The sequence below is a fragment of the Pseudonaja textilis genome, chromosome 7 (genome assembly GCF_049901715.1).
Source record: "Pseudonaja textilis isolate UNSWEBS1 chromosome 7, rPseTex1.2, whole genome shotgun sequence".
NCBI lineage: Eukaryota > Metazoa > Chordata > Lepidosauria > Squamata > Elapidae > Pseudonaja > Pseudonaja textilis.
The window spans coordinates 45,983,674-46,127,852 of NC_141996.1; the positions used below are offsets into that span (position 1 = coordinate 45,983,674).

The 144,179-nt window shown below is 36.8% G+C and overlaps 1 long non-coding RNA gene across 1 annotated transcript; it reads left to right on the top strand.

Moving 5' to 3' along the window:
• The first annotated feature begins 46,572 nt into the window (after positions 1 to 46,572).
• Positions 46,573 to 99,471, top strand: LOC148125327 (uncharacterized). The gene is made up of 3 exons (XR_015744426.1): positions 46,573 to 46,659; positions 50,307 to 50,384; positions 99,390 to 99,471. It is a non-coding gene; the product is annotated as an uncharacterized LOC148125327 (long non-coding RNA).
• The last annotated feature ends 44,708 nt before the right edge of the window (positions 99,472 to 144,179 follow it).

Here is a 144,179-nt window from a genome sequence, read left to right on the forward strand (position 1 = left end):
TACATACATACATACATATATATATATATATGGCATTCAGCTTTGTTCGGGTATTTTCCCACGTCATTGTAGTTGTGCTTTTAAAGTTGTAGCAACGTTTCGGTAGAATCTCATCTGCCATCATCAGGCTTCTGTATAGTGTTCATCTGTGAGTCAGGCTTTTACAGTGGTTTCAGATTTAAATTTGGGGCAGCCTATTGCTGTGCCAGAATGTTTTTTTCTTCACCCTGATTAGTTGGGAGTCTTGGTCTGTGTTTATTGGTCTTGGAGTTTGCTGTGTTCTGCTTGATTGATGTTTTTAATATCTTCTGTCAGTTTTTTGGCTCTTTTTGTATCTTGATTGGCTGGTAACATTGTGTTACTTTATTGGAGGCCTTTAGTGCAGCTTGGCTCCGGGTAAATGGACGGCTATTATTAGTTAGGAAGCTAGGTTTCATCTGGGTGCCTGGTTGGGGTGTGTTTGAGCTGGAGGTATCATTGGGGATCTGTCTGTGCCCAGGTGTTTGCCTGGCTAGTGGTGTGGAGATTTTTTTGTTTATGAGTGCAGGCTTCCAAATAACTGACAGTCTGGTGGAATCATCTATTCATGCTTTCAGGTCTTTTTTCAATCTTTATGGCTTCTCTGATAATTCTGTGGCTGGGGTTTTCTATAGTGGCTAGGGTTTTGGTGCCGTTGAAGTTGATGCTATGACCTGTGGCTTTCATGTGTTGGACTAGTGAGGAAGTGTATTCCAACTTTTTTACTGCATTTTTGTGTTCATCCAGGCAGGTACTTATTCTTCTATTGGTCTGTCCAATGTATGTGGCCACATACATTGTATACAGAAGCCTGATGATGGCAGATGAGATTCTGCCAAAACGTTGCTACAACTTTAAAAGCACAACTATAATGACGTGGGAAAATACCCGAACAAAGCTGAATACCATATATAAACACATACACATACACATACACATACATACATACATACATACATACATACATACATACAGATGTATATGATCACAAACTCTCCACTGATATTGCATAAATGCCAGTGATTTCTAGACATGAAAGTCTATTAAGTATACAATCCATTCTGACCTTGTGGACTTTAATCTTTAAATTGACATGACTCAAAATAATTTATAGAGAAAACTACTGTTTGTTGCTTGGATTGCATTTTTTCCTGATTTTAAATATAATTGAATAAGGCTTGCTTGGACCCATAAAAGCCATTTTAAAGTTAAGATATAAGCTCTCTGAGATCCATTCAGCCATTATTTAATGTAGTCCAACTCAGTGGTGGGATTCAAAAATTTTTTTACTACCAGGTCTGTGGGCGTAGCTTGGTCGCGTGGCAGGGGAAGGATACTGTAAAATCTCCAGTCAGAGGTGGTATTTGCCAGTTCTCTGAACTACTCAAAATTTCTGCTACCGGTTCTCCAGAACTGGTCAGAACCTGCTGAATACAACCTCTGGCACAACTCACCTGTGAGCAGTGATATCCAGTAGTGCATGTTTAATTTATGCCTCTTATGCCAGTGAAAGCAGGGGAATGTGTATGTTCAGTACAGATGCCTTTGTACATATGGTTGGTTTTCTCATGAGTCTGATGTCACATTGAAATGATATTTGGCAGAGGGTTGTCAAATTGCAGGCATGACATATGTATTTCAGCTACATCTCAGCTGAACACGAAAACAAAAGAATGCGAACATAGAGCAGAAAATATGTTACCTAGGAGCTCATAGCAAGAGTAAGGAGCAAGGTTGCATTCATCTTCTTATATATTGGGACAAGTTGGATAGGGGGACACCGACATTTAACCGAGAGAAAGAAGGTCTATCCCAACTTCTATTTTATATACAGTATTTTCTACAGGCAAGAAACAATAACGAGTGAAGACTTTAAAAATTCTTTTGCATATTAGAAGGCTGACTTTGTTTTGGCAATGTATCCTGACCCTCTTCTTTTAAAGGCAAAACACAGTTAGAACACATACTTTCAGTAAATATCAAATCTTTCTTTAACAAATATAATATTTTATACTCAAATTCTAAGAGCTAATGATTCCATCTCTACATATCAATAAATATGTGCTGTGAGTACAGAGAAGGAAAAAGAGAAGTGGGGGAGAGAGAGAGGGAAGGGAGGGAAAGAGAGAGATATATATTTTTATTTTTTCTAAGGGAGTGAGTTTTATAAGTGTGTGTGTGTGTGTGTGTGTGTGTGTGTGATCCATTTTGAGCAAGAAATAAAAAGCAAATTATAATCTATAAACACTTCTAGTACTTAAACCTATCTTTAATCTAACAGATAAATGAGAATTTATTAACTCAGAAAGTATTTCCTATTTTTTCTAACATAGTAAATACTTGAAGGATAAAGCATTCAGGTTTGTATTATCTTTTTTGATATTTTAATGTAGATGTAAGGTAATGATGGTCTCTAATTTATTGCTCATATCACTGCAGGAATTGCTATGGATTATTTTTTTGATTCATTTAGTAATGACTGATTTCAATGAATTATTCCAATAACTTTGAAGTGTTGTAACAGAAAGTTTATTTATTCATCCACTTCTGGTTTGAGCTTCTTCGGCAACAGACCGAAACCTCGTCTCTTCGAGGCTTTGATCCATGCTCACCGCTGGAGCTCCCCAAGCCGGCTGGTTTTGGGGCTAAGCCACCCTGTAGAGGTGGTGAAGAGGGGGGAGACTGCCTGCAGGGTTGAGGAGAGCCACATCTCTACTCCCCAGCTGGCCATTACTCCCTTTCCCAAAGGCAGTTGTAGCGGTGGTCAGAAATGGCCACCACAAAGAAGAACTCGACTGGAAAAGAATGTGCAGGAGGAAGATAAGAAGAGAAAGTTTTGGTTCACCGATTCAAACAGCAAAAGCAACAAATAAGGCACCCTGGAATTTAAACTTAACAACATTGTTCCCAAAGAAGATTTTGAAGCTGCGAAGAAGAGAGAGAAGGGAAAGGATTAGGTTTTTTTTCTTCCCTTCCTTATACTGACAGCTAAGAGACTTAAGCAAGAAACTGAAAAAAAAAATCCACTTTGACATTAATAGGCATCTAAGCTGAAAATGAAAGTCCAAGGGATAATAAAGATTTCTGGACATTTAAAAGTTTTTAAAAGCTGGAAGGGAGAAAAAAAAGAATAGAAGGCAGGATCTGGAAAAATGGAGGAGACTGCCTGGAATTAAGGAATGGAACTGTAATTAAAAGGAACTTACAGTGAAATTTTAACAAGATTCCTCAAAGATACATTTTAATGGAAACTTGGTAACAAAATAATAGAACTCCAAGAAGAGAAAGTAGGGAAAAAAAGCAAGTGGAAATAGCCTTGGATTATTTGGATTACTTGGTGATTTTTGGTTTTTGCATCTAGATGACTAAAATTAACTGGGTGGTTGTTTAAAAGTTTTTAAAATTGTATCACTCTTAGAAGAACTGAAAACGGAACTTAAAAAATGGAAAGAAGATGCACAAGAAGGGAGAAGTTCTTTTGGCTTCGTGTTTCAATTCTTAGAAATGGAGATCTGGAACTATGAGAAGCAACAAGAAATGCTTGCAGAACAAGAAGATTGGGACAAAGAAGAAGCCATCTTTAATGATCAAATAATTTTAAGTGGGGGAAAAAAAGAAAAGGGGGGAAAGAGAGTGAAAGGTTTAAGATTAGAAAAAACAACCCGAAAGAAGAACAATTTGAAAGATAAATATAATATTAGAAAGCAACAGAAGAGGGGATTACAGATGAGAGAGTTAGAAGTAGAGAGACGAGGGGGTAAAAAGGGGAGGGAGAAGAAGAGGGGGAAGAAGGCAAGGAAAAGAAGTTGTAAAAGACAGAAACAAGAAATGGAGAAACAGGGAAAAGATATAAGGATTGTAACCATAAGTTTGTTTAGAGATAATGGGTGAAAATTTAATTGTAAAAGGGATTCTGCAAAGGTATATAAGATAGCTTTGTTATATTACAAATAGAAATAACTTTAGAAATATGATGATGGATAAAATATTTATTGTAATGCAGTGGGATGTTTGTTAATAAATAAATGAACTAAAATGATTGAGAGAATTAAAAGGGAACATTTTTAATTATTAGTAATGATTTATAAAAATATAAGTGAGAAATATGGAGAAAAAAAAGAATTAACTATGGAAAGTTTATAAGTGTTCCCAAGGAAGTATGATATTCAATTGAAAAGAAATGTTAAAGATGTTAAGATTTTAATGCATATTAATGGTAGAACTGAATTGGAATGGAATGTGTTTTAGTTACATATATATATATATATATATATATATATATATATATATATATATATATATATATATATATATTTGTTTTCTGAGGTTCTCAAGGGGTATTTATATGTGGATCTTTGGTTGTTGGGTTTTCTCCCGCGTAAGATTAGAAGTATCTAGGCAACGCGTTTCGATGAAGTCTCATTCATCATCTTCAGGCTTCTGTCTCGGCTCTGTGCTTTTCAGAGTAATGTGAGATTGCAGCTGCTTCCTCCTTTTAACTGCCAGTGGGGTGGGACTTGATTGGGTGGGGGCTTGGCTGTGTTCTGATTGGGTGGGGTGTGTTCTCATTGGTAGGGGTTTGGTTGTGTTCTGATTGGTTGGGGGTTAGCCGTGTTCTGATTGGTTGGAGGCGTGTTCTGTTCAGGTGGGGCTTGGTTGTAGCTCGGTTAGTCTTAGTTGCTGGGGATTTGAGCTGGTGAGTTGTGATCTTGCTGTTTGGCTTCTGGCTGCATCTTATAGTGGGTGTCGGTTTGCTTATATATATATATTCTATATATCTTTTTAAGAATATAGTGTCTATTTTAAGAATGTACCAAGCAGAATTGGTTGGAAGTTATGTATTATATTGAATGCTGTAATCTTAAAGCTATACATTGAAGCTTAAATAAAAGCTTGAATGGATAAAATTAAAGGATATAAAGGTGTCATACTCTAATTGGTAATTACAGGGAAAAATTTGTTTAATAAGAAAAGATAATGTGAAATTGTAACAGGACAGACAATATAATGATTTGAATTGAGATAATCAAAACAAAGTTGAGAAAATTAGAAGAGGGGAAAAACTATGTAGAAAATATAAAATGGTAATAAGATATGGAATAGAATATAAATATGAATATGAAATCGAGTTTTGTGTCTGTATGAAGAAGTGATAACCTGGGACCATGCTATTTTGAAAAAAGATGTTTTATTTGTATTTTGTTTTTGTGAAAACCCTAATAAAATTTTCAAAAAAAAAAAGTTTATTTATTCATACTTATTGTGGCACTATGTAGTAAACATGCAAACAATAATGGAGTGATTAGATGATATTGCAGATTGGATCTTCCAATTTCATAATTCCCTGGACTAGTATAAAATACTCAGAAAAGGCTGGTGAGCTATCTTTATTAATTCTAGTCCAAATGTTATGGTTCAATTCTAACCCTGCTATGAAACAAACTTAAGTGTGTGAAGGAATTGGATTCTTCAATTTCTCTCATTTCTATCAATCTTTATATCATTATGAAAATCTATTGAATTGCACAGGTGTCATGATGTTTATTATTTGTAAGCAATTAATGAATTTGGCAAATTGTGAAAAATAATGACTAAATAAATATGTGTGCAGTAAATAAAGGCATATTTTCCCTTGCTATTTTTAATGTGTAATTCAAGTGTGTTTTATTTGTTGTTTAATTTTCTTTTTTTTTCTAATGCAAGCTGCAATTGTTAATTACAAAACAATAGAAAAAATACAACACAGTGATTTCATAAAGATAGCCTTCTATAAATACTGTCTATGCTAGTCTCACAATTTTTTTTTACATATTTTCCATTGAAACATATTTTTATATTTTTGTTGTAAAAAGAGAAAACAGAATATGGAATAAATTCAGTTTTGTATTCTTTTTCACTTTACTTTCCCTTGCCCATACACAATAAATGCCATAAATCATAACAAAACAAAAACAAAAGAAAATATATCATAAATGAGTTGGGTAGGATTCCTTTATTTTGTGCTATTTAATTCTAATTTCTTTTGTGGTTCTATGTCTTTAATCTATTTTCTTGCTGGCAAATAATGTAATACAGAATAGTGAAAATGCTAAATTCCAGGCTATTGGTAACCCCCTGCATACCTGTGTTTTCTCTCAAGGGAAAAAGAAAATACAACAATCATAAAGGCCAACACATAGGATGGAAATAATATTTAAAAAATTGACTTATTTTCTTTGCATAGGATGATTTTGATAATTAAATTACAATATTTACAGGTTTGACAGGCTATTATTATATGGTTTGTGGCTATACCAGTGCCAGTCCTTTTAATGTGAATTCTAATTGAACGATGTGGACATAATCAATTCTTTTTAACAATGCAATCAAGTGGCATGTTGAGAATGTAGTTGAATTTCTTTATGAATTAGAGGATCTTATTGCTGTGCTAAGTAAAAACACTGAACAATTTCCCCCTGTTCCTAGTACTACATCATGCTGTTCTATTATACTATCATTGAATTCCTACTGCTAAATTAAAAAAAAAAATCCATTCACTGTTCATTCTTTATTTCCATGCTTTATTCTGATTTCATGTTATCTTACCATATTAAAGTTTTATTATACACTACATACGCACACACATGCATATATATATTTGCATGTGCATGCACTGTTCCTTTGTAGTAGATAGATATTTTTAACTTTCCAGTCTAGGCTGAAGAAAAGTAACTGATTAAAAGTCACCTAGCTGGTTCCATGTCTAAGAGAGATCTACCACGTGGATTCCCACTCTTTATCCTGCTCCTTAATCTCTGAACCAAATCCACCCTCTCAGAAAGATGAGGCAAAGATATACACTACAGGGTTGTGCTAATCTCTCCCAGTACTACTTCTGAATGTGTTCCTGGTTGTCTCCACATGTGTGTGAATGTACAGCTGCTTGACATCCCCCCCCCCCATATTTTAGTTCCATGAAAATTTTGGATGCTTACATTTCAATTCTCATTCCTTAGACTTTTATTATATTTATGCTAGGTAAAGGACAAATTAAATATAGAACAAACTAAAAGGCATGGAATGGCAGGTATCTTTATTTCTCTAGTTCTCACAATATTAAGACTAAATATTTATTTTTCCACAATTATACTGTAGGTTTTAAATTTCACTAATTTTTTCTCTCTTAGTTTATTGCCTATTAATTTGGCAGTTTAGCTAACTGGAAAAAACTTCAAGGACATTTTGGCAGACTAAAGTAATTCTGGTTATCAAGTGATTGAGGAAAAAACTATTTCAGTGAAAATATTATATATGAATACAAACATGAAACAAATTAGTGGGATATAATGGCTTGTCTCTGAATTCTCAATTTTCAGCAACCAGAAGTATTTCCATTAGCAAAATGAAATGTTTCAAAAAATGCTTTTGAAAATGCAGGCATATGATCCATAATAATAAGGTTTATAATATTGTGTTTTCAAAAATAAATATATAGAATGGGTAAGTGGACATAGGGCACTTAAAATCTCTGTTCCGGGTTTAGTCATAATTATTATATGGCTTTTCTTTGAGTATAATTTGTATAGAACAAGTTTGAGATTTAGAATCCAGAAGTTTATGTATGGAACAGAAAGATAGACATAACACAATTAGGACTTGAAAAGTTGTTTTTTAAATTTTTTCCCCCAAGGATTGAAGCCATTTTGAATCTCTACGCAATGCACACTTCAATCATTAGAATATTAGAGTCTCCTCTTTTGCGGGTCTGCTTCTTAACTAAGTCTTTCAGATCTGTGGATTTCAGCTGTATACTGATGGATCTTTATCATACATCTCTGGTTCAAACTGGGAAGCTGAACATCAGAATATGAGAAACTGCCAATGGATACTAGAAAGGAGTCATGGGGCTTGTTGGATCGACTGTTAACAGAGTAGACTGGTTAAGTCAACAGCCTGGAAAGCAGGAAACTCTGTTCATCTCTGAGAAAAGCAATATTAGCTTTTTTTTTAAAAAAATCTAATGATTGCTTTCTTTATACAGGTTGACATCCTGCTATTCTTCTAAAGAGAAATTTAGTTTGCTTCATTTTTATCTATGTTTACCATTTCTGATTATACTGTATATATCTTATCTGAGCCGTGGTGATGCTGTGGTTACAGGCTAACTTTGGTCACTGACTCAAGGTTGACTTAGTTTTTCATTCTTCTGAGATCTGTAAATAAGGACCTAGATTATTGGGGACAATATGCTGACTCAGTAAGGCACCCAGAGAGTGCTGTAAAGCATTACAGAGTGGTAGATAAGTTTAAATGCTATTGCTATTGCTCTCTTAGGAGCCAAGGTCTATAGTTAGCCTTTAAGTTGTATGCTGTAGACTAAACATCAAAAAGTGACTATGGTTAAAATAAAACCTAAGGTTAAATGAAAGTATGAACAATTAATAAAGTTGTATTAGTATAGTCATTAACATAATAATTTGTCTCTCTTATTAGAAAAAAATAGATTTGTTGCAACTTTTGGACAGTTTTGAAAAGCCACCCCCATATCTTTGGTGAATGTTTAATATTATATCCTGAAGATTGCAGTATGAATATGGCAAAGCCATTGCATGTATCTATATTTTATTTAACTAATCATATTTGGTCCACATTAGGAGGGACAGCAACCACATTTAGATGTTGTAAATGGAACCATATTAGCTAAACCTTTCATTAAATGTGATCTGGTGCGGGGAAATGGCCATAAAAGAAATATGAAATAGCTTTGTAAGTTTTCAGTTAAGGCAAATAGAATGCAGTGACAAATAAACAGTGCTATTTATTGCAGATTAAAATGCTAATTATACTCCATCAAACCTAATGATGAAGCTAGAAGGGTAATAGTCTAAATTAAACCAATTAAATATATCCTAAAGGAAAAAAACGCTACTTTTTAAATATCTATATACATAATTTAAGTTATGGAAACAATGCAGAAACAAATGTAACCTTATTGCAAATTACAAGGAGAAAAGTGATTTTATGTATCTGTGTGCTTGTGTACACAAACAAGGGAATGACTAAAGGGAATAAACCAAAGTCTAGATAAACTGAATTAATTTATACCCATGCATGAAGTGGTATACATTAAGATTTGCAGAAAATAGAGTTATACTATCTTTTTGCCTCAACAAAATCAAAATCTGCCCTTTTAACTTCAAACTCAGAATAAAGCGAGATCTATGACTCTCACTGATTAGCAGCCAGGAAAGAAATGAAAAATACAATTTCATAAAATAAAATAAAAGATAGAACTATAATTTATTTTTTTAAAAGGCCTAAAAGTATATAAGTAAGCTCTTTTAAGGAAGTTAAGAGACAGTATTAGTCTGAATAATCCTTTTGAAGGTTTTTTATTCATTTCCAGCTGCCTCTCTATTTCTGATGTACAACTGTCTCTAAATGGACTAGCAAGCAGTCAGAATAAAAAGTTGGTTTGGATTGTGCTGGCTATTTCTCCTTGATTCATGGACTCATTTCTTTGCTCAGATTCAAGAGAATGGCTTATCCAACTTTGGTAGCATGAGGGATCACCCAGTGACAAAAGGGAGCTATAATGACTCTGGTAAATTATGTGGTGAATAAGTATTGTAACAGAAGACAGAGTGTGAAGTGAGGTTATCGGAATTTGGTTATTATCCAAAAGGAATAATTGGCAATAAAGTAGACCTAATATTGTATGGAAATGTAAAGTAAACAACAACTTGTACAGATAAAATATTTACCTTTCTAAAAGATTAGAACTTTGAAACATTTAAATTCAGTTTTAATATTCAGAGGAAATTCAATTTTAGAATGGCTTTAATCCAATTTGACTAACTTCTATAATTGTCAGAAACAATTTTAGAAATTTCAAGCCTGTGCAACCTCAACCCATATATTTATTATATATTAGGAATACAAGAATTTGAAAGGTGCTAACATATAATAAATATATGGGTTGAGGTTGCACAAGCTTGAACTCATTTCTAAAATTGTCTCCAACAATTATAGAACTTTCCATGTTTGGGACTGCACAGAAGCATTAACATTCTTTATTTCAGTGTTCTGGTTATGGTTTTGTTCCTGTTGAAGATTTTTAACTCTAGTTATTATTATAGCTTTCATCCACTAAAATAGGTAGTTTCTGCCATGCAAATATTTCTCCTTCCTTAATCTGCTTCCATGTATTACAGTCCATTTCCTTATTTGTTGTTTCCATTTAATGTATATCGTGTTTCTTGCCTGAAGTAGTAAAATACAAATCTTTAATATTTTTATCCTCACAACAGTGAAGTAGATTTGGCTGTTACACTGTCTGGTCTAAAATGCACAGTCCAGCACTTAATAATTTTATTAAAAGTTTATTGATGTATGAAATTATAGCTTTCTTCCCTCTCTAACTATAGGCTATATTTTCTCAGGGCTAATTTTTTGAAAATTACATGATTGGGGCTGAAGCAAAAGATACACTAAATGAAACTAAATGAGCCAAAATGAAAATATTCTCACATGCCATTCCTGTGATATAAAGATGCTTATTAATTATTTTTTAAGGTCATGACATTATACCCATGTCATCACCAGAAACCCAAAATTCACTTTGGTGCCTTCAGTATGAACATCATATTTTCTTTCACCTCCTGAAGCAAAACCTGTCATTTAAATCATTTAAGGTGACTTGGAGATAAATATGGGAATCATATGGTCAAAAAACTTGTTCAAGTCCTGTTGGTACATAAATCCACTTTGGCTCTGGCTGACAGACCATTAGATCCAAAGTTTGTGCATGCTATATATTTTTTTTTTGTAAGATGAGATGGGGAGGCTGGACATCAATCTCATGGAAGAACATATGCAATATTTCTACATCCATTAAAAAAACTAAACCAAAGTCTCTAAAACAGGAGTTTTAGAGCATCATGGCATCATCACATGAAGTATCGGGACTTTTTTCCCCTTCACTAAACAATGAAACGGATCAAACAAATCAAGACAAAAACATTTCTTGTCCAGCTGATTCAGCTGCTTCAGAGCTGGGCAGCAAACATACTTTTTCCTAGGAGGAGTGGATTGGAAACCCTTGCTGGCGTTTCAGCATTAAGAGCCCCTTTGGGTAAATTAGCTGCCTGGCTGGAGAGAGACATAGAGAATATTCTGAGATGTTGAAGAGGACAGTCCTTGAAGAAAATTTGGCCCCAAAACTTTGAGACAGGTCTTTTGGCTACCTTCTTTAGAAGCCATTGGCCTTCCTGTGATTGATTGTTGTTCCATTCACACTGGCTTAGATTCTGATTCTGTTCTCTACTGTTCTCTACTGTTGAGTAGAGCTTGGTCCTGATGACCTAACCAGAAAAACAGTGTGTGGTACTGTCTTTAAGACTAAATTCAGGGAAGAGCAGTCTGCTTGCCTGGACTACCATTGAGACTCCAGCTCTCCATCTGCATGCAAAGTAGGAAGCAATGCAGACAGCAGAGATAGGATATGGTACTAAATGTACAGCTCTCTTGGAAAGTAAGTCCATAAAGGTTTGGAAGGAGTCAGTTTTTTTCATGCCTAGTGCCCAGTCAGAGCTCTCAGATAAGGCTCAGACAGCTTATAAGGAAGATTCATAGAAAACCCAACTCCTAGTAAACACAGTAAACACAACGCCTACAATTCTCTGCTTTGGTTAGTGAAAATAGGAGCTTCCTGAAATACAACCCTGATCCCCCATGTGCTCAGAAAAATTATTTGTGGTTGCTTTTCCAGATGGCAGGTGACACTGGTTGGAAGGTAAAAAATACATTAGGGAATTCACTAATCAGTAAAATGTTAAAGACAGCATTGTTGAAGCACTGTATAGCTCAGCTGTGAAGGCAGAACAATTTATATTTATATACTTTTCTGCCAATTTAAGGATTGGAAGTAAGTACATTAAAGCAACTGAGAGAGTCTCTCTTTAACATCCTATAGCATGATAGTTAAGATGTTAAACTTGGACTGGAGACACTCAGTTTAAAGCTACCTTCAGTTATAGAAACTCACTGACCACAGGCCAATCTGTTCCTCCATCTATCTCACAGAGTTTCAGAAAAAAATGGCAAAAGGGAGTGCTAAGTATAAACTATCTTGAACTCCTAGTGTAATGGTAGGATATAAAGACAATATGTTAAAATTAATATTTAGCTTTCATTCTTTTTAACATTCTTGTTCTTTAACTTAGCAGGTGTTTGCATCTATTTTATTCATAATAAAATTAATTGCTTGGACTTTATCATGAATTCTTTGTTGTTTAGATCAGTGGTGAGATTCAATTTTTTTTACTACTGAGTCTGTGGGCATGGCTTGGTGGACAGGGAAGGATACTGTAAAATCTCCATTCCCACCCCACTCCAGGGGAAGGTTACTGCAAAATCCTCATTCCCTTCCCATTCCCATATACCTGATTTCCAGCTCCGTTCTCCTGTGCAGGGTAACAAAAGAAGACCCAACTGATCAGCTGGGAGTCAGGAGGCAGAGAATAGGGGTGGGGCCAGTCAGAGGTGGTATTTGCCAGTTCTCCGAACTACTCAAAATTTCTGTTACCGGTTCTCCAGAACCAGTCAGAACCTGCTGAATACCACCTCTGGTTTAGATGAACCCCACATTAGTCACCTTCTCCCAGAGGGAGATTATTTTTCAATTTTCATTCTGCTTTTGTCATGAGAGAACTATTTTTTTGGGGTGGGAAGGGGATACTTGATTTGCTTCTTAGATTTATTCTACTTTTTCATATACAATTGTTATGAATTAAATTAAAGTTTAAATGGTTCATTTTATTTTAGGGATGGAATTAATATGCTTGACTTTAAGCCATCAATCAGTAGAAAAAACATTTATCTAAACTAAAAAACTCCTTTTGAGATAACAATTGGGATACGCTTCAGTGATGGGTTTCCATTAATATTCTCCTTAAGGATTATTAGTTATTTTCAAGCATCATATTTCTGTTTTTAGCAATTTAGTTTGTGGCTATTTATAGTAACAAAGCTTTCAATTTATTATTTCTGAGAAACTTAATATGATCTCTTGATTCTATAAATCAAGGATACATTATGATTTTAATGTAATTTTCATTAAGGAATGAAGAACTTAATACATATAAATAGATATATGCAATTTAAACTCTCAGATTTCATATTCAGTTAATAATATAGCTTTCTTCATTTTTTCATACTAAGAAAATTCAAAAGGAATCATCTTATTGACCAGAGTGGAAGAGATCAATGACATAATCTAATACCTTTTCTTCTAAAATTCTCACCTGTACCTTGTATAATTCTTTTCTATAGCAACTATGAAGAATATTGGCCAGATTCACATGAATTATAATTATAAACTATAAAATGTTTTAGAATGATAATGGAGTCCTAAATATTAATTTTATATAATGTTATTAAATGTTATTTTATTACATTGTTAATTTAATTATCAATTTTGTATAATAATATGCTGTGCAGATATTTATATCACCCTAGATTCCCAGAGAGAATGTATGCATAAGAAGTCCAACACCAGCTAAAGATCTGGAAGCTGTGACTTCACATGGTTGTAACAAATAATAATAATAATATAGCACAGTTGCAGTTGTAACTGAATACATGGCTTAATCAACAAAAAAAATTAAAAGCCAAACATTGTGCTACCAAAATGGAAACTCAGGCTGGAAAATAAGCAAGCTGACAGCTGATGCAAGCAATCTTGTCCTGTCTCATACACAGAGGTGAATTTGTAGCTGTACAGATGCAGATAGATAAATTCTGCAAAATATCCATAACAAAGTACATGTATTGGTACATCAGGTATCTTCATGACTCACATTTATGATGAAGTTCTTCTATAATGGCCAATCCTTTGTATATCAGCCTTGCAGGTAAAAGATGGTTATTTTTCTAACCCATCTCATAGCGATAAGCTGTTATCAGTCCATGAGTCCAGACAAGAATGAAGGAAATTCCCTCAACCCCTCGAGGGTCAATTTAGTGACCAATAGGATTACAGATGTAGCCACGTGACATGAACTACATTTCCCAGGATACCTTTAACTACATTTACCATGATGCATTCCCTTAAGGGGACAGGTCATAATTCCCAAGTAACTATCCAACTCCCATAGACTGGCTGGGACAGCACGAAGCTAGCACAGATGAAAGAAAAGAAGTTGGAGTAGAAAAGAACAAGAATACCTGAACAAGAAATTTAGAAACAAGGAAAATCAAGAAAGCCCTGGAAATAATAAAACAGCAAATAATAGTTATAGTCAAGGTGATCAGCAAACATGAATCTCGAATTGCAAATTTTAGGCAAAATCTCCAATCAGAAATGTTTCTATCAGAAACTGCAGTGAATCAGTCAACACCTGACAAAGAATGGCCATTCTTGTCTTAGATATGGGCTAATTGAAAGAAATACAAGAATCCAGCTTGGTTAAAGAATATGGATAAGAATAAAAAAAAAGCTGAAATGAAAGAACTGTCATAACAGCAAATGTCTATGGAGATTCTCAGTCATCCAGGTCATGGTTATCCCAAGAGGCAACTGGACTTTCTGGTTTTTCTTTGAAGCTGTTTTAGTTCTTGGATGAGAAATGAACTGTCTTCAAAGAAAAAACAGAAAGTCCAGTTTCCTCTTGAAAAAAGTGCCTTTGGGATGCTGTAACAGTAGAAATGGTAGAGAAAAGAGCAAGGGAGAAATGGTCAGCACCAGGTGAAAATGAACTGCATGATTTTGGTTGAAATATCTGAATGGCCTGCACCCACTGATTGCCAAGTAGTTTAACAACATACTTCAATTTGAAGTGAAATTGAAAGTAGCTAACTCTGGTAAAACCTAACTGATAATGAAAAAATCCAGCAAAAGGGGCAGCACCAGATAACTTACCTGCATAGACAAAGCATTTGCTACTTCTGCAAAGAAGCTGAAGAAACAGTGATCGCCTAGTTAGCTGCTGTGAGAAGATCTCCCAAATTAAGTAACAGCAATGGTTCATTGGAAGCTCTACAAGAAAAAAAAAATTTGTCAAATAAGAATTGGTGAAGCCACAAAATAAACAAAGTAATAAAAAATATAGAAGCTAAAGTGATCTTGGACTTTGAAATCCAAACTGCCAAAAATCTGTCCATATGACATCCCAGACTTCACAACTGTTTAAGAGACATGCTGTTATGAGCTGTTATGAGCCAGTTTGGTATAGTAGTTAAAGTACCAGTTTAGGCTTGAAGACTGATTTTCAGTCCCATCTTAGGCATGAAAGTCAGGTGGGTGACTTTGAGCCAATCACTCTCTCTCAGCCCAACCCACCTTATTGGGTTGTTGTTGTGGGAAAAATGGAGGAGAAGTGAATATCTAGGAATGTTCGTCACCTTGTGTTATTTGTAAAAATAATAAAAGTGGAATAAAATAAAATATGATAGCATTATATATAAACAGTCCACTTATAACTTGTTCAATAATCAAAGTTAAGTATTAGATTCTTCTTGAAATACTACTGCAAAATTGAATACTCCCATTTATGTGTATAATTTTCCCTACCTAGTGTAATGTATACCTGATGAAATCCATTTTGCTGATTTTTGCCAAGGTCTTTCTGAATCTTGAATCTGTTCTGTTGTATTTATTTCCTTTATATTCTTGTAATGTCCATATTTTTATCCCTTAGCCATAATTTTTATAAAAAAGCTGATATCATTTTACAATGATATCATTGTAAAAACATATAATTTATCTCAATTATATGGTTGCCATTTATCTATGCAGCACAGACATCACATTTCCTCATTAGCCATTAAAAGATTTCATTAAACTACATAGACATTTCCTCAAATGGCTGAAATGGTCAGTCAAACCAAATTTTGTTCATTGGAAGGCAACTGGTGAGAATCCCTTCATCTCTTTAGCAAGCCAATATTCCTCTTACAATTTATCAGTTTTTCTCTTTTCTTTTTTTTTCTTGGCAAATGGCCATATTTCTAATTAAAAATGAATAAAACATTGGGAAGAAATTATGTAAAAGGACTCAAAAAAGTGTCTGTTTGTCCACTTGTCTCTCAAAAGTTGAGAGAAAATGATAATGCCCAAAGCCTTAAAGCAGTTTTGTAAATAAGAGTTATGTTGGATAGGAAGTATGATAACATGCTATTTACAATTTGACTAACGTAAAACAAACAAACATAAAATGCATTGACAGAACAAAATCTACCCATCTAGTCTAGTCATCAAGAGAAGATCTACTGAAAATCCTCTGCTCTCATGAGATTCACAATGTATGGATGAAATGGAATCCCTTTTCTTTAATAATTTTTATTTTATGGAATATGCTTTTACAGAAGGGCATGTGGCAGAAACCTTCCTGTAGTTCTACAAATTTTACGTGAAACCTTCTGCAATTCTAGTAAACACATATTTCAACATGATTTTGATTGTAACTGATGAGCAGGAAGCCTATATTTGATTTTATAGAGTATTTTATCTCTGCTTTTATGTAGAGTTTTATGTTATATATACTGTTCCAATTTGTCTATTTAGATTATGATTTCTCCTGTCTGTGTTTGAAGTTGTACACTTACCAGTATCCTTTGGGACATGGTGTATCTGCTAGACATTCAGGGAAGTTTGTGAGTTGTGCTAATTAGAATTCTCCAAAATGTAACTGATCCAACTTTATAAAAGCAGTCCTTTTTCCCTCATAATAACCAAGTACCCCAAAGAGGAGCTTTGCTCTCCCTTGACAAAATATCAGCATCAACTAAGTTACTTCAGTCAACTGATCACCTCATTAATAATGGCTGCTGTACAGGTGCAGAAGCTGTTGTTAGCAAGAAAAGTAAAGCTGTCCTCCTCAATTATTTGAAAAATCAGAAACAAATGATGGATTCACATATTCTATTCTTTACAGTCATAGAACTCTGCACTGTAAATTAACTTTTCATACTAAAGCATGTTTCATTTTGATTCCACTCTACCAAATGCGGCCTACTTCGCATAGTAAGTCATAATGCATGGCTTATGAATCATATCCTTAAATTCCCACAATGCTGTGAACCAAACTCATGCCATATGTTTAGTCTGGTTACATGAATTATTCAGATTTGTGCACTGAACCCATAATTTTCCATTAGGCCCAGAAAGAACTTATATTTGCTTCAAAATCCATGAAATCCTCCTTACAATCAGAACTCTGAGAAAGAGTTTTTGATTACACAGTGGTTTTAAGTTCCATGTTGTAAAATCTTTTACACATTCTCATTGGACACTGAAAATGTTTAGGAATGAGCAGAGAAAATGTTTGGAATAGACTAAGTTAACTGTCTACTTAGGACTATTCAAGAGGTATGCAAACATATAGCCAAACTTGCTGCATGCATATTATCACTTTTTTATTGATCCAACATTTTCTGCAGTATATGCAAACAGCTAGTTTATGATTTCTGCAAGTTTGAATAATGTAATATTCATTTACTATGAATTATATATACATTGATGCTAGATGACATTTAATGTAAATCAAAATTCAGTTAATTTGAGGCTAGTGCATGTGTATTTGATGTTGCCAGGTTGCTCTCGGGGTTATAGATGCAACTAGTTTATTTTATGTGTGCAAAAAGAAGATTCCTTTGATTGAAAACACTACAAGATCAAAAACAAGGAGGCCGATTACTACATTAGAGCAAAAATTGATGTGATTGAATGACATGAAAGTGGTCATAGAAATTCTAATATAGTATGACATGTTGGAATGACTAAATCTATAGTACATTATTATATTATAAAATGTGCAGTGGAAATAAAAGACAGTTTCACCTGCTTTTATGGCTTGTAAATATCTACAAGAAATATAAGTGTTAAAATGATAGAGACAGAGAATATTTTAAGTTTATAGATTAAAAATTGAAATAAAAAAATACATTCTCCCTAACAGAGCAACCATTCAGATAAAGGCTTTACATTTATTTAAGTAAAAAAACATGAAGTATAAAAAAATGATTAATGCAAATATTGGTTGGTTTGATTGATTTAAAAATGGAGCAAGCTTACCTTTAGGAATTATATTTAGAATTGTTTTGTTTTTGCTTTGTTTTCCATAAATACTGACTGCTAATAATAAATTTAGATTATAAGTGTGTTCCTTCTGTCCTTTATGGTACTATTTCATTAATAAACATAAAAATCTTTTTTTATTCTATCAAGCTGGAACCAATTAACATATTTTACAGAGAAATATTACTTTTAACAACGTGGAACGCAAATAATGTGACCATTTCATAGCATTCATTGTCTACCCTACAGTGGAACCTCGGGTCGTGAATGTTCCTGTTCATGAACAAATCGGGTGGTGAACAAAAAATCCATCTGATTTTTGAATTGGGTCACAATTCAAAAATTGGGTGGTGAACAAAATTGGTGTGGAAAGATTCCCTTTCTGCACCAATTTCCCGTTCGGTGCCATTTTCTTTGACTGTGAGAATGTGCAGTCGGTCGTGCTTCTGGACACGACCAAATTGGGTCACGACCAGAGTTCAGGAACAGATTAGGGTCACGACTGTATTTGAAATCTAGCTGAATATTGGACCTGATAGACAAGTGGTCTCGGTTAACAAGTGGTCTAAGAGAAACACACTTCTAAAACCAGTATTTTTTTAAAAAAACTTACAATTTATTTTCCATAGTTTTGTTTTTAGTTCACAATATAGCATTCCTCTATCATTGTACTAGAACCTATCTTGTTACCTGCAGATTTCTTGCCTTTGAATGTTCCACTTGCTAGTTAAATGTAACTCAAATTTATTCTTCTCTTGTCCTGATTCTTCACTGAAACATTGACTGAAGTCTTTGCCTTCTGCAGCTGAATGTCATGTTTTCATTACTGATCGCTTGATGACTTTCAAGAAGAATGACAGCAGAGTATATGCATGAAAAGATCAGTAAAAACTTCACAATTAATTTTGGTGCCCTTGACTGTTACTTTCGGGCTTTGCTAAAAATAAAGGAAGATCAAGTAATATTCAACCGTATAGCACTTTTTAACAAGCCGTATCATAACAGAATGACTCTCATTCAATCATTCAATTGAAGTGAGAATTGCAAATGATCCTAATTAAATTAATTAAAAATAAATATTGAAATAGCAAAGCAACCTTTTTAAAAAGATTCTATTTCCACATTATTACAAAATCAGTGTTCTCTGTCATACTGTGACTTCTGAGTGTTCTCAGTATTCTTCCTATATTAGTTTCTGTGTATCTGTATAATTCCAGATACTTCACAGTACTGGAATTGCACATTATATATTTAACATATTGTCTTGTTGCCATCACTCATTTATTAATAATTTACTGAATAAGCCACAGCTGCCTAGGCTTATATGACATACAATGCCAGATGCAAATAAATCACATCATGGTTTAGAAGAATTGAGCAAAACTACTGTGAATGGCCAGGTTTTAGTCCATCTCCACTTAGAAGCCAGCTCTGATGCATTACCTATTAAACTGAGGAAACTGTTGATAGTTAGGCCTTTAAATTTTATGGCTGCAACTTGTTTTTTAATATTTAATCATTTTATGGTTCTATTACCTGTTTTGTACGTTGATTGTAAATTCTGTAAACCTACAGTAATTGGCAGTATACTAATTCCTTTTTAAAATAAGGGTACTAGGATCCATAGCTGAGAAATATTTATAGCTGAGACCATGCAATTTTACATTTACAGCAGTCCTGAACTGCCCATTGGTAGTAGAATAGTGTACCCAGCAATGTGACAATAGCTTGCCAAACTGCTAATTCAAAAGCAAGCAGGGCTGATTCTCATTCATGCTTGGATGGAAGAATAATATGCTATACTGGACAGTTGAAAACTTCCTGTGAGAAGACAGTGGGAAACTATTTCTATATTATGCTATGAAAGCTAAATGTGCATTCACTACACTCATCAAGAATTGAGCTTGTTTCTAATTGTAATCTATATTTATCTTTGTGCTTCAAACAATCATTTCCCAATCATGGAAATTAAATTAATATAAAAGAAAGAAAAAACTTGAAAACTTGAAACCTATCTCAACAGAAAATGATTTTCATAAGTAAATACAGGTAGTCCTCAACTTATGACCACAATTGAGACCAAAATTTTTGTTGCTAAGAGACATTTGTTAAGTGAATTTTGCCCTATTTTATGATCTTGATTGTAGCATGCCTGTTAAGTGAATCTGTCTTTCCCATTGGAAAGTTGATCACAAGACCCCAGGACACTGGAATCATCATATATGTGAGCCAATTGCCAACTATCTGAATTTTGATCACATGATTATGGGGATAGTGCAATGATCATAAGTGTGAAAAATGGTCATGTCACTTTTTCATGATATAATTTTGAACAGTCATTACGTGAAATGTTGTAAGTCAAGGGCTACCCGCATAATTGATTTATTCTTAGGAAAATATAGGAATTGTTAATATACTGGAAATGAAAATTGTATTTCTTTTATTGCTGCTACTGCTACTAAAGGAACTGGAAGAAAATTTCAATTAGTATATAAAAATGATAATATTGTGACTATTGCACATATAACATAAACTGAATTTGTGTATTGAGAATAGATCACTTCTTTTTTGTATTGGTTCTTTTTTCAGAAACACTTGTATCAAAAAGCAAATATAATATATGAAAAGTGAGAAAATATGACATTGTTTTTTCAGTGGCAATCAATAAAAATTTTAGTTAAATAAAACCAAAGTTAGTTCTTCATTTGCATTTGACTTGCAAGTATGGGTTGCATGCCTGATAGAATGTAGGATAATGTAAAAGAATGAATAGAATATTAGTAATTATTTCAAAATCCCAGTATTCATGGTCAGGCTTGTAAGCCAATGTATCATGTAAATATATCCCTGTAAATATGTCAAAACACTTAAAGAGATAACCAGATTCAAATGGATTCATCTCATTGACTTGGAAGAAAGGCCAAAATCAAACCCTTTAACATTTGTTTCATCAGCAGGATTGCTTTAAAAAAAAACACTTCATAAAATTCTAGATGTAATTCTGGATGTATGTATATGTCATGGAATTTTGGCAAAGAATCTTTTTAAAAATGGCAAAAATAAAGTGATGAAAGAGGACATATAGGAGAATAATCAAGAAATTCTGAGGTCTAGGCATAAAAACCAGTTGAGTGATGTAGGCAGTCACTCTCAATCAGCTTAATTCACTTCACAGTGTTGTTATGGGGAAAAATAAGAGGAGAAATGCATATTAGGTTTATTCAGTGACTTAAGTTGTTTGTAAAGTAATAAGGCAAGATAAAAAAATCTTTCAAATACATAAATATACAGTTAAGATATTTGTCCTTTTGCTTTTAAATGGGAGATCTAAAGCAGAATGATATTCCACTTTGAAGTCGATTTTGAGGATTCATCCAGATTTTAATAGATTTATATCTAGATGAAAGAAGTTTATTTTAAGTCCACAAATTTACTTTTTCTTATCATATACCTGACTGAGCATAATTTTATATTATGCATAGCACACTAAAGGTGAAAGGAATTATTTTCACAATTGACCCTTAATTCTGTTTAGTGTAGGAATCCAAATTAAATTATCTATGAAGATGACTCTCCAGATTCTACCTGAATACAGCCAATTACTTTTCTTTTTTCATCATAAAATTGACTAGTCTTTTTTTCCTTTGCTTTCTGCAATAGCCTAAATTCATATTTTCCATTCATTTTAGTTTGGAAAACGGCATGTACAAACAACACCATACAGTTAATTACCACAGAATAGGACATTCCAAAATATTCAAAGGCTCCAGATTACCTTTTGGGATCTCTCTCTAATGGAATGAAGTTGATCTTGTACAAGGTCTGATGAAGTACTTCTTCAAAATCAAGTGTGCCCAGTCTGCTTTTGTAAAGACAGTAAATACAGTATGATAGAGTTCAAAACATTTTTGCCTTTTTTTCAAAACACTTCAAATAAATTATTGTAATATATAAGACAATCAGGTAAAACATATCAGCATTAACAAAGGAGAATATTTGTAGTCTAGCACTGATGATGTTACCTAGTTTGGGTAATGAAATGACTGTAAGAAAACAAACAAGCTCAGAGAGCACTAAGGACCATTCAAATCTATATTAAGTCTGTTATATCTTTGCTGCACTTCTAGTGTACTTCTAAGTGCAAGTTAAAATTCTGGTTGTCACTTGGAGCCCAATATTCAAATCCTAGATATAGATTACTCGTGATAATAATGGGAAAATGATGAAATATAGGTGGACATTTTATGACACTATATCTGCATATCATACACACTGCATAACAGGCATAGTTTATGTAATAACCTTTCCCCACAGTCACACTCTGCCTCTCATATGAGTCAACATTTCTCAGACTGACAAATGTTTAATGACATATGCTCTCTATGACCCATGCAGAAACAAGAACCAAAATTTCTCTAGGAAGAGGAACATTTGAATAAGACCTAATGAAGAAGATAATTGAGAATAATATCTTACAACTAGGAAAACTAGAGCTCATTCTTATCATTGTACCCGCAATCAAACAATATGTCCCAAGAATTCTTTATCTTGTCACAAAGCTTTCATCTACTTGAACAGTGTCAAGCTTGAAGCGTAATGAAAGATATCCAGAACATTCTCTGAATGCTTTGAGAATGAAATCTGAAACAGACAAAAACAGTAGCAGGTTTTTTTAGTATTCAACATAACACCCTGGTAATTTATAAAGAACATTTAGAAACCATGGCACTGCTGATGAAAATTAAGCTTTAATCACAAATGTTTGTATGTTCCAGAAAAACACCTAGCAACTTCTAATCAAGTCAAGCCCAGTACCAAAATATCAACGATCTCTTAAGGTGAGACATACTGTGGCACTGTTTGTATGTGCAATATAAGGTTTATAAAAAAAAAAAATCACTTAGCCCAAACTAATCCTCAAGAATTATGGATGTGTAAAAAATATTTTAAAATATACCCACAATTCCTACAATTTTGACAAAGTTTTAATTTAAATTTAGAAATGAATAATGCAATGAATACCAGTGATGATTAACACTGTACCACTTGAAATCAAAATCTTTCTTCCTCACCCCACTCCCCCAAAAGTTTATAATGCCATAGTGTAGGTTATCTCTGTGTATAATACTTTAACGTGAGATTTAATGATAAGCTATAGACTTTTCAAAATGTATCACAATAACAAGCTCTTTGACATCTAGAGAGAGACTAGAAAGAATGCAGAGAACAGCAACAAACATGACTGGGAGAAAGGATAATAAAACATATGATGAACAGTTGCAGGAACTGGATGTATCCAGTCTAATAAAAAGAAGGACTAGGGGTCACTGGAATAGCACAAGAAATAATGGATGGAAATTTATCAAAGAGAGAAACAACCTAGAACTAAAAACAAATTTCCTCACACTGAGAACAATTAATCAGTGAAACGGCTTGCCTCTAGAAGTTCATCAGAGGAGGTTTTAAGAAGAGATTGCACAGTCATTTGTCCAAAATGTCTCCTGCTTGAGCAAAGGGTTGGACCCTAAGTTGCTCCTAGCTTTTTGGGAGGAAAACAAGAAAAGAAATCTACCTCTGCCTCCCAGAATTTGCGTCCTTCCAGCAAACAGCAAACAGCCTGGTCAGCTTCAGCACAGCCAGTTTTAATATGAGCAGTTAATTGGCAGTTGGATTGGCCTCCTGGAATACTGCCGATCAGCTGTTCCAGGCTGTAGGGATCACCACCGCCACACCTATCACTGCCTCTGAGCACCCCATTTTTGGCCTCCACACTTCGCATTTTCAGCTGTCACACATCCCATTTCCTGCCTTTGCGCATCCCGTTTTTGGCCCGTTCCAGGTAGCAGCGATCACGCTGGTGGGTGAATGGGGCTTCAGCAACATTTGCTCTATAAGACACACAAGCTATTCCAGCCACTTTTTTTTTGGGGGGGTTGCATCTTATAGTGCAAAAATATAGTAAATTTCCTTTGGCTACAGTATATAAAATAAATACATAATTTTAGTGAAAATAAAAAAAATAGCAATGATAAAGATAAAGGTAAATATTCCTCTGAACAAGCCTGCTAGTTGTTTCCAGTTCTTGGGGTGGTGCTTATCTCCATTTCTAAGCTGAAGAGTCAGCCCTGTCCGAAGACGCCTCTCAGGGGTGGGATGCAAATATTTTAACTACCGGTTCTATGGATGTGGCTAGGTAGGCATGGCCACATGGTCATGTGGCTGGGTGTGCATGGTGTTGGGTTGGGGTTTTTTTTGCCTACTGGGACACAGGGAAGCCTCCTGGGAGCAAAAACGGGGTTTGCAGTAGGCTCAGTAGGCAAAAAGCAAACAAACCCCAAAACCAACACTATTACCACCCAGTCACATGACCACATGGCCACACCCACCTAGCCACATTCACCTAGCCACACTCACAGAACTGATAGTTAAAACATTTGCATCCCACCTTTGGGAGATGTCTTCAGACAGGGCTGACTTTTTGGCTTAGAAGTGGAGATGAAATGGTGCTGAGCAGCCTCCCTACACCCTGTTTTTGCTCCTAGGAGGCTTCCCTGAGGCCCAGTAGGCAAAAAAAGCAATATTTTTTTTTTATTTTTTGCCTCCTGGTCCTCAGGGAAACCTCCTGGGCAAAGCAGTACAACAGCAAGGCGGGGAATCAGCTGTGTCCCACTATTATGTCCTGCTTTCTACCTAATCTAAATCATGCAGCAGAGCTGATATTTGGAAAACAGCTGATCGGGGGAGAAAATACTTTGATCTTCGGAGCAAATTGGTTCACTCCCAACTGATCTTTGGAGCTACCGGTTCACCCGAAGTGGTAGAATCCCACCCCTGACATCTCTGTGGTCATGTGGCTGGCATGGCTAAACAATGATGTCGACCCTGAAGATGACCTACTGTAAGTAGGCCACATTTTATTCTAGATTTTGTCTTTTTCCCCATATCTTCTTTAGGTTTTCTACAAAAGAATTTAAAGTTACTTCAGGCTTGCCACTCTTTAGCTGGTGAGAGGGGGGATTATAGATATAAGGGGGGATTGTTATGTCTAGGTGGCATTCTTTCCTATGAGAACAGAGAAGATGCCTACAGCTGGAGGAAGGTGGAGTTTGGAGTCACTGGATGTTTTGGACTGTGAATTGAGAGGAGGTTGTGACTCTGGGGAGAAGTTTCAAACTTTTTATTAGATGTAATTCTGGATTCTAGCCAGAGTCAGAATTACACCAGTTTCTTGCCAATTTAATATTATATCCCTAATAAAGAGACTTTAAAGAAAGATGGACATCTTGGAATTTTATTCAGGGGATTTGCTACTTGGAAGGCTGACAGCCAAAGGTTCATGGAGCATTGTTACCTTCCCACCAAAGTGGTCCCTATTTTTCTACTTGCATTTTTACATGCTTTGGAACTGCTAGGTTGGCAGAAGCTGGGACAAGTAACGGGAGCTCACTCCATTATGTAGCACTAGGGATTTGAACTGCTGAACTGCTGATCTTCTGATTGACAAGCTCAGCGTTTTAGCCACTGAGCCACTTCATTACAATGAATTTTTTACTCTATATTCAAAGTTAGTATTAACTCTTTATTCAAAGTTAGTATCTGAGAAATAGGACCTAATAATAAAGGTATTTCTGAGAAATAATTACAATAAAAAGAATTGTTATATTTAACATTTCATTTAATTAGGATTGAACTAAAAGGTAAAGCTATAAATTCTCTCTCATGTTAAAATTCTTGTAGTCTTTTGTGAGTCATGTTTGTGTATCTCTATCCTATAATATCCTAAAGTCTTGAATATCAGGTCATGTTGTCATAGGCTGATAATTTTTTAAATAATTTTTTTCTTATAATTAGTTGGAAATGTTTAAGTGTGGCAATCTTTCTACCTATCAGTTATATTCACTACAAACATTCAATTAAATTCCTTAGGTTTTGAAAATGGATCATAGTATGTACATGCACCACTATAAATTAACCTTTGTATTAATTACTATTACAATTAATTCCTATAAATTGTTTTAGCTGTTACTGTTTTAACTGTTATTTTTAACAATATTTTAATATATAAATTACATGAATTGTTCAATCAATGTTATAATTGCATAAAAAAGTCATCTTCAGCACCTCATGGACAGCTATGTAATTTCAACAAATAACTTAAAAGGGGTGGCATGATAGCTAAGTAGTTATGATGCTGAACTTGTCAATTGGTCTGCCCAGGTTTCAGGCCCAAGCACTGCACAATGAGCTGAGCTCCCATTATTTGCCCCAGCTCCTGCCCATCAAGCAATTAGAAAACATGCAAATGCAAATAGATAAATGTGCACCACTTTGGTGAAAAAATGATAACAGCCCTTTGGGCTGGTGGTATACTTGGCCACATGACCATAGAACCAAGTGGTTCCTTCAGGTAAGAAACAGTGATGAACACTGACCCATAGAGTCAGACACAATTGGAAAGGGGAAAACTTTACCTTTAATGCAGGTAGAGGCCAGTTTTCCATCACATCTGCCATCCTAATTTTTTTTAAAAAAACTCATCTCTGAAAACATGACTTTCATATGCCTAAGGAAACCTGCCAGGAGCCAAAGGACAGTTTTAAGATTTTTTACTTACTTATTTTAATTTCATGATTTGGGCATGAAAAAAATTACCCACAATGACACCTTTTTTTTTTAATTTAGATGATAGATTGATCTTGGCCTCCCACTTCTTCCTGCTTTTCCCTCCTCTTCAAGGTTTTTAGAGACAGTGAAGATGACTTTTTTATGCAAATAGTAATACCATTTGAGTTATGCTTGTAATGTTTCCACGCTATTAAAGTCTCTGTGGGACATGAAATCAGAAACAATAAAAATCTTCCATGACTGAAAACAAAAATGTCATTGATCTCAAATTATGTATTACACTTGTTTTTCTACTGTGTACAAGGAGCTTGAATTAACTCAATGTCTATAAAACTATTCTGTGGGTAAAAATAGATGCAACCTTATTAACATCAACACTGATGTATTGTCGGGAGAGAATCTATTTTATTTCTATACTTAAGAACGACAGTTTGATGAAAGTTATTTATATTTCTTTCAGATGCAGATTTGTCTTTAACTAACTGAGGCAGGTGTTAAATGTTATGGCCAATGCCATAATAATGAATTTAGTTAATCAATTTCTACAGATTCACATCATGAAATAAATTATTGTTTATACTATCGCCAGATGATTCCTGTGTCTATTTAGTTTGCACTTCTTTTTGTTTTTTTAAAAATCTTGCCTATGTTGCATATATATGGGATGAAATAATCATCCAAACAATTCTCCAAATCTTAAATCATCAGAAAGCTTGTAGCAAATAGAGTAAATATTTAGAATGGAATAGATAAGACCTGTGTTTTATAGCACAAAGGTGAACAATTACAAATATAGCATATTACCTGTGCTCCTAAATAGAATTGTCGTATCTGGCTCTTGGGAGCCAGTTTGGTGTAGTGATTAAGGCACCAGGCTAGAAACCAGGAGATTGAGAGAATATGGCATCTGGGTGACCTTGGGCTGCATTCTCTTAGCCCTGGGAAGGAGGCAATGGCAAAACATTTCTGAAAAATGTTGACAAGAAAACTATAGAGACTTGTCCAGGCCATCACTGAGAAATGGATACTATTGAACAGAAGAAAAAATGTATGAGCTGCTAATCACATAGCTGCTATTATACGATAATGTAATGTTTGCTTTTTATTATGGAATAATCATAGAACAGGAATAATGATGACATAAGCACATAGATTAGATGGCTAATTGGTAAATTCTACTTTCCTAGTCTGAGAACTAAGTCTGATAATCATCCCATCTGCCTTAGAATAAACCTGTTTTAAATCTTTACTACAGATTACAAATTGACAATTTTGTCCATTATTTCAATTAATTATTGAAAACCTTTCTCTCCCCCCCCCCCCCATCATTTTCCTCTGTATTTGGCTATCTTAATTCTGTATAAGTGGGGCACATTTCTCATGAATCTTTATCTACAGGCTATTTGACTGACTTATATCTATGAAAGATTATTAATCTGTTTTTATAATACTGTCCGATTTTGAAAGGTAATATTGTACTTAATATAATATTGTGCTTAATATTAAACCACACATAAATATAATTACTTAGAGGAATGCAAAGCATGTGATAAAGGTGCTTTGTTAACAGCTCTTTTCAAGTTGTTGAGGCATCCATATTTTTATAGGCTTGCACATCTGTCTTCACCTTGGTGTTAGGAAAAGTTACTTAGCTTCAGTAGGAAGAAAGCCATTCTATAAGCATAGATACATGGTAGGGACAATTATCTTTTTTATTTGCAAATGCTTTATATGCACTTATACAGAGAAAACCTTCAGTAACATTGAACTGAATAGGCTGATGACAAATTTTGCACATGAGACCTGTAAAGATGTGCAGCATTGAGATGTACCCTGTTGAGATGTGCATTATGGCCAAAAAATTTAAGTACAATAATTTGCTATATGATCTGCCTTGATTCTGTTCAATAAGATTGCCTAATTTTTGAGGATATTTGAAGTTCAAGCAAAACAGCTGTAATCCTAAAGGAGATCACTTATTATGAATGTTGACAGACTAATTTATCATTTGCATAAAAGTACAGCAGAGTATTAAGCCTCTTCACCTCTCTGTCATCACCAATCGTATATCATTCCTTTGCATTTTTTTAATCTTTTGAAAAATTGCTCAAGGCTAGATAGGACTTTAATTACAAGGAACTGTCACTGATTATGGTACTTCCCATATACACTTATCAACATGATACCCTTATTGTTAAGGCCATTCCTCAGTATCAAAATGGCACTGGATAAAAATGATATTAACGTGCAAAATTGCAACAAACATTTAGCATGCTTAGTTCCTAGCTGTCACCTGGTATTTGATGCTTTATTGCAGTCCTGAATACAAATTCTAAGAATGTTGAATGTGTACGTGCAAGTGGTGATAAGGCTAAAGAGCCCATATACATTACTGAATCTATATTTTTATAGTTTTATTTAAAAGGGAGGGTTGCAAATTGACAGAGGAATATATAAGGTTGTTACAAAATAATGATAGCAAGACATGGAATGAAGTTTTAAAAAAGTATCAACATGGGACAAACTACAGTTGTTCCTGCTGGGCAGAATTCTCTGCTTAAAATAAATGCTTTACCTATACTTTTAATTTTGTTTCAGACAATACCTGTTTTGACAGTTGATGTACCATTTAAACAACGGCAAAAAGACATATCTAAATTTGTGTGACCAGGTTAAAAAAACCATGAGTTTGTGTACAAGGTGTTACAAGATATTAAAAAAGAGGTGGCTTAGGTCTCCCTGATTTGAAATTATATTTTGCAGCTTTTTGTTTTTTAACTAATGTCAGAAAAATAAACCTTCATAAAAATTAATTAGATTAATAATATGCATCCCAATGAAATCTTTCTCAAGACGAACAAAAGGAAGTTCATTATGGGATTTATTTATATATAGGAACAACGTTCTATTTTTAATTGAAGTGATAAAAATTAAAAATAGTCAAGTTAACACTGAACTTAACTCCTAATGTGTAACTAAATCTACTCCAACTAAATAAATTGTCAATAGCTTTTCTTCAAACTAGATTTTATAAATCTCAACCTCAGCCAATCATGGATAACAAATAACTGCTTTCCTCTTTCTCCTCTTTCATCTTCTTGCTTTAAGAATAGCTTAAATATTTCAAGTACAACTTGCTCAGGTTGCTTTTAAGCCTATGTCCTTTGGTGCTGGCTTTTTTTGTCTGTTTGGGAAAGTCACTGTAGTCATGTTACTGCTTCTTGCTCCCTTCAAGTACTATGCTTCCCAAAATAGTTCTCATTAATTATTGTACACACTGGTGTCTGCATTAGCTGGCTATAATTGAAGTGTTAAAAAACAACAACATGTTCTTATTGCTGTGATTTTGGTAGCATGATTGAATGCATTATTTAAAGGTTTAAAGGTCCAGTCATGACAGACTCAAGTGGGCAGTGCTCATCTCCAATTTTCAGCCAAGAAAGTCTTGTGTTGTCTGAGAGACATATGGAATGCAATAAGCAATAAAGCAATACCTATCTGTCTACTTGCATCTGCATGCTTTTTAACTGCTAGGTTGGCAGGAGCTGGGGTGAAGTAATGGGAGCTCCCTCCCATTGCACAACCCTTGGTTCCCAAACTCAGGCTGTTGGCTTTTCAGATGACAAGCTTAGCATCTTAACTGCTGAGCCATTGCACCCCCTGAATGCATTGCAGAAGCCTTATATGCTATGAAACTCTAAAGGATAATGAAAATTCCACCAAACGTTCTCTATGTGACAACGCTACTCATCATGGCTGCCTGGGATTACCCAAGCAAATGATTCAATTCCTAGAATCATACAACCATGCATTTCAATATTTCTGCCCATCATGCAAACCCAAACTGGACAAACATATAGCCATGTTTGAAAGAACTGATACCACAGAAACATGAATAACATCCCTTGATACCATAGTAGCATCCCTGGACACTTTAAAAGAAAGATTAACTAACCTTGAAAAAAAAAAGACACAACACAAAAACTGGAACATCCAATAGCTAAAAACCACACATCTACCCAATGACCACAACCCAATCCACAAAAAAACCATAAATCCAAATAATGATATCCCAATCCTCACCAGAGAAGTAGTTGAGCACAAACGGAAGCGCACAAACACCATCTTATTTGGTCTAGAGGACATCAATAACAATGATGACATCACAATTGTCTGTAACATCATCAGTGACTATCAAGCATCAAGCATCTCCCCTGATGAAATACTTGACATTTCCCACATCAGCCCAGAGTTCAAAAACAGAGATGGCTCTGTGGCCCCACATTTCTGCAGGGTCATTTGCAAAAATGAATCAAGCAAACATAAATTCATTTATACTATAAATTCACTCACCAAAAACAACACCAACCATAAGAACCTCCGTTCGCCCCCTGACCTAACCGTACATCAACATGTCTGTTCCCATGAACTCTGCACAGAACTCAAAAAATGTCTAGACAATGGAGAGAAGGACCTGTACATTGACTACTATGCTGACTGTATCAAAAGTAAGTCACACAACCCACAACTCAGCATCCAACCCTATTTCAAACAATCCACCATCACCCAAGACTAGACACGCATGTCCCTAACTACCTCAATTCAAACTACAACTGGCCTTAAATTCAAGCTACTCAATGCAAGAAGCCTTGTAAATAAAATACCTGAATTTCTCCTCTTACTAAATATGGCTAAATTTGACATCATATTTGTCTGTGAAACATGGCTCAATGCATCTCTCCCAGACTCCATTACCTCAGTAAGAGACTAGCATGTTTACTGATCAGATCATGAAATCCATAGAGGAGGTGTTGTTGCCATCTTCTATAAAAAGTCCTTACATCTAAAAACCATCGTCTGTGAACTGTCCTTAAATATCACATTTTGATTATTACTATGATACAGAGCCCCTGATTATGGCATCGAACATGTAAACAAGCTAAATACACTGCTAACGTGGGCAATATTCTGCCCACATGCTTTTATCTTTCTTGGTGACTTCAATCTACCTCATATTAACTGGACCCTAAACTAATGTAAAACTGAACCCATACATGCAACTTTCTACAATGCTGTAACAAATCTAGAACTGGAAAAACTAGTAGCCAACAATACTAAACAACTGCCTCAATCTCATCTTCTGCAATAGTTTGAATTCAATTTATGGAATACAAATTAAAGAACCCTTTTCCAACAGTGACCACAACATGATTGACTTTTGTCTCAAAAAAACATCCACACAAAAATTATCACAACAATGTGATACCTATTATAACTTCAAAAAAGGCAACTATGATCTCTCATCCCTTGATTGGGAATTTCTATTCACTGGATACAATGCTGTTGAAGACGATTACAATATATTTTTACTTGAAGTCAAAAGAGTCATCAAACTATATGTACCAATAACAACTCCAAAAACCAGAAAAAACCCATAACACCCATATCAATAAGGAAGCTTCAATCCAAAAAGAGATCACTTTGGTGGAAAAACAAATCTGGTCATGTGGCCAACTTCAAAAGCCAATACAAAAATTTATGCCACCAGATAAAGACTGAATGCACCAATTATCACATTAAACAAGAGGAAAACATTCTATGCACAAATTCCACCTGTGCTTTCTACAATTTTGTAAACAACAAACTAAAAGATTCAAGGTCCATCACACCCCTGAAAGGACCTAATGGTAAAGACTGCAATGATGACACCATTAAAGCCAATTTCTTTAACAAATTCTTTGGCTCAGTATTTGTAAACACCAATGGATCATGCACAGTATTTCCTAGTCAAACCACAGACAACTACAATGATCTAATACATGTTGATTTTACAGAAGAAGATGTTGAAAAAGCACTACACAATCTAAAATCATCTCTATCTATTGGATCAGACAGAATATGGGCCTACTTCTAAAAAAAACTATCCACTGCCATAGCTGAACCTCTAAGCATAATCTCTGAAAAATCTTTCAGGACCAGCTGCTTGCCAAACCTATGGTCACAAGCCATGGTCATCCCCATCTTCAAAAAGGGAGACCCCAGCCTAGTTGAAAATTACAGACCAATCTCTTTATGCTGTGTCACCTGTAAAGTCATGGAATCAATTATTAACCAATTCATTATCCTCCACTTAGAGACAAACAACCTACTCTCTAATAAACAATTTGGTTTCAGAAAAAAACTATCCTGTAATCTGCAACTCTTACACTGCAAAAACATATGGACTACACAACTCGATCAGGCCAAAACAATAGACGCAATCTACATAGACTTCTGTATAGCCTTTAATTCAGTGGTACACGATAAACTTCTACTAAAACTAAAATCTTATGGTATCTCTGGATAACTGCATAACTGGATAGAAGCATTCCTGTCAAACAGACAACAAATGGTCAAAATTGGGAGCATCCTATCAAATTCTGTACCTGTCAATAATGGTGTCCCTCAAGGCAGTGTTTTAGGACCAACTCTCTTCATACTCTACATAAATGACCTATGTGATCATATTAAGAGCAACTGCATTCTCTTTGCTGATGATGTAAAGCTATTCAATACCACAGACAATACCGCTACCCTTCAAAAAGACTTCAACTATGTATTAGAATGGTCAAACAAATGGCAACTTCAATTCTGAACAAATAAATGCTCTGTCTTACATACTGGCAAAAAAAATATATCAGAAAATAAAATACAAGATGAATAGTCAAGACCTTGTTGCTGATCCGAACTCTGTCAAGGACCTTGGAGTACTCATCTCAAATGATCTAAGTGCTAGAGCCCACTATAACTAAGAGCATTAAGAGTTGTTAACCTAATCCTGCATAGCTTCTTCTCCGGTAATATTACACTACTAACTAGAGCATACAAAACATTTGCTAGACCAATATTCGAATTCAGCTCATCAGTCTGGAACCCACATTACATATCGGATATTAACACAGTTGAGAAAGTCCAGAAATATTTCACAAGAAGAGTTCTCCACTCCTTTACTCATTGTAGAATACCTTATGTCACCAGTTGATGCTATGACCTGTGGCTTTCATGTGTTGGACTAGTGAGGAAGTGTGCTCCAGCTTTTTTACTACATTTTTGTGTTCATCCAGGCGGGTATTTATTCTTCTATTGGTCAGTCCGATGTATGTGTCAGGGCATGATGCACAGGGGACTTCATATATGCCTTGGTTTTCCAGGTCAATCTTATCTTTGGGGTTTCTTAGGATGGCTGTTATTTTTCTGTCTGTTTTGAAGGCAGTCTTGATGCAATGTCTATGTAGTATCTTACTGATTTTGTCTGTACTACCTCTTATGTAGGGCAGGACAGCTGTTCCATAGGTCTGTTCATCTTCTCGGTCTCCATTATGTCTCAGTGTGTTTTTGTGGATAAGGCCAGTGTTTTTGCTTTTGTGGAAGCCGTTGGCTGTCAGTACCTTAGTCAGGGTGCATAGTTCAGTCTTTATGTGTGTCTTGTCTGCCAGGTGTTTGGTTCTGGCAATTAATGCTTTGGCCATGGAGTTTATCTGTGCTGGGTGTTGGTGGGATTGGCCATAGAGGTAGTGGTTGGTGTGTGTTTTCTTCTGGTATATGGAGTGTCCCAGTGTGCTATATGGTTTTTTGTAGATTAGTACAACTAGGAATGGTAGTTATTTGTTTCTGTTTCCATGATGAATTTGATTTTGGGGTGTGTGCTGTTTAGGTGTGTTAGGAAATTATTTAGGTTTTCTTTTCTATGGGAACAAATAACAAATGTGTCATTGATGTATCTTAGCCATAGTTTGGGTTTGTGGGTGGCATTGGCTAGGGCTCTGGATTTGCATTCTTCCATGAAAAGGTTTGCAATGACATATGCCTGTATGACCTCCCTACAATGCCTGGGCATGCTCCTGATGAGGTGGTGGATGATCTCCTGAGGGATCTCCTCCCACACCTGGACACTGCTGCACCATAGAGAGCATTTTAACATACTGCACCTCTGTATGGTTTGCCAAGTGCATAGTGGCAGATAGGAAAGCATTCTGGAGGGTTAATGTCATGTCCTAGAAGATCATTGGTTGCCCTCTCCCTGCTTTGGAAGAGCTTTATCACTCCCATTGCCTTAAGAAAGTTCAAAACATTCTCAAAGATCCATCTCATCCCGGGAATCCTTTTTTTTTTTAACTATTACCATCTGGCAGATTGTACAAAATAATAAAAACAAGGACAAATAGGCTGAAAAACAGCTTCTATCCCAGGGCAGTAGCTCTTTTGAATTCTGCTGTATAGTGCAGTGTTGGTGTGGTGTCGGGGGTTTCCGGTTCAATGTGTGAAGGGTGAAAGATATGTGTTTGTGTTTATTTTCATGGTCATGGTCATGATGTGCACTGAAGATTGTGTTTAATTTCGTTGTACGAGGTGCAATGACAATAAAGTAAACTAAATAGGCATAAAGAGACTCAATAACTTCACTAATGCTTCAGTCACTCACTTTCTCTTTGATTTCTAGCACATCCATTATCCTCCGGGACTGTCTTGCCAGACTTTACCTAGTTATTTGGATAAAGTCTTTTGATTTAAACCTTCTGAGATTTAACTGTTTTTCCAACTATATCACATACATGGAATAAAGCTCATGGTGAATATATCTCCTCCTCCTCCTCATTATCCTCCTCCTCCTCCTCCTCCTATTCTCTCCTTGGATCTAATATCTGTTTCTTAATTTTCTGTGTTCTCAATCTAGCTAAAACACAGGGCTTTTATTTATTTATTTATTTAAAAAATAATGATTGCTATTCTGAAAATGATTGCTATTTTAATGTTCCTTATCCTCAGTAATAGAGATTTGGTGATTGAATTAATAAACGGACTCAGTTTGTACATGTTTTAGCATATTCCTGAAATAATTCTGGAGTCAATACTATGAGTAGTTTTCATCTTCATTATTTTATTTTAGAAGTTGTGGAAAAACTGAAGACACTAAAATTGATATTGCAAATGGACATGCCATTGCAATTAATACTTTCAGTTAGATTTATCCTTTAGGTTTGATTTACCTTCTCTATTAGATTGCATTCCTCTTTTTCCTATCCTATGTCCTATGTTATATTTAGTTTTAATCCTAAATATAAACATTATCCTATTTTTATTTCTTTTTAAAAATGTAAGATTTTCATTCCCTTCCTTTATTTTAATTATTGTAATTGATTATACTTTTTAAAGCAATTAAACTTCTGTCATTGCTGTCCTCTGCCATGGAATGTCTCCCAGAATTTCAGGTGGAGAGATTCTGCTCCTATGTTGGTAGTAATTCAAACACTGCTATTTTGTTCCCCAACCAACCCCACACTGCAAAATTAGTGTGAAGGATAAAATGTAAGATCCTTTTGAAACATTGTTGGTGCCAAAATACCTTCTACTGCTTCCCGGGATCTCTGAATAGCCTTTCTAATGAAATGTATTCATATGCAGCTTGAGAAAGTGGAATGGGTATAACAAAATAAACTAGATTATTATACACAAACTCCACTAGATAATCATGCAAAGTGCAACTTTTTTCTAAGATTAGAGTTGTATAAGAAAAAATTATAGATATTCTCAAGGAAGGAGAAAAATAATATCCTCTGAGAAATTAGAATTAGCTCCAGGTTGGACTTCCGGTTTGAGCTTCTTTGGCGATGGACTGAAATCACGATCACCTGCAGTTTTGATCCGTGCTTGTCCCTGAAGCGCCCTGAGCCACCCAGATTCAGGGCTGAATCCACCCTGTAGAGGTGGTGAAGAAGGGGGAGCCATCAGCAGGGTTGAAGAGAGCCACATCTCTCCTCCTTGGCTGGCCATCACTCCCTTTCACAAAAAGGCGGTTGCAGCGGTGGTCAGAAATGGCCACCTCAAAGAAGAACCTGATCGAACAAGATTGTGCAGGAGAAAGGAGAAAGGAGAAAGTTTGACTGACCAGGCTGAATAGAGAACATCTATTTAAGGTACCTAGAACCTGAATTTTAAAGACTAATACTATTCCTAAAAAAGATTTTAAGCTGTGAAAGAGAAAGGGAAAGGAAATGGAACTGGCTTTTTTCCCTCTAACATCGACAGTTTTAACTAACTTGGAACATTAAGAAGAAGAGATTCGAATAAGAAATTGATACTAATCCACTTTGACATTAATAGGCTATTTCTAGCTGAAAATAAAGTGTCAAGGGGATAAAAGATTCTTGGATGATTTAAAAACTTTCTTTAAAAAAAAAAGAAAGAAAGCAGCAGATGGAAAAAGGAAAAAAGAGGGTGGAATCTGGAAAATGGAGGAGACCACCTGGAACTTTAAAAAAAAATGATGGTGGAATTTTAACAAGGCTTGTAAAAGATACATTGCAGCTGAAACTTTGTTACAAGAGAACAAAGCCCCTGGAAAGATAAAGTGAGAAAAGAAGCAAGAAACAGCTTTGGATTATTGGATGATTCCTGGAACTTTGGTTGGAGGATCCTAATGAAACAAAATAAAATCAATTGAGGGTCACTTAAAATTTTTTAAAATGGCATCACTCCTTCAAGAGTTAAAAATGAGACTTAAAGAACAAAAAGAAGAAGCACAAGACGGAAGAGGATCTTTTGGCTTCGTATTTCAATTTTTAGAAATGGAGATCTTGAACTATGAAAAACAACAAGAAACGCTGGCAGAACAAGAAGGACGGGACAATAAAGAAGCCATCTTTAATGATCAAGCAATTTTAAGTGGGGTAAAAAAGAGAAAGGGAGGAAAGGGAGCTAAAAACTTAAGCACTGAAGCAACAACCAAAAGAAGAATAATTTGAGAAGTAATCATAATACCAGGAAGAAGCAGAAGGGAGGATCACCGAAGGGAGAATCAGATAGAAAAGGGAATAAAAAGGGGAGGGAGAAGAAGAGAGGGAAGAGGGAAAGGAAAAGAAGCTACAAAAGACAGAAACAAGATATAGAGGTACAGGAAAAATGTACAAGAATTAAAGGTATAAACCTATTTAAAAGACACAGAGACAATGGTTAAAAGAAAGGATTCTGCAAGGGTGCATGGGATAGCATTGTTATATAATATGTTAGATGATTAAAGTAATAGAAAAAAATTCTTTTGATGTGTAGTGGAATATTTGTTTGTAAAGAGAATAAGGCTCTCAATGATTTAAAAAGAACATTTAAAAAAACTGAAAAGAAACATGGAAGATTTTTATCAGTTGATAAGATGAACTTGAATAAGAATAATAACTTTATTGACTACTGTTAATAACTATTGTTTGGGTTTTTTTATTTAAAGACAGTAATAAGTAAAATATGAAATATAGATGATTAAAGTGAAAGACAACTGATATTACTAGATAATGTTTGTTAAAAAAACAGAAATGTAAAAAGATTGCCATTAATATTAATAGCAGAGCTGTACTTGAATAGAATAATTATTCCATTTACTATTGTTATACATGTATACACAGATATATATACATATATACTTTTTTCTTTTAAGAATTTAGTGTGTATTTTAAGGGAATGTACCAAGCAGAATTCGATTGAAAATAGGTATGTGTTATAAAATAGAGGTTAGAAAATGAATGTTATAACAGTAAAGATGTAACTTAAATTTTTAAATAAGATTTGAAAAAAGATATAAAGGTGTTACACTCCAGTCTAGAAATTACAGGGGAAAATTTGTTTTATGAGAAAAGATAATATGAAATTGTAAACAGGACTAAAGCATAAAAACATTGATTAGAATGATTTTAAAAATTAGAAAAAGATATGTAATTGAATTAAGAAAGGAATGAGATAATTTAAAATAAGGCTATAGGAAGTAAAGAAAGGGAAAAGCTATTGGAAAAATTGTGAAAATAGTTGTAAGATATGGATTAGAATGTATAAGATAAATATGTATTGAGTTTAGGTCTATATGGAGAAGTGATAACCCGGGGCCACACTGTTCTCAAAAAAAGATATTTGTATTTGTATGTTTTGTGAAAACTTAAATAAAACTTTTATTTAAAAAAAATCAGCTCCAGGTTATTGCATTCTCTTTTTATCTTGCTGATTAATGCTAAAACATTAATAGGAGCTTATTTTGGTCTCTGCTAAAAAACAAGACTAAACATAAAAGAAAGAGGTCATGTGCTTCATCCATCCTCTTTTAACATCAATTCTGGAGCACTGCGACCTCCCATAGCAAATGGTAAGCTTGTACAGGAATTGCAAAGAGAATTACCAGTTTCTTTTCATCATCTATCAATAAAAGGAATGCATTGGATATTAATCTGTTATCTTATATTCTCATTCTGCTGTTTTTGCAAATCAAAGTACTTTTGTGTCCACATATGTTAAATCACTTGAAATTATAATAATAATAAGGGCGGAGCTGGCATCCTGGCAATTGGATGGGAGATCTTGATTCTCCAAGATCACTGTCAATATCTCAGCTGCTGGTCGGTCCCCATGGACTTAAACTGTCCTGTAGAGACGGTGATTGACAAGGGCACATCCTGTTGATCCCAGGGACATCGCAATGTCCCTGGTTGATCCAGGGAAAGCCCTTTTTGCCGGTGGCAGAGAGGCAGCCTTCCAAGCTGCTGAAGCTGGGACAGCTCCAGAATGGAAGAAACTGGAAGAAAGTGTGTCAGCTTGGTGAGATGAACTTTTACTTATTATTTCTTGGAGATAACACCCTGAAAAAATGAAAGTGGACTAAAAGTGGAGAGGAAAGGGTTTAAGCGGCGTGATTAATTGTCAAAGTGAAAGTTTTGTCTCTTTTTCCCCTTTTTATTGGACTTTTGAACTTGGCAAAGCTGTTTTACTTTAAGCTGGACTGGTACTTTTTAATATTTTTATTTGTGTTTGTATTTCTTTCTCTTTTTTTAACAATCCTTTTGAAAATTATTTTTTGATTAAAATTCTTCTGCTTGACCTAAGATTTATTTTTCTCCCTTTAAAAAAAAGGCGGGGGGAGATTTTACTTTTTTTTTCTTTTAGTTCCTGGTTGCAGATTGAGGAGGGGAAAGTGAAAATGAAGGAAAGTAAGTAGCACTGCTGCCCAGCGGCTTGGATACATTGTTTCTTTTTCCTTTCACTAGTTTGTATTATAATCAAGGGCTCTGAGCTGTGTATTGAAAAAGATAGAGATGAGCATGGCAGTTTGTTTATTCAGGTGCTCATTTCTGAACAGATAGCTGGAGTTTGCAGTTCAAGTTGAAAGAAAGAAGATTGAAGTGACCTTGAAAAACTCTGAGCTGATTTATCAAAGAGCCTTGGATATTAGGCGGCAGAGGCTTGTTTTATATTAGAATTGCTTTTTACCTTTTGCCTCCCTTTCTACCCACCCCCCACGAGTGGGGCTCTTTTGTTTCTTTTTAATTGGATTTTAACTTTTTAAACCAGAAACTACAATATAAACCTTTTATTTTGGTTTTCTTTTTGTTTATTAAGAGGAACATATAGAACATTTTTCTTTTTTCTTTTTGCCCTTTTCTTTTTTATTTTTTACATCTACCATTGCAAATAATTGGATTAAGGTATACAAGTGCCTGAAGAATTTCTTTTTCCTTTTTTCCTTTGGACTGGCAACTGTTTGCCTTTGGTTTTTTTTTTCCTTTTTCCTCTTTTTTTTCTTTTTTCTTTTTTCTCTCTTTTTCTTTACAGATAAGCATTACAAGATGAGTAGAAAGACAACAGCCCCAGCTTCTTTGATACCAACTCCCTCACCATCTGGAGGACAACAATCTATAGAGACAATATTACAACAGGAAAAAAAGAAAGAGAAAGAGAAGGAAGTGACATTACAGATGATCATGGAAGGAATTCAGAAAATTGAGCAAAAAATTGAAAAGACAGATGGAAAAGTGGAAAATATTCAACAGATGATGATGAAATATGAAGACAGATTCAAAAAAATTGAAGAAGAAGATATACAAAGAGATAAGAAAATTGGAGATATTGATACTCATTTGAGTGAAATCGAAAAGGGCAGGGGTGAATCATTAGGTTGGGAAATAGACAAATCAGAATTTTACTTAAGATTTCAAAATATAGAAGAAGGGAAAGGTGAAAACCTTGCTGAAATAATGGCAGAAATATTGGCAGAAGCACTGGAAATAACTAAAGAAAAGATGATGGTTGGGATAGATGAAGTGTTTTGTGTCTAGACAAGATATGCAATGAGGAATAGACTACCAAGAGAAGTTCACATCAGATTTACTAAGAAGATTATTAAGACACAGATACTCCAAGTGGCGAGAGAGAAAACACTAAAATATAAAAATAAAGAAAATGTGGTGCTGAAGCAGATACCAAGAAGAGTAATAGAGATGAGAAGAAAATATTTATTCTTGACTAAAGAACTACTTAAAAGAGGAGTAAAATAGAGGGTTGATGCCAGAAGGCCTTTTGTTCACTTGACAGGAAGAAAGACACAGAATTGACACAGTTGGAAAAGCTGAGCTATCCTACTTAGAATACTTTAGAGAAAAGGAGGAAGAAGAAAAGAAGGAAGAGTCACTAATTGAATTCCAAGAGGAGTGTATAGCAGTAATTGAAAAAGAAAAAGAAAAAGAAGAAGGTGCAGTAGGTGGTGAACCCAGAGAATGAGAATTGAGATCTACTAGAGCAGGGGTGTCAAACTTGATTTCATTGAAGGCCGTATCAGAATTGTATTTTACCTCAGAGGGCCAGAGTGGGCGTGGCCAGAGTGGGTGTGGTCAGCTTGACATCACTCATGTCAGGGGTGCCTGTGGTGGCCCAAGCCCTTTGCCAGAGAAAACAGGCTCATGAGGTCTGTTTTCGGCTGCAATGGCCTCCTGTAAGTAACCCTGTGCAAATGAAAACAGAGCTCAAGATCTAATCACCCCACGGGCCAGATTTGGCCCCCGGGCCTTGAGTTTGACACCCCTGTACTAGAGCAATAAGACTTTCTTATAAAGCTTAATATGGATGAAAGAAAACTGATTACGATTAACTTAAATGGACTTAATTCGGCTATTAAAAGAAGGAAAGAATTTCACAAATTAGATAAATTAAAATTTGATATAATCTGCTTTCAGGAGGTACATATTAAAAAACAACATGAATATATACTAAAACAAGGAAAATTAGGGAAATTATTTACATCGCTGGCACAATAAAAAAAAAGTGGTGTGGCATTATATATTAAAGAAACAATTTTGGCAGCACTAATTTATACAGATGATGGTGGAAGGATTTTGATGGTGGAGATAATGGATAACAGCGTTAAAACACTTTTAATTGCAATTTATGCCCCAAATGATAAACAAGAATTCTATAGGAAGTTACAGACAAAAATAATTGATTTGGACTATGTTAATATCTTTATGATGGGTGATTTTAATGGAATAATTAATGACTGGTTGGACTATAAAATACAGAAAACAACAAAGAAAGTTAGAAGGATACTACCAAAATCCTTCCTTCGAATAACAGAAGAATTTAATTTAAAAGATGCATGGAGAAAGAGAAATGTAAGCAATCTACTTTCTATTCAAATAGACACACATCCTGGTCTAGAATAGATATGATATGGATGTCAGCAGAATTATTGACTAATGTACGACAGAATGAAATAGAAACAAGCACATGGGCAGATCATAATCCATTATCGGTTATTTGGAAAGGATACAAGAGGAGATCTAGATGGACTCTAAATAATATGATTCTGAAAAAAAAAAGACTTTAAACAGAAAATAGAGAAAGAATTTGTTTTCTTCTTCAAAGAAAATAGAAAAGAGGATACATCTTTACAGAATCTCTGGGACACAATGAAGGCCTACACAAGGCTTGATAATACATTATACTAGGAGAAGAAACAGAAAACAGAAAAAGACATTTAAGACATTAGAGGATGACTATAAAAGACTGGAAAAAGACTTGCCACAAAAAAGACATTAAAAATAAAATGGATATAATTAAACATAAAATGGGACTAATGGAAAAAGAGGAATTAGCACAAAAAATTAAAAGTGCGAAACAGAATTACTTTGAAGATGCAAATAAACCAGGCAGTGGCTAGCTTATAAATTGAGAAAGGAAAGAGAACCAAAAAGAATTAACCATTTGATAAATAAAGGACAGGTTTGTTATGGAAATGAGGAGAAGAAAAAAATTATATGATTACTATGGAAAACTATATGTTCAAGAGAATACTCAAGAAGAAAAAATCAAGCAATATCTTCAGAAAGCGAACTTACCTCAGATACCCAAAAATATTGAAACAATGTTAGAAGGAAGTATAACAGTGATGGAACTAACAGAAGCCTTAAAAAAACAGAATGCTGGGAAAGCTTCAGGTCCAGATGGGTTGCCAATGGAATTCTATAAGACTTTTCAGGAAATATTGAATTTTCATCTTCTAGAAGTTATGAATGGAGTTATATTAAAGAAAAGAATACCAAAAACATGGTCAGAAGCATACATTACACTTATACCGAAGGAAGGTACAGACCTGCAGCAAGTTAAAAATTATAGACCTATATCTTTATTGAACTCAGACTATAAAATATTTGCTTCAGTTTTGGCAGAAAGACTAAAAAGATACTTAAATAATTTTATTCATAGTGATCAAAATGGATTTCTGCCAAAGAGACAAATCAAAGACAATGTGAGAATCATTTTGGATACTCTGGAATATTATGAAGCACATCCTGAGAAACAAATGGCCTTGATTTTCTAGATGCTCAAAAAGCCTTTAACAATGTGAGTTAGCAATTTATTTTACTGCAACTGATACAAATGGGCTTTGGTAAAAAAATTATCCAAGCCATTGAAACAATACATCATGAACAAACTGCAAAGGTGGTGGTGAATGGAGAATTAACAGAATCCATAGATATAAGAAAAGGGACAAGGTAAGGCTGTCCATTATCGCCTCTGCTGTTTGTGTTAACATTGGAAGTGTTGAACAGGAAAATCAGAGAAGAAAAAGAAATAAAAGGAATGAAAATTAAAAAGGAGGAGTATAAATTGCAAGCTTTTGCAGATGACATGGTATTTATATTAGAAGACCCAATGGAAACAACACCCAAATTAATAGAAAAAAATAGAAGAATATGGAAAAGTAGCAGGTTTGAGAATAAATAAAGACAAAACAAAGATATTAACAAAGAATATGTTAACAAGACAAAAGAAAGAGTTGGAAGAAACTTTAAAAATACAGGTCACGAACAAGGTTAAATACTTAGGGATTTATATTACATCAAGATGCAGTACCCTGAAGGAAGATAACTATGTCAAACTCAAACAGCAGATTGCGACAGACATGATGAAATGGGAAAAATTGCAACTATCATTGATTGGGAGAATATCCACAATTAAGATGAATATATTGCCTAGAGTTTTATATTTATTCCAGACAATTCCTATTCGATTATTAAAGAGTTTTTTGAAGATTTAAATATTATTTTGTTGAAATATATTTGGCAGGGTAAAAAAGCAAGAATAAAATTAAAGCTGTTACAAGATGCAAGAATAAGAGGAGGATTTGCCTTGCCCAATTGGGAGCTGTATTACCAGGCGACAAGTTTGATGTGGGTAAAGGAATGGATAACACTAAGGAACAGTAGATTATTGACTTTAGAAGGTCATGATTTGGTACTGGGATGGCATGCCTTTCTCTGGTATAAGGGAACTAAAACACAGGGGTATTTTAGAAGACATTATATTCGTGAGGCATTGTTTTTGAGCTGGGAGAAGATTAAAAGACAATATTACTTATAAATTCCAACATGGATATCAACTATTGAAGCTTTTTCTTATCCAATAATATATAAAAAGGAACAAACAGTTAGATATGGGGAGTTATTGAATGAAAAAGGTGAACTTAAATCTATGCAAACGTTGCAAGAACAAGGTGTAAAAATGAATTGGTTTTCTTATTTGCAAATACAATCTAGGTTTGATAAAGACTCCAAGGCAGAAGGTGTTTAGGATAAGTTGAATGACTTAGATAAAATTTTGATGGGTATTGATGAAAAGGTAATTAAAAATATGAACATCTATTAGAATTTAAATTGGAGGAGGAGCAAGTTAAAGAAACAATGATTGCTTGGGAGGAAAATTTTGGATATGAGATTGATTTGGAAAAATGGCAAAAATTGTGGTCTCAAAATTATAAAATGACAATGTCAACTGCATATAAAGAAAATTTGTATAAGATGTTTTACAAGTGGGACCTACCCCCGACGAGACTTGCAAGAATGTTTAAGAATAAATCAGATAAATGCTGGAAATGTCATCAGATACCTGGTTCATATTAGCATATGTGGTGGACATGTTTAGATGCAAAGGAATATTGGACTAAAATCCACACATGGTTGGAAAAAATGATAAAACAACATATAGACTTTAAACCAGAGATCTTTTTATCGGGAGTCATACCGGACATATACAATAAAGAACTGAAATATTTGATTGTAAATGTTTTAACAGAGGCTAGAATTGTATTTTCAAAGAACTGGAAAAATGACAACATACCTATGTAGGAGGAAGTTATCAAAAAAACTATGGACTGTGCTGAAATGAGTAAACTGACATTTGAAAGTAGAGATAAGAAGATAAGCAATTTTATATGATATGGGATTTGTTTTATCAATGGTTGGATAAAAAGGCATGGTAATATAATAGACTAGATAATTTTCTGATAGAAATCTAATAGATTGATATAAAACATAATATAGATATATATAACCACTGGTTGAAAGTATAACATAAATTTTAAGATAAAACTTGAAACATCTCATATAAAATGATTGAATAAATAGTTTAGTCATGGTGATTAATAACTGATAAATATATAAACATATGTTAGTTTGACAATGTGAAGACTGATATAAATTGTGAGTAAATGACTACAAAAGTATAGCACAAAAGATACGTAACCAACTGATACACTGTATGTATATAAAATGGAAGAGGATTTTATGTTTTTGTATGTGTATGTTTGGGTTTATAAATAAAAAACTTTATTTTAAAAAAAGAAATAATAATAATAAAGTATTGTGGTGTAATAATAATAATAAAGTATTGTGGCACCTGTCAGCCAGGTGCTGGCCTTGATTTGGCATTTTTTTCCAAATATCAAGTCCTTTTCAAGGACTGGGATAGGAAAATGTTGTTATTTGGTGGTATTATCAGAAGTTGTAAACTATTCCAAGCACAACTGCATTGGAATTACTGATAGGGATTTTGTCAATTCCAATGGTGTTCAAGTGGTGCTTCAGTTATTTTGGGATTGCACCAAAGGTGCTATTACAAATGTTATTTTTTCTTTATTTTGCTACGGTCATTTTAATTCTATTTGCGGATCTTTGTATTTTGTGATTTTCTCCAGTTCTTGCTCTTCTGTTTTGCTTTTCTCCGGGTACTGTCCACATAGACTATTTTGTCTTTCTTATCGACAACAGAAATAGAAAAATATAATCACAAATCAATAGGCTAAAAGGTATCAGTTTATCAGAAAGCTCTGGCTCGAAACTTTTATGATTGTCAAGATACCACCTTTCACTTGGACAGATAGAGAAGGAAAAGTGAATGTTTCTAAGAAAACTAAGCAACTAAAAGTTTCTAGAAAAAAGAAGTGCTATATAAATGCTAAAATCTCCACAAATGGGGATGTTGTAGGCACTTCATTCAATCAGTAAGAAGTTATTTTTAGAATTCTTACAGTCAGATAGACTCAAGTAACTAAAAAAAGATGAATTTTAGGAGTATTACTGTACATTGATTCAATTATAACACACTGCCTAATGCCTTATAACAGCACTCTTTCGCTTATCACAAAACACTTGATATCATAATAAGCTTGCAGAGGCTTTAGTATTTTAGTTGCTCATATTCAGACAGACAAGACCTGTAATTACCACTAAGAAGCTGCTGCCATCCTGTAAGAGGTCAATTAATGAATCAATGTTATTGTGGAGTGATCTCAAGTTCCATAAAAGACATTGGAGAGCATGTATCACTAAAGATCCTGAAAGGTAATTAAATTATCTAAAGAATATTGTTAAAGTTTATCAGAAAAGCAAAAAGCCTTCTGTGTGCTTCTTGCTGGAATATATAGCTTGTCTATTAGTTAAGATCACTTTTGAAACTTAGAGTTACTCAGACAAGTATTTCCTCTCTCTTATGTACAGGTAATCCTCAACTTATTACGTTGGGATCAGAATTTCCATTGCCAAGCAATTGTACCCAATTTTACAACATTTTTTTGCCATGGTTGTGAAACTGATCACTGCAGTTGTTAAGTGAGTCGCACGGTTGTTAAGCAAACTTTGTATCCTGTAAACATAACTGGAGGTAATCATAGAGAGGACATTACCTATATTTTTCTGTAACAGAGTCTCTACATATTTATTTAATATTTCAGTAAGTATCTTAGTTTCCTTTTCTCTTTCCTCATGCCTCCAATCTGTTCTTTATATAAAGCAGATGAACATACCTGATCTCTAATATTTAATGTGATAATATAAGGAATTAAATCAAACAGTAGTGTTCTATTCAACGTTGCACTGGTGGGTTTGACTTGTTTAAACAGTATATTTAACTTGATGGTTAGAATGAAAACACTTAAAGCACATTTTAAAATTTAAAATTATTGGAAAAGATTTGCTGAAGGAAAAAATCTATACAATTTCTATAGAACAAAATCTTCTCCCACTGCCCTTTTAGAATTTTCTAAGATTGACCAGACATGTATGAATTACAATGATACGGTTTAATGCATTTTCAAAGAGATTTGTGGCATCATTATTTGACAAAGACTCTTGAAAAAACAATCATACTTGTCAACTGTCACAGATTGTCCAGAAAGTCATAGATAGGTGGAAAGGATGATTCCAGCCTTAAATAAATCCAATAAAGCCTGCTATTCTCTCCTATTTGGAGGGAACAAATAGACAATACTGATCATGACAGAGAAACATCTGAGTAGATGCATGAGAATGAAATCATCCCAAGGGAATCTCCCTTTTTTTAAAACTTGAGGAAATATTCAGACAATGTGGGAAAGGCTAACAAAATTATTGGTCACAAAGCCCAAGATGGAGCCATGTATTCTTACTCTGCAACCAGAATCTTTGCTTGTGAGTACAAACCTCCAGAGCTTTTGATACTAAGAGCAGCATTTTATTTTCCAAAACTGTATCAATCAGCAGTCTTTCTTGTTTAGAATGCAGTTTTATTTTCAAACCATTAAAGGCCCTGTTAAAATACTTAATTTAGTAGCTGGAGCAGTGAAGGGTTGGACAATGCGTAAGAACATACTATTATAGCTAATTGGTTGAAGAGAGCTGGCCACTACATGAGTCAATTCAAGTGATTGTTGCTGTGAGGGTAACATGGGAGTTTCCTTGTTTCTCGCTTTTTTCCTCTGTATGCCCTGTGTGCTCTGTAATTTACCTCATGATGTTCCTGCTGTGTTGATTTACCTGACAATGTTCCTATTTGCCTATGTTATTTATTGTACATATATTTATTTATATAAAACTGGTTCATGTCAGAGTCTCTGATTCCATTTGGACATCAGCTGTGCAATTCCTTGATATTCTGAAATAGAAATCCCAAAACATTGTGAGATCACCCACATTCCACCAAGAGCTGGGACTTTATAATGCGACTGGAACAATATGTATATATGAGATGTTTTGTAAAATTTATGTATCTTATGGAGGGATTCAAAATAAAAAGAAGCATATAGGTACTGTCAAGCATAAGATACATGTAGAAAGAGTTTAAAATACTCTTGAGCATGGATGAGTTCTTAGTCCAATTCATACAATCCAGTGACAGAGCACTAAATGTAGAATTATATTCTACCTAAATGTAGAACTATATTCTAGAAAAAGGGATTTTTTAAAATCACAACACAATTTATCATTATTTATTTTGAATGATATTTCAGTAAAGTGCATGGGAAAAGAAAATGAAGATGCCATTCCATAATTAGTAGTCAAAAAGTTGTATGATCTAAAACCATTTTTTTTCCACTGAGTAAAAATGGTAGATGTATGTCCAACTTTTCCTCTTGGAATGGAAAAAACCCAAAGATAATTAACTTCCTCCTTTCAGAATCTTTGGAAAGGGACACTTTACCATGACCAACTTACCACATCCATTTTGCTGCAGCCAACTCACAGTGGGACAATTCCATGCAGGATAACTCAGCATGATAACTATCATCCACCATTGTTTCTTTGGCATTATTTCTATTGATAAAAATGGAAATAATGTCAAGGAAATTCTGGTGGATAACATTTATTACGTTGAGTTATCCCTTATGGAACTGTCCTCTGGCAAGTTGTCCATTGGCCATGGCAAAACAACTGAAGTGAGTTGGCCATGGCTGATGTGAGTTGTCCTAGACCCCAGAATCTTTGTCCCTGGACAATCGCTGCAGATGGCAATAAAGCATCAGTCACATAGGATTTTGAATCAAAGCTTGAATACAGTTGTCCCTTGAATACATTTCTTAATTCTAGCACAGCTAATTAGAAAGGCATATCACTGATCAACATTTTTTCCTCAATGCAAATAAAGTTTATAGGCATGCTGGATTTGTCTCCTGAAGAGGAGTAGTAAGAAGTAGAGTTAAAGGATTCTAGTGATAATCAACCTAGTAGGGATTATTCTAGCAGTGTTGAAGCCAATAATACTAAGGGAAACTAGCAAATCCCCACAACTCATTGCCATTGATGCCCATGAAACTCTGAGGTTCATTCACCCTCTCAAATAGAAGTATGCATTCAAGCTATAACAGCAGAGGACTGAACTCTGCAGGTCAAATAGCCTAGCCAAGAAACTGACTGGGAAAAGAGTGGTTGTAATGTACCTCAGATGTACATCTAGATGGTAGCTCAGCATGGCTTATTTATAGGCATCACTCCCTCAGAAGAAAGGCTGACAACAACTTTTCAAGCCTCTGTTTTGCTATGTTTACCTTGATGTGCCATGTTTTGACCTCCTCACTATCTCTTATTTTACAATCTAAAAATGCTGGAATCAAACCAGTAAGTTTCATGTATCTTCTCAAGATATATTATTGCAATTTTAAAGGAAAAGTTAGGAAGTGGTGTACCTATTTCTGAGCAGTTGTTGATCAAGTTATCAGCATTCCAATGTGACCAGACAGGAATCATACCAGTAATTAATTCTATATTATTGTAAGGTTATATTAACAAAATCTTGCAAGTCTGAAAGTGCTTCTCTCCCCTCTTCCCCTTTACAGTCCCAAAACTAGTGGGGGGGTCTCTTTTGAACACCCCCCCATTGTGGGCTAAGCGACCTTTTATCTAAGTTTTCCTTTGATTGCATCTCATTGCCATGCCTCCCAAGATTATTCTCACATACTATTTCATAGGTAAACTCTTGATAGTTTTATCCATTGATATACTTTGACCTTCTCCTGGTGGTTGTCTATTTTCCTGGTCATCATTTTAGCCTACCCTTACATACTGTTTTGTTTCCAAGTGCATTCAGATGTATTTATTACTTCATAATACAGAGTGTTTGTCATATAGTTCCTGATACTCATTATCTGTGAAGATCAAGAGAAAAGGTTATTTATTGGGCAAGCCAGAATGACCTTATATTTTGTTGAAACATATATTTTCTCTTTGTTGTTATGCAGGTTGACTAAGTCTGCCTCAGTGCAAATAAGAGAGTTCAATTCTCTCTAAGTCACACATTTATTCAGATCTGGAGAAAGGTGAGTCCTCCCATAAAGCTAAAAAGATCCATAAGATTTATTTCGCAGGCTTTTATGCTTTACTTGGTTACATTAAAAGGATGTACATTTTTGTATACAAAAGTAGATCAAGTACAGAAGTTACTAAAATATCTGTGCCCACATCCTATAGCAATGTAGAATAGAATAGAATAGAATAGAATAGAATAGAATAGAATAGAATAGAATAGAATAGAATAGAATTCTTTATTGGCTAAGTGTGATTGGACACACAAAATGTGTATTTTGAGCAAGCTTCATTTAAGATCCTTTGTTTCCTTATCATCTTTCCCTACAATAGGGACATATGTTTTATTACTTCATTTTATTGGTTCACTTTATTTTGGCCATTTCAATATAAGTATCTTCACTATCAGAATCTTGATCAGCAATTTCCGGAAACTTTGGTTCTGTATGTCCAAAACACTCTTCTAATACCTCCCAGTATCTTGTCACTTTTTAAGTCTCAAAGTTCAGTTCGAATTCAGTCTCTACAGTAAACCACACAGGTGATGAAAATACTGCAAAGGTCATCAGAAAATAGATCTTTGATTCTGGACTCAGCTTTAAGAATTATGTGGCTTTTATCTAACACAATGCCCTTCTAATGACTGACAAGCACAATGGAGTTGTGAAGAGGTGGAAGAAATTTATGCTGTTGGCTGTGCATGACACTAAGTACAGGTTCTGTGATGAAGTGATGACCTTAAAAAACATACTGTATATGAAATAAAAATCCTTATTCAAGAATCTAAAGCTAACACTAAAAGAAGCAGTTATGGGTGATATTGTAAGAAAGAGAAGTACACATTAACGGGACTCTTTAGAATATAACCTTGATTTATTACTATGGAGAAAACGAAGTAATCTTTGAAAATTCATGCAATATAAACTTTTCACAAATTTCACAAATCCAGATAATAATTTCTTGTACTTTCTCATTTTTAAAATATGTTGTTGCTCATATCAGACAGAAACGTTTTCTATCAAGCTATTTTCAATTGGCTCTCGAACAATCTTTCATATTAGTTCTATAACAGTCAACAATTCCTATGTTTCTTGGAGGATTATCAATTTCTACGCAAAGACTTAGCAATGTGTTTGCTCTTTAATAGGTATTATTTTCTTCTTCTCAAGCATCTCAACATAATTAAGCTGCGTTTATGCTTTATTCTGCATGTAGTTTTGTCCAGGTGGAAAATCTGAATACATCCCTCATTGACTGATCTATATCTATATAAATTTTCAACTGGGCTTGCTGTTGCAACTAAGACTGCAACACTCTCTAATATGGAGTGGCCACTGTCTTTATTGTACTCCAATCCCATTTACTTAATATACTGACCTTCCCATTTAGGATTCTGCTGCAGTAATGTCTGGTTTTGGCATTGTGGTGATATGTGTCCAAATACAAGAACTTTCAAATATTTTATGTTTATCTCAGAATGGGCTCACTATTTGCAGTTTGCTTTAGGAAGTTGATTTCTATAGGTGTACTGATTTTGTTGGCTTTAGTTAGCTCTATAAATTCAAGAAGATGATCAACTTTCTGTCTTTGGTTGAGGTAACAACCATGATTGAAGCCAATAAAAGATCTTCATTAGAAGATTATAGCACAATACTGTAAATAAAATCATATGTATTAAATACTGTTTCATTTTGGTGAAGACCTCTAAAGTCAGTTTAGTCAAGAAATACAAGTGCTGAATGTGAAATATTCCACAAAGCATTTGATCTTCATATAAATCCTTGCAGGCAAAGACAATTTTTAGGAATGGGGGGCTGGTTAACAAAACAGGTTCCATCCAGCCACAATTTCTTCTCATTCATTATTCCTTAATCTGGGAGAAATGTACCATAGTGGTAAACATTGTTCCAGACCCAGTTGCTAATTTTTGTTGTTTTGGTTGTCATGGTGTGCTTTCTGGTGTGATTTGAGAACTGCAATACTATGCATTATAAACACAAAAGTTTTGAAGAAAGGAGTCTCTTTAAAAGCACTATTGTAAAGTGCTTTTAAAGAAACCAACTTAATTTTTCATGGTTCCAGAGAGCTTTTCCAAAATATGATTTTATAGCATTGTTCCAATATCTAATGGGCTGCCACAAGGAAGTAGGGGTTAATGTATTTTCCAAAACACCTGAAGGCAGGATAAGAAGCAATGGATAGAAACTAATCAGGGAGAGAAGCAACTTAGAACTAAGGAGAAATTTCCTGACAGTTAGAACAATTAATCAGTGGAACGACTTGCCTCCAGAAGTTGTGGATGCTCCAACACTGGAGATTTTTAAGAAGAGATTTGACAACCATTTGTCTGAAATGATGTAGAGCTTCCTGCTTGAACAGAGTGTTGGATTAGAAGAGCCACAAGGTCCCTTACAGCTCTGCTATTCTGTTAAACTATCCAGAGTTTTCTGTATACAAACATTTCCTTGAAAGCTTCTAGTAAATCATTAGAGTCACGAGGGGAGGTTTCTATGTGTGTATAAGAGGAGGAGGCTTCAATGCAAATGCCAAAGTCTCTTCATGCTCCTAGATGTGCTTGAGAAAAATAATGCAAAGGGTTTGAGTGAGACAAACGGACTTTGTAGTGCCATATTGATATAAAATGTACCCCGCACACAAAGAGCTTCTATGAAAACCTATTTTGAAATAACTCCACTCATAACAACATACATAGATTCTGCCTGTCCAATTAATTTACATGGAGACATGATGGCTATTATTTGTGGTGCCATTCTTAGTGGGTAGCTATGAGTTCCAATAAAGAAGAAATAAAGTCAAATAGGTGCAGATATTGAGTTATGGCTATGATATTTCTGTTAATATTTCATTTCTTTATTTTTTTAAAAAAATCTGGATAATATTCTTTGCTGTATCTAATCTGTGCATTATCAAAAATCCAAGATTATGAATGGAATCCATTAATATAAATACAGTATACAGTACTGTATACTACTACCAAAATATAAACATAATTGCAAGTTAAATTTTGTTCTATCTCTAATGCTGACTGGATAATCAGAGGCTTTCATTTTGTTAAAAAAAGTAATTTATGTAACAAATTAAGTGGCAAAAGTTTATTTCAGTTTATATAGCAGGTGACATGAAGATATCTACAGTTAAGATAGTTTGGTACACAAAATGTGTTTTTGCCACCTCTTTTGAAGACACTTCTTTTTTTATTTTTAATGGAAACAGTGAAATTAAAATGCAGAATGGATGCAGTGGTGGACAACTTTAGAAATGAAAATACGACAGAGAACCTAATATTAAATAACTTTATTCAGAAACGCCTATAACAATTCAGTACCACTTCCATTACATAGAATGATTTTAAAGAAATACTAGTGCTGAAGCTCAGTGGCTCTTGTATCCTAACCACTTCAAATCCATAAACGAAATATATACAAATTGAGAATAAGATGCTGGAAATGTTGCTTGCATGCAATTGATTAAATGAATACATTTCTGTCTAGAAACTGGCCCTGGAAACAGCCCACAAGCCATTTAATGCATTGTTTAAGAAACCTTGAATCAATATACTTTATAGATATATAAAATATCTTTCTAATACTAAAAGGGTAAATACATTCTGACCTACTTGTAGGTATGTTATTGAATGTTATAGATTAGCACTAAAAAGGTCCAAATATACAAGACTGTATAGCTATCTCAATAGCTTTCAATTCACTAGTCATAATAATAAATATTTTTAAATCTTTCATATCCTTACTGTGTAAATTATTTATAGTATTTTTTCCACTAAGACTTCAATTTAATGTAATTTAAAGAAAATATTGGGGCTTGTAAATTATTTTTATTTGAATCTTGGTTAATTTGGTACCAAATGTCACAATGCTATGATGCTGGAAAGCATTGTTCTGACAGCTTTGATCATTTATTCTGCATGTGAGAATCTTAGTGCTTTAATAAATTAAGCCTATTTGAATGTGTAGCATTGAAGAATACCCAATGGCTTATTCTAAATTCAAAAGATCTTTCAAATATTATTGAAATAAACATTTTCTATAAAGAGTTTGTCAGTAGTTTTGAATCCTTTGAGAATATAAATATCCTAAAATAAATTATTCTGCTTTTATTCCTTTACTTAATTGGTTTCTTTCTCATATATTTAGATATACGTGTCTCTAATATGCATCATGGCTTTTGGCTTTTTGGTCCCTCAAGAGAAATTACTGCTTTAAAAAATTTAAAATAAGTGCTGGAAAGAGTATAAAGCTGTAGTATGAGCCACTGTAACATAGTTATTCGATTTCCAGTGACCAGAATTTGGGAATAATCCTAGCAACAGCAATTTAAACAAAGAAACAAATAATAATAATAAAGGGAAAATATCATTTCAACAACCTGTATATTTCACTTTTATAACTGCTTTGCTAGTGCAGCTTTTCAATATAGAGTTGGAAATTAACTGCAAGCATTAATAGCCATTCTGTATGCATCTGTATTTGTGATTTAGAAAACAATTGATCCAAGCTTTTGTCTACAGCAAGACTCATTCTGATCTATTGTTGCTAAGGCATACATTGTCTTACCTTCCTTTTAACCCTCACAGTTCCAACTGATAACTGGATGTTTTGTTATATACAATAAGATGCTAGAAATAACTATTAATGTTCTGCCAGTCCTTCAGATCAAACTACCCCCAAAGCCTCTCCAGCTGTCCCTCCATCTGTGAAGCAAATTGGCAGATGCCAGTTTGTTTAAAGACAACCCAAAACATAAGTTTTTATTTATTTATTTGATTTGTCAATCGCTTACAAGATAATAGGTATAAGTATATACATAGTTATGAATACATGAAATGGGTACATTTAAGAAAAATAAAAGAAACAATAGGACAGGGACGGTAATCACGTTGGTGCGCTTATGCACGCCCCCTAAAGACCTCTTAGGAAAGGGTTGAGGTCAATAGTAGACAGTCTAAGGTTAAAGTTTTTGGGGTTTGGGGAAGAAACCACAGAGTCAGGTAGAGTATTCCAGACATTGACCACTCTGTTGCTGAAGTCATATTTCTGGCAATCAAATTTGGTGCGGCTAACCTTGAGTTTGTATCTATTGTGTGCTCTTGTGTTGTTATGGTTGAAGCTGAAGTATTCATTGACAGGTAAGTCATTGCAATGTATGATTTTATATACCATACTTAGATCAGATCGAAGACGGTGTAATTCAAGGTTTTCTAGGTCTAGAATTTCAAATCTGGTGGCACAAGGTATTCTCCAATGAGTAGAGGAGTGGAGAAGTCTTCTTGTGAAATATTTCTGGACTTTCTCAACTGTGCTAATATCAGATATGTAATGTGGGTTCCAGACTGATGAGCTGTATTCGAGTATTGGTTTTGCAAATGTTTTGTATGCTCTAGTTAGTAGTGTGATATTACCAGATAAAAAGCTATGTAGGATTAGGTTAACAACTCTTAATGCCTTTTTGGCCATGTAGTTACAGTGGGCTCTAGCACTTAGATCATTAGAGATAAGTATATCAAGGTCCCTTACAAAGCTTGGATCATCAACAAGATCTTGACTATTCAGCTTGTATTTTATTTTCTGATTTTTTTTGCCAATATGTAAGACAGAGCATTTATTTGTTGAGATTTGAAGTCGCCATATTTTTTTTTACCATTCTGATACATGGTCAAGATCTTTTTGAAGGGTAGTAGTATTGTTTGTGGTATTGAACAGCTTTACATCATCAGCAAAAAGAACGCAGTTGCTCTTAATATGATCACAGAGGTCATTTATGTAGAGTATGAAGAGAGTTGGTCCTAGAACACTGCCTTGGGGGACACCACTATTGACAGGTACAGAATTTGATAGGACACTCCCAATTTTGACCATTTGTTGTCTGCTGGATAGGAATGCAGGTGCCCAGAGGTACCGTAAGATTTTCATTTTAGGAGTAGTTTGTTGTGTACCACTGAATCAAAGGCTTTACAGAAGTCTATGTAGATTACCTCTATTGCTTTGCCCTGATCGAGTTGTGTAGTCCATATGTTTTTGCAGTGTAAGAGTTGCAGATTACAGGATAGTTTTTTCCTGAAACCAAATTGTTTATTGGAGAGTAGGTTGTTTGTTTCTAAGTGGAGGATAATGGATTGGTTAATAATTGATTCCATGACTTTACAGGTGACGCAGCATAAGGAGATTGGTCTGTAATTTTCAACTAGGTTGCTATCACAAAACAAAAGGTTGGGCCAGATGTGAAGACCTAGAAGACTTTTGAGATCAATGATCTCTGCCTTCTGCTCTAAAAACTGTGTTAGATATGGGCTTATTAATCACTGGAGAATAGTCCAAAGTAATACAAAGAGATAAAGAGAGGTATCCTAATCTTAAACCATGAAGGATTTATGGTGACATTCAGCAACTTTAATAGCACCTGGAAGCTTACTGGTAACCAGAGTTATTTGTAAGGTAGAGATTTTACATCAGAAGCAAGTACTACCTGTATAACATTGCCTCTTTCTGCCCAGTGGTGGGATTCAAATTTTTTTTACTACCGTTTCTATGGGCGTGGCTTGATGAGAATGGCAGGGAAAGGAAACTGTAAAGTCTCCAGTCAGAGGTGGCATTTATTGGTTCTCCAAACTACTCAGAATATCTGCTACTGGATCTCCAGAACTGGTCAGAACCCCTGCCACCTCTGCCCTTGTCTCATTTTATGAGTAATATAAATAGCAGATGATATTCTATTCTTTATCCAGGAGCAGCTTATTGTTGCCATCCTTGTTCAGGATACGATTTTTCCCATGGCAAGTAAGAAGGCAACAATTGTAGCATACAACAAATTGCATGTCCCCCCCCCCCAAAAAAAAAGGGATCAAATGACAATTTTATTACAAAATATCTATCCCTATGGAATATTTATCTTTGCTCACAGTGACCCATTAAAGTGTAACCTTTTCCTATGAAAGGCAATTTCCTGAAAATTCACATAGATCTTTCTAATAATGACTTCTATGCTGTTTTTCATGTAGTCCTTCAAGACTTGCTTTAACCTATCAATTTGTAAGTGCCTTGGGACTTATAAAGATTGAGCCTTATTTTCTTTCTGTGCCATGAAGTAATCTTAAAATATTGAAGATTAATATTTTATGTCAATCAGGTAAGATATCAAGGGCACTCGATAAACTTGATGCCTGCTTCCTTCAAACATGACTTTGAGTGGAAGGGCAGAAAAGTTCCTACGTTGCCTAAAATATAGTAATATACTGTAAGAAAATATTTGAGGCAACTTCCCAGTTTATTCACTGGGAATTTCCCAGAATAATTTCCCATATTTAGCAAGATAGATGTATGGGAGTTGATCCAATATATTAACAGTGTCTGTACACATATTGAAGATAGGAAAAGCAAGATTTATTAAAGATTATTAGTATTCTAAATAATTTCCCAGCTTACTGTACTCATAGTAACAATATGGTGGACATGGTGTAATTGCAGAAGTCTAAGATTGCAGGACACATGATTTGGGACAAAAAGATTGAACAAAAATCAAAGAGGAAACATCCTGTCTCCTAATGACCTAATGGTCAACAAGACAAAAAAAAAATGCAGAGTTGATACTTCTAATGTTTCAGTAGTTTTCCAGCACACAATTTATAAGGAATGGGAGTAGTGGGGCATATTACTGGTTTTATGTTTATTCATTGACTGTAAACCTATATTTTAAATAAAACCATATTTTGAGCATTTGGAAAACCAGACAACTAACCCTGGTGCTAATTGTAAGAAGGATTTAAGTTTTTGGAGTTTAAAGATCAGCACCTTAAATGCAGGAAAAAGAATCCTTAGATTAGAATCAGCCTTTGGCATTTTTAAAGAAAGGCATACATTTTTTAGAGTTTATTGAAGAACAGACACAAATTTATCTCTCCAGTAAACAATGATTAATATTATTCAAATCCTGTTTTGAGTCTTTCTGAAGAAAAACAAAAATTGCTTTAAAAATATCAAAACAAAACTTTAAACATGTGCAAAGGAATAACTACAGATCTCCTAATAAGCAGAGACATACCTTCATAGTACATATTCATAGTACATACTTCATATTACAGGTAAATGCCATCCATGTCCTATAGTGACGGCATATATTGAAACATTTCTGAGTGTGGTCTCCAAGGAGGATGAAGTTTTGTCCTTGCCAAGACATGCTGGGCAATGGGAAGTCAATTTGTATTGATGGTCATACTGAAGAAGAACTCATTAAAATTTTTGCTATAAATTTTACAGACCTGAAAAATTTTAGGCCATTACAAACATTTTTTTAATGTTGCGTACATTATATTTCACGTAGAATAATTATGCTGAAGTGACAACCTTCACACATTGCATTGAAGAGGAATGTAATGTCAAAGATCTGGTCTGAATTGCTTATAAATCTGAAAAAGGATCATATATTAAATTGTTAAATTAGTACACTACAAGGAGATGTTAACATTCTGCCTCTGATTTCATTTTGTTGCATCATATAATCCTTATATCTATCTGTCTGTCTGTCTGTCTGTCTATCTACCTACCTATCTATCTATCATCATCATCAACTGTCTATCTCGGACATAAAAACAACTGTTGTATTTTTACAATTCTTACTTTATTATATTATACAGAGTCAAATCAGATCAAAGCAAGATCCATATTAGTTTTTCAAGCACTGATTTATTTTGAAAAGGTATTAAGAAATTAGGACTTTGTGGGGTTTTTTGGAAAAGTATCTTGTTATAGGCAAAATAGCATCTGCAAACTTTCAGCTTTAACAAAATGACATATCGGACTTACAAGGACTAAAAGCCAAAAAAAGTAATCAATGTTCGTATAAATCAATAGAATTTAAATTTCTGTATTTCTATAGAATCCTAACCTATGCTGTTTTGCTTTTTTAAATAATTGGGTGGATAACCAAATGTTTACAGTTTTATCAATGCCTACTTGTATACAATGACAATGGTATGTTATAGGAAAGCCCATATTTTCTAGCTCCATGCAAAACATGAAAGTTTAGGGGTGTCTGTCAGTCTGTCTGTCCGTCTATCTATCTATCTATCTATCTATCTATCTATCTATCTATCTATCTATCTATCTATCTATCTATCTATCCATCCATCTATCCATCCATCATCTCCAGCTATCTATTTCAGAACTAAGGCAAGCAGCTACATTATTGTAAACGTTGCTAAAGTTCTACAATATTATGACATCAAATTATGTCTGTGCCATGGATAAGTGGCAGTGTTATGATTAGGTAACAGTGTTATAGTGTTGAGCCACAGAAAATCCAAAACAAGGTCTGTCAGTCGTATGTACATATTATGGTTACATAATTCCAAGAACAGTGAAAACATCCACATTGATCTTTTCAATCAGGTTGGTGAACTTCTGGGTATTATATTGCTATACTTTAAGGTTTGATTTATTGAGAGATCTGTTTTTTCCCCATCTGAAATTTCCCGATGTTATGGGATTTCAGGACAAGAAGGGATATTTTCCACAATTTTTTAGTACAAAGTTCAATCTAAATTGCACTGGATCATTCACCCACTATCAGGACTCACAGTTCTGAAAACATGACTCATGCTGAGAGAAAGGATTTTCTAAGATGAGGTGTTACTAAGGCAGGGAGAGTGTTTAAACTAAAAAGGGTCCTAGCTTACAACTGCAAGTGATAGATAGTGATGGAAGCTTGTAATTGTTTAGGGAAGGAGTGATGAAAAGAACATGATTCTCTTACAGGCACAGAAGGGGATGAGATTCAATATATTGATCTGTTCCAGCACATTACACTAGCATCTGTCTGCATGGCTCAGTACTATTTCATGTAGTAGAGAAAAACACAATCACATTATTGCCTACAGGTGGCTACCACCAATCAGAGAAAGGGTATTGCACATTTTCCATCCAATGATTGATGTATACAGTATACAGCAAGAACCTAAATATCATTCCTGACACTGATTTAGTCATATTTACAAGAATAGAAGGGACATCACCATAAGATAGTCATTTTGGCCAATTGTTGAATGGGATCCTACCTAAAACATTGATTTTGATTAACTGGTCCAAGAATGAATGGGGAAATGGTGCTGTAGGTGCCCAGGTGCCCAAATCAAGAATACAGTCCACACTAACTGGCAGTAACACTTCTTAGCAAACTGAAGATTTATAGTTTTAGAATGATTCCAAAGGATAGGTAGCATTCCTACAAGAAGATTTAACTCTATGCTACAAATATTTCTACAAAATGAATATCAATAAAACAAACTGAATCTCATTTTACCCCCTAGAAGAGCCTTGATTACTTCTGCTACCATTATATTTACTGATGTAGGACACAACAGAGCTAGAGGACCTAAGCAGTGTAACCACATTTTACAGAAAAAATGCTGAACAAAAAATGAAGCAGTCTCAGGATATTTGTACCAGGGATAATTCTGGCACATTCATTTATCAGGTTGTATGTGTCCCTAATATTAATATGCTAGATTTATTGAAAGGACAACACAAAAACATACCTTTAACATGAAAAGGAAGCATAAGGATTAGGATAACTGCATAAATACTATGGCTGAACTGAATCTTCCAATGTTCGTGATGGGTTTGAATGTATTAATGAGCAACTGAATGGTTAAAAGGGCTTACATCTAATTTGTTGCTGTCCCAGGGCTGCTTTAGAATCTCAGGAACCTTTGTTTCCTGGCACCATTTCTAGAAATTGGATGGTAAGTCCTAGAAATATGCTCAGGTTTAATAACTGGCCCAGTCTGTAAAATGAATGAAAACACAATAAAAACCAAGTAAGTGTTTTTATTTGCAGCAAGGCTGGCAGTCCTGCAAGTATTGATTACTACAGTGCTGTCTAAAGGTCACTGTATGAGGGTATTGCAGTTGTTGAAATGTGCATTGTCCACCTTGTAGCTTTAAAACCTTCACTCTGGTACCAGGGAATATAGTGGTGATCATATGATTTTTTTTTAAAATCACCATATTCAATAGGAAATATAGTAGCTGTTCAACAGGTGGAATTTGGAGATGGATAAATATAATTACATTGAGATCAGTTTTATGGTTAGCCGGTCACAAAGATCAACCCCACAATGTTCTTATTTTCAGAGAATAAATGGAAGAGTATATAGCATGTACATTTTCATATATAATCAAAAAGAATATTTTTGTGCAATTGATTTCAATAGAAATTTAAAAGATTGAGAAAGAATGAAGCTTATCTCAGCTGTGAAGTCGATGCTCCTGATCAATGGATAGTATCAGATCAAGCCTAATTAGGGCTAAGATCAAAACAGGACAAATTATACTGGTGAAACTCCCATCTGATTCACATCAGTCTGTTTTTCATATTTTTTTATCTGAAATTTATACCATCTATATGTATTATCTCACAAAACCACCACCAAGTCTGCTCATAATTAGATTGAAGGAACACTGTGGAGATTTGTTTACCATTGCCTTACAGGGCAGAGAAATCCTGCAGTGCTGGATATTGAAAAAGGGTAATCATTAATGTAATCCATATTGTCCATATAGACATTTGCTAATTGTGTAAGCAGCTCTCCCAGAAACAGATTTTATTGACTTTATTTGCCCAGAATACTCTAAACCTTTGTTCCAGTGATGGGATTCAAAATTTTTTACTACCAGTTCTGTGGCCATGGCTTGGTGGGCATGGCAGGGGAAGGATACTGTAAAATCTCCAGTCAGAAGTGGTATTTGCCGGTTCTCCGAACTACTCAAAATTTCTACTACCTGTTCTCCAGAACTGGTCAGAACCTGCTGAATACCACCACTACTTTGTTCCCAGTAACTCAACAGGATATTTGGCAATGGATAGGAGATGTACCTTTTAAAGGTAAATGAAAAGACACAAGCTGACAAAAGTGGTACTTTATAATTCTCATTGTTGTCCTTCATCAGACAAAGTTCAATAAGCTCCATGTGGATTTGATTTTCACAGCTACCTTGTTAATCAGCAGCTTGTCCGACAATGTCGGAGTGCTTCCGGTGGCAAGGCAAGGACGAGCAGAGGGGCAGAAATCCCTGCGGTTTCAGCTAACATTTTCTTGAGTTTGGTGCGATCTTTCGGGGTGCTCGAGTCCTGGAGAGACCCGTGCCGGTGTGGGGGAAACTCGGATCGTAAGGTGGGGAAGGCAACCCCCCCTGCAACGAAGAGAAAACCCTCCAGAGCCCAACGATCAAGAATAGCCCCATGTTAATGGAGGCTCCGAAGTCCTGACTGCCACCGATGTGAAGGAAAGAGTGAGTGACAGTTTGCAAGTTCATTGGGAAGAGAGTGATGATTAAAGTTAGTGGCTGAGAAGAAATTTGGGAGATCACAGATTGACTTCAGGCTGTGATATATTGTGGGGAGCCCTTAGAGAAAGCGGCCAAAGCAAATTTGCAAGTGAAAGTGAAGGGGCTCAGCAGACAGAAGAGAGGTGGAATAACAAAGATTTAAAGAGGAATTCAGCATTACGAAGTGACTGAAAAGATCTAGTTACCATTTGCATGTGAGCAGATCCTTTTACAACCAGAGCCAGAAAGCAGAACGAAGCTGATCGAGGAAGGGAAAAAAGACAGAGCGGTGTCATAGGCATTTTAAAACGCTGAGGTGGCTGCAACGAAGTATCAAACTTAACTAAAAGGACACAATTTATTCAAACAATCCCTGGGAACTTGAGGATATTGCTCCACTGGAGGAGACACTTTTTTCCCCACCTCTTGAAGGAAATCAGGGCAATTGAAAAAATTGGAAGCCTTTGAATGAGTGAGAACGCTGTTTAATCGTAGCTGTTACTCAGCAGCTTTTCATCTTCCATTTCTGGTGTCCTTAAAGTGAAAGCTCCCAAATTGAAAAGTGAAAACTAAAAATTATATTTCTAGAGCTTCTCTTTCTTTCTTTTACTTTCCTCTGTGCGCATATATTTACTTAAAATATTCTTCCTTCCTTCCTATTAGTTGATATCATGTTATGTTGATTTATGCTTTTTCTTTGATTTTCTCTTGGTAGATCACATTATATCAGATTGTTAAATATTGGATTAATTAATTTAGTTAAGTTATTAATAACAAAGATTGCTATATTTTGTGTGGGAATATAGGGGAGATATCAAGAATATTGGGTATTGATTAATTAACAATTTTAGAGTTCTGCAGTCTAATATATTGCATTGTGTGAACATATCTAGGAATATTTAGGAATGCAACATTTTTTGTAACTAAGCTTACTTTACATTTAAGTTAAATCAGTGAAATACAGATTTATCTTATTAATTAGTTAAGAATACAGTTATTTATCAGATTGATAGACCTTGATCAATTCTAGTAATAGATTTAAGAATACTGAATGCCAATTTGGAACAATATACTTAGCATTGTACAACAACAAAAACAAATTTTACAGGAAATGACTTCTACAACTACTACAGCACTGAAAACTGGCAGGAAGGTCAACCCCACAATAACAACTACTTTAGCAACAACTTCACCCATGGCGCAAAAAGCAATAGAGGAAACACTACCAATAGAGAAGCAAACTAGCATCTTGAATGCCAGCATTCATGCAATGTTTCTAACTTTACAGGACTCACTGACAAAACTGCAAGAAACAATGACTAAAAACCACAGGGAAACAAGAGCAGATATTAATGAACTGAAGGAAGAGATGGGAAAATTAAAGGCAGAAATGAAGGCAGACATCTTTAAAGTAGAGGATAAAGTGGAAGTACTGCAACAGGCCTTGGAGAAAAATAAAGTTAGAATAAAAGAGGTAGAAAAAAGAACTGACCGAACGGAAAAGGAATTAGAAAGAGTGGATGAAGATTTTAAAAACATGAGTAAAGAAATAGACGACTCATTGGTCCTCCTAGAGATGGACAAGGCGGCAATGTACTTAAGATTTCAAAATGTGGCGGAATCAAAAGAGGAAGACCTGGAATACTTGATGGCAGAAATACTGTCTGGTCTTTTGGAAAAGGACAGAGATAATATCCAAAAAGAGTTTGATGAAGTTTACCGGGTCAATACAAACTACGCAAGGCGACATAAATGCCCTAGGGAAGTTCACATACGATTCACCAGAAGATGTATCCGTGATATGATATATAAAATTTCTAGAGATAAAACAATAACTTATAAAGAAAAAGAAATTATAATTCTTAAACAGATTCCGAGAAGAGTAAGGGAACAAAGGCGCAATTACAAATTTCTGGCAGCTTATTTAAACCAAAAAAGAATTACATTCAAATGGCTTATACCAGAAGGGTTGCTAGTGTCGTGGAAAGAGAGGAAAATTAAAATAGACACCATGGAAAAAGCTCAGGACTTTTATGAACGGATGGTGGGCCCGCAGGAGCAAGGTAGTAGGGAGGAATTGGAGACAAATTCTCAAGAAGAATACGGTGGACACAAAAATAGAATCGGATCTGTAGGGAACCAAGAGGACACTCATTCGCAACAAACGACAGAAGGAACCACAAAAGCACAAACACGAAGAGAAACAGGGGCTGTTACACGCCAAAGAACGAAACAGAACTAAATAAATGGGAGAAGAAAAAAAATTACTATCAATAAATATAAACGGTTTAAATTCAACGATTAAAAGAAAAAGGATATTAACTAAATTAATCAAACAAAAGGCTGATATAATATGCCTACAAGAAACGCACATAATGAAGAAAGATGAAAAATATTTAGAATGCCTGAAATTAGGAAAGTTATTTACCACACCAGCAGACGAGTGTAAAAAGAAAGGAATTGCAGTATATGTAAAAGAGGATTTAAAAGCAGAGCCAATATGGTCGGATTCGGAAGGAAGGACTCTGGTTTTGCAGATCTGGATCAATGACATCCCAATACTTTTAGTAGTAATTTATGCCCCGAATGGGGACCAAAAAGAGTTTTTTAAACACCTATATGGAAAAATGGTTGAATTGCAACAAAAAACATCCTTATTATAGGGGACTTCAATTCTATTGTTGAATATCAAAAAGACCACAGCAACAGCGGGAAAAATAAAAAGGGGAAAAGAGAGCTCCCTAAGATTTGCAGGGAAATGATGAAAGAGTTAAATTTGACAGATATATGGAGAAGACTACATCTTGAGAAAAAACAGTTTACATTCTATTCAAAACCCCACCAAACATGGACACGGATAGATATGGCATGGATGAATGGGGAAATAGCAAACGAAATAAAAGAAGTGGAAATTTTTCCCAATGAATGGGCAGACTATAACCCAATACAGATAATATGGAAGGGTAGGGCAAAACCAAAGAAAAGGTGGACATTAAACACTCAATTAATAAAAGAGAAAGAATACATCAATAAATTAAAGGAGGAATTAATTTTTTTTATAAAAGAAAACGACAATGGAGAAACTACAAAACAAAATATATGGGATACAATGAAGGAGGTAATAAGAGGTATAACAATCTCTTATAATGCCAAGAGAAATAAGGAAAAATATTCCCAGCAAAATAATCTACAACAAAGAATTAAGGAGCTAGAAACTCTACTACAGAATACTCCAAAAGATATAAAACTGCAAAATCAGATAAATATAGCTAAACATAAATTGAATTTAATCGAACAAGAGAAAATGATTACAAATTTGAATTTGACTAGACAAACCTATTTTGAATATGCCAATAAGCCAGGAAGATGGCTATCTTATAAATTAAAAAGAAAGAAAGAAAAGAGAATGATATATCAGTTAATAGATAGCAAGGGAGATATATACCAGGAAATAGAACAGAAAAAAGAAATCATTCATAAATACTTTGAAGATTTATACAAAAAAGAAGAGGTTAGTGAAGATAGAATAAGGAATTATTTAGATGAAGTTAAAGATAAGGTAATTGGGGAAGAAATGGCAGAACTATTAAATAAAGACATTACTGAATCGGAATTGAAATCAGCAATAGATAACCAGAAAAATAACAAAACTCCAGGCCCAGATGGAATCCCAGGGGAGCTCTATAAGGGAATAATAGAACAAATTGGACCATTTATGTTGGAAGTTTTTAATGACGTTTTACTAGCAGCCAGGATGCCGGACTTATGGAGGGGGGCGTTGATTTCGTTGATCTTGAAGGAGGATACAGATCCTAGATATATAAACAATTATAGGCCAATTTCACTTCTAAATACTGATTATAAAATATTTACTTCTATTATAGCAAACAGATTAAAAAGACTGCTAAACTTGTATATACATGAAGATCAAAACGGATTCCTTCCAGCTAGGCAAATAAAGAATAATCTTAGAATAGTATTAGACGTACTAGAATTTTATGAAGCCCACCCTGAGAGACAAGTAGCACTCATGTTTTTAGATGCAGAGAAAGCTTTTGATAATCTGAATTGGCAATTTTTAATTCAAAAAATTTATAATTTGAATCTGGGTACCAAATTTGAAAATATTATAACAACTATCTATGACACACAACAAGCTAATATAATAATAAACGGGGAACACACCCGCCCAATAAAGATAGAAAAAGGAGTGAGACAGGGCTGCCCACTCTCCCCACTGCTCTTCATATTATCATTAGAAACATTATTAACGTGAATTAGGCAAAATTCAGATATAAAGGGATTAACGGTTAAGAAAGAGGAATTTAAATTGCAAGCATTTGCGGACGACATGATCTTCATTATTGAAGAACCAATAGATAGGGGACTAAAACTGATGAAAGAACTGGAGAATTTTGGAGCAGTAGCAGGACTTAAAATAAACAAGAAAAAAACTAAATTAATGACCAAAAATTTAACAGAAAAACAGAAAGTAGAATTAGAAGAAACAATGGAAATACAAGTGACAAAGAAAGTGAAATATCTAGGAATTTGGCTAACACCACACTGTAAGTCACTTAAAGAAAATAATTATGACAAATTGTTGCATCAGGTAAAGAAAGATTTAGAATCATGGAGTAAACTTCAAATTTCACTATTAGGCCGGACTGCCACCATTAAAATGAACATTCTCCCCAAATTTCTATATTTATTCCAAACGATTCCAATTAAATTACACAAAAAGTTCTTCGAAGAACTCAACAAAACAACCCTCAAATTTATTTGGCAAGGGAAAAAACCCAGAATAAATGTAAAAGCAATGCAAGATACAAAGAGCAGAGGAGGGTTAGCAGTCCCAAACTGGGAGTTATATTATATGGCCACCTCATTAGTTTGGTTGAAGGACTGGGTGAAGTTAACTAATAAAAGAATATTATTTCTAGAAGGCCACGACTTACAAAGGGGGTGGCACGCATTCTTATGGGATATAGGGAAAACCAGTCAAAAATATTTTCATAGACATTTAATTAGAGACGCGCTACTAACAATTTGGAAGAAAATACGGAAAAAACATTACATAAAAATACCAATATGGATTTCAACAATGGAGGTGATGATTCACCCAAACAATTTGGAAATTACTAAAATGATTAAATATAAAGACTTATTGGACCCACAAGGAAATTTGAAATCAATGCAGGAAATTCAGGACCAGGGACTAAAAATTGATCAATGGGTTTATCTTCAGATTCAAAGTAGGTACAAACAAGATAAGAAAGAATTTGGAATTAACAACAAACTTCAACAATTAGATAAGATTTTATTAGGACCGGACAAAAAAAGCATAACAAAATTTTACAATTATTTACTAGAAGCAGAATTAGAAGAAGAAATTGTAAAAGGGAATATGATTGCGTGGAGTCGGAATGTAGGACGTAGTATTACACTAGCAGAATGGGAAAAAGTTTGGGGCAGGAATAATAAGATCACAAAATCGGTAGCATACAAGGAAAATCTTTATAAAATGTTTTATAGATGGCATCTCCCTCCTTCGAGGCTAGCGAAGATGCACCCCAACATGAGTCCGTATTGTTGGAAATGTAAGAAAAAAGAAGGAACCTTTTTCCATATGTGGTGGACATGCACAGAAACCCAAAATTATTGGAAGAAAATCAAAACTTGGTTGGAAGAAATTACAAAAGAGCAGATCGAGTATAAACCAGAGTCCGTCCTACTAGGGATCTTTGACAAACAAATTTCCAAAAAAGCTAAATATATAACAATACATATATTAACTGCAGCCAGATTAGCCTTTGCACAATACTGGAAACAGCATCAAATTCCATCAGATGAAGTGATTATTGATAAAATTTCAAAATGTGCAGAAATGGACAAACTGACTCTGGCACTAAAAAACAAAGATACATCACAATATTATGATAGTTGGAATTGTTCATATAATTGGATTAATCATAGATAAATTATATATCATAAGGCATAAGAGAAAAGTTTTAACTGATAATAATGAGATAGTGATATATGTATAGAATAGGTGTATATATGACATAAATCAAAGGCTATAAAAAAAAAAGATCTTGCAAACTGTAAAATAAGAATGTTTTTTAATTTTCCTTCTTTCTTTTTCTTTCTTTTTCCTTGCTTTTCAATCTTTTCTTTTCTTTCTTTTCTTCTTTCTTTTTTTTCTTTCATTTATTTGAATATGTATTGTTGGCTGTTTTTAACTGTTAAAACTAATAAATTGTTTTATTAATCAGCAGCTTGTCAGGCAAGGGGGAGCCAGTCACAATGTAGAAGTCTCAGGACATATTAATTATGACTACCAGTCATGTGTCTTACTCTTATTTGAAACTTTTGTTGCCTGTGGATATCAGCAATGTACTTTCCATGAGTGAAAAGCCATCTTTTTTTTTAAAGTTCTCTTGTGACAATTAGGTCACTGCAAAGTTCAGAATCAGTTCAAATGTGACCCAGTAAGAATAGCAATGGTTGCTCTGTGTTATGAGGCAGTGTCCCCCGGTATTGCCAGCTGGCTAAACATTCCTTCTTTTTCTCATTAGTAATTTTAAATTGTGTGCCTGAAGTTAATATGTTTCAACAATGTGATATTGTGTTTCTCCTCATCCTACTTCTCAGGAGCCAGGAGGATCCTGGACCTTGTTATTTTACTAGGCAAATTAAAACTTTTCATTTTATGCTGTTGATGCATTGCTGGATAGGATAATGTAAAATTCTGCTTTATTCAAAGCCATTATATCTGAGTCTAACCCATTTGTCTAAAATTTGTTTACGTATTTCCCACTCTCTTTTTTCTGAGCATTTGTTTAACATTGTGCAACAATACTGTGCTCATACTGTTGTTCAGAGATATTTAGACCGAAGCAAAGTAGAAAGAGCTCTTTACTAGCTCGTCTCCATAAACTGTATCCACTTCTTAATCGTTAGTATTTAATCCATATAAGTTCATTGATAGAACTTTTCAAATCTCTGGATATTCTGATCTGCTCCCCTACTTTAAGATCTTCTTTTCCACCACTATTTTACATTTAAACATTTTTGATAAGTCTTATGCATACATTATGCTTATGAGATGGCAGGAACCTACAGTATTTTCATTGTCTCTCTCAGTCACATGATTTGCTTAGTGACATGTCGTTTTTCAGCTATTTCACTGAGATGAATTTCAGTCATTAAACAAGAACTATCAGAATGTTTATAGCAGACCTTGTTTGAAAAATACTCTGGAAGGCAGTAGCTACCTCCTTTCCTTCTGGTCAGATATCCATGTATATTTAAATAGTGTACTGTAGCTCTCTACTACAATATTTTTCCATGGTTTTCTTCAGAGAATTTTGACAGCCCACCAATGCCAACCAAACACTCATTATTTCTAGAAAACTGACTGTTATGTCCTCGGGGCTGACACAAGTTCCCCCTCAGGTCCGTTCATACTGCGGGGGCGTTTGCAGTCCCCATTGGCTGGCTCCCTTCGACAGCCGGCTATAAAAGCCGGCTGCTAGGTCGAGCCAGCTGCTGTTCGCTGGTAGGTCTGCCTGGTTAGAAGCAGACGCGACAGCCCCCTTTATTCCTCTGAATAAAGTGTGTTATTGGAATGCTCTGGTGTGGCCTCCCCTTCTTTCCGAACTATAACATTGGCGACGAGGATGGGATCTGGCCAGCCAGCAGCAATAGCAAAGAGCTGAAATCACACACCAAACGCTGAACCGTAGCTGCGCCGTGAGAGCTCGATCAGTTGTGGATTGCAGAAGTGAAAGTGGAGCGTGTAGCCGCTCCGTGTAAAAAAAAAAAAAAAAAAGAAAGCTACGTGAAGAGCAGGGCGCTGAGAGCCTCAGCCGCCGACACTGAGCACAGAATTCAACTGCTGTGTTCGAATTCTGCTGTTAGCAAGCTTGGCGCTGTACTCGCAGCCGCCAGAACGCATTGGGCACGCGATTTGAATAGCTGTCAGCACGACGCTACAGCTATAGCCGCCTACGCCTTGGGGAAGGCGCGAAATTCAAACGGAAGTCAGTTATGGGCTACAGCCATAGCCGACAGAGTCACATAGAGCGTGAAACACAGAGAGAACCTCTAAGAGCTGAAACACTAAGCTGGGGCAGATCTGCAAGCTACTGCTGCCACGCTTATCAGGGCCATTGTATTCCCAGTGAGATTGGCCAGTCTACCAACAGACTGAAAGCCACACTTATCAGGGCCATTGTATTCCCAGTGAGATTGGTCAGTCTACCAACAGACTGAAAACCCAATATGAATTCAAATCCGGCGTTCCTGCCATTTAAGCCAGATGAAGACAAGTGGGACTCTTACAGAAACCGCTTCAATCACTACCTTGATGCCATCGGTCTGGCCGACGCTACAGAGAACAGGAAGAAATCATACTTCCTGAGTTACTGCGGAGCCACAGTATTCGATACCGCCACAGCGCTACTCGCCCCCAGGGAATTAAAGAACGTTCCGTGGTCCGAGCTGTTGGAGACCCTCTCTAACCATTATTCGCCAAAGCCATCGCAGATAGCGAGACGTTTTGCCTTTCGCATGAGAAAACAAACAGATGGAGAATCTATCAATCAATATATGGCCGCCCTGAGAACCGCAGCTCTCCACTGCGAATTTAAAAACTACCTTGATGACATGCTCCTGGATCAGCTCGTTTGTGGAGTCAGAGATGTAAGGTTGCAGAGGTGGCTGCTGGCTAGAAAGGATCTCAACCTCACCCAGGCATCAAGGAAGCCTTGGCCGCTGAACTAGCGACACAATCGGCCGCTGAAATACAAGGCAGCACAGCCAAACCCAGTCCGGTCACTGTCCATTCCGAAGAAACAGTGAGTGAAGAAGACTCCACCGAACACTTAGAAGTACATCGCCTCAAATCTTTCAAACAGCCACAGGTAGGAGTTAGACCAAAGAACGGCAACGTGCCCAAACACATCTTGTTGTGCCTCTCCTGCGGGGGGTCCCATGCCAGAACGACTTGCAGGTTCAGGAACGCCACCTGCAACAATTGCGACAAGAAAGGCCACATCGCCAGGGCCTGCCAGGCAATGCACGCGGCTCCACAAAAGTCATCATCCCTACTTCCTCCGGGGCCACCCAGGCAAGTAGAAAATTGTTATACGTGCTACCAAGCTAACCACACTTTTTTGACTCCTAATAAAATTACCCTCTCTATTCATTTAGAAGGTAAACCCTGCCTTATGGAAGTCGATACCGGATCGGCATTATCAATCATCTCTTGGAGCACACTCAAGAAAATACGACCCAACCTCTCCAGGAAGCAACTCCAGAAGAGTCGTCTTACCTTGAGGGATTACCAGGGAAGAATATTCCAGTACTCGGAACAGGCAAGTTCCTCGTTAGATTCAAAACCTTTAAAGGCCATCTGCCTTTAGTGGTAGTAGATGGTGCCCTCCCTAGCCTTTTGGGGTTGGATTGGTTCCCCTATCTCGGCCTTAGCTTAACGGGAGTACATGCTGTCTCACCTTCCGATATCGACTCACTATTTTCAGACTATGCTGATGTGTTCAGCAATTAATTGGGTTGTTATAATGGTACACCCATTTCCTTTTCGGTGGACCCCCAAGCAGTTCCCATCCGTTTAAAACCACGCAGAGTACCATTTGCTCTGCGCGCTAAGCTGGATGCAGAACTGGACAAATTGCTCCAACAAGGGGTGATCGAGCCCACGGATTTTGCTAAATGGGAGACTCCAATTGTCACACCCCTTAAAAAAGATGGTAGTATCAGAATGTGTTCTGACTATAAAACCACAATTAACCGCTATCTACAGACTAGCGCATACCCAGTCCCAGTAATCCAACATTTACTACACACATTTGAACCGGGAACCATATTCGCCAAATTGGATATGTCACAGGCTTATCAGCAATTTCCTGTGGATAACCAAATGGCCGAACTGCAAACTATTGTCACCCACAGAGGGGCGTTTTGATGCAAGCACCTCCAATTTGGCGTTAGCGTTGCCCCAGGAATCTTCCAGTCATTAATGGAACGGATACTGCAAGGCCTCCCTGGCGTAGTTCCGTACTTTGATGACATTTTGATTTCAGCCAGGGACAGGTCCCAACTTTTTCTCAGAGTCAGAGCGGTATTGGATAGGTTCCGGCAGCATGGCCTCAAATTAAAAAGGGAGAAGTGTGCCATCGCCACCAGGCAGGTGGACTTTCTTGGGTATAAAATAGACGCCTCTGGCATCCACCCCGTGGAGTCTAAAGTCAAAGCCATTCACAAGGCACCCACTCCATCTTCCAAGTCAGAATTACAAGCTTTCCTGGGTCTGCTAAACTTCTATGCGTCATTCCTACCCCACAAAGCCTCAGTAGCTGAACCGTTGCATAGACTTCTAGACAAAAACACGCCGTGGCATTGGGGTCCCAAAGAGGAATATGCCTTTAAAGCAGTCAAATCGCTACTCACTTCGGACGCTGTCTTAATACAATTTGACCAGCGCCTTCCTCTAGTCTTAGCTGCAGATGCCTCACCTTTCGGGATTGGGGCTGTTTTAAGCCACAGACTTCCCAACGGTTCAGAAGCACCAATCGCATTCTTTTCTAGGACCTTGTCAACAACCGAGCGTAATTATAGCCAAATTGACAAAGAGGCCCTAGCCGCCGTTGCTGCGGTCAAAAAATTTCATGAATTTCTTTTTGGTCACAATTTTGAACTTGTCACAGACCACAAACCACTGTTGGGGCTCCTGTCAGGAGAAAAACAAACACCTCAAGTCTTGTCCCCCAGGATGACTAGGTGGACCCTATTCCTGGCAGCCTACTCGTACAAACTGGTTCACCGCCCAGGAAAAAACCTCAGCCACGCTGATGCCCTCAGCCGCTGCCCGTTGCCAGCACCCGTGGAGGACCCGGCCCCAGTCCATGCCATTTTCGATGCCAGCGAGTTCGACATCCCAGTCACCGCTGGCGACATCGCTCTCCACTCCAAAAAAGATAAACTTATCGCCCAGGTGCTGGACTGGGTACGGAGGGGGTGGCCGGGCGGCAATCTCTCAACTGAATTCTCACCGTTCAAAACCCGCCAGCAAGAACTTTCCAGTTTTCAGGGCTGCCTGCTATGGGGGACCAGAATTGTCATTCCGAAACCTCTGCGCACACCAGTCCTGAAGGTGTTACACGAGGGGCACCCTGGCATCGTCCGGATGAAGGCGTTGGCCCGGAGTTACGTCTGGTGGCCGGGCATGGACGACGAGATCACGAAATGGGTAAGCTCCTGCCGCCCCTGTCAACAATCCAGACCAGCACCACCGATCACCACCCCAACCAAATGGGAAAGTACCAACGCACCGTGGTCACGGTTGCATATTGACTTGGCCGGACCATTCCACGGCAAGACCTTCCTGGTGGTCGTGGATTCATTCTCCAAATGGATTGATGTAGCTCTCCTACCCACAACCACCACCCGAGCAGTTGCCCAGGCTCTGACCCGTTTATTCGTTACGCACGGTCTGCCTGACACCATAGTCTCAGACAATGGGCCCCAATTTACGTCCACAGAATTCAGCCGATATGCCACCAACCTGGGCATCCAGCATATCCTAACGGCCCCTTTCCATCCCGCTAGCAATGGGTTGGCGGAGAGAGCCGTTAGGTCAGCAAAAGAGGCGTTGGCAAGATTCACTCAAGACGACTGGCACTCCAGACTCTCTCGTTTTCTCTTAAGCCAACACTCGACCCCATGTACTGTCACAAACAAGTCCCCAGCCGAATTGCTGATGGGCAGACGGCTAAGGACAGTGCTGGATAGACTGCATCCCCACTATTGCCCAGACACGCCATTGGGTTCTAACACTAGGGTCAGGAGTTTTGTATTACAGGACCAAGTTTTCATCAGGAATTACACAGGCGACCCGCTGTGGGTACCAGGGAAGATCGTGGCCATCACTGGGCCAAGGTCATACCGCATCCAGCTGGAGGACGGGCGTATCTGGCGGAGGCATCTGGACCAGATAAGAAGTCGCCAGGGCGAGCATGCCGACGCTGATCCAGGGACTTCAGTGACCCTCCAATCGCCACACCCGAATCCTAGCTGGGACCTCCAGAGTGACCAGTTGCCTCCAGCCGAATCGAGGGAACGGACAGTAGACCGGGACCGTCCTGTGGAGTCATCAGCCGTACCAGCCGACGACACCACCGAGTTGCGGGACAATGACTATCCAACAATCCAACCCGAGGGCTGTGACCACTCCCAGACTCCAATCCGGACTCCTGACCGACCCTGTTGCCCGGCAAGGCCGATTACAGACTCCCAGAACTCTATGCCACTTGGTGCATCGCCAGAATTGCGCCGGTCGGGGCGCGCAGACAAACCACCAGCTTACTTAAAGGACTATTCGTGTTCGTATCTGGGGGGAAGGGGTGTTATGTCCTCGGGCTGACACAAGTTCCCCCTCAGGTCCGTTCATACTGCGGGGGCGTTTGCAGTCCCCATTGGCTGGCTCCCTTCGACAGCCGGCTATAAAAGCCGGCTGCTAGGTCGAGCCAGCCGCTGTTCGCTGGTAGGTCTGCCTGGTTAGAAGCAGACGCAACAGCCCCCTTTATTCCTCTGAATAAAGTGTGTTATTGGAATGCTCTGGTGTGGCCTCCCCTTCTTTCCGAACTATAACACTGACTTTTGTGGGTTTATGAGTGGTATAAGCCTCTAGCCTTCTAAGTCTTCACCATTTTCATGGACATTTTTTTTTTAAATCATGTTTTGTGTTCTCTTAAACTGGAATTCTACTGCTATAACTTTCTATGTGACTAAACATGCAATAAATATTCCGTATAATTTTTTCACCTCCAATATGTTGAAGAATGATGAAGAAATGATCACACATCAACACAAGAGCTTATTGATAATATAAGCATACAGAGTTCAAAGGAGAAATTGATACAAAATCCTCAGTATGATCTTAAAATGTATAAGTGTTGTTATATACTATTTATAGTAAGTGCTCCTTTATGGCCAGTCTGTATCCCATGAATCAGAACTGCAGTCACTGGCAGTCAGCCTCTGTTTAAAATATAACACCACTAGATCACAGTGAAAATTGTACGGGCTCTCTGATAGAAGGGATTCTCAGTCACATTCCAGATCAGATTTGTGACAGCAGAGGTCATTGCAATAATAGAAAATGTACTTTCTTTGTGGGCAGCATTAATTCAGAGACTTCAAAATATAAAGCAAAACCTTTAGGTAATAGCCAGCCACTGGTATTTATGTAACAAGAAATAAAACCAATTATCTGCTTAGGTCCTTGCTGGGATCTAAAGGAGAGGACTACATTCACAATTTCATAGGCTGCCTGGTAAATATTACATGATATTGCTTCTGTTTTCCTCACAATAGCTTTGCTAGAATTATAATAGTGCTTATGACAGCCAAACAATATTAGCCTGAAGAAATATTTTGTTGTTGTTTTTTATCAAAACTCTGACAACAGATTTTATTACAGTTTGTCAAAAGCAGTCATTCTTTTCAACAAGGAAATCATGACCTTGCATTGCTCTGGATACTGAAGGGTAGTCTAACCATATAAAGATTATTTAAGCTCCCATTTGAATGCTGAGATCAGCACCTTCAAAAATTTAGCCTTTTATTTTTCCAAAAATACGCACAGTACTTTAAAAAATCAGAATGAAATATGGTCTTTTCCCACACACGCCACATCATGTAGTCTACCCCCCCCCGCCCCCTTACTAAGTGAGGAATTAGGAAATGGTCTCTGTTGAGACATGGAACTAGTACTTGTAGATCATATTTTTCCAGGTAGAAAACTATGCATGAAGACATATTGTAGTATTTAGTCTTTATTTGATTTGTCAATCGCTTACAAGATACAGGTAATAGAATAAACATAGTTTTGAATACATGAGATAGATACTTATAAGAAAAATAAAAAGAAACAATAGGACAAGGACAGTAGGCACAATCGGTGCGCTTATGCACGCCCCCTACAGGCCTCTTAGAAAGAGGATGAGGTCAATAGTATACAGTCTAAGGTTAAAGTTTTTGGGGTTGGAGAATAAACCACAGAGTCAGGTAGAGTATTCCAAACATTAACCACTCTGTTGCTGAAGTTGTATTTTCTGCAGTCAAGTTTGGTTCAGTTAACTTTGAGTTTGTATCTATTGTGTGCTCTTGTATTGTTATGGCTGAAGCTGGGAATTGAGCCCCACAAAGTAGGAATGGGTACAATTTGCATACAATTTGAAGCTGTATGAAAGTTCTCATAACCATGACTGCCACGTGTTCCTCAACCAGGAATCATCCATCCAGGAGGAACTTCAGATTACATATGGGATCTGCTTAAGACAGTGCAACCACATCCAGCAACAGAAATCATATAGTCCAAGAATCAGAGGGCCTAAAATCCAGAGCCACTGAGCATTGCCAGAGTTCATTTGAAGCCTACTGCTCAATACCATCTGCATCTCAGACTGAAAAAGTATCTAGATAATGTGCTTCATCCAAGATCCTGTACAACTACCTTCTCAAACGCTTTCTCTAAAAAGAGAAGGTTATATCCTGGACAAACATTGTCCAGTTCATTGGGTTCAGACAATGGCCTCTTGTAGAGGGAGCAAGCCAAATCCTCCTTAAGAATTAAGGAACCCCTTATTTAAGGAAGAATTTACCACCTTTATCACCTTCTCCAGAAGGTTGCTTTCCAGCACAATTTTCTAACTGATAACTAAAGCCCAACTTAATTTCAGGGACTCACACTTGGTTGAATGCAGCACTTTTGCAGTAATTCCCAGATGATTATCACCATATGTCCACAACTTCCCTGGAGCCTAGCTGGTGTCACATCCAAAACATAGTTGGGCATATCTCTGAAAGGATCACACGCATACCCTTTCTAGGCCCAACAAGTTTTGGTAATATATGTGAAGACAGCCTCCTCATCACCCATTATATCACAGAAGCTTATTAAATCACAGAGCCTCCATGTCACCCATTAAATTATAGAGGTCTGTTCAGTTTAGCAGCAGTAACCAAAATTTTGCCAGGGCTCCAGCAGTTTTGCTGACTGGGTACTACAGGAGCTGAATCAAGGAAATGGAACATGAAATTGGTATGAAGTATCAGTGCCACATCTCACATTCCATCCCTCATTATATCTCTACACCACCAATGTAATATATCAATATTAGATGTCCTGTACATGTCAATATATTGTTAAAAGTATGATAGTTAAAGAGATTTGTGAGATTTTGTATGATTTCTCTAATATATATAGCAGAGCTGCACTTATTTTAATGAAATTCTGAACTGTGGTAATAATGCTTTTGTTTGTTCTGTTTCCTCCAATCTACTTGGGGTGGAATATTTTTTATTTAAACCAGTTAGGATTCTGACAGCATATTTTATTTTTAAACTATTGGAAGCCACACAAGTAATAAATAATTGTATGAAAAATGCATGATTGCATTAGAGAAGAAGTGAGCAGGTGCAGGAATAAGCAAAATATTATGTCAATTAATGCAAGATAGCTATTGAAATTGAAATATATATACAGAAGCCTGATGATGGCAAATGAGATTCTGCCGAAACATTGCTACAACTTTAAAAGCACAACTACAATGACGTGGGAAAATACCCGAACAAAGCTGAATGCCATATATATATATATATATATATATATATACAATAACATACATACATATATATATATATATATATATATATATATATATATATATATATATATATATATATATATATATTTGTTTTCTGAGGTTCTCGGGTATTTGTATGTGGATCTTTGGTTGTTCGGGTTTTCTCCCGCGTAAGATTCAAGTATCTAGCAACGTTTCGATGAAGTCTCATTCATCATCTTCAGGCTTCTGTCTCCGGCTCTGTGCTTCTCAGAGTAATGGAGATTGCAGCTGCTTCCTCCTTTTAACTGCCAGTGGGGTGGGACTTGATTGGGTGGAGGCTTGGCTGTGTTCTGATTGGGTGGGGGTGTGTTCTCATTGGTAGGGGTTTGGCTGTGTTCTGATTGGTTGGGGGTTAGCCGTGTTCTGATTGGTTGGAGGCATGTTCTGTTCAGGTGGGGGCTTGGTTGTGCTCAGGTTAGTCTTAGTTGCTGGGGATTTGAGCTGGTGAGCTGTAATCTTGCTGTTTGGCTTCGAGTTCGTGGTCGTGCTGCATCTTCATAGTGGGTGTCGGTTTGCTTCATGTATGGCTCGGAGGGGTTTGAAGTGGGTAGTGATGCAGCTGCAGTGCAGCTTCTGGTCCATGGTCGTGTCTCATCTTCTGAGTGGGTGTGAGTCTGTTTTCTACATGGAAGTGTGGTGGTGGCATCTTGTGTGGCTCTCATGGGTGTGGGTCTGGTGTCCTTCTCCATGTTAGGTACTCGTCTGTTCATGAGGGCGGGTTTCCAAATGGCTGGAAGGCGGGAGGTGTCATCTCGTTTGTTCATGCTGTGTGGGCGTTTTTCTATCTCTATGGCTTCTCTGATTATTCTGCTGTTGAAGTGTTCGGTTTTGGCGATGGTTCTGGTATTTTTAAAATCAATTTCATGTCCTGTGGCTTTGAGGTGTTGGACCAGGGAAGAGGTCGTTTCTTCTTTTTTGATTGAGTTCTTATGTTCTTCAATGCGTGCACTTATTCTTCTGTTAGTTTGTCCAATGTATGTGGTAGGGCAGGCAGTGCAGGGGATTTCGTATACTCCTTGGTTTTCTAATTCGATTTTGTCTTTGGGGTTTCTTAGGATGGTGGATATTTTTCTGTTTGTGCAGAATGCTGTTTTAATGTTGTGTTTTTGGAGGATCTTGCTAATTTTGTCTGTAGTGCCTTTTATATATGGGAGGAGGGTTTTGCCGTTTTCCTGTTCTCTGTCTTGGATTTTGGTTGGGGTTTCTTTTTGGATTAGGTGGGTAATCTTCTTTCTTTGGAATCCATTGGCTGCAAGTACGTTGGTGAGAGTGTGTAGTTCGGTTTTTTGGTGTTGTTCATCGGCTAAGCATTTTGTTCTGGAGATGAGTGTCTTGGCTACGGAATTGATCTGTGCTGGGTGGTGGTGTGAGAGTGCATGTAGATAGCGGTTAGTATGTGTTTTCTTCTGGTAGATGGTGTGTCCTAGGGAGCCATTGGATCTTTTGTATACCAAGACATCTAGGAAGGGAAGTTGGTTGTTGGCTTCTGTTTCCATGGTGAATTGTATTTTGGGGTGTAGGCTGTTGAGGTGTGTGAGGAAGTTGTTCAGTTTTTCTTTCCCATGTGGCCAGATTATGAAGGTGTCATCTACGTATCTGAGCCAGAGTTTGGGTTTGTGGTCGTATTTTTCTAGAGCTTGTGTTTCAAAGTGTTCCATGTAGAGGTTTTGCGATGACAGGTGAGAGGGGTGATCCCATGGGTGCTCCTTCTATTTGTTTGTATTTTTGTCCATTGTAGGTGAAGTATGTATTGGATAGGCAGTGGTTGGTTAGATCTAGGATGTGCTTGGGGGTTGTATTTGTTTTGGATGGCTGTCAAGGCTACTTTTATTGGCACTTGGGTGAAGAGGGATATGACATCGAAGCTTACTAGTAGGTCGCTAGGTTGTAAGTTTTGTTTCTTTATGATCTCGATGAATTGGAATGAGTTTCTTACGTGTGAGTTGATGGATTCTGCATAAGGTTGTAGTTGTTTGGCGAGAAATTTGGCTAGGTTTTGTAGAGGTGAGCCTATGGAGCTGACTATTGGTCTGAGTGGGGTTCCTTCTTTGTGTATTTTGGGGAGACCATAAAGCTTGGGGCATCTGGATGATTTTTCTCTGGGTATGATTCGTTGCTGGATTTCTTCACTGATGGGGGAGGCTTTTATTTTGGATTTGGTAGTTTTTTCTAGGTAGGTGGTGGGGTCTGTCTTTAGGGGTTTGTATGCGGGGTCTTGGAGTAGGTTGGTTAACTTGGTTTGGTAGTCAGATGTGTTCATAACCACTGTCGCATTGCCCTTGTCTGCTGGTAGAATTATTATGCTGGTGTCTTCTTTCAGGTTAAGTAGTGCAGTTTGTTCTTCTTTGGATAAGTTGCTTTTGGGTGGTTTGCTAGTGCAGAGGATGTTGGTGATTTCAAGTCTGATTTTGTTAGCATCATCAGGGTTGGTTTTGGTCAGGCTGGTTTCAACTCCGCATATGATGGTTTCTAACCTGAGCACAACCAAGCCCCCACCTGAACAGAACACGCCTCCAACCAATCAGAACACGGCTAACCCCCCAACCAATCAGAACACAGCCAAACCCCCTACCAATGAGAACACACCCCCACCCAATCAGAACACAGCCAAGCCCCCACCCAATCAAGTCCCACCCCCACTGGCAGTTAAAAGGAGGAAGCAGCTGCAATCTCACATTACTCTGAGAAGCACAGAGCCGGAGACAGAAGCCTGAAGATGATGAATGAGACTTCATCAAAACGTTGCCTAGATACTTCGAATCTTACGTGGGAGAAAACCCGAACAACCAAAGATCCATATATATATATATATATATATATATATATATATATATATATATATATATATATATATATATATATATATACATACATACATACATACATATACACACATACATACATAGATGTTCTATGGTCAGTTCTGGACAACTGTATATTCTGTCTAGCAAGACTGTATGCATTAAAGTTGTGACTCATTCATCATTGATTTTACGAATAAATCATTTTCAATAAATCAATTATATATAGTAATTCTGAGGACTCCACAGGGGTTATGTGGTGTAATAGCTTCTTCCACTTTTTTCAAGAATTATGAACTACTACATTCATCAAGAATCTCCTCTGAAAAATGTTTACCAAATTTGCATATCTTATGTTCCAAATCCATTCTCTATCCTTTTTACTAACTTTTGTGGTACTGCATTCTACTTGATAATTATCATAATATGATTCTACTGCTTATGTTTTAGATGAATGTATCATCTCAATAAATTGTAAAGCTCAGTCTCCTTATTTTGCTAAAAGCTATGTTGCAAATAAATGTATATACTATAAAAATATCTTTCATAGTCACCCCATCTATATGTTTCCTGTCCTCACTTTTTATCCCAAATTATTGCTTGGCAGCATAGAGTATATTTTCCCGACTCCCTCACACTCTGGTCTCTTTTATTATGTCTAAAATTAAGCCAGTGCAAGAGTTAAAACTCAGATTCTATTTAAAATGTAGACAGATGGAAGGATTTAATGTGTAACCAGAAACAAAAAACAAACAGTATTGAAACTATAATTATTACCTTTTTAATACATTAAATGATATTAAAAATAACCAGAAAATAATTGATAGTAGAAAATATACAAAAATGCAGGGTGGAACTTTTCTTCCCTTAAACTAAATAGTGTTTTGATAACATTAATCTAAGAACATGAGATGAAATCACATTTTTTTAAAAAACAACAATACTTTACATTTTATATAACACGGTAACATCATTAGCCACTGAAACATAAAATATAAGAAGCAAACAATAAAGCTAAAAGAGCACCAAAGAGTCCAAAGATTAGAGTACTTTGAAATGAGAGGGCATTCCTCCATCTGCACATTGGACAATAAAAAAACCAGCAAGCAACAGCAAAGTTTGAGCTGAAGAACATTACTTTCAACTGATCAGTTGTTGACAATGAAATCAGTTCCTATGCTTTGGAAATGGTTGATTGTCCCTATTATTGTAAAGCAACTGCAATAATGAGCCTTAACTAATATAACCCTGTTCAGATTTTTAAAATCTGAATATTTTCTTAGCTGTTATTTTGATTTATGTTTTTTATTTGAATAATCCCTAATCCTTACTTTTAAAACTGAAGTATGGGTTCCTCCCCTTGATCACTCCCCAGTGGATCTCATTAAAGGGTTTTTTAAAATTAATGATCATTAGTTTTGCACTCCAAAATTAACCTGACAACACTGCAATATTGCATAATACTGCATAAAATACCTTGGTGATATTGATTCACTTTACACACTATTATTGTTTCTCATTCTTTTTTATCTTAGAAAATGGAACTATAGCACAAGAACAACGAAAAAGAGAAAAAAATAAAGTTAATAGAGTCAAAGAAGGTAGAGGAACATATTGTATCAATAATTATATCTCAATATGAAATAATATTTTACGGGAAAAGGCTTTTAAAAAAACAAATTAACTCAGGGCTTCAGTAATTTATTAATACACAGATTTAGTCTTAAAAACATTTAGAAAAGTTTGTAAATTGTAACCTTGAGATCTGAGTCCTACATATATAGGAACTTATGTGTGCCTCAGGATTCATGTTAAGCCCAAATATGTTTTTCTCTCCCATTAACTCTTGTCCAATTCTGAGAAACTCCAAGAACAAGTCCCTGCAATTTTCTTGGCAAGGTTTTTCAAAAATGGTTTTCTATAGCAATCTTCCTAGGACTGAGAATAAGTGACTGGCCCAAGGTCACCAGCTGACCTCATGCCCAGTGTGGGATTGGACCTCAGACTCTCCCAGTTTCAAGCTTGATGCCTTTGCTACTACATCAAACTGGCTCTCAAATAATTAGTAATTTGCAGTAATTTGTTTTCAAAAACCTTGCATGCCAAAATGCATTCTGGTTTTCTTTTTAATTTTAGGGAAAAATACACACCAAATCAGGAGTTGTTAATGGATACCAAAATGTATCATTGGCCTAACCAATCATTGGCCTATTAAAGTCCAACCACCTTTTTAATATATGTAGCACATTATGAATCACATAAAAGGTTACAGTTTTATTTGCCTATCATTTGATGTTATTGATGTTTTGGCACCCATGGAAATGTCCCTGCCTGAAACTTTCACTGTTTCTGTTTACTTGTATCCTTTATTTTCATTGTTCCTCAACACATTTTTATTGTGTTTATATATATATTTATTTATTATATTTATGTATGTATGTATGTATGTATGTATATATATATATATATATATGGATCTTTGTTGTTGGGTTTCTCCGCGTAAGATTCAAAGTGTCTGGCAGCGTTTGATGAAGTCTCATTCATCATCATCAGGCCTCTGTCTTTGGCTCTTGCTTTTCAGAGTGAAAATCTCTGAATCTCTGAAAAGCAAGAGCCAAAGACAGAGGCCTGATGATGATGAATGAGACTTCATCAAACGCTGCCTAGACACTTTGAATCTTACGCGGAGAAAACCCGAACAACCAAAGATCCACATACAAATACCCGCGAGAACCTCAGAAAACAAATATATATATATATATATATATATATATATATATATATTATATATATAGGATATATGTGTGCATACTTTTCAGTAAATGTTGACTCCTGATGATTGCCTGGGTGAATCTTTGCATTTTTGTTGGCTTTGTTTTTTTCAAAAATAATTTGCCATTTCCTTCTTCTGAGGGGAAAGAGAAAGAGAAAGAGAGAGAGGAGGGGAGGGAGGGAGGGAGGGAGAAAGAGAGAGAGAGAGAGACCCCAAAACAAGCCACCAGCTTTGTGACTAATGTGGAGCTACAACTCACTATCATAGATTTTTTTAAAATGTGGATTTTTTATGACGTGGTAAAGCTCTAGTGATAAAAAAAAATCATTTTTTTTTCATTTTGTTTTGTTTTTTGGCTTAGTCTGTCATAGAATCCCATCAAGTAGTTGAATGAATATATTTTACTCTAAAATATATAATACCTCAACAGCTCCCTCCCAGCCCAGTAGTCCTTACAAGGTTGTATTCAGAAAGATCAATAAAAACATTTGAACTCGGACTCTTTCTAAACACTTTTCCATAACATATTTATTTTTGAGCTGGCATTTGGATTTTCTAATACACACACACACACACACACACACACACACACACACACACACTCTGTCTCACCTGTGGCCACAAGGTGAGAGTCCAAATGTCCAAAGGAAAAAACACGAACAAACAATATCAGGAACAACAGAGTTAACTTTTCTCTGGCTGAAGTCGTCGTTGGCAGCTTTCCCAGAAGCTGTCTGCAAATCCAGATAATGAGCAGCACTATAAATCAGAGCCGAACGGCAAACAGAAAACTTTTTCCAAACTACAAACGTAAATAACAAAGTTTGTCCCCAACGGGGATTCCAAGCCTCCTTATATTCTTTGAAGGGGCGTGTCAGTCTCTCTACTCAGTCCCTGATTTGACGTTTCCTTTCAATTTGTACTTGACGTCTCAGCCTACGTCTAGTCCTTACATCAACCCAACATTCATAAGCTTGATCATCACCCAAGGATTCCGGCATGTTCTGTCGATCATCTGCTGACACCTGAGGCATAATTGACGAGGAAGGTTCTGGAGAGGATGGTGATTCCGACTCTTCCTCATCCTCCTGGCTCACATCTGCATCTCCCATTAAAGCAGACTCAAATCCCAATGCCAAACCCTCCATATCACTCGAACCTGTGTCTTCTGACACATCAGACTCAAAGTGCACAGCAGGCTCCAACCTCCCAGTCACAGCACTATCCCTCACCGCAGGGCCCTTCCCCCAAGTCTGACGATCCGGATGTGGTTTCGATGGAAATTGTGCATGATACAGCCGGATAAGATCCGGGGCATGCACCTTGGACGCATCCTCCCAGGAATGAATCTCTGTTTCATTCTCCATCCTCCCGATGAAGTACTGGAATCGCCCTTTCAGCCATCGTGAATCGTGAATGCCAACCACCGTGGCATCAACAACAGGATCATCGCTGGGCCCAGATGGAGAACCCATATCATCGGGAGAACAGAGAGTACATGATGGGGTGTCAGGTACCAAAAGGGAATGGTGGAAGACAGGATGAATGCGCATGGAGCGCGGTAGGGTGAGCTGATAAGCAACAGGATTGATGACTGCCTCAATAGGGAAGGGACCAATGAAACAATGGTCCAACTTCTTAATCGGATGATCGACCCGTAGATGCTTCATGGATAACCACACTCTGTCTCCCACAGCCAGCGGAGGTGTCGCCCGATGTGAACGATCCGCAAACCTTTTGTAGTCCACCTTAGCCCAGTCTAATTGTTGTAAGACCAATTGGTGCACCGAATGCAGTTCCGATAAAAATTCTCGCATCTCTGGAACCGGGGAATCCAAGATTGACAAGGGGAAAAACCTCAGTTGGTAACCCACATTTGTGTAAAAAGGCGTCATGTGGGTGGAGGTGTGCTGAGAATTATTAAAAGCAAACTCCACCAATGGAAGATAGGTCACCCAGTCGTTTTGTCATTGATTAACAAAACATCTGAGGTATTGGGCGAGGATGCCAATTACTTTCTCAGTCCCGCCATCGGTTTCCGGATGGGGCGGCGACGCTAAACATACTTGCACCCGTAATGCATTCATTAGGCTCTTCCAGAATTGAGCGGTGAACTGGACACCACAATCTGAAACAACTCTGTCCGGTAAGCCATGCAAACAGAATACATGTTGCAGAAAAAGCCGGGCAGTAACACGAGCCGATGGTAACCTTCTACATGGGATGAAATGGGCCATCTTGGTGAGCATGTCAATGACCACAAGTACCGTCATATAACCCGACAAAGAGGGCAAGTGTGTTAAAAAGTCCATGGAAATTTCCCCCCCCAGGGTCGGTTCAGAGTCGGTAGGGGTTGAAGAAGGCCAGGAGGTGCACCCGACGCAGCTTTTGCTTGCCGACACGGTACACAAGAGGCAACATAAGCAAAGACATCATGCCAGACTCGAAGCCACCAAAAAGTCCTTGTGACCAGATGAAGGGTTTTGAAGAACCCCAAATGACCCGCAGCTGGGTTGTCATGACATTGGGTCATGATGAGGGCTCTAAGTGTCCTGGTGGGCACGTACAATCGACCCCAATGTCGTAGTAAACCCTCCTCCAGAGTCCATGGGGAATCAGGTCCAATTTCCCCCATTCTGTGCTGCGACCAATCATCTAAGTGCTGCGCCTCTCGTACCCGAGCCCTCAAATCCACTGGTTCCTGGATAACGGCCAAAGATTCCGGTGGCAGCACCGTACATGGAGGAAGAGGTTCTTCAGGACATAGATATTCTGGTTTGTGGGACAGGGCATCTGCTTTTTTATTTTGACCACTAGGGATGTACGTGACCGAAAAATTGAACCTAGCAAAGAACAACGACCATTGGATCTGTTGTTGGTTCAATTTCCAAGCAGTGGTCAACTGCTCCAGATTACGATGATCCGTCCAAACTTCCACCTTGTGCCAAGCCCCCTCCAGGTGATGTCGCCAGATCTCAAACGCAGTCTTAATGGCCAGCAACTCTTTCTCCCAAATTGTATAATTACACTCGGAAGTAGTAAGTTTCCATAAATAATATGCGCATGGAAAAAGAGGTGCGCCATTCGCTGGGGCTTGTAACAACACCACCCCAATGGCCACGTTGGATGCATCCGTCTCCACTACAAATGGACAATAGAGGTCGGGATGCCTCAAGATCAGTTCCACAATGAAGGCTTTCTTTCTTTCTTTTTTTAAACAAATTTTATTAATTTTTAAAGACATACAAAACATAAAACATAAGAACATAAAACCTCTTTTCTGAAAGTTAATTGTAAATTTTAACAAAACGAATAAAACATTTTATACCATTGAAACATCTCCTTATAAACACATACATATCCTTTCAAGTTTGTCATTATTTCTCCCTTTACTTTTATTCAATTGTATTTCTTTTCTATATTTATCTATTTTATATGTATTTATTCACTATACTTATTTTTTCTTCTGACTTGCTTTATTCTCTTCTATCTTTTATTCTCAATTATCCTCTTCTAACATTCCTCTAAGGTTTTATTAACTCAATCAAACATAAACACACAAAAACACAAAACATAGAAACATAAAAAGCATCTTTTCTGAAAGTTGCTTAGTCCCGGGTTACAACTCTTCGTACAGACACAAATTCAAATTCATATTCATTTTGTATACCATTCCATATCTTATTACCATTTTCAATTTTCTATATAGCTTCTCATCTCTTTTAAATTTTCTTAGTTTTATTTTATTTATCTCATCTCAATTCAAATCATAATATTTATTATTCTTTGTCTGTTCTGTTTCCAGCTATCCATTTATCTTTCTTCTTTAAACAAAACTTCTCCGGTATGACGCCTTTATCTCTTTCCCCTACATTTATAATACTTAATATAAAATACATAGCTTACATTGGGATTCTGTTTGGTACATTCTAAAATTATACAATATTATCCATGCCAATACAAATCTATTCGTTAATATTAATATTCATTTATATCTTAAACACTTAACACATTACTTTTCAGTTAAATGTCATACTTTTATGGGAACACCTATTTTCCATAGTTATTTCTCCCCCACATCACATATTTTAAATCATCATTTCATTAGAATGTTCCCCCTTCTCCTACTTCAAATCTCTCATTTAGTTCATTGCTTTCTTTTTCTTGACAAAAAATTTCACTGGGATAACACAATCTAATCATTAATATTAATATTCATTTATATCTTAAACACTTTACCCATTTCAATTAAATATCATGCCTTTATGGAAACACTATGCTTTCCATAGTTATCCCCCCCCATCACATATTTTAAATCATTGTTTCGTTGAAATGTTCCCCCTTCTCCTACTCCAATTCTCCCATTTATTTCATTGCTTTCTTTTTCTTGACAAAAATTTCACTAAGTTACACTAAATATTTTATCACATTTTAAATTACATATTGTTTCCAATTTTCTAAGATTATTTCTAAGTACAAACATAAAAATACAATCTTATGTACCTTTCCAGAATCCCTTTTTCAATAAAGTTTACCCATTATCTCTAAAAGACTTTTGTTTCTTTGCATCTTGCTCCCCACCATTGAGGCTCCTCATCCCTTCCTTTCTCCCTTGCTTTTTCTTCTCCTTGCCCTCTTTACCCCCTTGTCTCTCCACCTTCCTTTTGTTCTTCTGCTTTCCTCCTTTCTGTTGTTTTCTAACATAGTATCCACTTTTCACCTTATTCTTCTCTTTTTTGGTTGTTTTTCCAGATCTTAAAGTCCCCTTTTCCTCTTTCTCCTTTCCTTCCCCAACTAAAGTCACTTGTTCGTCAAAAATGGCTTCTTCTTTATCCCAGTCATCCTGTTGAGCAGTCAGCTTTTCATAAGTACAAACTGCCATTTCTAAAAATTGAAAAAGAGTGCCAAGAGAATCCTTCCCTTCTTGTTCTTTTTTATATTTTTGGTATTCAAGTTTCCATCCATCCACAAGTGATGCCATTATAGAGAGAAAAAGTTTTTTCCAAACAACCACCCAAGTGCTTTTAATCAAAGATAGTTCTCAGAAGTTCCAACATCACCAAGCAATCCAAATAAGCTGTTTCTTTTAAGTACTTTCTCCTTCTTCACTTTCTCTTTCTGGGGTTAGTATTTAGTCACAAAGTTCCATTTAAAATATATCTTTTAGAAGTCTTATTAATGTTCAATAACTCTTTGAAATTCTAGGCAATCTCCTTATTTTCAAATTCTGCTCCAATATTTTTTTCCTCTCCCTTCCCACTCACAGCAAAAAAGTTTTTTTTTAAATGTTCAGAAATCATTATCCCTTCAGCATTTAATTACCTCCAATGCAGGTTTTCCAATTTCTCTTATAGTTCCATCCGCTGTCTCGTTAGGAAGGAGAGTGAAAAGAAAGAAAGAAAAAACTTTCCTTTTTAGAATTCCATTTGCCGCTTGTAACTCTCTCTGGAAACAATTTATCTTTGGCAACTTTCAAATTCCAGGGTACTTTCTCTTACTTTATTCCCGGTCAAAAACCACTTTCACGACTCTTCCGACTTTCTTCCTCCTTTGTGGCGGCCATTACTGATCGCCGCTCCTCTGCCTTGGGAAAAGGAGGTTTTTCCGGCTGGGAAGGGGGTCTGCGACACCCCCAAACCCCTATCCGGATCCCCCCTGTCTTCAGCTGCCTCTACAGGACAGCTATATCCCCCAAATCCAAACAGATTGGGGCACCTTGGCAGCGAGCGCAGCAGGGATCGTGCGGTATCCCGAATCCCTGCCACTGCCAAAGCCTTGCAAACCGGGGTGTTTTTTTTTTTGCAATGAAGGCTTTCTTGATGGCCTCAAAGGCCTGTTGCTGTGGGGGCCCCCACTGGAATGGAACCTTCTTGTGAAGGAGCTGGGTGATGGGATCCATCAGTTTGGCAAAACCCGGGATGAAGGACCTGTAATAATTAGCGAACCCCAAGAGACGTTGTATGTCTTTCACTCGACAAGGAAGTTCCCAACTACACAGAGCCTCCACCTTGTGCGGGTCCATGGCAATGCCTTCGGGAGAGATGATACATCCCAAGAACTCTATGGAAATCTGGAAAAAGAGGCGTTTCTCCAGTTTCGCATACAGTCTATGCTCCCAAAGACATTGTAGTACCTGGCGAACTTGGCAAAAGTGGCTTTCCCTGGACTTAGAATAGATCAAAATGTTGTCTCGGTACACCACCACAAACCAGTCAAGCATGTCCCTAAAAATATCGTTCATGAAATGTTGGAAGACCATGGGGGCGTTGGTCAACCCAAAAGGCATTACAGTATATTCGAAGTGGCTGTATCTAGTACCAAACACAGTCTTCCACTCGTCTCCTTTGCACATCCGCACCAGGTTGTAAGCCCCTCGAAGATTGAGCTTGGTGAAAATAGTGGCCTCTCGTAATCGCTCCATCAGCTCTGGAATAAGCGGCAAAGGATAACTATTTTTCACCGTAATGGCGTTTAACCTGCGGTAGTCACAACACAAGAGCAAATCCCCCGTCTTCTTTTTTACAAAAAGGACAGGAGCAGAAAGAGGAGACGATGACAGTCTGATAAACCCCCGGGCCAAGTTCTTGTACAGAAAATCTCAAAGAGCGGCCAATTCTGGCTCAGACATTGAATACAAACAACCTTTGGGTAGCAGAGCATTGGGCAAGAGGTCCCAAGGACAGTCATAAGGTCGATGCAGGGGTAACCAATCCGCCTCCTTCTCACTAAAAACATCTGAGAAGTCAGATAGTTCAGGAGGTACAGAGACGGCGGGGGCAGCGATGTCTTGACCAGCAAAGATGTGTTTTAGATGGTCCACACATTGGAGACTCGGGAACGAAATGGCGTTCTGTGCCCATGCCATCCAAGGATTGTGCAACCATAGCCAAGCCATTCCGAGAACCAAGGGGAGATGGAGGTCCGAGGTAATCGCCTCCTCATGGTCCCCAATGTCCAGGCGTAATGGCTGAGTAGCAAAACGAATAGGCCCAGACCGCACTTCCCGCCCATTAATGGTTTCCACCTTAATGGGAGGCTCCACTGCAACCAAGGGAATTTCATAATGTGTTGCAAAAACCCGGTCCATGAAATTGGTAGTAGCCCCTGAGTCTACCAACGCAACTACAGGAATCCCCTCTGACCGGGACTGCAAGAAAACCTGCATGTCCAAAAGCAAATGTCGGGGAGGATCAGAGTTCACCTCCGCTACTTCAGGTGGTTGTGTGATATGTGCCTGACCTAGGGTTTCCCCGAGGCCGGGCCTGCCCCATTTCCCGATGGTACAGGGTTAGATTCAGGCACTGGCTTTTGTGCCCCCTGTCGTTTACCAGGACAGGAACTGGCAAACTGTTCTGACCCCCCACAATACAGGCAGAAGCCTCCCTGAAATCTCCACGTGCATTCTTGTGCCATTAACCGAGGGCAGAGCACACCCAACTCCATCAGTTCCTCGGTCCTGGTCCTGGCACTATAGGATACCAGGGGTGCTGGTTATACGGGAGGCTGTGGCCGTGAGTGGGAGAGTGGCTCCAGAACTGGGCATCTAGTCTTGCACCGTTGAAGTCGGGCATCAATGCGCAAACATTGCACCACCAGCACATCCAGGGTTAGAGCCGGCTCCACATGCACCAACTCATCTTGAATTTCTTCTGCCAAACTCTCCTGAAAAGCATCCATGTGGGCTGCCTCATTCCAAGCAGAGTCCATGCAGAGCAGATGAAACTGCAATAAACTCTTGCAAAGGGCATTTCCCTTGACAAATGTCCTTTAAACATCTGGCTACGGTTTGAGTTTTTATGGGGTCCTCATAGAACGTAAATGGTGCCAAAAGCCCTGATAGTCATTCAATAAAGGACTATTTTGCACCAACAAAGGAGTGGCCCATCTTGCAGCCGAACACGACAAGAGACTGATAACAAACCCCACCCGAGCCCGGACATCAGGGAAATCTTCTGGCTGTAAGGACATAAATAGGTGACACTGCCCCATAAAAGCCAGGAACATTTCAGGCTGTCCAGAGAATTTATCCAGCACAGATACTGGGCATTTCCTACAGGGAGGGGCAGGAGGAGTAACAGGAGCTTGCATCAGCATAAGTTGGTTAACCAGCTGGGTGACTTGTTTCTGAAATACCTGGTTATCCTGAAGAAGTTGGTTAATCTGTAGCTGCTGCTGCTCTAGCTGTGTTTTGTCCATCTTGGTTAGAAGATGGGATGAGGGTTCGGGTCAAAAAAGTTCTGTCTCACCTGTGGCCACAAGGTGAGAGTCCAAATGTCCAAAGGAAAAAACACGAACAGACAATATCAGGAACAACAGAGTTAACTTTCCTCTGGCTGAAGTCATCATTGGCAGCTTTCCCAGAAGCTGTCTGCAAATCCAGATAATGATTACTATAAATCAGAGCCGAATGACTTTTTCCAAACTACGAATGTAAATAACAAAGTTTGACCCAAACGGGGATTCCAAGCTAACACGCCTCCTTATGTTCCTTGAAGGGGCGTGTCAGTCTCTCTACTCAATCCCTGATTTGACGTTTCCTTTCAATTTGTACTTGACGTCTCAGCCTACATCTTGTCCTTACACCAACCCAACATTCATCAGCTTGATCATCACCCAAGGACTCCGGCACATTCTGTCGATCATCTGCTGACACCTGAGGCATAATTGACGGGGAAGGTTCTGGAGAGGATGGTGATTCCGACACTTCCTCATCCTCCTGGCTCATGTCTGCATCTCCCATTAAAGCAGGCTCAAATCCCAATGCCAAACCCTCCTCATCACTCGAACCTGGGTCTTCTGACACATCAGACTCAAAGTGCACAGCAGACTCCAACCTCCAGTCACAACACACACACACACACACACACACACACACACAGGGTTTTACATATACACATATATATATATATATATATATATATATATATATATATATATATATATATATATATGGTTTACATGTATGGCATTTGTTTGGGTATTTTCCACGTCATAGTAGTTGTGCTTTTAAAGTTGTAGCAACGTTTTGGCAGAATCTCATCTGTCATCATCAGGCTTCTGTAGAGTGTTCATCTGTGAGTCTGGTGGTTTCTGAAACCACTGTAAAAGTCTGACTCACAGATGAACACTATACAGAAGCCTGATGATGGCAGATGAGATTCTGCTGAAACGTTGCTACAACTTTAAAAGCACAACTACAATGACATGGGAAAATACCCGAACAAAGCTGAATGCCATACATGTAAGTACCGCAAAACTTAAGATATATATATATATATATATATATATATATATATATATATATATATATATATAACCCTATGCAGAATCCATCAACTCACACGTAAGAAACTCATTCCAGTTCATCGAGATCATAAAGAAACAAAACCTACAACCCAACGACCTACTAGTAAGCTTCGATGTCATATCCCTCTTCACCCAAGTGCCAATAAAAGAAGCCTTGACAGCCATCCAAAACAAATACAACCCCCAAGCACATCCTAGATCTGACCAACCACTGCCTATCCAATACATACTTCACCTACAATGGACAAAAATACAAACAAATAGAAGGAGCACCCATGGGATCACCCTCTCACCTGTCATCGCAAACCTCTACATGGAACACTTTGAAACACAAGCTCTAGAAAAATACGACCACAAACCCAAACTCTGGCTCAGATACGTAGATGACACCTTCATAATCTGGCCACACGGGAAAGAAAAACTGAACAACTTCCTCACACACCTCAACAACCTACACCCCAAAATACAATTCACCATGGAAACAGAAGCCAACAATCAACGTCCCTTCCTAGATGTCTTGGTATACAAAAGATCCAATGGCTCCCTAGGACACACCATCTACCGGAAGAAAACACATACAAACCACTATCTACATGCACTCTCACACCACCACCCAGCACAGATCAATTCCGTAGCCAAGACACTCATCTCCAGAACAAAAGTCTTAGCCGATGAACAACACCAAAAAACCGAACTACACACTCTCACCAATGTACTTACAGCCAATGGATTCCAAAGAAAGAAGATTACCCACCTAATCCAAAAAGAAACCCCAACCAAAATCCAAGACAGAGAACAAGAAAACGGCAAAGCCCTCCTCCCATATATAAAAGGCACCACAGACAAAATCAGCAAGATCCTCCAAAAAACACAACATTAAAACAGCATTCTGCACAAACAGAAAAATATCCACCATCCTAAGAAACCCCAAAGACAAAATCGAATTAGAAAACCAAGGAGTATACGAAATCCCCTGCACTGCCTGCCCTACCACATACATTGGACAAACTAACAGAAGAATAAGTGCACGCATTGAAGAACATAAGAACTCAATCAAAAAGAAGAAATGACCTCTTCCCTGGTCCAGCACCTCAAAGCCACAGGATATGAAATTGACTTTAAAAATACCAGAACTATTACCAAAACTGAACACTTCAACAGCACAATAATCAGAGAAGCCATAGAGATAGAAAAACACCCACACAGCATGAACAAATGAGATGACACCTCCCGCCTTCCAGCCATTTGGAAACCCGCCCTTATGAACAGACAAGTACCTAACATGAAGAATGACACCAGACCCACACCCATGAGAGCCACACAAGATGCCACCACCACACTTCCATGTAGAAAACAGACTCACACCCACTCAGAAGATGAGACACGACCATGGACCAGAAGCTGCACTGCAGCTGCATCACTACCCACTTCAAACCCCTCCGAGCCATACATGAAGCAAACCGACACCCACTATGAAGATGCAGCACGACCACGAACTCAAAGCCAAACAGCAAGATCACAGCTCACCAACTCAAATCCCCAGCAACTAAGACTAACCTGAGCACAACCAAGCCCCCACCTGAACAGAACACGCCTCCAGCCAATCAGAACACGGCCAACCCCCAACCAATCAGAACACAGCCAAACCCCTACCAATGAGAACACACCCCCACCCAATCAGAACACAGCCAAGCCCCCACCCAATCAAGTCCCACCCCACTAGCAGTTAAAAGGAAGAAGCAGCTGCAATCTCACATCACTCTGAGAAGCAAGAGCCGAAGACAGAAGCCTGAAGATGATGAATGAGACTTCATCGAAACGTTGCCTAGATACTTGAATCTTACGCGGAGAAAAAACAACCAAAACATACAAAAGATCCAATATATATATATATATATATATATATATATATATATATATATATATATATATATATATATATATATATATTGTGTGTGTGTGTGTGTGTGTGTGTGTGTGTGTATGTATATTTTATTTGTAAATTGAATTCAAACTATTGCTGCAAATGAGATCGAGACAGTTGTTAAGTCTAGTGTTGTTGGTTACTAGTTGTTCCAGTCCCAGATTTGTTACAGCATTGTAGAAGTTGCATGTATGGGTTCAGATTTCACAATCTGATCGCTAAACTTAATAGTTTCTTACTGTAGTAATGGAGTCAGGGAGAGATGTGTTGAGACATGTTTCACAGTCAAATATGTATATGTATATGTATATACAAATAAAAGACCATTCTGCAACAGTGACCACAACAAAAACGTCCACACAAAAATCATCACAACAATGTGATACCTATTATAACTTCAAAAAAGGCAACTATGATCTTATAGACAACGATCTCTCATCCCTTGATTGGCAATTTCTATTCACTGGATGCAATACTGTTGAAGACCATTACAACATATTTTTACTTGAATTCAAAAGAGTTATCAAACTATATGTACCAATAACAAAAAACCCATATATATATATATACCAAATTACCCATAACAATAAGAAAGCTCCAATCCAAAAACAAATCCCTTTGACAGAAAAACAAATCTGTTCACATTGCCAACTTTAAAAGCTGATGCAAAAAATTATGCCACCAGATAAAGACTGAATGCACCAATTATTACATTAAGCAAGAGGAAAAACTTCTATGCACCAATTCCATCTTTCTACAATTTTGTAAACAATAAACTTAAAGACTAAAAGTCCATCCCACCCCTGAAAGGACCTAACGGTAAAGACTGTAACAATGACACCATTAAAGCCAACCTCTTTAACACATTCTTTGGTTCAGGATTTGTAAACAGCAATGAATCATGCCCAATATTTCCTAGTAGAACCACAGACAACTACAATTATCTAATACATATCAATTTTTCTATTTTACAGAGATAATATTGAAAAAGCATTATGCAATCTAAAACCATCTCTATCTATTGGACTGGATGGAATATGTGCCTACTTCTTAAGAAAGCTGTCCACTGCCATAGCAGAACTTCTAAGCATGATCTTTGAAAAATCTTTCAGGACCAGCTCCTTGCCAAACCTATGGTCCCTAGCCATGGTCATCCCCATCTTCAAAAAGGGAGACTCCAGCCTAGTTGAAAATTACAGACCAATCTCTTTATGCTGTGTCACCTATAAAGTCATTGAATCAATTCTTAACCAATCCATTATCTTCCACTTAGAGACAAACAACCTACTCTCTAACAAACAATTTGGTTTCAGAAAAAAATTATCCTGCAACTCCTACACTGCAAAAATATATGGACTACAGAACTCGATCAGGGCAAAGCAATTGATGCTATTTACATAGACTTCTGTACAGTATTTGATTCAATGTACATGACAAACTACTCCTAAAACTAAAATCTTATGGCATCTCTGGACATGCATCACTGCATAACTGGATAGATGCATTCCTGTCAAACAGGCAACAAATGGTCAAAATAGGGAACACCCTATCAAATCCCATACCTGTCAACAGTGGTGTCCCCCAAGACAGCGTTCTAGGACCAACTCTCTTCATACTCTACATAAATGACCTCTTTGATCATATTAAGAGCAACTGTGTTCTTTTCGCCGATGATGTAAAGCTATTCAACGCCACAGACAATACTGCAACCCTTCAAAAAAATCTCGATTATGTGTCAGAATGGTCAAACAAATAGCAACTTCAAATCTCAACAAACAAATGCTCTATCTTACATATTGGCAAAAAAAATTCAGAAAATAAAATACAAGCTGAATAATCAAGACCTTGTTGATAACTCCAACTATGTCATGGACTTTGGATTACTCATCTCTAATGATCTAAATGCTAGAGCCCACTATAACTACATAGGCAAAAAGGCATTAAGAGTTTTTAACCTAATCCAGGTAGCTTTTTCTCCAGTAATATCACACTACTAACTAGAGCATACAAAACATTTGCTAGACCAATACTTGAATACAGCTCATCAGTCTGGAATCCACATTACATATTGGATATTAATACAGTCAAGAAAGTCAAGAAATATTTTACAAGAAGAGTTCTCCACTCCTCTACTTGTTGCAGAATACCTTATGCCACCAGACTTGAAATTCTAGACCTAGAAAACGTAGAACTACACCACCTTCAGTCCGATCTAAGTACAGTATATAAAATTATCTACTGCAATGTCCTTCCTGTCAATGAATACTTCAGCTTCAACCACAACATTACAAGAGCACACAACAGATACAAACTCAGTGTAAACCGCTCCAAACTTGATTGCAGAAAGTAAAATATTTGTTATTAAAAAAATCTATCAGATGTTTCTTCTTTCTCCAAAATGGCTGACCAGTATTGAATCAGAGCTAAGTATGATGTACTGATCATCTCTTTACAAATATATTGCTAATTTATATTTTATAATTCTAATTTATAAGCCCTCAGAAACAGCTTACAACAGTTAAAGGTACTTTCAAACAAACATGGCATCAGTATCAGTTAAGATATTAAAGTCTTTGCAAGAATAAGAGAGTGCTTAGCATCTCTTTTGAGGCTGAAATATAAGAATTCAACCAGGGGAAGAAATTCTTGGTGTCAGCACTGATTCTAAGCAAAGCTAATTATTTTTATTTTTTTGACAAGCCGAGAACAAAGCCTTTGAGTTTAATGTTAGTGCCTGTTGAAATTCATGGAAATATTGTTATGTCTACAGATTTATCCTAATGCCAAAGCAATTAGTGGTTTAAAGATTATTAGCAGCATTTTAAATTGCTCCTTAAAAAATAGTTGCCAAAGCTCTTGATGAAATGGTGTCATTAGACTGATGTCATTTCTTATGTCTGAATTGTTCAGTGACAAATTTTTGAATATGACTTCCCAAAATATACAATTTTTAGGGAAGATTTTTTTCCTGAAGATTTTTTTTGGCTTTTCTATAACCTTCAAATTTTTTGTTCTGTATATCACTCATTAATGTAGTCTGGTTATGCAAATAATATCAATAATTGATATAAATTAATATCAATTAAATCCGCTTTCCCTAAAGAAACAAACAAAACAAAGGACTTCAAAAATTTTGAAAACTGGCAACATAAAATGTTTAAATTAAAATACCTTCAAAATGTTGAGTTGTAACTTCTGTCAAAAATAGACAATAATGAAAAATTACTATCTAATAACAAACTGAATAAAGTCAACTAGAACAGAGGTGCTGACATTATATGTTCAGTCTACTAACCTAACTTCAAGCCATGTCTATTAACACACAATGTTCAATAATAGCTTATATGTCAGCATATATTACCTTCCACTGAACTAATGTCAACTCATACACTAATTATTTTGCATGTATGAAGAATAGCCTAACAAAAAATAATCTTAATAACAAATCATAAACAAAAGTTGTGATAAGCAATGTATTAAGTCATGCTTTAATTAAAAGAGATAACACTGAAGAAGTAATAAGGAAATCCAAAAAACCAGCTTCTAAATTCTATCCAAATTTAGTTGAGTTAAATTCCTTCCTTCCTTCCTTCCTTCCTTCCTTCCTTCCTTCCTTCCTTCCTTCCTTCCTTCCTTCCTTCATTCATTCATTCATTCATTCCTCTTTCCCTCCCTTCCCTCTCTTTTGAGTCAGTCTTCGTTCCTTGTAACTGCTTGGTCAAGGCCCTTCAGTTTTCTTGACAAAATTTCCAATGTGGTTTCCCATTTGCTGCTTCCTAGGGCTCAGAAAAAACGACTGGCCTATGGTCACCCAACTGGCTTTATGCCTAACAAGGGACCAGAATTCATAGTTTCTTGATTTCTAGCCCAATGCTTTAACCACTACACTGAACTGGTTTTCTATATTACACCTTTTGTATATTATATGCATATATCTCTATATATGCTTTTTAAATGCTCACGAACAAGATTAAAATAATCATTTAAAAATAATTGAAGAAATCTCTTTCTCTCTCCCTGTAATTTCCCTGTAACTCAAGCATTCAATTGTTTCAGAAGATTGTCACAATGAACTGTTATTATTTGTACTATTTTTTTAAAAAAATGTGGTCTATGCCTGAATAAATTATCATTTCTTTCTTTAAGCCCAGTTGTATGATTCAAGCCCTAAGATTCAACTCATATGTAATTTGGAGATGAAGAATTAAATGATAAAATACATTTTTCCTGAAAAATAAATAATAAATACTAGTAATGCATGGATCTATGAGAACTTATTGACACATATAAAAATCCATTTAAGTAATGAAACATCCTAACAGCACACTAATAGTTATTTGAGTAATTGTAGACCTACTGCAGAAAAAGTTTCTCATTAGTCAACAAAAGTAAGATATTTGTTTATTCCCCTATAAAAATAATGATTTACCATGCTTCTATATGATGAGTATTTAATTGCTATTATAGGATATAAATAATATTATATTATACTATTATACTAGAATAGTTTATAAATTCTTTATGCAGGTCAATCCACATTGCTGTTAGTATATAATTTGAAACTAGGTCAGATTAATTTACTCTGAAGAGCATTCAGTTCCTATTGTTCTTGCTTCCCCCAATTGAAAAAAAATAGGAAAAAACATCTGGCAACTTCTGTAAAAAATGTATTCTTGGAACAATGATTTGAACCTTGTTCCCTCTGAACCTCGAATGTCCAGTTTAGTTACAATTGAGCTATTTTTGAAATTTGAATTCTTAATTCAAATCAAATCTAGGTTAGTCCATATACCTCTATTTTTTAAAAAAGCATTGGAATCTTTATTGATAGTCAAAAACTGATCATAGATTTTATACTATAATGATCAGAAATTTTGGAAATTGAAAATGTTTCCTTTTGATATGAGCTACACATGAAAATCATGAAAACAGGTTTTAATTACAGACTTGGATTAAAAAGCCTTTAAGGGCTGATATATGGAACACTATAAAAGCCTAGATTTACAAGAAAATCTACTCCAGCATTAATAATTTTGATGCTTTTTGTCATCACTTTTTTATTACAATCACTAAACATTCTGAAAAGTTGGTCTACAATGTTGAGGAAACTTCTTCATTTGAGTTATAAGTTGGTATGTGGAAAAAGTATAGTATGAATATGGGAAAACAAGACCACCTAGGCACTGTTGCCTGCTGGGAAGATAGTAATCACATTACGTAGTCCAATTGCTTATCTTCTTCAAAAGATTTTTTTCATTCCTACTTCTTGGTGTTTATCCCTAAAATTATATTATGATTTAGTACCACTAAACTTGGTTTATCCCTGTGATGGTTTTGTTTTAAACATCCATATTCTTATTCTCTTAACTTACAATGAGGATTGCATATTTATTGCTATATTACTAATATATTCTTTTTATTGTAGTTATTCTATGAAGTGCCCAAAACACATAATCTTAAAGAATGGCCTATAAATTGCTCAAAATAGTTCTTTTAACATTCTGGTTTAATTACTTATGGCCATGATTTCTTCTCTGACTGGCAAAAGTAAGATATATTTCTAAGATGGATTCTTACAATAAGGAGTACTTTTATAAAGATGGCTATAATAGCTATCGTACTTTTGACATAATTTAGCTATAGAAAACTGAAATGCCATGAATTCATGTATTATTATTTTAAAGAGAGGTTAGAATGTTACTCAGCTCAACTTAATCAGCACTTCTTCCATTTGCACAACTAAATAATAGACCAATTTAGAGCTTTTGAAGAACTAGACAGCTTGTTGAAAGGACTTCTGTGCATGGAGTCATGCATCCACTCCAATTTGGCATTTTAAAGGAGAAGATTGTTTCGGTGTACTGGAACAATGTTTTAATTGGATGAAGCTTTAATAGAAACTTATTTTCAAGGCTCCAATTCCTTATAACTATGAATAAGCCAGAATAGCGATTATATATACAAAAACATAATTGACTCTGTATACTTCTCACATATCGTTATTCATTGTAGACCTTCCATTTTAGTTTACCTGATCATGACTGCCAAGTTTACAGGGTATATAAATACATTTCTAACAGTGATGCAGGAAAAGAAAAAGAGAAGGAGAACCCCAAATCTCAGGATCATATAATGAGCAAAACTTCATTTGGCTTGATGGGCCAACCATGAATAAAGTTTATCTATGGCTGGATAATATCTTCCTTGCACACCAACTGATCTCTCATTTCCTACCTCACAGCATCCCACAGATTATGCTTTACTGCCTAATAATTAAGCTGATTATAATTAAATGATCTCATTAATTTTAATTGCTAAGAGAGACAAACAATAAGAAAGAAAGCATAATTTCCTATCAATGGCTTTAAAGAAACATATTTAAAGAAACATCATGTGATATAAATATATGTATAACTTGCTGCTGATTGAATTCAGTGCATCTATAATGTTTGTGTATGAGTGAGTGAGTGAGAGAAAGAGATGTGAAAATCTTGAATGCAAGGGTAATTGAAAAATAATTAAAATGGTTTTTTAGACATAATTCTTAAAATTACTGTTGCTACTTATAATGGTCTTCCTGTATTTTTCAATTCATAAAAAGAAAGATAAGAAAATTTCAGATATTTGATAGGTTTGATAGGGTAGGATAAACCAACATTTAAAAGTATAGATTTTGTTTTTAAAAATGCATGCACTTTTTTTTAAAAAAAATACATTTTATTTCAAGATTATCTGGTAAAGTACTAGCAGCTAGTGGGAAAATTGTAAAGTCAAGGAGACCATTTAACTGACCATTTTGTTAAGATTACTACATTCTTTAATATTTTAGCCCAATAGGATTGGATAATCCTTGGCTCATATGTTTTATAATCATCAGGCCAATCTAAATTCATCTGCCAAAATGGTATAACAGAATTAATTCCAATGGTGTGATTTCCCTTTTTTCTATCTGAAAAAATAAGTCGGACTGATATATTTACATCGATGTGCATATACCTTTGTAGGAGGGATATTGATGAATGAATAAGAATTGTTTGCAATCAATGTTAGAAAGATTCTGTGGTTTAATAAGAGGTACAGATTTGTTAATGCATTAAAGACCAAGTTAACTGTGAGTGTAAGAAGAAATAGAATTAATAATTTCAAGTTAAACATAAATCTGTATATAGCTGGTAAAATTGAGAAGTAAACATGCTGTCGGAAAGATAATATATAATATGGGTCTGTTATGAATAAAGAATTATTGTCAAATAATCAAAATGGTTGTATATAAGTGTAAGCATCTGCCAACTAATATGGAAATGCAAGTTGCAAATATCATGAGAAACATTACATTAGAAACATGTTCCTTAAGAAGAGTGTCTATTAAATAAGAAGTGATCAGAATATGATGAATGAATGTCAACTGAACACAAATGCCAATATAAAATAAGTTGATCAAAGTTATTAGGTCTTAGAGAACTTAGAGAGAGAAAAATTGAGAATTAAATTCCAAAAAAACAAATATAGAGTAAAAATTAATTATAGTAGAGGAAGAAGAAAGTTGCGATGGATGCAGCTGAATAAAATCACTGAAATTTTCAAATGGGAAGGGTAAGGAATTTAATAAATAAAAGATAATTACAAACAGGGACGGGACAAGCATAATGGACAAGGATAGAAAAAAAAGCATGTAAATAGATTTGGCATAAGTTATCTTTAGTTAGATGTCCTTTTCTCTTATTTCTCTTTCTTCCTACCTCAAATTTCTGCTGTTTACTCCTTCTAACAAATTTTATGCATGATATATTATTAACCTGAAAAAATAGTGTATGTAAACCTCTCTTTAGGCACCCTACCCTTCCCCTAGGATAATGTAAAAGATTAAGCAAATGCTAGAATATCAACATTTCTTTTTTTAAAGCTAATGTGGACAGATTAAACCTATGATAAATTAGTTGAATTGTGATAACATTTAAATCATGTCCAATTGTTCTGTTGATTTTATACTATTTGAATTCATTTAATACCATTCCACCTGATATTAATAAATAAAGGCCTTTTACTTTCAAATCATCTAACTAAAATATTAGTTAGAATATGGGGGATCATTTGTTGAATAGAAATTAGGTAAGAAAATGATCAGAACAAATAGGTTTTCCCATTTATTTTACAAATATCTGAAACCATACACTTGGATCCTATTCCACAAACATGGGCAATGGGAAAGCAGAAGGTCAGATTTCACTTTTTTTTTAAAGAACTCTTTCTTAGTTTGCTCCTCATGCATTATCAGTTCATAAAGTATATTTAAGTTCCAATAATTTATGTAATTATTTCTGCAAATAAAACCAGCAAGGCTTATAAATAGTTAATAGTAGGCAAACTGTGAATTATTTCTATAACTTTTTTTTTTAAAAAAAATAGAAGAAATCAGATCAGGAGTAGAGTATATTGGAATGCAATTATTCTCTTCCACAGAAGATTTTGTATAGGTTAACTTGACAAATGCTACTGCCACTGCCAGTGGTGATAACAGATTCAACATAGTGCATCACTAAATTAAAATAAATGCTGCATTTTTCAACTGCAGTAATGGAACAATGAAACTCTACTATATAGAAATGACTTAGTTTGTCCTTTCATAGTGTACTTCACTGTTTCTTTGTCCTTCAGAACAAGCAGCCAATTATTTTTGTTTTAAGAACTGTATTTCAAATAAATAATTCTGTCCCCTTGCACAAAGTCTATTCAACATGAAGAAAAATGTTAAATAAATTATGTAAAACAGGACTTTATTAAAATATACAACTTGTAAATAGTCTTGGATTCCAATAAAGTCTGGATTCCAGGAACACTAAAATGCATTTCATTTTGTTAGACATTTAGCTAAATTGAAATCAGTATGGAAACAGTGATTTTAATTAAATTATATAGGGGCTGAGACAAATGGGTACATTTTGTAATATCTTAAAGTATTGATAGATATCCAATTTCAGTGGACTAAAGAAGAGTGAGTACATAAAAAGAAGTGAAGCAAAATCTATTTTATACTTTATTTTATCATGATCACTTCTTAATATTTAATGCTTCTATTGTTAAATTTATAGCTCAAAATATTTAGCCCCTAATAACTTGTTAATTTTAGTGGAAAATTTTGGGTGCAAAAATCTGATACAAAAGAGATTTTTTAAAAAGTTATTAAAATTTACCTCACAGATGTATGAATCTTAATGAATACAAATCTGTGTACCCTGTAACAGATGCTTAATTATCCTTGCTCTAAATTTTTATTGTGGCAAGTGCATAACTCCTATCCTACAGTTGGCATAATGCAAACATGCACATTTGCAAGTCTATGAGTCTAGATATAAATGGCCCATGGTTCAGACCTTAGCATTTGAAGGGAAATGCCCAAGTATTTAAAAAAATAAATTTGTTTAACAGGTGATATATTAAAGTAATCATGTCTAATGGAGTGGCATTTTGAGAATTACAGGTAAATAAGCAGATAAAACAATTATTTTCTTTTTAGTATATTTGAAGAATAGCCCTTTCTTTCACACTATGAGACAAATATTCAGAGCCACTAGAATTTTCCAAAACATAGCTGCTTCTATAGCATAAGGGAGAACTGAAGCAGCTTTCTTGGTTAACACTGGATAATAAAATTCAGATTTTAATAGAACCAACACTAGAATATGAGGATAGATAGTTGGAAGAATTATAATCTGTGGTACCTTTAGAAAATAACCTTTGAATTAAGTACTTGGGTAGTCAACTTCCCAGTTTGTTTCTACTATGTTAAATTTCTTTGTTCCTGTTGATCTGTAAACATTATTTTCCCTTCCTTCCAGCATCATCTCCCCCTCCCCCGATTCTTTGTCTTCCTCATCGTAAAATCATTTCTTTCATGCATGCATTTATTTTTTTAAAAAGGCTAGAAGTATGTTGCAAAAATAGACTTGCAGCCAGGATGTACCGTATATTTTGATTTCTGCAAACCTGTTGTGAAATCCTTAACACAGGATAAGGTCTCTGCATTTTTAAAATCACATGGTTGGTATTGAAGCCTGTGGTATGGATTCTGATTGAGAAAGCTGGATTTAGGACTTCCTCCATTTGAACACTAAAACTAATAAACCTTCCTCTATAATGGAATAATGATGCGAAAATTACAGTACTTTTGAAATGTGAGTCATGATATACTTATATAAAGAAAGCTGGAATCAAAATGAATGTACTTTAGAAATTCCTGTTTTAGAGATTATATAAAAAAAAACATCAGTGTGGCTTTCAGTTTTTAATACCATGTACATTAAACTAACTAATGACAATAAGGGAAAAATCCCATTAGAATGTAAGATTGGATGCTTTTGTGTGAAATATCTCAGTGGAAAATAGAAAAAGGCATAGACTCTTTACACTAAGGGAAAATGAAGAGTATGGCATCACCAGACAGAATAAGAACACAGTAGGACTAAGCTTTCAGGTATTATTTTATTTATTGTCCAAAATTTTAAAGGATTAGCTAATTCTTTATTTTAAGTTATTGTGATTTGTTTTTGTTTTCCTACCTTTAAGTTACATTGAATAAAGCAATTAGCAGAATATCTCCCCCACTCTTCTCTCTCCCCTCTTCCCCTCTGTCCCTCCCTCTCCCCTCTCTTTAAACTGCCCAATAAATAAAGCTCTGGATGGCTTTCAATAAAATACACTAGAATGGGATGAGTTGACATAAAAATAAAACCATGGTGACTTTCTATCTTATCTTTTGTATTAACTACTACTGTAACCCTTTATATTGAGTTACATTCCCATATTTTTCTTTGTCTTCAAACCAGAATAACATGTAAAGCAAAGTTTGTGTTCTAATTAAATGTGAAATGTGTAATCAGAATAATTAGATCAACCAAGTAGTCATTTGAAATACATTAATTCAACCATACCGTTACATAAATCCAAACATTTAATGAGAGAAACAGAAAATAGAAGTGTAGCAATTGGCTAACGAAACACTTAAAATTTAGTCAAACATCTGTAACTGCTTAACAATTAAAACTTAATTATCTTTTTCTTCAAACATTTTATTTAATTCAGAATTGTGGGAAATGGAAGGACATGTGAAGATATTTCTGGTATGATGCTTCAGAAAAGGAAAAGGAAATGGAAATATTCATCTGTGTAGCCAGAGTATTTTCAGTACTTACCAATTTAAAAGACTACCTTGCAATCCTTTGAATTCAGATATTAATTGTGTCATTGAATAGATTGCCCTTTCATTTTCCCAATGAAACATTCACCTACAAAATAGCTAGTGCTTAAAGGTTAAGGTGCTAGATATCTTATTTTTTAATATATTCATCATCAAGTATATAACTAGCTTTTTTAACCAAACAGGAGATAGATTAGTAAAGGTACAAATAGAATTCTACCAATGATAGCCAACCACAACAGACAATTCAGTAAACTAGCATCATATGTGTGCTGAAAGCACCCAGGAAAAGAAATAATAAAAAGAAAGCAAATAATAGGACAATGATTTCAGAATACAAATTGGAATATAAAACATCAAACTGTACAATGGTAAATATTCATGAATTTTGATGTTCAGACATTCCTTTATTTTGGTAGGGGCAACAGTTGTGCACTGCACATTGTTCATGCCTATATTGTTTTATCAATTCAGTGTTTTAAAGAGGTTCATGTTCTAAAATCCTACTAGTTTCAAAAATGCATTTGTTTTCTAGTAAATAGAACTGTATTATCAACAGTTTGATAAAAATTTACATCATCATCAGAATATTATTTTGCATATGGATCTTCTGATTAAGAAAGCTCCTTATTGGTATGCTATCCAAAGATGTTTGCATATTTTGTTTAGAGCCACAAGGCAGAAAAAATAAAAGGCTAATGATAGACTTAGTTTTAAAAATAGGGTGGTTTTGCATTTGATCTGTCAGTATTTATATGCTGCATAACACATGATTGTATGTTTCTAAAATTATATTCAGTTGCTCCCTAATTTCTTTAGGAAACATTGGTTTCCCATTGGTTACACTACACAGCATGAGAAAATATTTGAAAAGAGCAGCTATATTAGTATATTGGAGAAAAAAATAGATTCTATAGCACTTATACCAAACTGCTAACAGTATAGCCTTTCAAGGATTAATACAGAGAACGACATCTTTTTGTTTTTTCCTTTGAGTTCAAGAATAGGTTTGGGGGCCATAAGGAATATCTTTTATCTAATACTCTGGCTGGTCATTTCAGAAAGACCATAGCATTTCAGATTCTGTGCATGCAATAAAACTAAGCAACAAAATCCTCATTCAACTTTTATGATGACGTGGATCATAATTATAAGCAATCTGAACAGCTTCTGTCTGAAATATTAATGTTTCTTTATAAAGAATATAATGTACAATGCTTGGAAAACAGAAAAAAAATCATTTCAAAACAAATAGCAGTCCTGAATTCTAATAGTTACTTTCCCCACAGGATCATCCAGTGAAATTGCTTGAGTTTCTATCCAAACCATTTTAAACAAGTTTGTTGCTGAATCACAAGGCTCTGAATGATAATTTTCTCCCTCCTTCTGGGACATCCAGTAAGAAAAATGTCCAGCCTCTGGTTATGAACAGACAAAAACAATTGACTATTTTTATTTGAGAAACAGGCACCATACATACTTAAAGGACAAAAACCACAATGTGCTGCTCCACAGATGAATCTCCTTATATCTTGAGAGGCTTCCCAACAGCTCATACATAATAGACTGAGCCATTTCTTTAGAGATGCAATACATTGCAAACACAGAGTAAATATTTACACAAATTTCTGCTCTCCAGTTGTTGCACTAGCAACAATTGTCTTCACAAAATTTCATGTAGCTGTTTCTCCTATTCTCTTCCTTAACACTGGACTGGATCTTGCCCAACCTAACCAATCTACTAAAGTCAGATTCTCCTCCTCTTGCAATTGAATGCTCAAGCCTTATTGATCTAGCCTAAATGTTCACAGGCTTTACTGATTTGTTGGAAAGCATGATCATTTGCATTTGCATTGCACAATAAATTTCTGCCCCTTTCAGATGTTTATGCAATGTCTTTGATATGTTTAATTTACATTATATTTTAAATGTTTCTGAAATGTTGTTGAAACCAGGTATTTAAGTTTTCCTTTTGATCATTGTGCATGATTGTGGAAAATCTATGTGAGAAAGTCTAGAAAAATTATTCCTATTAACAGATTCCTCAAAAAGATGTAGGGATACTACATCAAACAAATTAAACATTTGGTCAAAGATATAGATAATAAAACCTTCTGTTAAACTATTAAGAGGCAGTTTTATTGAAAGGATAATTATTACTCTACTTTATCCAAACTATTGGTCTAGTGGTTAAGGCATCAGGCTATAAATGAGAAGACTGTGAGTTCTAGTCCTGTCATCGGCATGTAAGACAGATTGGTGTCTTCGGACCAATTATTCTCTCTCAAATCAATTTACCTCACAAGATTATTGTTGGGTGGGGGTAGGAAGAGGGAGGAGTATTTATTGTATGTTCATTGAATTATTTATAAAAATAAGGCAAAGTTTAAAAAAATAAAAACGCTTCAAATCTATATCTCTTCAAATTGTTCAGATTATAATTCTGCAGACTATATACTAGAATACTATAAACAGAAGAATATTGACTAGGTTCACAGATTATGCTAAACTATGGTTTGTTTAACAATTTTTATTAAAAAAAATACTACAATTAGCTAAGTTTAACAGAACTATTATTTACTAACTATAATGGTTAGTTTGAACAATGCTTTTCAACAATAAAGTTGAAGTTTTTTTTCATAATCTGCTTAATAATTGTAAATAATTGGATCAGTGTGTGTGCACACATTTGTGTATGCATGTGTGTGTACATGTCTCTATGTGTACTGAGATACAGTAAGAAACCAACAAACCATTCAATGTAATTTCATGAAAACTCATCTTTTTCATTGTGTTATTTTCAGGGTTCTTTTCTATCAAGCTTTATGGTCATAAATCTTTCAATATGTTCTGGTAATGAATAACTTTAAGCTGACCACAGCTTTCATAATAAATGCTGTGGAAACCAATTAATTCTCATTGGGGAATTGCACAAACCAAGAAGGTCACTAGATAAAAGAAAGATCATACAGATTTATCAGGCTACCTTCTTTCTCTTTCTATTAATCAGTTACATCAAAATAAAGATTTTTATATTCATGTAGGCTGATCAATAGTTTTGTGTTTAATATACTTATAGTAAAATGAATGAATATCTTTGATAGATGGGGCAATTATAATCTGTACAGGACTATGAACAATTCTATTAAGTATGCTATCAATTAATGAACCATTAAATTTAAATTGTTCCTGCAAGAAGTACAATTTATAAAAATTCTTTGCTTCAACAACTAACTTTTTTAAAGTTACTTTGCTTCAACAACTAACATAATATAGCTTCTTGCTGTCTTCAGGGAAATAATGGGAGGAATTTTACAAATGATATCTCCCACCTATGCATCACTGAGTAGATAAGTTTTCTATGCATAGACTGAAAGAACTGTACTCTAGAAGGTTTTTGTTATTTTGTTTTTAGCTGCTTAAATATATTGCATAGAGCTGCAAGTGATTATCAAAGAATAAGATTTTGAATGAATCATTCTTAATATATCTGCTTTGCCTCTTATGAGTTCTTATATGACAGTTTATCATCAACTATTGCCATGTGTGTAAGTTAGGATAAGAAAAATAAATATTTAATATAGAAGTTTCAAACTTTTCTTCTGGGTTGATATCATTTCTATTGAAGATCAGCTTAAAATGGTGTAACATATACTTTTGGGGTATACTTTTTCTTTTTATGGTACTCCTACCATTATATATTAGAATGCAAGGCTGCTGAGTACTATAAATAGAACCATTTGTCATGATGATACCAAATTATGGAAGAGCCTCTTCTGTACAATTTATAACTCTGCTGTCTGGAATCCACACTGTATATCAGACATAAATACAATTGAGTGAGTCCAGAAGTATTTTACCAGAAGAGTATTATATTCCTCTGTTCACAACAGAATACCCTACACCACCAGACTTCAGTTTCTAGGCTTAGACAACCTTGAACTATGCCGACTAAGGTTGGACTTAAGCATAGTACATAAAATCATATGTTACAATGTCTTACCAGTTAATGAATATTTCAGTTTTTACCACAACAATACAAGAGCACACAACAGATATAAACTGTGGTTTAGAGTGGTTTAATATAAACCATTCTAAACTTGATTGCAGGAAATACGATTTTAGCAACAGAGTGGTCAATCTCTGAAACTCACTACCTGATTCTGTTGTCACCTGCTCAAACCCCCACTCCTTTACCCTCAAACTAACCTCTATTTACCTCACCCCATTCCTAAGAGGTCTGTAAGGGGCATGCATAAGCGTACAATCTTGCCTACCATCACTGTCCTATTGTCTCCAATTATTAGTTCCTATTTCTTACATTTAAACTATGTTTATTCTTATTTCTATTGTATTGTAAGGTTTTGACAAAATAAATAAACAAATAAAAATAACTTTTTATCTGTTATAAAAGTTTTTTTATCCAAATCTAATCTCATGATTAATATTAAATTTCTATATTCTTTTTTTTAAAGCAAAATTTACATTTTACCTTCTTTTCTAATCCATTCAGAAAATATAATAGTTGTGAATACAACAGAACAACAACAATTATATATCAGACACATACTATTTTAACAGTGGATAGCATAAAAGGACATTAAGCAAAACGAAGCCAAACTCTGGAACTACAGTATGATTACTGAAAGCAATTTCTATTTTCAAAGGCTAATCAAATAAGATTTTTTTTAATTTGAAAAAGTTGATCCTTGTGATCCTTTATCCTATTGTTCTACTGCCCTTTTAACAACAGAGTCTCTCCTATGAGTTCTACAATTATATAAATGAAAATGAACATTAAAGAATAAGGCATATGTAACCAATAAGGACAAATTTGCTTTATATTCATATATCCTGTTATATCCTTATGAACAATATGTTAACATCTTTTTTCTTCCCTCTGGCATTTTTCAGCATCTCACAGTGCTGGTAGATATTTGCATTTTAATATTTTATGAAGTAATGAATTTTATTGTGTTTAAACCCATTTGCCAGTTTTCGATGAGGCACTTCAAGAAGAATTCTTTATAGGCACTGGCTTCCTGTCATTTGTGTTTTTATAATTGCATTCTCCTGTGCAAATGTTCAGTTTGGCATCAGATCTGAAATTATAAAATGATCTCAATTTTTGTTATAGAATTCATTGTTTTCTTTTCCTTGTTTTTATATGCAGATTGAAAGAGATAAATCGGTGCACTTAAAAAAAATGAAGTTTGAATACACCAAGTGAAAGACTATAATAGCTCCAGCTGTGATGAGTAATGATGTTCCCAAAAGTGATCATAATCTCTAGAGAAGAATTTATCTCTATTTTTATTTTTGATGGGATAAGATTTTTAAGTTTTCTTTCATTGCTTCATTTGAGGAAAAGTTGGGAGCTACAGACAGAACATACATTTTACAATGGTAATTCTTTGCTTTCACTTTTGTAAATATATGAGAGAGTATGTTTAAAAACTGGATTATTGAGTCTAATATCAGAAAAGGAATTCAAGTTAAAACATCCTGAACATATGTGCTTGTAGCTTTTGCTTAAAGATATTTAGCAGGGGTGGGGAGCATTATATTTTTTGGTAACCAGTTTCAATTTCAAATTGATTGTAGCGATTTTTTTCAATCAGCTGGTTCATATTTCATTTGTAATCAACCTCATTTCTAAGATTATTTTCCAAAGTATTTTGTGTTTTTACAAATATGTAAAGAACATCTTCTATTTTGTGAAGTTATAAAGTGTGCTGTTTCCAGGAGATAACACAATTAGTAGATAAGTAGATCACTAAGATAAACATAGTTATCTCCATTCAATTTGATAAGGACTGTTGGGTACAGTTTGACATCCATCTAAAATCCAAGCTACACAACTTATTATTAATTAACACATTAATTAATAGTCATTACAATGTCAATCAAATTTGTCAAATCCTTGCTAAGATATGACTATGGCATTTCTGCCATATTTACTCCATCTAAAAAGCTAATGTTAGCCTGATATGTCTTTGATATTTCAAATCCATATTTTGAAGTTCATTATATGTCAACAAATTAAATAACATTTAATACACACACACACACACACACACACACACATACATGTATACATGTGTGTGTGTGTTGGTATTCAACCGGTTGGCATGGGTCACCAAACCGGTTGTGACTTCATACTGGCCACGCACCCTACCTGGTTGCCCGGTCACTGTTCGCTCACTTTCCCTGCCCACCTGATGCTTGCTCACCCCACTCAACACTTGCCCCGCCCAGTCATTCCTCACTCCACACTGGGTCCTCATGGCTTGCCTTTTTAACCTGCCTTCCCACGTGGTCCTTGTGCCCCAATTGAGAAGTCCTGATCTTCCTGCTCACAGGTAAGCCTGCAAGTCACACTAGCCACCCCCACCATCCATGGAGCTTGCTTCCCCCCTCCCTCATCATTCCAGAGTTTGCCTCCCCCTCCTCCACTGTCCCCCGAGCTTGCTGCGGGCTCCCATACCATCCCTAGACTCACTTGGCAAGTTTCGTTGCTGGTGTGGCCCCATCCCAGGCTAGCCTAGCTAGCTGCCTCCCCCATCCCCTGGCTCACCTTTCATCACCTGGGGGAAGTGAGCAGCAGCACAGGTGCTCTGAAAGGGAGGGCATGTGGATGTCCTAGGGCTGCTCGCTTTCTTCATTTTCCCGCCACCCACTGCTCTGGAACTCACCAGATCAGTTTGTCCCAGATCTGGTGTGTGTGTCTGTGTGTCTGTGTGTGTGTGTGAGAGAGAGAGAGACAGAGAGACAGAGAGAGAGAGAGACAGAGACAGAGAGACAGAAGAGAGAGAAAGAAGAGAAAGAAAGAAAGAAAGAAAGAAAGAAAGAAAGAAAGAAGAAAGAAAGAAAGAAAGAAAGAAAGAAAGAAAGAAAGAAGAAAGAAAGAAAGAAAGGAAGAAAGAAAGAAAGAAAGAAAGAAGGAAAAGGAAGGAAGGAAGAAGGAAGGAAGGAGGAGGAAGGAAGGAAGGAAGGAAGAAAGAAAGAAGAAAGAAGAGAAATAGGAAGGAAGGAAGAAGGAAGGAAGGAAGGAAGGAAGGAAGGAAGGAAGGAAGGAAGGAAGGAAGGAAGGAAGGAAGGAAGGAAAAGAAAGACGAAGGGAGAGAAAGAAAGAGAAAGAAAGAAAGAATGAAAAAGAAATAGGAAGGGAAAGAGACAGAGAGAAAACTCTGCTATTATTTTTAATTGTTCCATTATTTATCATACATTACTATTTTGCACTGTCCCTACACCTAGAGTGATTTCACTGCCTTTCTTTTGCCTAGGGCTACCACATATTTTTCAGGGTTTACATGCATTCAATATCTATAGTCCAGAGCATAATACAGGTGTGTTTAACAGAAGTGAAAGGGACTTTGGAGATCTTCTAGTCCAACCCCTGCTCAGCCAGGTAAAAACTGAGGATGCCAAACTCTTGAGTAGAGGTCTTGGGAAAGGTGTCAGAATAACAGAATAACACTTAGAAGGAGCCTTGGGGGTAACCCTATACCATATCATAGAAATGGCTATCTAGTCTTTTCTTAAAAACTTCCGATGATCAGGCACCCAGAATTTCCGGAGGCAAGCAGTCCCACTGGTTAATTGTTCTCACTGTCAGGAAGTTTCTCCTTAGTTTTAGGTTGCTTCTCTCTTTGTTCAGTTTCCATCCATTGCTTCTAGTTTGCCTTCTGGCTTTGGAAAATACATTGCCCCCCCTCTTTCTGGCAGGCCCATAAAAGCCTGTTGCCTATCACCCTCTTGGGTAAAGCATGTGAGCCATTTCCTCCTTTCAGTGGTCCATGAAAGTACATCTTTAGTACGTAGATAATAAAGAAAAGGCTTTTGGAGGCTTTTAGTGCAGCTTGGCTCTGAGTAAATACCTGCAAAAACGTAAGAAAACAAATATCAGACCTCTACAGGGAGGAAATAAACAGTCAGGCCAAAAACCTATGAGAAGCTGGAAGTTAAAAGAGCAGGAATACTATGTGACCTCAAATTCCTACGCAGCTGCAGAGACAACAATGCAACACTGACCTGCTTCAAATTAACATTTCATCACAGCACAGCAGCTACTAAATGTATCCTGAAAAGAACTGAAATGGCTCTACTAAGGAACCAGCTCCACAGAAAGAGATTCCAACTCAATCAGTTAAACAAAGATCTCCTAACCCTACACCTGGAATTGAGCAATAAAATCCACCCTCTACTTTGGGACAAGATAAAACAATTTATAACTTGGAGAACTGAAACTGAAACCACTTACAAAAATGACAAACTCCTGAAGAAACTAAAGAAATTAGAACATCACAAGAAAGCCCACAACAACTCCTGAAACAATTAGTGTTAGGGATACACCCTAGCAGAATCTGCACAGCAGTCAGTCAGTCAGGCAAAATATGTGAGATAAACGTTTTTGTAGCTTACACTCAGTAAAACAGATACACAGTGCTAATTAAATAGTTTATTCCGGTAAGAGTTATAGCATAGTCAAAACAGTCCATATATCATTCACTAGTCCAGTCCGTCCAGGGATTATTCAGTTGCAAATTCCAGTGTCGAAAAAGAGAGGTCAGTAAACTTACAAATATCAGTCCATTAATATATCTCCTCGCAGTAGAGATATGAAGAAGTCAAAAAACTCCTCTCTTCCTTCAGCAACTCAGCAGTAGGGGAAACACGCAGTTAACAAACCATCAATCCATGCAATCCAGTAATTGTCAGCAATCAATCAGGTTCTCTTGCTTCCTCTTATGGTGGTTTCACACCACACCCAAAATTACATGCTTTGCAGTTTTAAAGTGACACACACTTAAACTTACAATCATAGTTTATATATATTATTTTACCCAAACTACGTTAGGTAACCTATGTTATTCCTAACATTCTCCCCTTTTGGGTAATATAATAATATATATATCTATTTACAACCTTAACCCATAATCGTCACAACTCTCTTTGTGTTTGACTGCACCTTGGGCTTTTGTGAACTGATCAGCAATATTTTGCTCAGTCATACAATACTCCAGTCTTATTAAACCATCCTTTACAGATTGCCTTACATTCAGATATCTAAGATCTGTATGCTTAGATCTCGTTTTTACAGCAATATTTGTAGCCATCTGTATGGCTGCTTGATTGTCCTCATACACTACAATGGAATCATTAACAGTTAATCCCATATCCAACAACAACTGTTTATACAGAATTAAATCAGTACATAATAAGGACAGACATGAAAATTCTGCTTCCATTGTGGATATACTTATGTGTTGCTGTCTAATTGACCTCCAACCAATCAATGCTTTTCCTAATAGTATAGCCATTCCTGAAGTTGATTTCCTAGTGTTTATATCTGTTGCAAAACTTGCATCAGCATATGCACTTAAAATCAAATCATCTTTTGGCTCCAAATACAATGCATAGTGCATTGTCCTTTTAAGATATCTTAAGATACGTTTTGCCGCTTGCCAGTGTCGTTCAGCGGGTTCAGCGTTGAATCGAGCCAATTGATTAACGCTATAGGCAATATCTGGCCTTGACCAATTACTAATGTACGATAGACTGCCAATTAGTGACTGATAGATAGTCTTATCGAATTTTGAACTCTGAGCATCAGTGCGGCAAAATTCCTGACTCATTGGAGTTTTTGCTGGTTTACAAAGTTCCATCTTATATGTTTTTAGTAATTGATAAATCTTATCCTCTTGAGATATCTTATAGCCACCATTGGTTTTATTTATTGTCAATCCGAGATACTGTTTTATCTCTCCTAATTGCTTTAATTTTATCCTCTTACCTAATAATGATATTATTTCAGTAACTTCATTATTAGTTTTTGTAATTAAAGCAATATGATCTGTAAACAACAATAATAATGACACTATTCCATTTGTCTCTCTTTTAAATAATCATGGATCAGCTAAACCTGCTTTAAACCCTATATTGTTTAACTCCTTAACAATATATTGGTTCCATTCATAACCAGATTGTTTTAATCCATAGAGACTCTTTTTAAGTTTCCAGCAGTCATTATTAGTTTTATCATCCTTAATCCCTACAGGTTTCTTTAGGTATATAGTGTGCTGCAATGGCGCATGCAGATAAGCAGTTTCTACACCTAAATGATTTATGATATAGTTTTTCTTAGCTGCCCACACTAAAACTGCTCTCAAGGTTGTTGCTTTTAGACTCGGTGCAAACACTTCATCATAATCACATGCAGTTTGATTAAATCCTTGAGCTACCAACCTAGCCTTATGGGTAACAGTCCCATTTTTACCTGTTTTTAATTTAAATATCCATTTGCATCCAATGGACTTTTCACCTGGAGGTAATTTAGTATTCTCATAGACTCCCATCTGTTTTAATGAATTCAGTTCCTTTTGCATTGCTGTATGCCAATTCCCTTGATCCTTCGCAGGATACATTTTTAGTTCTTCCACAGTAGTTGGAATTTTACTAACTTGGCAAACTACACTTACTTGGTACCTATCAGGTGGTCTGCTTTCACATGTTGACCGTCTAGGTAGTACAGGGCTTACAGGTGGACTTTTATCTATCACCTGTTCCTGGTTATCTATTTCTTCCTGTTTTGGTCCTATTTGCTCTTCCTTTACTTCCTCTTTAAATGGACTTTTCTTATTACTGATATGGTGGTTTGGTTTTTTGTAGGTTTCTATAATTACATCTTTATTCGAATCTTGCTCCAGTTTTTCCCATCCTACATGTTCCAGGAATTGTGCACTAGCACTACAATAAATTCTAGTTGTATCCTTTTCCCAGAACCTGTAAGATTTATGGTTAGATTCGTAACCTACAAAAAATAATCTTTTAGCCCTATGCTGTCCCTTATGTCTCAGTTGTGTAGGAATATGCACCCATGCTGGTGCTCCAAATGTGTGCATGTAGCTTAGGTCAGGTTTTCTACCATGCCACCGTGTGAATGGTAATTCACCTGTTGTTGAGTTAACAACATTATTTGTGACTATTTTACCTTGGCTCTGTCCTGTATTTTTCCACAAAAAGAAATCTTGCTAAAGAGCACGTATTCAGTTCAGAACATTATAGCAGGAAAGCACTGACAGGAAGGGAGTTAATAAAAGATTAACCGCAGACAAAGAAAGTGTATTCAAAGAAGATATGCTTATCTATAGCAGTTACAAAGTAGCAATTACAGAGTTCGTTGCTCATGTCACGTAGACTGGTCTAAAAGATTAACATTGTATCTCTTTACCTTCCTGTAAAATTCCTCTCTCACCTCCTCCCTTGAATTAGCACAATAAAAGGGGACAGCTAAAAACCTGGGGAAGGAAGGAGCAAGGAAGGAGAGAAGCCCGGACATTTCCATCTGTTCCAGGCGCAGCCGGGGAATCCCATCTCCCCCAGGCTCAAAGTGTTGCCTCATTGGAAGATCGCTTGTGTTTTGTGTGTTTTATTTCTTGCGCTTGCTTGGCAATCACTCTTGCGAGAGCCTTGCCTAGCCTCACCCTTGCTAGGGTCCCGCGCTATCTCGCCCTTGCGAGGGCTATTTTCTCACCCTTGTGAGGGTTACTTTATCTCACCCTTGCGAGGGTTATTCTCTGAGAGGAATTCAGCAATCAACCAGTAAGCCGAAACAACAGACCGGTCGCTCAACGTGACAGCTGGGGGCTCGTCCGGGATCTCTAATCGTCTGGGATCCCTTCGCCTTACTGGTTCCAAGGTGTGACTTTTGTCTAGAAGTGCATCTCCTTCACCTCTATTCTTCTTCGCCTGGTATAGGCTACGTCGACAAAAAAGTAAGTATGGGCACCTCGATTTCTCAAGTTTCGTCAGGGCATAGGGACGAACTTTATAATCTAGTGAAGAAGGCTAATTCCTTTCAAAAACCAATGGTACCACTGTGTACCCTATTTCTAAAAATCTTTAAATAAATTTATAATTTATATTGAGGCACACTGTCCAGCCTATCCATCTGCTGGAACTCTTAGCCATTCTCACTGGGAAAAATTAGGAAAATATTTACATGAAGTTCCCAGAGCTCCCATGGATATACTTATTTCTTGGAGAGCAATAATGGCTGCTATAACAACTATTTATCCTCCTTCTAGTCTTCCTGAAAATTCTTTTTCTCCTGTTTCTTCTGACTCCCACTCTTCTAATTCAAAAACTTCTAAGCCTCTTGCAGCTCATTTGGAATCAAATTCTTCCCTACCACCTCCTTATTCAGATATTTCTTCCCCTCCTCCTTCTGCTCTTTCTTCTCTTTCTGATTCTCCTATTATGAATCCTATGGGAGGAATCATAACTAATCTTTTGTCATCACCTCTATCTTTAGAAACAAAAGAACCTTCTGCTTATCCTATGACTATCATCCCTGGGGGAGGAGGCAATGTTCATAGTAACATTGAGTTTAAAGTTTTGAAAAATATAAAAGATGCAGTTACAACTTATGGATTGCATTCTCCTTTTACTAGGGAATACTTGATTCTTTGGTTACAGCTAATACAGTTATGTTATTGTATGATTGGAAAATGCTTTTTCTATGCTTATGACTCCAGCACAATATGTTGTGTGGCAATCTGAATATGAAAAGGTATTGAGGCTGAAATCTGCAGGGGTTTGCCTGCTGGAGTAACTGAAAATCAGTTACTGGGGAAAGGTCAATTTTCTACTCTAGCACAACAACAAAATTCTCCTCGTCGTAGTTTTGCCATTATTCATATGTGTGCTATGAATGCTTTAAAGCGAGTGGATGATTCAGATTCTCAGTCCATTCAAGCATTTTTAAAATTATGCAAGAACCTGAAGAACCTTATGCTTCATTCATAAGTCGGCTTCAGACAGCCTTAGATAGACAGATAGATAATCCTGTTGCTAAACAAGAATTACTTATAAAATTGGCTTATTCAAATGCTAATCATGATTGTCAAAAAATTCTACAGCCAGTCGCTAATAAGCCAGGAGTGACTTTGGCTGAGTTTTTTACAACTCTATAGAATTGTAGGAACGACTACTCATAAAATGGATATGCTTGCTACTGCAATCACAGCTTCATTACCAAATCCTAATTCTGCTACCACTTCTCCTCCTGATGCTTTTGCTTTAACACGCAATGGCAATTGTTTTAACTGTGGCAAGCCAGGACACTTTAAAAATCAATGTCGTAAGCCAGGGGAGGAGCTGCTTCGTGGCCAAACCAGAGGTCCACCCTCTTCATCTAAGCCAAAAACTATCTGTCCTCGCTGCAGGAAAGGCTATCATTGGGCTTCAAATTGTTATTCTAATCCTTCTCCTTCACAGCCTTCGGAAAACTAATTGAGGGGTCTTCAGCTAGCCCTGCCACAAAGGCTGAACTAACTGCCACAACGTTTCCTGTGGTATTGTTAGAGGATCTTGTGTATGATGATCCTGGTGCTGTTTTTACTCTTCCTTTAACTGCAACGCTTTTCAAACCTCTTCCTCCTTCCACACCTGTCTTGCTTATTCCCAATTCTTCTCTTACAATAGAGGGTGTGGTTGCAGCTCCTTACTTATATGATTCTTCTGCTCTTAATAATCTTGCATTGGCTGCAATAGGAGATCATTGCTTTTCTTTAAAAAAAGGGGACAGTAGTTGCTACACTTATAATTTTGCCTCTTTTTGAACCTCTTTCTTTGTTTGCATTGCAGCAACCTGTTCAAGCTTCAAAACCAACTCTTTCTGTTACACTCAATGGTCGAATTTTTGAAGGTCTGATTGACACCGGAGCAGATGTTTCTGTTATCCATTCTAATGAATGGCCCTCTTCTTGGTCTCTCACAGAAGCTTCTTCAGTGCAGGGCGTAGGTGGTGCTCAAGCTGCTAAGGTCAGCTCTCATTGGCTTTCTGCTTCTACTGAGCATTCTACCTTAACTGCTTATCTTAAACCCTATATCCTTCCTCTACATTGCAATCTTTGGGGACGTGATTTACTTTCTCAATTTCAAGCTTATATTCAGATACCATAGTTTTTCTATCAAAATGTCTATTTCTCCTTTATCTCTTACTCTTAAAACATCTATTCCTATGTGGGTGGATCAATGGCCTCTCACCAAAGAAAAATTGGAGGCTTTACATCTCCTTGTCCATCAACAGTTAATAGAGGGACATATTGAACCATCCACCAGTTCTTATAACACCCCAGTCTTTGTAATTAAAAAGAAATCTGGCAAATACCGCCTTCTTTGTGATCTTAGAGCCTTGAATAGGATTATTCAACCTATGGGGCCACTGCAGTGTGGTCTGCCTAATCCTAATTTGATCCCAGCTGGATTTGATCTCATAATAATAGATTTAAAGGACTGTTTCTTTTCTATACCTCTGGCACAAAAGGATAGAATCATCTTTGCATTTACAGTGCCAGAACTCAATAACTCTAAACCCACATCTAGGTATCAATGGAAAGTTCTTCCACAAGGTATGCTTAATTCACCAACTATGTGTCAATATTTTGTCAATGAGGCTCTGCATCCTTATAGATCTCAATTTCCTAATTTTCTTGTATATCATTACATGGATGATATCTTAATTGCAACTGATGGGCCAAAGGGGACGGTACAAAAAACTTTTCCGATCCTCTTGACCACATTAGCAAAAGCAGGGTTACATATAGCACCTGAAAAAATCCAGTCTCACTACCCAATGCAATATTTAGGTCACAAGGTTTTAGCTTCCTCAGCATCTCCACATATTCCTTCACTCACACTTCCACAGCCAACCACATTGGTTCAATTACAGCAGTACTTGGGAGTTATTAACTGGGCTAGACCATATCTTGCTCTAACCACACAGATGCTATCACCGCTTTTTCAAGCACTAGTAGGATTAAAAATCCTGCAGATAAGGTCTATCTTTCAGCTCAGCATCTAGAAGCTTTAAAGCAAGTAAACACAGCCCTAGCAACTCAATGGGTAAACTGTGCACTTGCAGACACACCACCTTCTCTTGCTATTATTTCCACTCATCAATTACTGACTGCAATAATTGTTCAAGTATCTAATGCAAAAATCTTCATTTCTTGGAATGGTTACACCTACCACATACTCCAAAAACCTCTATTTTTACTAAAGCAGCACAAATGGCTTTTCTTATACAAAAGGGCGCAAGAGAACCAAAGCCCTGATGGGAATGGATATTTTTACATTATATATTCCTTTTAAGATTAGTCAATGGGAACCTCTTTTTCAGACTTCCACAACACTACAGGATGCATTGGAAGATTGGTGTGGCCAAGTGTCATGCCACCTTCCATCTGATTCACGACTACAGGTGTTGAAGACAGTTCCTTTTGTTTTACAATCACCTTTTGTCCAACAGCCATTGAAGGAAGGCTTAACTGTCTTTACTGATGGTTCAAAAAATATTGGAGCATGTGCATGGTGTGAAAATGCTCAATGGAACAAACGCTTAACTGCCCCACAGAACTCAGCACAACAAGCTGAGTTAGCTGCTTTTTCTTTGGCCTTGTCTCTTTTTCCACAGGAATCCTTAAATGTAATATCTGATAGCATGTATGTTACTCAGATGGTTGCTCATATTTTCGATGCATATATTTCTCCTGTTACCCCTCCTTCTCTCATGACACTTTTTTTTTGCTTCAGACACTGCTGAAAAAGCGAGGAAACCTTTATTTGTAGCTCATATCAGAAGTCATCAGCAATTGCCTGGATTCCTGGCAGAAGGCAATCATATGGCAGATGAGGCTTGTAAAATTATGGCCTCCTCTCCTCTTCCACAACAGCTTTCAGCTGGGGAGAGTCATGACTATTTCCATCAAAATAAGAAGGCCTTGGTACAGCAATTTGGGATTACATATCAAGAAGCCACAGCAATAATTCAACAATGTCCAACATGTAGCTTGCAGGCCAAAGGTATCCCTGAAGGTGTTGATCCTAGGGGTACTCAAGCCTGTGATACATGGCAAATGGATGTAACTCATTATCCTCCCTTTGCTCCCTGGAAATACATTCATGTATCAGTTGATACATATTCAGGGTTTATTATGGCAACATTACAAAGAGGAGAGGCTACTAAAAATGTTATTAATCACTGTATTCGGTCATTCGTAACGTTGGGATGTCCAAAAATTCTCAAAACAGATAATGGTCCTGCTTATGTCAGTTCTCCCTTTGCTGAGTTTTGCCATAAGTGGGCCATCACACATAAATTTGGCATACCTTTCAATAGCCAAGGTCCCAGGCTATTGTGGAAAGGGCAAACCAAACTTTGAAAAATGCCCTTGATCGGCAAACAGGGAAAAAGGCTTAGGCCCCCGAACCTCCGGGCGTTACAAAACATCTTGAACATTACTCTCTATTCTCTTAACTTTCTTAATCTTACTGGCTCTCCTTCTTCCACAGCGGCTTCTCGCCACTTCACCAAGCCAGTAGTTCCCTCTTCCCGTCCTCTTGTTTATTTCAGACAGCTTCCAGATCCTGCGTGGAAAGGTCCTGCACAGCTCATCACCTGGGGAAAAGGTTACGCTGCTGTCCAACTTCCTGATCGAGTGCTTTGGGTTCCTGCTCGCTGTGTCAGACCTTACCATGGCAAACCTAACTCTAACTCTAATTTTTCTTCTGATATCAATATTTCCTGTCTTTTCTCAATTCAGGGCATCTCCTGATGCTATTTTTACTTTTCTTGCTGACACTGTTACCTTTATTTTTAAAGATAATCTCCTTTCTGCATGTAATTATGTTTTCCAACACAATGGTAGCTTTCTTTCGCCTACTTCTGACATTACTGTTCACTATTACTATTCTCCTTGTTTAATATTTTTAACTATACATGTTACTCTATCTACTATAGGATCTTATTCTTGCTTAGGATTTTTCACAATCACACATACTTTAATCACACTGTTCTATTACTTTCCACTCCTTCAGTGGCATCTCCTCCACTATCCTCTGCTTTTCCTACATTGCCATCTCAAGCTAATTCTGAGACAACTTTTCCTGGAGACAAACTGCAATGGCATCTTCGTTGCTGCTTTCCACCCTGTGATGTCACCAAATGCATATTGCATCATTCATCTTCCTGGGTTCCTGTTCACTACAAAACACCTGTCGTGCGAAGACGCCACCCCATCCCTGATGACACTCATCGTAAGACTACAGCTCCCATTCGAGCTCGCCATCTTGGGTATCCTGTCTTCATCGCTGACAGCTCCATCTCTAAGCGGTCTGCATCTCGTGCTGTTCCAAGATTTGGCTATCATCGCATTCCTCGAAGCATACAACCTTCTACAAATGAACATCAACCTCAAGATTATACCTGGACTATCCTTGATTTTCAAGGGTGTTCATGGTGATGTTCTTATTGCTCAGAAATCCTTTTGCATTCAGGTAACACTGATTCCAAAGATCACAATTTATCCAGGGTCAGAACTTATTAATGAACTTGAATCTCCACAATTTCCCCTTCATAAAAAAAGAGAAGTAATAACAGCTGTAACACTATCTGTATTGTTAGGCCTTGGGGCAGCAGGTGCAGTCACAGGTGCAGCAGCTTTAGCTGTTGGTCATCAACAGTTAGCTACTCTTAGTTTACAAATAGATGAAGATCTCAAACGAATAGAGACTTCAATTACTGCTCTTCAAAATTCTCTCTCATCTCTGGCTGAAGTGACTCTTCAGAACAGAAGAGGTCTGGATTTATTATTTTTAAACAAAGGGGATTATGTGTAGCAATAAAAGAAGAATGTTGTTTTTATGCTGATCATTCAGGAATTGTTAAAGATTCCATGGCTGAATTACGTAAAGCGATTGAAGGATAGAGAGAATGAAAGACAACAAGGACAGTCATGGTATCAAAGCATGTTTAATTTTCTCCCTGGTTAACAACACTATTATCAGCCTTAATAGGTCCTCTTGTGTTATTGCTTCTTGCATGTACTATTGGTCCATGTGTAATAGGACGTTTACTAAAATTATTGAGGGATCGTTTGAAAACACTTGACAATGAAATTAACAATACTCAAAAAACAGTTAGCTTTCTTACATCCAGCATTGAATCAAAAGATCTGGTCAAAAAACCGCTGTTGGAATGGTACTCTGACCAAGAGCCAGAGGAGGAAATAGACATTAATAACTTCTTTTCTCCCAAAGAAAATTTCTTAACTCGGTCCAGCCACGACTCGGGGGATGAGGACTTCTCCTCGTATGAGCTGGTTCTGCAAGGCATCAACAAACCGAAGGGCTTGTTGCCACCTTGTGAGACTACTCTGGAAGAGAAAGAACTCTACCTAGAGTCATGAGCACAAAAAATAAAGAAAAGGAGGAATTGTGACTATTTTACCTTGGCTCTGTCCTGTATTTTTCCACAAAAAGAAATCTTGCTAAAGAGCACGTATTCAGTTCAGAACATTATAGCAGGAAAGCACTGACAGGAAGGGAGTTAATAAAAGATTAACCGCAGACAAAGAAAGTGTATTCAAAGAAGATATGCTTATCTATAGCAGTTACAAAGTAGCAATTACAGAGTTCGTTGCTCATGTCACGTAGACTGGTCTAAAAGATTAACATTGTATCTCTTTACCTTCCTGTAAAATTCCTCTCTCACCTCCTCCCTTGAATTAGCACAATAAAAGGGGACAGCTAAAAGCCTGGGGAAGGAAGGAGCAAGGAAGGAGAGAAGCCCGGACATTTCCATCTGTTCCAGGCGCAGCCGGGGAATCCCATCTCCCCCAGGCTCAAAGTGTTGCCTCATTGGAAGATCGCTTGTGTTTTGTGTGTTTTATTTCTTGCGCTTGCTTGGCAATCACTCTTGTGAGAGTCTTGCCTAGCCTCACCCTTGCGAGGGTCCCGCGCTATCTTGCCCTTGCGAGGGCTATTTTCTCACCCTTGCGAGGGTTACTTTATCTCACCCTTGCGAGGGTTATTCTCTGAGAGGAATTCAGCAATCAACCAGTAAGCCGAAACAACAGACCGGTCGCTCAACGCGACAGCATTATTCAATATATGATTACCACACATTATTGCTTCTCCCCACAAATTCTCAGGTAATCCTGAATCCGACAACATAGTACGAGCCATTGCCTGTAGTGTTTGGCCTCGTCTTTCTATAAAGGAATTATGTTGTGGCCTATATGGTGCAGACTTTTTATGTTCCACACCTGCCATCTTCAGTCTATTTTGGAATTTATTATTTATAAATTCCGTACCATTATCAGTTACAAGAGTTACTAGTTTCCTTTTAGTTTTTCTTTCTGCAAACTTCAACCAATTAAAGAAATTCTGATATGTTTCCATTTTACTCTTCATTAAATAACAGAAACCATATCTAGAATAATGATCCATTATACTTAATATATAACGAGCACCTCCCACACTTGGTTTTTTAGGACCTATAATATCAGCAAATACGACCTCTAGAGGCTCTTTAGTTTTAAATCCATTAATTCTATTTGCTGGTATTACCTTGCTTTTTCTTGACTGCAAGCATTGCAGTGCAAATACTACTGCAAGGCTTCAGTTTTATACCTTTAGACAGTTCAACCGTTTGCTTGAGCATTTTAAAATTTATATGCCCTAAACGTCTGTGTAGCAAATGTATGCATTCATCATGAGGTTTAACGTTATTATACACTGTGTTAGCCACCTCTAATTGATTATCATTTAACACATACAATTCACCTTTTAAAGTTGCAGTCACTTTTTTACCTTCCTTTTCTATTATGCAGTTTTCTCCCCTAAAGGTAACTACATAACCTAGTTTAATCAAAACTCTAACCGAAAGCAAATTAAACTTAAGTTGTGGTACATATAACATTTTTACATTTTCTTGTATGCAAGAACAATATGCAGTACCTTCAGCTTTTGCTTTAAGTCTCCAACCATTAGCTAACGATATCTGCTGTGAACTCGTGGACATCTTAATAAATCTTTTCTTATCTTTCGTTATGCAGTGCGATGCTCCACTATCTACAACCCAAAAATTATTATTGTTCATAGTTTCGTTGCTATACATGGCTAACTCTAAGCATTTTTTATTCTTTTGATGCCTTTTTGCATTCTGGCTGACATTTTGGCGTTTTTCTTTCTTGCAGAATCTAGCCAAATGTCCTTTTCTTCCACAATTAAAACATTTTCTAATTGTGTAGGCTGACGAAGATAATTCCTCTTCTTGTGGTTGTTCCCTTCTGAGTTGATCCCTTTCAAGCCTTCTCCTGGCTTCTTCAATTAATCTGCCAGTAATGTCAGTTAATGTGAGGTTATCTTTTGGCAGCACTTCCAGCGAAGTTACATAGTCGTCATAGCTCTCATCTAATGAAGACAAAAGTATATAAACCTGATGTAGTTCAGTGAAGATAAGCTCTTTTTCATGCAGCTCCTGAAAAATCTTCTTCATAGTGTTTATATGAGTCAACATGTCTCCATTCTTTTGAAGATGTGTTCTGAACAGCTTTTGTGTAAAATTTATATGTGCTCCTACACTGTCTCAAACATAAATCTTCTTTAAATTCTCCCAGCACTTAGCAGCTGTTTCTTCTCCACGAATATGGACAAGCTGCTGGTCACAGAGTGTCAGTCCTATTATACAGAGTGCTTGCTCATTCTTCAGTTTATATTCTTGTATTTTCTGGGCATCATCTTCATCCTCTGGATCCCAAGCATCTACCTCTGGTGGGCTTTGAATTATACTCCACAAACCTTCTCTGCGTAGAAGTAGGCTGCATTTCATAGACCATGAAACATAGTTTGTTCCATCCAGTTTGGATATTAGAGACAAACTTGGTAAATTGACTTGTGCCATCTTTCTCTGGATATTAAACTATAATTAATAAAACACAGCTGTCTGTTTACAGTATTGTGTAACTACACTAACTCTCACTTTATATAAGCCTGTTATATCCTGGTTAGTCTGACTGTGCAGCTGGGCCCATAACCAGTGTTAGGGATACACCCTAGCAGAATCTGCACAGCAGTCAGTCAGTCAGGCAAAATATGTGAGATAAACGTTTTTGTAGCTTACACTCAGTAAAACAGATACACAGTGCTAATTAAATAGATTATTCTGGTAAGAGTTATAGCATAGTCAAAACAGTCCATATATCATTCACTAGTCCAGTCCGTCCAGGGATTATTCAGTTGCAAATTCCAGTGTCAAAAAAGAGAGGTCAGTAAACTTACAAATATCAGTCCATTAATATATCTCCTCGCAGTAGAGATATGAAGAAGTCAAAAAACTCCTCTCTTCCTTCAGCAACTCAGCAGTAGGGGAAACACGCAGTTAACAAACCATCAATCCATGCAATCCAGTAATTGTCAGCAATAAATCAGGTTCTCTTGCTCCCTCTTATGGTGGTTTCACACCACACCCAAAATTACATGCTTTGCAGTTTTAAAGTGACACACACTTAAACTTACAATCATAGTTTATATATATTATTTTACCCAAACTACGTTAGGTAACCTATGTTATTCCTAACATTTAGTATACAACGTTTCCAACAGAGAACTCACCAAAACAGAAACAGATGTCCCAACCAAAGGATTCAATTATGCTATAGCACCCAAAAAAATCCCCACAGAAGCCATCATATGTGGAGTGAAATCCAGCCTAACTAAATTAAATACAGATGAAGCTGATAGAATAAGACACCAAGTCACTAACATCCTATGCACAAGCAAAACACCCAAAAGCAACTTGCATATAGAGAAACTAAAAGCCCTGCAAGCCCTGAGGAACTACAGCAGCATAATCATACTTCCAGCAGATAAAGGTAATGCCACAGTAGTAATGGATAGAAAAGACTATGAAACAAAATTGACAGACCTACTCCAACACTCCACATACAAACCAATAAACACGGACCCAAACACATATCCAGAAAAAAATAACCAAGAAGAAAATTATAACCAGCCACATGAGCAAAGAGATCCCACAGACGATCATCCCAAGAGAAAAATCATCCAGATGCCCCAAACTATATGGCCTCCCAAAAATACACAAAGAAGGCATACCTCTCAGACCCATAGTCAGCTCCAGAGGAGTACCACTACAAAACCTAGCCAAATACCTAGCAAAGCAGCTACAGCCCCATGCTGAAGCAGCAGCTTCACATGTACAAAACTCATACCACCTCTTGGAAATGATCAAAGATCTACATGTGGAACAAAAAGATCTGCTTGTAAGTTTCGACGTGGTTTCACTATTCACTCAAGTCTCGATAAAAGAAACCCTACAAATCATTAAAAAATAAATACCAACCACCCAAACACCTCATGGAACTAATAGAACACTGCTTAACCAACACATATTTCATATACAAAGGACAAAGATACAAGCAAATTGAAGGATCCCCTATGGGATCACCACTGTCACCCATTATTGCAAACCTGTTCATGGAAGAATTCGAATTCAGAGCCCTAGCAATGCCACCCACAAACCCAAACTATGGTTAAGATACATCGATGACACATTTGTTATTTGGCCCCATAGAAAAGAAAACCTAAACGATTTCCTAACACACCTAAACAGCACACACCCCAAAATCAAATTCACCATGGAAACGGAAACAAAAAACTACCATTCCTAGATGTACTAATGTACAAAAAAAAAAACAGATGGCACACTAGGACACACCATATACTAGAAGAAAACACACACCATCTGCTACCTCAACGCCCAATCCCACCACCACCCAGCACAGATAAACTCCATGGCCAAAACACTAATTTCCAGAACCAAACACTTCGCAGACACGACACACATAAAGAGTGACCTATGCACCCTGACTAAAGTACCGACAGCCAACGGCTTCCACAAAAGGCCTGATCCACAAAAATACACTGAGACATAATGGAGACCTAGAAGATGAACAGACCTAGGGAACAGCTGTCCTGCCCTACATAAGAGGTACTACAGACAAAATCAGTAAGATACTACACAAGCATCACATCAAGACCACCTTCAAAACAGACAGAAAAATAACAGCCATCCTAAGAAACCCCAAAGATAAAATTGACCTGGAAAACCAAGGCATATATGAAGTCCCCTGTGCATCATGCCCTGCCATATACATTGGACAGACCAATAGAAGAATAAGTACCTGCCTGGATGAACACAAAAATACAGTAAAAAAGCTGGAACACACTTCCTCACTAGTCTAACACATGAAAGCCATAGGTCAAAGCATCGACTTCAATGGCGCTATAAAAAACCCCAGCTACAGAATTATCAGAGAAGCCATAGAAATTGAAAAAAGACCTGAAAGCATGAATAGAAGAGATGACTCCACCAGACTGTCAATTATCTGGAAGCTTGCATTCACAAACAAAAAAAGTCTCCACACAAGCCAGGCAAACACCTGGGCACAAACAGACCCCCGCCTGATACCTCCAGCTCAAACACACCCCAACCAAGCATCTAGATGAAACCTAGTTTCCTAATAAATGATAGCCGTCCATTTACTCGGAGCCAAGCTGCACTAAAAGCGTCCAATACAGGAACACAATTTTGCCAGCCAATCAAGACAAAAAAAGCCACAAAAAAGACAGAAGATATTAGAAACACCAATCAAGCAGAACACAGCAAACTCCAATAACAATAAACACAGACCAAGACTCCCAACCAATCAGGATGAAGAAAAAACCATTCTGGCACAGTAGTAGGCTAGCACCAAATTTAAAACAGAAATGGCTGTGAAAGCCTGACTTACTGACGAACACAATACAGAAGCCTGATGATGGCAGATGAGATTCTGCCGAAACGTTGCTACAACTTTAAAAGCACAACTATAATTATGTGGGAAAATACCCGAACAAAGCTGAATACCATACATGTAAGTACCCGAAAAAACTTAAGAAAACACACACACACACACACACACACACACACACACACACACACACACACACACATATATATATATATATATATATATATATATATATATATATATATATATATATATATCTTTGGTTGTTCGGGTTTTCTCCGCGTAAGATTCAAGTATCTAGGCAACGTTTCGATGAAGTCTCATTCATCATCTTCAGGCTTCTGTCTTCGGCTCTTGCTTCTCAGACTGATGTGAGATTGCAGCTGCTTCTTCCTTTTAACTGCTAGTGGGGTGGGACTTGATTGGGTGGGGGTTTGGCTGTGTTCTGATTGGGTGGGGTGTGTTCTCATTGGTAGGGGGTTTGGCTGTGTTCTGATTGGTTGGGGGTTGGCCGTGTTCTGATTGGTTGGAGGCGTGTTCTGTTCAGGTGGGGGCTTGGTTGTGCTCAGGTTAGTCTTAGTTGCTGGGGGATTTGAGCTGGTGAGCTGTGATCTTGCTGTTTGGCTTCGAGTTCGTGGTCGTGCTGCATCTTCATAGTGGGTGTCGGTTTGCTTCATGTATGGCTCGGAGGGGTTTGAAGTGGATAGTGATGCAGCTGCAGTGCAGCTTCTGGTCCATGGTCGTGTGTCATCCTCTGAGTGGGTGTGAGTCTGTTTTCTACATGGAAGTGTGGTGGTGGCATCTTGTGTGGCTCTCATGGGTGTGGGTCTGGTGTCCTTCTTCATGTTAGGTACTCGTCTGTTCATGAGGGCGGGTTTCCAAATGGCTGGAAGGCGGGAGGTGTCGCCAAACCCCCTACCAATGAGAACACACCCCCACCCAATCAGAACACAGCCAAACCCCCACCCAATCAAGTCCCACCCCCACTAGCAGTTAAAAGGAAGAAGCAGCTGCAATCTCACATCAGTCTGAGAAGCAAGAGCCGAAGACAGAAGCCTGAAGATGATGAATGAGACTTCATCGAAACGTTGCCTAGATACTTCGAATCTTACGTGGGAGAAAACCCGAACAACCAAAGATCCACATACAAATACCCGCGAGAACCTCAGAAAACATATGGGGAGTGGGGTTCCTTCTTTGTGTATCTTGGGGAGACCATAAAGCTTGGGGCATCTGGATGATTTCTCTCTGGGTATGATTCTTTGCTGGATTTCTTTTCTTTTCTGGATTTCTTCACTGATGGGGGAGGCTTTTATTTTGGATTTGGTAGTTTTTTCTAGGTAGGTGGTGGGGTCTGTCTTTAGGGGTTTGTATGTGGGGTCTTGGAGTAGGTTGGTTAACTTGGTTTGGTAGTCAGATGTGTTCATAACCACTGTCGCGTTACCCTTGTCTGTTGGTAGGATTATTATGCTGGTGTCTTCTTTCAGGTTAAGTAGTGCAGTTTGTTCTTCTTTGGATAAGTTGCTTTTGGGTGGTTTGCTAGTGCAGAGGATGTTGGTGATTTCGAGTCTGATTTTGTTAGCATCGTCAGGGTTGGTTTTGGTCAGGCTGGTTTCAACTCCGCATATGATGGTTTCTGTGGGGATGTGTTTGGGAGCGACAGCAAAGTTGAATCCTTTTGAAAGGACCTTGGTTTCAGCTTCAGTGAGGATCTTGTCTGAGATGTTGTGCACTGTTTGTTTCATGTGTGGCTGTGGGGGGAGAGTTGGTTTCTGGTGTTGTTGTAGTTTCCTGAGTTTGTTGGTGTGTCGTCTGTCTTGAGGGTGGTCTGTGTTTCGGCTCTCCAGACAGCGAGTTGTTTGGATTTGTCCCAAAGTAGGGGTGAATCTTGTTGCTGAGTCTGAGGTGGAGTGTGAGGAGATCTTTGTTGATTTGGTCTAGGAGAAACCTTTTTGTGTGAAGTTCATTTCTAATTAGGGCCAGTTCTGTTCTTTTAGGATGCGTTTGGTGGCTGCTGTGTTGGTGTGGAATTTCAATTGGAAGCTTGTGGGAATTAAATTTTGATCTCGGCAGTTGCATAGGAATGCAAGGTCACATAAAATGGAGGCTCTTTGGACTTCAAGTTTTTCATAAGTCCTGGTCAGATGGTGGGTTTCCTCCCCGTAGAGGTGCAATATTTGTTTTCTGAGGTTCTCGCGGGTATTTGTATGTGGATCTTTGGTTGTTCAGGTTTTCTCCCGCGTAAGATTGAAGTATCTAGGCAACGCGTTTCGATGAAGTCTCATTCATCATCTTCAGGCTTCTGTCTCCGGCTCTGTGCTTCTCAGAGTGATGTGAGATTGCAGCTGCTTCTTCCTTTAACTGCTAGTGGGGGTGGGACTTGATTGGGTGGGGGCTTGGCTGTGTTCTGATTGGGTGGGGGTGTTCTCATTGGTAGGGGTTTGGCTGTGTTCTGATTGGTTGGGGGTTGGCCGTGTTCTGATTGGTTGAGGCGTGTTCTGTTCAGGTGGGGGCTTGGTTGTGCTCAGGTTAGTCTTAGTTGCTGGGGATTTGAGTTGGTGAGCTGTGATCTTGCTGTTTGGCTTGAGTTCGTGGTCGTGCTGCATCTTCATAGTGGGTGTCGGTTTGCTTCATGTATGGCTCGGAGGGGTTTGAAGTGGGTAGTGATGCAGCTGCAGTGCAGCTTCTGGTCCATGGTCATGTCTCATCTTCTGAGTGGGTGTGAGTCTGTTTTCTACATGGAAGTGTGGGGTGGCATCTTGTGTGGCTCTCATGGGTGTGGGTCTGGTGTCCTTCTTCATGTTAGGTACTCGTCTGTTCATGAGGCGGGTTTCCAAATGGCTGGAAGGTGGGAGGTGTCATCTCGTTTGTTCATGCTGTGTGGGCGTTTTTCTATCTCTATGGCTTCTCTGATTATTCTGCTGTTGAAGTGTTCGGTTTTGGCGATAGTTCTGGTATTTTTAAAATCAATTTCATGTCCTGTGGCTTTGAGGTGTTGGACCAGGGAAGAGGTCGTTTCTTCTTTTTGATTGAGTTCTTATGTTCTTCAATGCGTGCACTTATTCTTCTGTTAGTTTGTCCAATGTATGTGGTAGGGCAGGCAGTGCAGGGGATTTCGTATACTCCTTGGTTTTCTAATTCGATTTTGTCTTTGGGGTTTCTTAGGATGGTGGATATTTTTCTGTTTGTGCAGAATGCTGTTTTGATGTTGTGTTTTTGGAGGATCTTGCTGATTTTGTCTGTAGTGCCTTTTATATATGGGAGGAGGGCTTTGCCGTTTTCTTGTTCTCTGTCTTGGATTTTGGTTGGGGTTTCTTTTTGGATTAGGTGGGTAATATTCTTTCTTTGGAATCCATTGGCTGTAAGTACGTTGGTGAGAGTGTGTAGTTCGGTTTTTGGTGTTGTTCATCGGCTAAGCATTTTGTTCTGGAGATGAGTGTCTTGGCTCTGGAATTGATCTGTGCTGGGTGGTGGTGTGAGAGTGCATGTAGATAGTGGTTTGTATGTGTTTTCTTCTGGTAGATGGTGTGTCCTAGGGAGCCATTGGATCTTTTGTATACCAAGACATCTAGGAAGGAAGTTGATTGTTGGCTTCTGTTTCCATGGTGAATTGTATTTTGGGGTGTAGGCTGTTGAGGTGTGTGAGGAAGTTGTTCAGTTTTTCTTTCCCGTGTGGCCAGATTATGAAGGTGTCATCTACCTATCTGAGCCAGAGTTTGGGTTTGTGGTCGTATTTTTCTAGAGCTTGTGTTTCAAAGTGTTCCATGTAGAGGTTTGCGATGACAGGTGAGAGGGTGATCCCATGGGTGCTCCTTCTATTTGTTTGTATTTTTGTCCATTGTAGGTGAAGTATGTATTGGATAGGCAGTGGTTGGTCAGATCTAGGATGTACTTGGGGGGTTGTATTTGTTTTGGATGGCTGTCAAGGCTTCTTTTATTGGCACTTGGGTGAAGAGGGATATGACATCGAAGCTTACTAGTAGGTCGCTAGGTTGTAAGTTTTGTTTCTTTATGATCTCGATGAACTGGAATGAGTTTCTTACGTGTGAGTTGATGGATTCTGCATAGGGTTGTAGTTGTTTGGCGAGAAATTTGGCCAGGTTTTGTAGAGGTGAGCCAATGGAGCTGACTATTGGTCTGAGTGGGGTTCCTTCTTTGTGTATCTTGGGGAGACCATAAAGCTTGGGGCATCTGGATGATTTCTCTCTGGGTATGATTCTTTGCTGGATTTCTTCACTGATGGGGGAGGCTTTTATTTTGGATTTGGTAGTTTTTTCTAGGTAGGTGGTGGGGTCTGTCTTTAGGGGTTTGTATGTGGGGTCTTGGAGTAGGTTGGTTAACTTGGTTTGGTAGTCAGATGTGTTCATAACCACTGTCGCGTTGCCCTTGTCTGCTGGTAGGATTATTATGCTGGTGTCTTCTTTCAGGTTAAGTAGTGCAGTTTGTTCTTCTTTGGATAAGTTGCTTTTGGGTGGTTTGCTAGTGCAGAGGATGTTGGTGATTTCAAGTCTGATTTTGTTAGCATCATCAGGGTTGGTTTTGGTCAGGCTGGTTCCAACTCCGCATATGATGGTTTCTGTGAGGATGTGCTTGGGAGCGACAGCAAAGTTGAATCCTTTTGAAAGGACCTTGGTTTCAGCTTCAGTGAGGATCTTGTCTGAGATGTTGTGCACTGTTTGTTTCATGTGTGGCTGTGGGGGGGGGGAGGAGTTGGTTTCTGGTGTTGTTGTAGTTTCCTGAGTTTCTTGGTGTGTGTGTCTGTCTTGAGGGTGGTCTGTGTTTCGGCTCTCCAGACAGCGAGTTGTTTGGATTTGTCCCAAAGTAGGGGGTGAATCTTGTTGCTGCGTCTGAGTTGGAGTGTGAGGAGATCTTTGTTGATTTGGTCTAGGAGAAACCTTTTTGATGCTTCCAATTGAAATTCCACACCAACACAGCAGCCACCAAACGCATCCTAAAAAGAACAGAACTGGCCCTAATTAGAAATGAACTTCACACAAAAAGGTTTCTCCTAGACCAAATCAACAAAGATCTCCTCACACTCCACCTCAGACTCAGCAACAAGATTCACCCCCTACTTTGGGACAAATCCAAACAACTCGCTGTCTGGAGAGCCGAAACACAGACCACCCTCAAGACAGACACACACACCAACAAACTCAGGAAACTACAACAACGCCAGAAACCAACTCCTCCCCCCCCACAGCCACACATGAAACAAACAGTGCACAACATCTCAGACAAGATCCTCACTGAAGCTGAAACCAAGGTCCTTTCAAAAGGATTCAACTTTGCTGTCGCTCCCAAATACATCCCCACAGAAACCATCATATGCGGAGTTGGAACCAGCCTGACCAAAACCAACCCTGATGATGCTAACAAAATCAGACTCGAAATCACCAACATCCTCTGCACTAGCAAACCACCCAAAAGCAACTTATCCAAAGAAGAACAAACTGCACTACTTAACCTGAAAGAAGACACCAGCATAATAATCCTACCAGCAGACAACGGCAACGCGACAGTGGTTATGAACACATCTGACTACCAAACCAAGTTAACCAACCTACTCCAAGACCCCACATACAAACCCCTAAAGACAGACCCCACCACCTACCTAGAAAAAACTACCAAATCCAAAATAAAAGCCTCCCCCATCAGTGAAGAAATCCAGCAACGAATCATACCCAGAGAGAAATCATCCAGATGTCCCAAGCTTTATGGTCTCCCCAAGATACACAAAGAAGGAACCCCACTCAGACCAATAGTCAGCTCCATTGGCTCACCTCTACAAAACCTGGCCAAATTTCTCGCCAAACAACTACAACCCTATGCAGAATCCATCAACTCACACGTAAGAAACTCATTCCAGTTCATCGAGATCATAAAGAAACAAAACTTACAACCTAACGACCTACTAGTAAGCTTCGATGTCATATCCCTCTTCACCCAAGTGCCAATAAAAGAAGCCTTGACAGCCATCCGAAACAAATACAACCCCCCCAAGCACATCCTAGATCTGACCAACCACTGCCTATCCAATACATACTTCACCTACAATGAACAAAAATACAAACAAATAGAAGGAGCACCCATGGGATCACCCCTCTCACCTGTCATCGCAAACCTCTACATGGAACACTTTGAAACACAAGCACTAGAAAAATACGACCACAAACCCAAACTCTGGCTCAGATACGTAGATGACACCTTCATAATCTGGCCACATGGGAAAGAAAAACTGAACAACTTCCTCACACACCTCAACAGCCTACACCCCAAAATACAATTCACCATGGAAACAGAAGCCAACAATCAACTTCCTTTCCTAGATGTCTTGGTATACAAAAGATCCAATGGCTCCCTAGGACACACCATCTACCAGAAGAAAACACATACAAACCACTATCTACATGCACTCTCACACCACCACCCAGCACAGATCAATTCCGTAGCCAAGACACTCATCTCCAGAACAAAATGCTTAGCCGATGAACAACACCAAAACCGAACTACACACTCTCACCAACGTACTTACAGCCAATGGATTCCAAAGAAAGAAGATTACCCACCTAATCCAAAAAGAAACCCCAACCAAAATCCAAGACAGAGAACAAGAAAACGGCAAAGCCCTCCTCCCATATATAAAAGGCACTACAGACAAAATTAGCAAGATCCTCCAAAAACACAACATCAAAACAGCATTCTGCACAAACAGAAAAATATCCACCATCCTAAGAAACCCCAAAGACAAAATCGAATTAGAAAACCAAGGAGTATACGAAATCCCCTGCACTGCCTGCCCTACCACATACATTGGACAAACTAACAGAAGAATAAGTGCACGCATTGAAGAACATAAGAACTCTATCAAAAAAGAAGAAACGACCTCTTCCCTGGTCCAACACCTCAAAGCCACAGGACATGAAATTGATTTTAAAAATACCAGAACCATCGCCAAAACCGAACACTTCAACAGCAGAATAATCAGAGAAGCCATAGAGATAGAAAAACGCCCACACAGCATGAACAAACGAGATGACACCTCCCGCCTTCCAGCCATTTGGAAACCCGCCCTCATGAACAGACGAGTACCTAACATGAAGAAGGACACCAGACCCACACCCATGAGAGCCACACAAGATGCCACCACCACACTTCCATGTAGAAAACAGACTCACACCCACTCAGAAGATGAGACACGACCATGGACCAGAAGCTGCACTGCAGCTGCATCACTATCCACTTCAAACCCCTCCGAGCCATACATGAAGCAAACCGACACCCACTATGAAGATGCAGCACGACCACGAACTCGAAGCCAAACAGCAAGATCACAGCTCACCAGCTCAAATCCCCAGCAACTAAGACTAACCTGAGCACAACCAAGCCCCCACCTGAACAGAACACACCACCAACCAATCAGAACACGGCTAACCCCCAACCAATCAGAACACAGCCAAACCCCCTACCAATGAGAACACACCCCCATCCAATCAGAACACAGCCAAGCCCCCACCCAATCAAGTCCCACCCCCACTGGCAGTTAAAAGGAGGAAGCAGCTGCAATCTCCATTACTCTGAGAAGCACAGAGCCGGAGACAGAAGCCTGAAGATGATGAATGAGACTTCATCGAAACGTTGCCTAGATACTTCGAATCTTACGCGGGAGAAAACCCGAACAACCAAAGATCCATATATATATTTTCATAGATTTTCAGGGTAGGTCTAGGTGTATTTGGGTGTTTTCCCATGTAAGATTAAGAGTATCTTGACGATGTTTCAGCGAGGTCCCACTCATCATCCTCAGGCTGGTGTTTTTGGCTTCGTGCCAGTGCAAGCAGTGTGTGATCGGAGCTGCTGTCTCTCTATAAATACTGGTGGTGGGGGCTGGTTTGCTGGGCTGGTTGGCTGCACTGCACTGGTTGGCCTTGTGAGTTTTGTTGTGGAGATATCCTGGATTTTGTGCTGTAATCTCCTGGGTCATTTGTTTTGTAGTGATCTTTATTCCATTAGCCTCTCGTGTTTTAATGGCTTGGGTAATGGTTTGTGTGATGGGCTTGTGAGTTCTTTTGTTGTGGTATCTTGGGTCCTGCATTGTAATCTCCTGGGTCATTTGTGTTTTAATCTCTTTTCCATTAGTCTCCTGTGTAGTAACAGCTTGAGCAATGGGTTGTGTGATGACCTTGTGAGATTTATTGCTGTGGTATCCTTGGTCTTGTGCTGTGATATCCTGGGTCATTTGCTGTGTTGCAACTTCTTGAGTTCTTGTGGTATAATTTCCTGAGTTTTCTGATGTGATGTCCTGAGCAGGTGGCTGTGATGTAGCATTCTGGGTTTTAGTCGGGCTTCAAGTTTGGGGTCTGTGTCTGTGTTCTTGGCGTGTGTCAGTTTGTTTGGTTTTGGGGTTGGTGTGTGTGACATCTGGTGAAACAGCCATGGTCTGTTTTCTGGATGGTGGTTGTCCTTCATTTATAGGATGGGCTTGGGTCTGGATCTGATGAGGGGGATTGGTGGTGGTGTCCTGTCTTGTTTGGGTCTGATGTTAGTTTTCGTGGCTGGGAGTTGTTTGTTGGTGAGGGCTAGCTTCCAGGTGTCTGGTAGGCAAGAGGTATCATCCTGTCTATTCATATTATGGGGGTGTTTCTCTATCTCAATGGCTTCCCTGATTATTCTCTTGCTGGAGTGTTCAGTGTTGGATATTAATTTGGTTCCTTCAAAATTAATTTATTTGTGTGTATGTGTCTGTGTAAAATCAAATCATTAAGTTGATGAAAATGAAAAAGACTTATTTGTTTGCTTTCCTTATTTTTTAAAAAATAAATATGAACCAAATATTTTTAAAATGTATAGTGTCATTATGTTTTCTTCTGTAACGATTAGAAGTCATTAACCTCTTTCAAAGCTATATAATCAAACTATCCTTTAGTTGTTTATAATCAAAAATAAGTCTCTTATATCTGTTCCTGAAAGCGAAGTTTAATTGACTAGTTTTCATATCATAATTATAAAATGCAGTAATTATCGTTGCTTCTCTGGGCTAATTTAGTCTTTATGCTGTTGTAAAATTTAGATTGATGAAGATAAATTCTTCAATGAACAATTCATTTTTCCCACATTATATTTGTTATCACAGATATGTATATATTATCCATATATAAACATATATACATAAAAATTTATTATCAAACTGCCTATTTACCTTTACAGTACCTTCCTCCTCCTTTTCCTCCTACCTTGATGTTGTCCAAGCTTGGTGGTATTCTAATAACAGTATTCAAGTAGCTCAGTGCCATCAATTACCAAAACTGGGTACATAACACTAAAAAGTCATTTTTATCTCCAGAACTTTATTATCTTATATATTTATGGCAAGACTGAATTAAATGAATCTTCTGATGGTATATCATGGTTTAAAATAAAAAAAATATATGAAAAGTAATTTTAACCATTCTTTTCCTGACCATTTAAACCATTCCTAATTCTTTAATTAATCATTTATATCCTTTGATCATTTTAATCCTAAATTACAGTGTCCATTCTCTTGCCTATTCATTCAACATGGTGTTTAGAGCTATGCAGACTTGAATCCTAAAACATGTAGAGAACAAAGCAAGTACAGGATATTGCACCATTCAAAAATGGTTGCTTTGAAATTTCAGCTAAATAATGCACGGATTTGATGGTTATTTTTATTTAAAGCTAGAAACCACAGGTAATAATATGTCTTTGTTTTGTGCCACAACTATGCTCTTCAGGAGATCAAGCAGGTATACAATAATGCCACATAATTCCAGTATGTAGTATACAAATACTATTAATTAGATACATTTATACATTACTTTTTAAAAAGGTTTTGGGAGACATTATTTCATCCAGTTTCTATGAATATTTATACTTCTTTCTAATTTATAATTCTTCCTTCTAATACTTTTTAAACATATTTGTAGTTTGCTATCCTTGACTCATCTGTGAACATAACTGGATTTTAAACATTCAAGGAGCTGTGGAATTAAATAAGAACAAGTGCTCGGTTCATAAGGATTTCTAAAAGATCTGTGAAATGAACTGAAAATAAATCTTCGATCAAAGACATGTTCTCCTTTTTTTTGAAAGCTTATATCAAAGATTCTGAAAAACAAAAACAAAAAGAGGACAATAAACCTGCATATACAGCTAAAGACAGTAGACCAATATAGTAGGGAAAGGGGGAGATTAAAAAACAACAACTACTACCTCTGCTCAAAAATACTGGATGACTTCCACAAATCCTGGTCTCCAATTATTTTATTTATGCTATTTATTTGATTTGTCAATCGCTTAGAAGATAATAGGTATAAATATAAGCATGAGTAAGAATATAGGAAATAGGTACGAATAAATGGGGACAATAGGACAGGGAAGGTAGGCATGATGGCAGTTATACACACCCCTTACAGACCTCTTAGGAATGGGGTGAGGTCAATAATGGATAGTGTGAGGTTAAAGGAGTGAGGGTTAGAGGATGTAACAACAGAGTCAGGTAGTGCATTCCAAGCACTACCTGGAAAGTCTTACTTTCTGCAATCGAGTTTGAAGTGGTTTACGTTGAGTTTGTATCTGTTGTGTGCTCTTGTATTGTTGTGGTTGAAGCTGAAGTAGTCATTGACTGGTAGGACATTGTAGCAGATAATTTTGTGTGCTACGCTTAAGTCTAATCATAGGTGGCGTAGTTCAAGGTTGTCCAAGCCCCAAATCTCAAACCTGGTGATATAGGGTATTCTGTTGCGAGCAGAGGAGTGTAGTACTCTTCTTGTGAAATACTTCTGGACTTGCTCGATTGTATTAATGTCCGATATGCAATGTGGATTCCAGACTGATGAGCTGTATTCAAGTATTGGTCTGGCAAAAGTTTTGTACGCTCTACTTAGCAATTTGATATTTCCAGAGGAGAAGTTTCGTAAGATTAGATTTACAACTCTTAATGCCTTTTTGGCAATGCTGTTACAGTGAGCTTTGGCGCTTAGGTCATTTGATATGAGAACTCCAAGGTCCTTGACAGAGTGAGGATCATCAACGAGATCATATCCACCTAGTTTGTATTTGGTGTACTGATTTTTTTTGTCAATATGTAGGGTGGAGCATTTGTTGGTCAAAATTAAATTACATTTAATTAAATTACATTTAAAGTATGCCAGCTCCAATAAATAATAGAAAACTGCTACCAATTCATTACTGGAAAATGCAAATCCAGCTTTCTGATTTTATATACCACTTTCAAATACCAATTTTCTGATTCAGGAAATACATAAGCAGCAGAAAGCTGAGTCAAACAATAGGAATTCTAAGAATTATCAGTAGACTAAATGTGGCAGAATATGTATTGTCAATTATTTTTCCTACTTCCAATTTTTAAAGTTTCCTGCCCCATTTCTTGCAAAGATTTTGGATTTGCCCTTTCCGACTTTATATTGAATCCAAAGGAATTGTCCATCATATCTCTGCTGTGGTAGTGTATTTTTTTCTAAATTTTAGAAAATTTTTATATGGTATCTTCATCATAATTTTGCTACTTATTCTGGTGGAAATAAAAAATGCATTATATTTACCGATAGGTTAGAGATTTAATGTATTAATTAATAAATGATATATGGGTTTCATATACACTGCATTTGCACATTCAATGGAGTAGAAATGACTGGACTATGTTTCAATTTAAGTGAAAACCCACTCTGAACTATCAAGAATTAATTTTCCTAAGCTGCTTTAGAGAGTTCAGGTATAGTAATCTAAGTGCTTTCCAATTACATGTAATCCTTTAAATTAGTCATTGATTCCATTTACACTTACATCTTTTTCTCTGTTTCTTTTTTCCTTTCTTGTAAACTCTAATATTATGTAAGCTCCTGTCCTACTTGCAATATGTTATAATTGAAAAAATGCTAAATAACAGAAGCTTAATTCTCCCTGGGAATCTGCAATACAAAGAAGTAAGAATCTGAAATAAATAAGAGTAACAAATGTAAGAAGGAAAGAACCTCTGCAAACTTCAAGAAACTTCTGGAATTTTAATTGTAATTGTTTTTAAATTTTGATATTTATTTTCATCATTAAAAATTATTCCAAAATGATTGAAACCCTCTGATTTCTGTTAGGTATACATAAGCACTTCACCTTTAAATTAATAGATTCAGTGCTTAAAGAACATAAATTTTAGAGCTGTCTACATATGCTTATTACTCATTTATACTTGGTACCAAAGAAGAATTAATGTGTGTGTGTGTGTGTGTGTGTGTGTATATGTGTCAAATGATCTGTTTCAGCTGTTATGGTTTGGGCTAAGTGATCATGGTGTGCCTGAGCTAGTCATAACATGGGTCCAGATGCTTTATATTAATGGTAACAGCTGAATACAGGCAGCCCTTAACTTATGACATCCCAGAATTACAATCTAAGTCATTGGGATCATTAAGCTGATCATCACATGACCATGCATAATTTTATGACATTTTTAAGGTAGTAGTTAATGTATGCTTCATTGTTAAGCATTAAACCAGAAGTAAATGGCCATAAACCAGAAGTAAATGCTAGAAAAACTGGCCAAAAAAATCATGTTAATGTGATGTCACTATAAGTGGCCAAAAAAATCATGGCTTAAAGATAAGCCAGTTGCTATGTGCTCAAAATGCTATCATATGACGGGGTGGGGGGGAGTGTGGCCAATGGAACTTTAGCATTGTTCATAAATACCTTTTGGGAGTTCTTCATAATTTTGAACAGTTGCTAAACAACCTATTGTTAAGTGTGGTATAGCTGTGTGATGTGCCACCTATTTCTCTGACAACTTTCTTGTAATATTATAATGATTAGTATTATCACTACTGATATTCATTCTCCTTATGTATACCATCTTGCTTGCTTCACATGCCCCTTCACAGCTCACAGCTACCATAAAGGAAGAACTCCAGTGTTTTATCCACACATGTAATGCGCATTTAAACAAATTTGGTTTGTGCCTCAATACAAACAAACAGACAAAAAAAGGAATCTACAGTAGGGTTTTCCATTCTTGGCAACTTTAAGAATGTGGACTTCAACTCCTGGAATTTTCCTGTCAGCCAGGAGGTCACTTTATGTCCACTTACAACATGTCTTAAAGTTGTCGAGTTTGGGAACACCCAAACTAGACATTAGCCTGAATCCATTCAGTTGGGCCACACTCTGAAATTTACATTCTTGACACTAAGGAAATTTTCAGAAGTCAAAAAGCATGGTCCTGTCAATGCTGTTCTTCATCTTTGAAATGAAGACATAGAAACACAATAGGCCATTGATATAATTACTTCTAAGTGCACTGCAATTCCTGATCTTTTCCTGGTTTTCTAGAAAACTTTGTGAATGAATGAAACAAGCCAGGAGAAGAAATGATTTATGATTCAAACAGAAGTGATTTACAATTTGCCAGGAGATTGGCTTTAGTGAATACAATCAGGCCTAACAGATGGTAATCGAGACTTTAAAAAAAGTAGTCCAAGAAAGCTTTTTAAGATGGTGAGGATTCTATTATTCTATTATCAACAGTTCTAGAAAATCCAATGCTAGAGGCATTCAAAGACCTGATAATGGAGTACTCATATCAAAAGACCTAAGTGCCCAAGCTAACTATAGCAACATTGCCAAAAAGGCATTGTAAACCTAATCTTACAAAACTTCTCCTCTGGTAATATTGAATTGCTAGCTAGGGCATACAAAACCGTTGCTAGACCAATACTCAAATATAGCTCATCTGTCTGGAATCTGCACTGTATGTTGGACATTAATACAATTGAGTGAGTCCAGAAGTATTTCATGAGAAGAGTACTACACTCCCTTGCTCGCAACAGAATACCCTACACCACCAGGCTTGAAATTTTGGGCTTGGACAACCTAGAACTATGCTGCCTAAGGTTGGACTTAAATGTAGTACACAAAATTATCTGCCACGATATCCTACCAGTAAATGACTACTTCAGCTTCAACCAAAACAATACAAGAGCACACAACAGATACAAACTCAAAGTAAACTGCTCCAAACTCGATTGCAGAAAGTATGATTTCAGCAACAGA